We start from the raw sequence: 126465 nt of genomic DNA on the forward strand, positions 1-126465 counted from the left end.
CCACGTTACTCTCTCAAAGCTACATCCTTTCAACAGCTCCCACTGTGAAAACTGTGGGCAGAATATACATTTCAAGAACAGGGGAGCCTCAGATCTCCCGAAGTCCAGCTCATGGGTCAACCGGCGATCACATCCTCTTAATGACCTCTTCCAACACAGGAATAGCAACGAATGCACTGAAATTACATTTTACACTCAGAAGGTAATTCACTGGTTTTGTAAAACACAGTGCTTATGAGGTCCTTGAAAATCTTGCTCTCAGCACGTTAATATTGCCCTTCTCCCTGCAAATTTTTGTACAGTGCGTTTGCTTAGCAAATCTTTTTTTTTTTTTTTTTTTTTTTTCCAAAAAGAGACCAAAACCTGTCTGCTTAAAACGAACAGGGTCTGAATTAGTGAGATTTGACCCAAGGTAGACAGATCGTTTCGGCCCACACTCATGACTCCCGCTGCCCAGAAGACCCTGGCCATGCCAGGATGCAAGATACACACCAGAGAAGCTTCCAGCTGGAAAAGGAAACGGCACACTGGCCAGGCCCTGAGGGCCTCCTCCTGGGTGCCTGGGCCTGGGCCCCACCAGGTACCTGGTGACATTACCGTCTCCCATTCTGAGTAAAAGCTGAAAATTGCAGCTGAATCAGCCTCCACTCAAAACCACACAAAAGCTGGCTTGGTCATGAGTCCAAAGATGAACACAGAAATGGCTACATCTTTTGAGGGGCCCAGTGTGAAATGAAAATATGGAAACCCCTGTCCGGAATTCAAGGTAGCAACAGCAGAGTGAGAGACGAAACAAACAGATGGTCAACGGCCAGACTGCATACAAAAATAGGAGTCTGCCCCACAGGCTGTGGCGGCCTGCCCAGGAAACCAACCCCTTATCTCCCATGCCCAGCCCAAGAAGCCAGCCTGCTAGAGGTCATTCTTGCAGGAAGTCACATTGCTATTTCTAGTAACCATCCGGGAAGCTGGTAACAACTAGCCCCAAGTGGCCAGGACTTGATCAATAACTGACAGCTTCCCTAATTTTTGTTCCAGTTTCCAACTTAGGACTACCCAGAGGAAGCCCACCCTGCACCCCAGTTTCTAGTTAACCCGCCTCCAGCTTCCCGGGGCCAGCAGCCTCCAACCGGGGCAAACCTGGGGCTACCCTCTTCTCCCCTATAAAGCTTTCCCACTCCTCCGCCTGCTTTGAGTCTCTGCCGACCCACAATTGACGGCGGCGGACACCCCTGCAAACTCAGAATGAACCACCTTTGCTTATGCTCATTTGGTGGGTCTCCATTTATCCCCAGAAAGCCTTGAACTAAACCTGGCTCTTCAGAGCATGAGGCCCAGTTTCACACTCACGTCTTGGAGGCGATTTACACAGGAACTGCACAAACAAGTGAACTGCTGCCCTCTGCAGGGATTTCCAACCATCCTCCACCTGGCGAGCCCAGAAGACTTCAGGAACCCCCTCTCCTGATGGGGACCCTCCCACACAGTCACCCTCTCTGGGGTGTCCTTCCCGGGCTGCTGGGCCTAGCTGAGCACACTGTCTGGTGACCCTGCATTAGCCAGAAAGCCTATGCTGTGGCGGGGTTTCCTGGGTGGAGGCACTCCCACAGAGCCCCCTCAGAAACCCACATGGCTGTGGCCGTGGCCGTAGGGAGCAGCTCCCTCCTACCTTAGACGGCTCAGCTCTGCAGACCTAGCCCTGTGGGCTGGGAGCCTTGGGTGCTGGCCTGCTTGGGGCTAGAGTTAGACTTCTCAGGCACCAGGGGGCGCTGTGGCTTCCCAAATAGGACTCGGTGCCCAGACACCATGAATTTCAGGGACTGGGCTTCCCACAGGGCACAGCTCTTCAGTGAGTGGCATGGCTGCGCCAATCTGCAAATCTGTTCCTTCAACTCCCACTTCTCAAATGGAAGCTACATTAGCTCACGTTCTGCTCCCCCACTCCCCACCCAGACTGTCTCACCCCATCAAGCCCCCCTTACACGTCGAGTGAGTAAATGGGATAATTGGCGTGATGTTCTTTTGTATTTTAATGTTTATTTATTTGAGAGAGAGAGACAGAGACAGAGAGAGAATGAGACGGGGAGGGGCAGAGAGAGAGAGGGTGAGAGAATCCCAAGCATTTCGGCACTGACAGCCAGGAGCCTGACACGGGGCTCGATCTGTGAGATCATGACCTGAACCGAAATCAAGTCAGACCCTTAACCGGCTGAGCCACCCAGGTGCCCTGACGTGTGATGTTCTGAGCCACTTTGTGTAAAAAACACAAGTCATAACTGTTGTTTCCTCGGCGCTGCATTATCATGGTTTCTAGCCTAAGATTCGTGGTGCAAGTGTGTTTTTCTGGTTTGTGTGTCACAGAGTCTCACGGTCCTCCTCGGTGTCCACCACTGACCGTTCTGTTCTGAATGGCCTTCCCGCTGCAAACCGCCCATCTGCCCCGTTTGGCCCGAGGCTTCATTCTGAAGATGAGTTCTCTGCCTCTCCCCAAGCCCACCTGCTTTCCTTTCTCTGTGGGCGTCTTTACCCGCTGCAAGCCTGTAGACCAACAAAACGCGAAACAATCTTGATGGATTGGAAAATGGGACAGAGAACACTCACCGCACAATACAGGTGGGCGGCTGCCCCTCTGTAACCCTTCTGGGGAAGAAAGCACAGCTCTATGACACCTGAATACACACACACACACACACACAAACCATGGCTCTATGACACCTGAACACACACGTGCACACATGTGCTTGTGCACACACACACACACCTCCTCAGGAGGCACAGGAAGAGGACATGTGCGACTGGCTGGTGGGCAGTACTGTCTGGGAGGAAACCACACTCATCGTAAGGGTCAGGATTTGGGGTTCTTGTCCCAGCTCTACGGCCTGCCACCCCGTCTGCAGGGGAAAGCATCACTCCCCCTCACGGCCTGTTTCCTCACAGAGCTGACAGTAATCACAGATGAAGGAGCATCCGAAGACTGAAACCTTATGATCCATGCCACACAGACATTATGGTGGCCATGCCACTGCAGAAGACGGTGCTCAGGAGACGGCCGTGGGCAAGGCAGCTGGCAAGGGGGCGCAGGGCAGTGTCGTGGAACAACACAGACCCCAGAAGGGCAGCACGTAGAGTGGTTAAACCCGAGGGTCCTGCACCATACTGCCTGGCCTCACATCCGTATCCCACCCTGCTGCTCATGTAATTACCATGGACAAGCTAGAAAGCTTCCCGACGCCTCAGTTTCTTCATCTGTGAAATAGGGAGGATGCCAATAATAGCACTTGCCTTGTAGGACTGTGGTGAGGCATGAAGGAGTTATTCATGAGATGTGCTCGGAATGGTGCCCGGCTCCCAGTAAGCACTCAGGCACTGTTAGCAATTATTATTATCTGGGGTCAGATCATCTGTTCTGCATCCTGGTTCTACCACCTACGAGTGTGACTGACAGCGAAACTCTCTGAACTTCTTTTCTGGAAGACAAGGGTAGCAATTCCCTGGTCGCAGAGCTATTCCGAGAATTGTATGAGACCTCGCGGTCTCTCCCATGCTCTCCTCTACGACAGACTGCTGCCTAGGAAAAGCGTGACAAGCCAAACGTGGACAAGGAGAAGGGAGATGGGCAGCAGCAGGTGCACAAAGAGACCCTTTGATCACCACCAGCGTCAGATCTGGCCCTAGAACATCTGCAACCCCAAGCCCTCAGGATTTTCATGCACAACTTGGCAGATCTAGAGGTTCCCAGGCCCTGAAGTGTCCCTTCACACAGCGGGAAAGGCGGATGGCTCAGTCTGAGCTCCTCCAGGGTCCTGTCTGGCCCTTGAACAAGGGCTCACTAAAGCCCACTGTCCTAAGCAGTCACCTCGGGACGCCTCTCTGCTCTCCCACACAGTCGTTTCCGTGAGCAGCAATGCACTAAAGACAGGATTAGGCCAGAGTTGTTCATTTTAACAGATGTTGGCGAGGAGGCAGAGAAAGGGAACCCCTTTGCGTTGCTGGTGGGAATGCAAACTGGTGCATGCACTCTGGAAAACAGTATGAGGTTTCTCAAAAAATTAAAAATAGGGGCACCTGGATGGCTGTAGGTTAAGCATCCCACTTTAGCTCAGGTCATGATCTCATGGTTCATGGGTTTGAGCCCTGTGTCAGGCTCTGTGCTGACAGCTTGGAGCCTGGAGCCTGCTTCAGATTTTGTCTCCCTGTCTCTCTGCCCCTCCCTTGCTTGTGCTTTGTCTCTCTCTCAAAAATAAACATTAAAAAAACCCTGAACTACCCTATGACTCAGCACCTGCACTCCTAGGTATTTATCCAAAGGATACAAAAATGCTGATTCAAAAGAGCACATGCACCCCAATGTTTATAGCAGCACTATCAACAATAGCCAAAGTAAGTATGGAAAGAGCCCAAATGTCCATCAAGTGATGAATGGATAAAGACGTGGTGTGTGTACACACACACACACACACACAAATGCACACGGTGGAATATTACTCGGTGATCAAAAAGAATGAAATCTTGCCATTTGCAACAACATGGATGGAACTAAAGTGTATTATGCTAAGTGAAATAAGTCAGAAAGAGACAAATATCATATGATTTCACTCACATGTGGCATTTAAGAAACAAAACAGATGAACACAGGGGAAGGGAAAGAAAAATAAGATAAAAACTGAGGGAGGCAAACCATAAGAGACTCTTAAATACAGACAACAAACTGAGGGTTGCTGGAGGGGAGGTGGGTGGAGGACAGGCTAAATGTGTGACTGGCATTAAGGAGGGCACTTGTTGGGATGAGCACTGGGTGGTATACGTTAAGTGATGAATCACTAAATTCTATTCCTGAAATCATTATTACACTATACATTAACTTGGATTAAGAAAAAAAAAAAAGGCATGATTAGGCCAGACAGCAGCCCTAGACACCGCCTCCCAAAGCCAACAGGGAGGGCTGCTGCGTCCAGCTTCAAAATCAAATCAAAGCAGACCCCCATATTCATTACAGCCTTTACTGGGTGGCCCAGACGAAAGAAGTACTAACTTACGGCTGATACAGGAATTACAAACACTATCCATGCCTCCGTGCTGGTTTAGTATTTTATTCTGCACCATATCCCTAGAAGCATGGGTATCTGTTTCAAGCTCCTCGCAGTTGCCCGGGGCTTTAGGAGCATGACGTGGCCTCAGCCTGCCCAGGTTTGAACCTCGGCCTCACTACCTACCAGGTGACGGTGAGTCAGTCGCTGACTCCCTCCAAGCCTTTTTTTAATTTTAATTTTTAATGTTTTTACTTTTTTTGAGAGAGAGAGAGAGAGCATGCACATGAGTGGAGGAAGGAACACACAGAAAGGGAGAGAGTGAGAATCTCAGGCAGGCTCAGTGCGGTCAGCACGGAGCCCAACGTAGGGCTCAATCTCACGAACTGGGAGAACGTTGACCTGAGCCAAAATCAAGTTGGACACTCAACCAACTGAGCCACCCAAGGCACCCTTTCCTTTCAAAGCACATACACACAGCTTCCTGTTCTCCTCTGTCACCCTTGCTACTATCATTCATTGCTTGGCCACGTCTCCTCATTCGTAGGTGACCTCAGCGCCCACGCCCTCTCACCTTCTCCACCATCACTGCTGCCATCGTTTGGTGACTTTAACAGCCACGCGCGCGAGCCATCCAGAACCCTGGCTGGACACTCTGTTCTTGACCCCCTAGCTCCAGGGGTTCCCTCCTTTCCCAGTAGCGGCCACCAGCACCACAGGCAGGCATACAGGACAGGTGTCAGCTTCACCACCTCTGGCATAGTGACTGCAAACAGCCCTCGCCAGCCATTGCCTGTCTTCTGGTTCCAAAATCCCAGTCCTCCACCTTCCAATCCGCTGATCCTGTCACTGTGTTACTACTTCCCCACCCCCTCCCCTTCCCTGCCTGCATGTAATGGGTTGGCAAAACCCCCAAAAAACCAATGCTCCAGCGAGAGAAAATGATCCCAGTAAGTGGACTCACTTTAAACTGACACCACATGTCTCCAGGGCACCCTCGATACCCCCGCTTTCCCAGCGAGTGGGGGGGAAGTCACTGCTTGTCACTCTCCGGAGACCGTGACACCTAGTTCACAGGGGAAACTGCACCAGCCGCCCGTGTCCCCACAGGCTCCTGTTAGGATGCAAGGGACACTGTGCTCCAGCACAACGCTGGGCCTTCCTTCGGTCACTGGGTCTCACACTCTTTTTGCCTTCTCAAGGATTTCACTTGCACTCATGCTTCTCTTTTCTCGAGAAATGGTCAGTTTCTCCCCGTTCCGTGCATCACTGCTGTGGATGTATAAATATGCTTTCCTATCATCATCTTTTTTTAAAAAGCTCCTGATGCCATCCATGCCCCCTCCTACTCTTGCAGCGAAATTCTTCACACGTTGCCCCCATCGGCGGCCCCCCACTTCCTCAACTCACACCCGCTCCACACACCCACTCCCACCGGGCTCCCGCCACCACCCTCCACCCTTGGAACCCATTTCTGTTGGCATCACGACTGAAGTCTTTTTTTAACTACAAGTCATCTTTTAAACCCATCATTTCTGAAAGTCACAAAAACAAAGGCCTTAAAATGATATGGAGGCTGAAAACTCAGAATCCCAACTGGGAAATCTAGGTGTAAGGTCACCAGTCTCTGGATAGAGGGGGTGGCTCGAGGAAGACTGCTCATTGTCACTTTCAGCAGGCACGGGCTGGACCAACAATAAGTTTCTATCGTGAGGAATGTAATCTGTCGGTCAGTTTGCAAATTTGGGAGCACAACAAATTTGTGAACGAATTCAACGCACTGTAATGTTCAAACTTCAGGATAATTTCTCTTTCATACCCTCAAACCAGTGTCTACTCTGCTGTATGTCAGCATGTTCAGTAATCTGATCAAGTATTTCTTGAGCACCTACTGCATGCTAGGCACTACAGCAGGCACTGGGTGTAGGGAGGTAAACAAAATGGGCACGGTCTCTGTTACAGGGTTTGTAATCTAATTTAGGCAATAAAATAAGCACCAAATTAGGACATAAGTGCTAACTGTGGCAAGTGGCATGAAGGGGAGGGGTAGAGACTCCTAAAATAACAGTGGGCTTTAGGAAGTGAGAAAGAGAATTAAGCCTGTGAAACGTCAGGGAAAGGCATTCCTGGCAAACAGCGCATCCCAAAGCCCTGGGGTAGAAAGAATTCGGTTCTTCCAAGAAAAGGAAAGAAAGCCAGTCTGCCAGGGGGAAGCCTTGAGAGGACTGCAGGGGCAGAGTCTTGCAGAACATGCTAACAAGGCTGAAAGTTGTCCCAACGGCAACCACCACTGACTCAATTTTTCAGACGTAAGAGCTAATCCTCATCACTCACTTCCTCCACTTCTTGGCAGCATTTGACGTGACTGACGGCTCCCCTGACTGGGTTTCCATTAAACCCGTCACCTGGGTCTCCTCCTGCCTCCGGGGCTACTCTTTCCAAGTCTCCTCTGACGGCTCCTCCTGCAGCAGGGGGGAAATGGGCTCTATACCCCGTACGACCCCACGACAACGGTCTTCGCCCCTTCCATGTCCACTCTGCTACTCGGAGATCTTGGCGTTACAGCCTAAGAGAACAAACCACATCGTATGTACATACACTTATCCTTCACACCTCTTCCCGCAGCAGTGGGCAGGACACAGTGGTGGAAGGGAAAAAGGTAAGGAACACGTTATCAACGTTAATAGATTTTGCAGCATCATTTAACACATTTACAGTCGCGGATACCAATTTATAGTACATAGCTGGGCTCCTAAAGACCCAGCTCTAATACCTGAAAGTGGAAAACATACAAATTAAAACAATAACGGTCACTGTGCAACAGGAATGAGGAATACAGGAGTGAATCAAAACACTTCCTGGGGCGTCTGGGTGGCTCAGTCGGTTAAGTGTCCGACCCTTGATTTCCTCTCAGGTCATGAGCTCACAATTCGTGGGTTCGAGCCCCACGTCAGGCTCCGTGCTGACAGTGCGGAGCCTGCTTGAGATGCTCTCTCTCTCTCAAAATAAATTAAAACAAAAAAACACAAAGCCTTCCTGAAGTTTCCAATCTGGTTGGGAGGATACGAGAACACTGGAAGTTGGAAGGGCAGGATGCGTGAATTACAAACCCGTCTCCTTGCTTTCGCACTTAAAACATCCGCCAAGTCAGGAAACACCATATCATTTAGTCATGATGCAGGATGCATTTATCATCACTACACCCAGTGTCTCAGGGTGCTGTGTGCTCAGTCGGACTGCACGCACCAGAGCAAAGGTGACGTTTATGAGTCCTAATGGCCTGTTAACCAACCTGGCTGGCCCATACAGACCCACCTCAGCGTCTACCACTCAGCTGACCATGAGCTTAAGGTTAAAATGTGGCCTTACAGGATCCAGTTCTACATGTTCCAGTGCACAGACTCAGGGTACAGTGAGGCCCACCATCATTTAAACACACCTACGTAACTGGGCACACGTTGCATGTAAAATTCGCATCAGGGTCATTTGTAAGGGAAAAAATACAGTTTTCAATGCACCTAATGGAGCACTTTTTTTTTTTTTTTTAATGTTTATTTACTATTGAGAGACAGAGACAGACAGAGTGTGCGTGGGAGGGGCAGAGAGAGGGGAGACACAGAATCTGAAGCAGGCTCTAGGCTCTGAGCTGTCAGCACAGAGCTCGACGCGGGGCTCAAACTCACAAACCGTGAGATCGTGACCTGAGCGGAAGTGGGACGCTTTACAGACTGACCCACCCAGGCGCCCCAGGGAACTGCTTTTAATTGAAAAATGATAAGCATTGATCACTAAAAAATAGGCTCCACACAATATAAAGGTTCTCAGCTTTAGTGGGCATAAAATTAGGTGGCATAAATTTGCATATTTAATCAACGGCCCAGGCAATTTTGATGTGGTGATATCTGCTTCATGGAAAATCCTGTTCTAGTGAGCTCAGAAAGTGAAAAACATTGATTACCCACATATTAACAATTCATTTTCATAGAACTAACCCTTGAACAATTGAGAATTTCTGAACTGACAATTCCTAAGAGTTCAAACACTATTTCCTGCTTTAACATAATCCTTACTCTCATGCTGTAAGGTTTTTGTGATCTTGACTTAGTATAATTCTAAGTACCATCTCTCTGCTCAGCGAGAACTAAAAATGATATGTTGGACAAATGTATATTCTAATAAGTGCAATCAGTCTATAATAATTGCCACAACTTCAACAGGTGCCAAAGAAACTAATCTGTCCAGAGAATTCATGCAACCCATGATTTCAATAACAGCATTCTCCAGAAGTATTTAGCACATGTTTGCTTGCTGGATTTCCATAAGAATGGGAAGTATTTAGATTAACTCAGGTATCTGTATCTAAGAGAGATTCCCTAGTTTATGGTGTCACAAACCCAAGGTTTATGGTGTCATATAACCCAAGGTTATACTAGAACATAACAGTTTTCTTCACATTTAAATTCAAATGCTTTGAATAAAGATAAAATATTTTAGCATTTTGATAAGTGTAAAATTTTTGTTTTGGAAAAAAAAAATCAAGAATAAAAAAAAAAACTACAAAGCCAGAGAATTAGAGGAAATCTATTGTCACAGTCCCATAAAGTCAGGCGAGGAGGAGGAGGAGGAGGAGGAGGAGGAGGAGGAGGAGGAGGAGGAGGGGAGGAGGAGGAGAAGAAGGAGAAGGAGGAGGAGGAGAAGAAGGAGAAGAAGGAGAAGGAGGAGGAGAAGGAGGAGGAGAAGGAGGAGGAGAAGGAGGAGGAGAAGGAGGAGGAGAAGGAGGAGGAGAAGGAGGAGGAGAAGGAGGAGGAGAAGGAGGAGGAGAAGGAGGAGGAGAAGGAGGAGGAGAAGGAGAAGGAGAAGGAGAAGGAGGAGAAGGAGGAGAAGGAGGAGAAGGAGGAGGAGAAGAAGGAGGAGGAGGAGGAGGAGAAGGAGGAGGAGGAGGAGAAGGAGGAGGAGGAGGAGGAGGAGGAGGAGGAGGAGAAAAACAAGAAAAAGAAAAAACAAAGGCTATTTAAATTTCTAAAAAATCAACACATTTTATCCTGGAAAAGAGAAGCGGGAATTACAGTAAGTGCTAATCTTCATCAGGTGTCTCATGTACCAACCACAACGCTCTACAAACACCCATTTAACCTTCAAACCTTTAGACAGGTACTCGCTTATGCCCACTGTATGAAGGTCAGGGCCCAGAGCTCCACACACAGCCTGCATCTGGAAAAGTCCACTGCCCAAGGTCCTCCACAGCCCACTTTGCTGGTTACTCACTAAATTCAAAACTCAAATTTAGCATCTGCTGTTAAATAAACTGGAAATAAAATGATAGTCTATAATAGTCAAATTCTTCCTAAACATTAAAAGCAAAGTGTCCAATGGTGTGGAAATCATAGCTTATATCTAAACTTAAACAGATTTCTGCATTCTACTTATTAAACCTTAAAAAGGAATTCAGGTATCAGTTCAAAACTTTCTACACTTTGATATCATACAAATCTAGTTCCTAAATATTTACCATATGCATTAAAATAATGAATTAATGAAAGAATTAATGAAAAAACAATTCTCCTAAGATTAAGGATGATACATATTAATTTAACTTGACATTATGGGATAGCTTATACATCAACAGTACTGATTCTTGGTTCAGGATGAAGGCAGAGTCTGGGAGTCTTGGTTTCGATTTATCCCTAGGCTGGAACTGCAGGAAGCAAATGTGCACGTATCCAAAAATCTTTATAAATTTCACACTGAAGTCACATGGGGGCAGATTACTGTCTAATAAAGAACTGGTTGCTCATTGTGAAACTGTAACTCATTCTAACAGCTGTAATGTCATCTGACAGATTACCTTTCTTGCTTATAAAAGTTAATTCAAGACACTCTGCATTATGCCATGAAACTGACCAACCACCAATCAGCATTTACGTAAATTATATATTAATCATGTTCAAGGCCTGCTACGTGCAAGGCTGTATGCTAGCAGTCGGTCTCCTGAAGATCACAGCTCTGAATTCCAAGCTCACGCACACAATAGTGGCTTCTCTTCAGTTTTCTCTTTAAACCAACACAGACCAGACCAACTGAGGTACCTGGAGTGTCTAAAGCATGATGTACCTACAATCCAAGTGTAACAGCTACTATTTAAAGAAACAGACAAATGACACAAAATCCTGCAGTTACCCACTCCTCTGATTATAGTATATTTTCCTACCCAAAGATATTTAAAGCTTTAAAAAGTCATTCTTTTCATTTATTGGTGAACTGATACTACAATTCATATATAAAATAGAAATTCTTTGAAAGCCACATGACAATACCACTCAACTTTAGGAATGAGCATCAGGAAATTAACAGCTCATCTGCACCAACGTGAAGTTAGGTTTAGCTGATCCACATTTCTAGCATTCCCAAGGCGTTACACAGAAAGCCACTGTGTGTCCTTGACCAATTCTAAACAGAGGAAAGAGACACATCTAAATGCTGCCAATTCAAAGAATTCAGAGCTCAAATATGGCAACAAAATGAGAAGATAATCACGTCGGCGCCAAACAGTGTTTTTGCCATTTAGATCGTAAAGGGAGTATCCATCTTCTGGCTTGTTTAGCATTACAGTAAAGCAGTGTAATTTACTTTGAAAACATAATTTTGAAAGTATTCTGGAGACCTGGAATAAACTAGAAAGAAGAAGATGGAAAAAACAGGAATAAATGTAATCTACATTTTGATTATTTAAATTTAATTTCTTCTTGATCTAGGAATGATTTCTAGTACCTATCTTTTAACAGAAAAGACTGAAATTCTCTTCCCATTCAATTTACCTTTACTTTAAACATGAATTCTGCACACAGTATTAAAAAGAAATCTCAGCAAGAAGAAAGTCTATCATAGTGACTTCACCACTAAGAGAAGATGAAGCAGAATAAGGAAAAATATAATCTATGGTTTATTTCTTTGTTACACAAAGAAAATTAAGAGTGGTCCAAAACATCTTAGTCCATCTCCCATGTCCTTCCTGACATAATGAGAATGTACAAAATAATGGCAAGCTAGATTAGGGGTCCAGCTCAGGGTCAAGTTTTTCCACCTTGATGACGATCTCTGGAGCTAAAGCAGCACTGGCTGGCTGGTTCTCTGCCTCCGACTCTGAAAGCACTTCCTCCTTTACCTTCACAGGCTTATTACTGGCCTCCTCCTCTTCATCTGAAGACTCATCAAGCTCCCATTCATCATCTATGTCCATTTCAAATACTCTTACATGACGGAGATTTGAGCTCAACTGGAGAAGAAAAGGTTCAAGAGTTTTTAAATTAATGGCTTAACTAATACGTGATACGTAAGAAATCAGAAATCTGAAGAATGGTCTTATACGAAAGTTATTTTTCATTGATTTACAACAAAACCACTAAACTCAGCCTCATTTGCTGCAAAAGGATCTCTACATATAACAGTGACAATGTCATGATAATTAAAAGCCAGGGGTTCCTGGCTAGCTCGGGTAGAAGAGCATGCGATTCTTGGTCTCGGGGACATACGTGTAAGCCCCACTTTGGGTGTAGCGATTACTTAAAAAAATAAATAAATAAATAACATCTACAATTGTTATTACTCAGTAAGACTTCTCAGAACAAGAAAGGTACACAGCTAAGACCACAACATGCTCATAATCAATAAAAGCAATACATCACAAAATGTTTACACTTTCTGAAAGGACCTCATAGATCCAAAGTCACTTCTTCCTGTTACTGAGTCCGTAAACAATCTGTAAATACTTACCACACAGGATACTTTGCGAAAACCATTCCCAGCAACGTACTGTGCTTTCATACTTTCCAGTAACCTCCAATGCTTCTCAAAATGCATGGTACGTGTGGGAATAGCACTACGCTGTTCATCTAGCCTGGGAAGGGGAAAGAAACCAACCCAGGAATGAAAAGGGGATCTTCTCCCTGGTTTACAAGGGGTAGTAACAGGATCCACCATGGGCTTCATTTCTACCAATACTCCCATTTCCAATAGAATTCTATCAGCCACGATCGAAAAAGCTATGATACTATCTTCTAGGAAAATTCTGCCATTCCAAGTAGCCAGAATGTCATCTTACTACGGTTTTTGATCCCTTTTCAAGGAAAGCAAATGGACACATTTTTAAATTAGAGGAGGGATCTACTCACTTAAATCTAAGAAAACTAAAACCATCTCTGGAATTGGTTGTGTACCCTCCATGTGGCTACCGAGGTCCTAATTCTGGTAGGAAGACACTAAGAGCAAATCTAAAATAATTAATTCTACTATCACCTGAGATTAATGCTATGCTTGAAAACAGAACTAACAGAAATCCTATTCTCCACTCCAGGTAATTCCCCACCTTATGTTAGCAAATGCTTCTTGATTTATTAGTAAAGCAAAAGGGTAGGAGAGCTGCCGAAGTCCGTGTTTTCTTAAATAAAATATAGTACTTCTGCTCAGCTGACTTTACCACTGTTCCTAGTAACCACTGTCTACCATACCTAAGGTACTAAAATGTGCGATACACATTAAAAAACATTTAACTGTCATGACAGAGAGGTACTCTTACTAAGGAGGTGGTTACCTTGTCGAGTAATCCCCAGTGAACTGATATTCTGCCGAATCCTCACCGTTATACACTGAAGACAACGGCAACTGGACCAAGAGTCTGTCTCTTCCTTCGCGCCCCACTGTGTCTTTAAGAACTACCGTTACGGTTTCGTCGTCATAAAACTGTGCATCTAAACAACTGTAGGTGCTACAAGTAAAGCACATTCTTTTATGTCAGAGATGATCTGGACTATTGAGAAAATACTGTATACATAACATGCTACTGGTACAACACAAAAACATTCATGAAACTTTTGTTCATGTGACATTCTATTTAATTACATTTAAAATATACCGTTAGTGCTCGCTTTGGCAGCACATATACTAAAATATATCATTAATTTGCACTCAAGGCAGTTATCTATTGTACCGAGTATTCACAAATACAACCAGGCCCTAAAAACAGGTCATCATGAAAAAAGAAAAGTCTGTGAGGGTGAGGTCGGTTCACAGTTCCAAAAAACTCTTGGTATCAAGAGTTAGGCCTTCAGGCTGTGGAAATTCCATGAATGGCACCTCGCCGGTATACTGAGTCAAGAAACTGGGCTAACTAGACTGAAAAGTAAAAATAAGACTCACACAGGAAAAGTCACAACAACTTCAAAGACGTCATCATTAAAAACTCCTTTTATGTAAGGAAAAGAGAACGAGAAAAAGACTGGCCTATGATTAGTGTTCATTCCACACACTCAGGGGTGACTTTGGTAACGTTACCCTTTTATATCCTAAGGACCTCCCAGAATAGTGAGAACGACACCACCTCACATTACTGTTGGTTGTAATAAGAACTCCAGCCATATACCCCTTGGAACGACCACCCTTTCCTAACAGCCAGGGGAGCACAGAAGTACTAATTACAGGAAACCACAGCTGTATAAATTCCTGTAGGGCAGGAAGGTTCCATTCAATTGTTAAGTCAAAGCAAAGCGTAACACACATAAGCAATCCTGTCCCCTACGCTGCAAGTTACAAAGGCCTCCTAAGGACGGTATCAACACTGTAACTGAGTCTAACCGTATTTCTAAAATTGCATTTATTAAGAATACACACATATCGTACATATATATATACAATCTCATCCAAACAAGATTCAAGATTTACCTTCTTCTCACTTTTTCAGTTGTGGCGTAGGTGAAGCTCCCAAATTTAACAGCAATCAGTCCATTAGTTACAGATCTTGAAGAAAGAAGGAGGAAAAAAAAAAAGACTATGGAAAAACCCGGATAGCCAATAATCTAAATGCTTGAAAGAACAGGATTGTCAGCGTTAGTATATTTACCTGAACAGCAAGCCCCAGACCAAAATACCATTATGTTCACTCTTCAACACTGACAACTAATTTAAATGCCTAAATAGACAAACCTACGTCAAAACGACAACTTGGTTTAAGATCTTAGTCACTAAAGTAGCTAGATACCTTAAAAAATTAAGGGCACTTGGAACAACCAAATTATTTCTCTTTGGCCTCATCTTGGCCTCAAAAAACTTCCTTCAAATTCAGATTAAAAACCATTTGAGGGGCGCATGGGTGGCTCAGTTGATTAAGTGTCCGACTCTTGGTTTCGGCTCAGGGCATGATCTCATGGTTTCGTGAGTTCGAGGGCTCTGTGCTCATAGTATGGAGCCTGCTTGGGAGTCTGTCTCCCACTCTTTGCCCCTCTCCCACTCGTGCTCTCTCTCTCTCAAAATAAACTTTAAAAAAAGCTATTTGAGATACTAATGGTATTCTGTATATGATTTATTTTTTTTAGAATCTTCATTTCAGATTCTCAAAAGAAGTCTCTACAGGCAAGGCCTCTTGTTTAATGCAAGGCAAACTTAGCCTGAGGTAAAAATCCTTTCTATAAGGAACCAAAAACACAGTTTTGAACTGCTACACATTCATGAGATACAACCCTGAGTGCTCTGCTGTTGTATTTCTCTTAACCCTAAAGAAATCGTACATGTCATAGCTATACCTGTACAAAATTAATAACCCAGAATCAGAAGGGATCACATAGCTTCCTGATTTGGCATTATCATCTTAATGATGTGAAAACTAAGACTAAGGACAGTTCAGTGACAAGCCTAAAGTCAGAAGGTGGCTTAACTAAACCCCAAAATGTAGGGAAGGGACGCTGTACGTTTTACTATTAAAAATAATAGGGGCACCTGGGTGGCTCAGTTAAGCGTTCGACCTAGGCTCAGGTCATCATCTCACAGTCCGTGAGTTCGAGTCCCACATTGGACTCTGTGCTGACAGCTCAGAGACTGGAGCCTGCTTCAGATTCTGTATCTCACTCTCTCCCTGCCCCTCCCCCACTCAGTTTCTCTCTCTCTCTCTCAAAAATGAACATTAAAAATTTTTTTTAAAAATACAATCTTATCTAATTCAAACTTTAGATTAATACTTACTGGGAAATATCAGTATGTCTCCTTAAGATGCACATTTTATAAAGTGAATCTTCTAAAATTGTAAAAAGAAGATAATGTAGATTTGAGGTTTTATTATTCCACCTAAGGAAAAAAAATTAATATCAAAACATGATATTTAGCTATCATCGCAGAGAACAAAACTGCATTGTTCACATGAGATGGGGAAAAACACACTTACAGAAAAGGAAATTTGAACAATCTGCGTGTACAGTCCTCACTAAAACAAAAGAAGAAAAGGTAAGAAAAAATTAAATTGGCCGCTGAATTTTACCATCCAAAAGGAAACAGAATTACCTTCTAGCATCCCTATATAATGGAATACAGATTGCTTGATTCATCGATTTTCCAATTACATCCTAAATAAAAACAGATTTAAAAACACAATTAAAGCATGTACATACACACACACACAGATACTCTACACAAAGTACCTGACCATCGCTGTTCAAATCTAGTAAAAAACCATCTAGATCACGAAGCTTTCTCACAGGAAACTTCAATGACAGTCGTTAACAGTAAGGAAAAGAGAGAGCAGAAATTCTGAGCTGAAAAGGATGTTGGAGAGAAGTGCACGGCAGGCTAAGAACCCCCACCCCAGCCCCGCGTCTCAGAACACCCATCCTCCCTCCTGCAGGAGTCAGCTGGAGACACAAAAGTCCCATAACTAAGACTGTTTATAAGTTTGTTCTGGGGGCCCCTGGGCGGCTCGGTCAGTTAAACTCCAACTTCCTTTCAGGTCATGATCTCAGTGCTCATGAGTTCAAGCCCCGCGTCGGGCTCTGTGCTGACAGCTTGGAGCCTGCAGCCTGCTTCGGATTCTGTGACTCCCTCTCTCTCTCTCTCTCTGCCCCTCCCCTGCTCATGCTCTGTCTCTCTCTGTCTCTCAAAAAATAAATAAACGTTAAAAAAGAAAGAAAGGAAGGAAGGAAGGAAGGAAGGAAGGAAGGAAGGAAGGAAGGAAGGAAGGAAGGAAAGAAGGAAGGAAGGAAGGAAAGAAGGAAGGAAGGAAGGAAGGAAGGAAGGAAGGAAGGAAGGAAGGAAGGAAGTTAGTTAGTTAGTTAGTTAGTTAGTTTGTTCTGGGAACAAATAATAATGATGCCAACCCTTTCAGTAACCCTGTATTTGTTACTTTTAATTTATGTAAGGAACTAACAATAAAAGGAAACGTTAGGGTAAACCATATGAAACTGCCATTTTCGTTAGCCAGAAGTTGACTATCAGCATTTTCACGTGGCTCACCTTAATAACCATGATCGTTTGCATAAGCGAGCCACATATTGTAGATATTCTCACTCCTACTCAAAGACATGCATTTCTTTCAAACTTACTGCTGGTTTTTGCAAGCATAGGTCAATAATGTTCTCCATCCGCCTTTTCACAAAATGCAATGATTTTCGAGGATAATATGGAAACAGCAAAGGACTTTCTGGTTTCAAACAAAAAGAGAAAGAAAAACAAAAACAAAAACACAAAGCTATAGCAAACCAAATGATTAGGAGAAAATAATCTCGTCAGAGCCAGCCCGCGCAGCATATGGGGCAGTGGAAATCTCCCTGGCCCTTTCCTTATCCTTCACACCCACCTCACTGGAAACGAGTATGGCCTTCTGCCTTTCATCATCGCCTGCTGCCACCCCTAAGTACCCCCCTAAAAACCACCGCACTTAACTACAATCCAAGTCCTAGCAGCTTGGTATTCTTTATTCTGTTTTCCCTACCAAAATCAAATAGTATGCTTCCACTGGGTATAAGGAGGGGATCATTTGGGAACCAAAAGACATATAATAAAGTTTGTTCTTCTCTACTCTTTGCCACAATGGGGTGACAACAGTCCAGCACTGTTCTGGAAGAGTATAATACTGAAAGACAGAAACAGGAGACGAGAAACTAGTGCTGTGTAAATAAGCTCTTTACTTTTCAAAAGGCTACTTTACCAGGAGACAGTCCTGTCTGATTCAGCGTTTATGGATACCAACTACGCTCCGGTCCTTTGTATCTGTTCTTCCTACTGCTCACAGCAGCTGTGCAAAGTGAGCATCTCACTCTCCAACTTACAGACTAAAAAATGAGGCACAGACAAGATCTGGGCAACTGCCCAGTGTGGAAATGACTAACAATCTAGACCTGTAAATCAAACCCTCTGCCTCCCAGGCCTGCACTCTTCTACTGAGTTCTGCGGGCTTCTCCCTCACCTGCAGCATCTCCTGTCCCAGCTATGCTGGACAAAGTGAGCTTTAATCAGGTCAACATTATAAGCTCCCCACAGGTAACAGATACTGTGGGAGCAGAGAAAGACATTTGGTCTTTGTCCCTGGTTCCTGGCACAGAGGTCTAAAACCCTGAGAATTTCCTGAGTGATAAGGGTGATAGGAACATCTTTTGTTGTAATGAGACGACTGTGGGTAGATCCCTAGGAAAGCTTCAGGATGAGGACTGGTCACCAGAAAGACCAAGCTCTGATGAGAAGTCTGGACTTTTCAGCTCCATCCCCCGACTTCCAGGGCGGGGAGACAAGCTGCAGAAAGACCAAACTCTGATGAGAAGTCTGGACTTTTCAGCTCCATCCCCCGACTTCCAGGGCAGGAGAGAAGCTGGAGTGGAATTCAATCACCAACAACCAATGATTTAATCAAGCATGCCTGCATAATGAAACCCCCATACAAAACCCAACCAGTGGGCTTCAGAGGGCTTCCCGGTGCTGGGAGGGTGGCATGCCCAGAGCAGGCAGGGAAGTCCCGAGCCCCTCCCCCATACCCTGCCCTACGCATCTCTTCCACTTGGCTGTTCCGAGTTGTATCTTTACAGTAAACCAGTAAATCTAAGTAAAGTGCTTGAGTTTCATGAGCCATTTTAGCAAATTATCAACCTGAAGGTGGTGGTAGAGGGGGAGCAACAGAAATGTGGGCAACCTGGGGAACTGATGACATCGGGCACCCAGTTGACCTGAGAACTGGTCTCAGGAGAGAAAAAGCTCCCATTTTGTCAGGTTTTGTTTTTTGTTTTTTTGTTTTTTTTAAGTTTATTGATTTTTGTGAGAGACAGAAAGAGAGATGGGGAAGGGCAGAGAGAGAGGGAGATAGAGAATCCCAAGCAGGTTCCCCACTGTCAGCGCAGAGCCCGACACGGGGCTCGATCCCACGAACAGGTGAGATCAGGCCCTGAGCCAAAATCAAGAACCAGATGCTTAACCAACTGAGCCATCCAGGCGCCCCGGTGTCAGAAGTGTTTTGAGTAAAAACAGCTCAGCTGCGAGCACACCGGCTGCTTATGAGCCATGTGCCGGCACAAACTGCCTTATCTACATTTAGTTAATCTTCACGACAGATTTTGAGGGAGGCACTACTATCATCCTCATTTTACTGACGGGAAAACTGGGGCACAAAGAGGTTGGACAATTCGCCCTCAGCCACATTCCTAAGAAGTCGTAGAGCAGATTCCAACACAACACTGACTCTCACGGACCCTGAGAAAGCACCTCTATCGAGCACTTAGCACGTAATTTTTGCAAAGTGCTAGAAAGAAGTCCTTAAAGTTTTAATAGTTCCATAATAATAGCGGGTATTTCTTCACACTAGACTAAGAAACCGGAGAATTAACGAGCTTGTCCCAAATCACATACCAGCAAAACCTCGAGCATTTAGGAGATGCAACCAGTAATACTGAAGTGCATCTTGGTTAAACATGAGGCCTGTAGCTAAGATTAGGCCTTCCTGTTCAGTCACGGATGTCAAGACAAAAAGGGCAGGGCCCATTTTCAGCCCATCAGAGTTCCCAGAACCAGCCCACTCTGGTTACAGGGCCCAGATGCCACCCCGGCCGGCACATTGCCATCAGCGCTCCTCAGGCTGGGGGGGCCACCTGATTAAACACAGCAAAGAGATGAGTTGGCCGTACGTTTATTCTCCCTCCATTCGATAACTAACTGACATCAATGTATCTCAAGCAATACAAAATATGTCCTGCTCTGAAAAAGAATCTGCACTTCTAGAGTTAAAACAAAAGCACAATAAGCAGAGTTCTGGGCCTCAAAGAATTCTCTCCTTCCCCCATCCATCCTCATTCATTCACTCATTGATTCAGATAAACAGCAACCAGACACAAGTGGCAGAGATTAGTCCTGAGTCGAGTTAAAAACTTAGGTTTTGAAGTCAGCAGAACCCTGGCTCCACTGCATGGTAGCTTGTGTGATCTTGGGCCTTCTCTGACCTTCAGTCTCCTCGACAGTAAATGGGGATAACAGGTACCTACCCCCTAGGTTCTGTGAGGATTAAAGGAGGAAATACATATATGTGGCTATCAGCCTAGAGATCTAGGAAACTGATAGACTGTGATCACATTACTCTTAGAGAAAGCAAAAAAAATACTGCTTCAAATACTGTCATGTAAAATAGTGAAGTTCTGACATTTAATGGTTGCTATTTTGTTTTCATCCCTAATAATGCTGGATAGTTTTACTATATCAACATCTTAAGATCCTAGAGAATGAAAGGCACACGTACACCAAGAACCTACAACCTCAGAAGAGCAGTTAAGCATCATTATGCTTTCAGCAATTAACAAACTGGAATCAGAAAAAGACTGCTCTCACTAGCAGGCTCTATAATTTTCTTCCCAATATTCTAGTTTCTATATGGTACAAAACAGATAATATAAAGAATACCTGAGAATAAATAATCTTACTACATCACAGTTAATATCAGGGTGTTTTCTATCATGGGAACGTCATACAGTTTGCTATTCTGCTGTTTCTCTAATCAACTACAATAGACACAAAAGATCTAAAGAACTGAGATACATGTTCAACAACTGTTCAGCAACACTCATAGCTAATACACTGGTCTCAAATTAAGTATAAACATGGCCAAATTCTACGAGGTTCACTAAATACCTTTAAGGTGGTTGCTATTTTGAAGAAAATCATACCACTGGTTTCCTTCTGTGTTAGGAGGTGACACAAGATCATCATCTTCATCTTTCAAGTACTAGAAACACAGAATTAAAATTTTAAATGTCGTAAACCAAAGAAGCAGGCTTCAAAAACTTTATACAGTTAACATTATTTTTTTAATGTTTGTTTATTTTTGAAAGAGAGACAGAGTGTGAGCTGGGGAGGGGCAGAGAGAGAGGGAGACGCAGAATCTGAAGGAGGCTCCAGGCCCCGAGCTGTCAGCACAGAGCCCGACGCGGGGCTCGAACCCATGAGCCGTGAGATCATGACCTGAGCCGAAGTCAGATGCTTAACAGACCGAGCCACCCAGGCACGCCTTAACATCATTCTATTTAGTAAGTGGTTCCATCACATTGGTATTATTCCAAGTGAAGTGACCAAAATCTGCTAAATGCCAAGACACTAAACAGACTACAAACTACTGAAAGATTAGAACACTACAGATTCAGGGACCATAAATTGAATTCAAATTTTGCGTTCCATTTTCATGAAGTACATTTAAATCATCTATACGTGTGTGTGCACGTGTGCATTACAAATTAATTTTAGAAGTATCACCTGTCAATCTACTCTAGGGCAGTACTTCACAGGGAAGGATGGTGGACAGACCCCTGGAAGTCCCAAAGATGCCTTAAGGGTCAGTGAGGCGGATACTATTTTTGTAGTAGCAAAATGTTATTTGCCCTTTCAACTGTGTTGACATTTGCACGGATGGTCAAAAGCACAGGTGGGGAAAACTGCTGGTGCCCAGAGTCATGGTGGTGGCCTTGAACCACACGAGTGGTCACTGTATTCCTTTTTGCCACATACTGACGGTTCCCATTAGTATTTAATGAGGCTATTAAAATTATTTAGTTAGATCTCAACCCTTGAGTACAGATCTTTTTAATATTCTGTGTTACAGAATTGGGAAGTATACATAAAGCACGTTCACTGATACCAAAGTACAATGGTTACCACAAGGGAAAGCATTTAAGAAATTGTCTTAGCTGTGAATGAAGCCAGGCACTTTGTTGCTGTTAATGGGATTCCTTTCTTCCTTGAAAGAAAGACTGGCAGATAGGCTATGATGATTCATACATGGGTATTTGGTGGATACTTTCTTGAAAATAAAGTAAGCCTGTCACTGTAAGCAGAATAACTGGCAGTATTTATTGCCAATGATAACATTTAAATATTCATGCAAAAATTAGAATTTTGGCAAATCTGTATCTGCCACCGTGTGCTTGACAGCCGTAGCACTTGAAGATCATCTGATGAAACTGGTGCTGATATTCATAAAACCTGACTTTTAGATACTGCGTGGAGAAAGGCGTCAGCATTTGGAAGATCTGCACAACTCAGCGAACCAGTGTTTTCCAAATGACCAACACATGATATTATAAAATCATGCACTAGTGAACGATCCACTCAAAGCACAAGACAGATGAATGGATTTTAATGTATCAGAGTAGGAAAAGTTCACTGATGCAATTTTAGATTCCACATTAAAGCTAACCTTTAAGATACTATCTCTTAGCAAGACTTGGTTGAATATCAAAAAACATCCATAATTATCTAGAAAAGCTGTTACAATACTCCTCCCTTTCTAACACCTATGTGAGGCCAGATTTTCTTTACACACATTAACCAAAAAAACTCATCACAACACACTAAAGAAACAGCTATGAGAACCTGCATTCTATTACACCAGACACCAAAGAGACTTGTAAATCTACAAAACAATGCCACTCTTCACTAAACTGTTTTGTAAAATATATTTTTCATTAAAAGTATTTATATTAATACGTAATGGTAAGTGGACTTACTGTTACTTTTAAATAATTTTGTATTCTGTTTAATTCCTAATACCTAATAATATCTACCATTGATAAACATAACCCATATTAGCAAAATCTCTTTGGGGTCTTCTATTAAGAATGTAAAAGAGTTATAAGATCAAAAAGTTTATAAAAACTGCTACTCTTCGGTTACTTTACCATCAGAACAGGGCTGCTATCCAAGTTGGCACTGTATTATTTTCTAGAAACTCTGGATAACAAAGACTAACATTGCTAAAGTTTTAACATTAGTTTTTAATAATTTTTTAAAAAAGTAATAACTAAGTTCAATCAAAAGCCCGTACCTGACCAACTTTTTCAACGTTAAAGTATTTTCCTTTTCGATTATAAAGGTCTGGAGCCTAGAAAGAATAAGCATAATTTAACTCTTACATCAACTCACAAAAGAAAAAGAAAAAATTCTTTTTAAAAAAAATTATTAATGTTTATTTATTTTTAAATAAATAGAGACAGAGCGCAAACAAGGAAGGGGCAGAGAGAGAGGGAGACACAGAATCCGAAGCAGGCTCCGGGCTCTGAGCTGTCAGCACAGAGCCCTATATGGGGCTCAAAATCACGAACTACAAGACCATGACCTGAGCCAAAGTTGGACACTTAACCAACTGAGCCACTCAAGCACCCCAAAAATATTCTTAAACTTAACCAAAACCCTTATTTTTTAAGAGAGTTATTAGAGGCAGCTATTCTTTTCTTTTACGGATTGTACAACACACAAACAAAAGTTGAATTTACAGGCTCTAAGATGAGTACTGCCATTAATTAGTGCAATGGTTTATAAACAGCACAACTGCTAAGAATGTCAATTAAATTGGATTAAATGTTAATTACTTCTATCACCCAGGTTTATTGCAATTATTTAAAAAAAAACATTATACAAATACCAATTTCCTACCTCATTGAAATGTTCAGTAAGAAATTCAGCAACAAATGTAATATCTTTTTGAGTCATCTATCAAAACCAAAAAGGAACAAAAAGAAAAACAAATTAAGATAAAGCTTCCCAATATCTTGTATCATGTAATGTAATATCTACTAAAAGCTATGGTATGAAGAGGCAAAGTTCCTTCAAAGAAATATCAATATAAATCCAAAAGATTATGCAACTGTGAGAATATGAAATCTTGAAGCTCTGACAAACAAGTCATTAAACATTTAAATCCATTTTCCAATCAGCTAACCCAACAGCTACAGAATTCTTACGGCCTAAAGTTCTTTATTATTTTAGAAATAAAATACTAATTTATCTAGTAATTTACTTAGTATTTACTGTTTAGTGATTTATTATTGTGCTAAGACTGGTGTGCGGGGTGCCTGCTTTGGGAGAGGAGACTGTGACCCAGATAAGCAACCTCAACCTGAGCTAAGAGCTGATGCCTCGGGGTCGGCCTCTACTTCTTACAGTGACCCTGCCTCCATTTCAGCCCTCAAAAATTAACACGCTGAGGTCCCCCCAACAATCAACACACTTTATCTCCTCAAATAAAGGTAAGAGTAATATCTGAGAAACAGCAAACGTGGACCTCCCTGGTTTGCAAGGCCAGTCACCCACAGCGTAAAAGATCTACTTCTTGTCAGAGTCTAAGAATAGCGATCCTGCATTCATCCAGTTCACTGAGGCTCATTTTAATGTTCTCCATTTTTTCAGGCCCCAAACGACCTAAATCTACCTGCATGAGAGCTTGGACAGAGGGGAGAATGAGTGAACTGCAAAAATCAGGTGGGAATTTGGCCCTGGTCTGAAAGATTTTACTTAAAGTAAATTCCATTGCCACCTGTCTCAATCCTTATAAAGAGAAACTACTGTTTACCAGACATCAACATAGGTAGTAATATCGAAAGTACTAGATTTCCCAGGAAAATAAAAAGGCATTCAAGACCTAAGGAAGTTAAAGAATACAAGCACCCTACATAATACAAATTATAAAATTTTACATAAATATGAGAACTATAAAATTAGACAACCACAGTTAAAGGCATTTTGAGAGATGAAAAAACAAACTTCTTAAAAAAAAAAAAAAAAAAGGCTTACTAAGATATATTTAGCATCGATAGCCTCACATCTTGTAAACTAGTAACCGCGTAAGAATACCAAGGTGACCAGCAAAGCTGAGCTCAACCAGAGCAACACTAACACACTGGAAAACGTACTACCACGAACTACCTTATTCAGCTCCGGAAGCACGTGGTCTTCTGTCATTCTCAACATCGCTGAAAACAGAAGTTAAAAAACTGTCTTTAAAGGAAAACTACAGACATAACTATAGATATATTTCAAAGACAAAATGTGTTTCACTGGACTAAATCCTCAATATTCAACAAGGAAAATCACCAAGGAAAACTTACTTTTCTTCTAAAAACTAATGCGTGAAGAATTTAAACTTGATTTGTATTTTCAGGTTCAAAATGGCTGGTCTCATGATCCTGAACTATTATTTTTTATTTTCTCCTTCAACTCAACCCACTGCCACCCCAGACAGGCCAATCTGACTGTTGCCTTGTGTGAAGACTGTGCAGGGAATCCTCTTCTAACATATGGTATTTCTTCTCATAAAATCTGCAAGCACTTCTTGCCTCCAAAAGCCTTAGAATACCCAACAAACATGTTTCTTTCCCTTGGGTTTTCTGTTACACAAAAACATTTGCACTAAGATTTACATGCATATACGTACATTTACGTATATTTATATACTTTCTTTAATTAATCTGTGGTTGATTCATATTGTCCTTTCAGAGGGCTGTGTTTTTTTATTTTGTCCACCTAAGTCAAGGAGTATGCCGCATGTGCTTTTACAGAGTGTTTGAATATCCCTCTTAATTGCTTTTGGTCAGGAATAAGCATGCTGGATGTGATTCTGCAAATATAGATTATTTTAGAAACTGTTCTTAGTTACTTCAAACTTCTAAATTATCTAAAAAACAAGACATAATCTAGTTCCATTCACTCATTCATTTACTCACCCAAAAATTACTATGGGTGCTAGGAAGATAGCAGTATAAAAGACGTTCCTGCCTTCACGGAGGTTACATTTTACAGAAGAGCAAACCAAGGATGCACAGCATCCTAACCAGTGGCAGAGCCGAGATTATAATATAAGCAGGTCTCTGGGGCTCCTGGGTGGCTTAGTCGGTTGGGCATCCGACTTTGGCTTAGGTCACAACCTCACGGTTTGTGAGTTTGAGACCCATGTCGGACTCTGTGCTGACAGCTCAGAGCCCAGAACCTGCTTCAGATTCTGTGTCTCCCTCTCTCTCTGCCCCTAGCCCACTTGTGCTGTCTCTCTCTCAAAAAAGAAACATTAAAAAAATTAAAAAATTAAAAAAAAAAAAAAAATCAGGTCTCCAGTTCTCCAGTCCAGTGTGCCTTCTACAATGCCCTGCTCTAATGGGGAGGACTAAGCAGTAATTTATTTCTCCTCTAATCAGGCTTCTTATGAGAATTCGGACATGCAGTAGGAACATAAACTGCCTAAAGTACCCCAACAATTATAGGTAAAACCCAACCTCATCTGTAAAAGAAAGTCATTTCTAAGATCCCATTCAGTTTTAACATTGTAACTCATTCTAATTAACATCTCTGATATTAAACAGGCTGGCCTGATAAACACTCTGGCTCCCCATTCTGGCTAGCGTTGGTACAGCTTTGAGGAAAAAAATAAAGAATTTTAAATGCCAACATCTGTAGATCACATTCTTTTCTTCATAAATGCAATTATATTAGGCTGACAAATACAAGTCTGTTTATAAGATATCTGAATTGAAGAGTCAGACATTTGTTTAAAAGATGTGAGCACATTACAGATAATTTACTTTCTATTTTATTTACCCTTTAGAGTTTTAACAAACTCAGATAAACCCCATTTACAACTAAATTTTGCCTATGTTGGAAGGGAATGTATGCTGGATTATTTCAAAGATATTAAGAGGGGTCACAAAAATAGTACAAATGGACCTACATAAAATACACTGTAGAGTAACCATTAAAACACTTAATGTCAAGTCAATAAATACCGGTTAACTACCTGCAAATGAAAAGAGATACTGTGGAGATACAAAGAAAGGCTACCAATGGTCTGTATTCTATTTAGCTAGGGCATTAGCGTCCGATAGGAAGGACAGTAGTCCGGTGCTGTTCAACATGATAAGCACTAACAATGTATGACTACTGAGTACTTCAAATGTGGATAGCATGACTCAGAACTTGAACATATAATTTATATAATTCCAAGTAATTTAAAGAGCCACAGGGGGCTATTGGCTATGATAATGGACAGCACAGATCTAGAAACAAGATCAGGAATAAAACAGGAAACAAGCTACTCAAGGACAGAGGCTAGTCTTTGTTTTTTTCCCCCTTTCTTTAAAAAAAATCTAACCCCAAACAGTGCCTAGTACATAGTAGAGATCCACATATGTTATTTTAACCTAAGCAGACGTTACAAGATTAGAAAAAAAAAAAAAAAGGTTAATCATCAGTGAGTGCGAAACCATCAAAGCTATAAGTTACATCTGCCGGGAGCTGGGGCCGGGTGGGTGTGCAGAGGAAATAAGACCGGCCATGTGCTGAAAGCTTGTGAACCAGTGAAGGGTAGAAGACGGTTCATTTATACCATTCTCTCTTACAGTTACTGGAAATTTTACTAGAGTAACTTAAATATTCTAAATTGATACTCCCACAATTTTTAAAGAAGCATTAAAGTAATGTTTCATTCAATTAACTTACCCACATAAAGCCAGCGGAAAAAAGCTTTGAAGTTTTTCATACTACTATCTATAACTCTGAAAAGATAAAAATAAATCAGAAATAAAATTATTATACAGGGTTCATGTACCACTGTTCAATTGTTGTGGGATACAATAACCCTTACCATTCTATTTTATCCTATCTGGAGGACATCCAAGCCTTTAGAAAAGATATTATAAATCAAACACATACCTAAAAATAAAGCTTCAGGAGAGCAAATCCTGGTTCTTTTCAAAAATAAGGCAAATAGCTCAGATTCTGACTGGTTATAACAGCCTTGCCACAAACTGTGTAATAGTCTTTCCCAGCATTCAGTCAAGTATGAAATCCTTTCCCAACTTTGCAAATAAAAGAAGTCAGAAAAAAAACTTTCAGCATTATTCTCAGTTAAAAAAAATACTCACTGGTCAGTATGAAGAAAAAACATCAACGCCAACAGAAAAAACCATTATTACCTATTTGTACTATGTCACTACCTCTGGTATCAGTGGACATTATTTTTGGAAGTTGGAAGCATTTTTGATGCTTACAGTAACTGATCTCCAAAAACTGAATTTCCTTGAGCTTTACACAAATGCACCCCTCAAATTCCAATGTTATAGGTGGAAGCCATCTTTGTCTTGATCAAAAGGCTTCTAAATAAGGACATGGGTATCACTTCTAAAAAATCTCTGTAAGTCCACATCTACAAGATAACTAAGTAATATGCATTATTCATTCCCAAGTCTCGAAGTCCCTTCCAAGCAAGAAGTTCCATAATACTACTGAGACGTGGGTCAGCATCATTAACCTATCTCTATACAGTAAAACAGACTGCCACGTTTATGGGACCAAGCAATGTAATCAAAACGCTCCTGTGGCAAAAATGAAAAAAGAAAGAAAAGTTCCTTTCTGCCTTTCCCAATCAATACTCTGACCCCTACTGCGGGCAATCCCTGCTGTTACAGGCTAACATCAAAGTTCTCATTGCCTCAATTTCCCCACCTATCACCTAAAATAATAATGCTACTTCATCCAAGGGATCAAGAAGTAAAATGAACTACCTTTCGTTCATATTGAAAAGTGATCACAGAAAGCTTGATATTTCATATTTACTCTCTGTAAATATGGTGAGCCAAAAAATAATCAACACACAGGAAAAGCAAAGTCATTTCTCCTCTCGTTTTGTATTCTTAGCACAAGTGTCTACAACCTCTACCTTCTAAAACCCTGCTAACATGGTAATGGATCGGTGGGGAGGGGTGCGTTATAAACTCACGAAAACAAAGAGGACGGCAGAAAAGAAATCAATTTCAGAAGTGTCAGAAAGGGCACATGACTGATGAGGCTCAGCAGAGGCGGCTGCATTTTAGAGAATCCATGCAGAGGACCCCGGAAAGGAGCGATCCACCCCGCAGAGTCCCAGGGACTCTCAGACCCTGGACATGTCAGGTCCACAACAAACGAATGGGGTTCTTCCAAGAACCCGAATAAGCCGGGAAGAGTGGAGGTGGCTCTGTGCGAGCGCTGGCGGCCACAGCCAGCTTCGCGCTCCGCACTCAGGCCGGCTTTCTGTTGCCCCTGCGTACAGACCTTCCACGCGCTTTAAACTGCCTCATGAATCAAAAGGAGGAAATTGAGCATCAGGTATTTGAAGAAAGCTCGCAACCGGAGACCAAGACAAATCCAGGAAGTGGAAATCCTTCAGGGGAACAGCACACTTCTAAAAATATCTAATTAAGGTCCACAGGGATGTGAAAAGATGTCATCTACAAAACAAGAGCACGGCTTTGAAAATGATTAAAGAACTAAGAAAACACTTTTGGATGGAAAAACTAGGACTGCCATGATGAAGCATTCAATGCAATGGTTCAGGTAACAGTCACGTCCTCCACCACACCTCGACTACTTATTCCCCAGTTCACAGCCTACACCGTCACCGGCAACTGGAACCCTCTAAATCTCAATGTGAAGCATGCCACTCACCAACAGCCACCTATCTTCCCAGTGACCTCTCTCCAGGACCCCAACCTCCGTCTCACGAAGACCACTGCCTACTGGTTCCACCACCTCTCATCCTGCCTCCCACCCACACCAGCTCCCCGCTTCCTCCTAAACCAGCTTATATTCAAGGTTCATTTTAATCATGCTCTGGTTTTAATTCCCTCGCTCCCCTGTCGCTTCCCCTCGGTCACCGGGCCTACCTAATCTGACCGCTCACCTGCTCCGTGCCCCAGCACTGTCAGCTGACCCCAGCAGAGAAACCCTGCAGCCGTGGGGACGGCTCTCACTTCCACACTCATTCATAAGCACTAACCACGGGCCCTCGGCACCACCAGCAGCCGCCTGTTTAGCCGCCTGTTCACCCTCCCACTAGACAACCGGGTCACAGCTTTTCCTTTATTCCTAGACCACCTCCCCACCCTTACCTTCAGCTGCCGACAGAACATTCCTATTTCATTAAGACAATCAGGACAACGGGAAGCGAAGGTCCCCAAGCCCCACGTGCTCATGTACTAGCATCTGGGTCCCTTCCCACAGCCTTCTCTCCTGTAATTGTGGATAAGCTCTTGTTCCGGCCCACTCCCCAATGCACCACATGGCCATCCCCTCCCACACTCCTGCCCCAGCGATCCTCTCCTCAATCTGCCAGCATCACTTGTTCCCCTTTGAGGAGAACATGGCATCATATATAAATATGCTCTAACTTATCCCATCGTAAGAAGACAGACCCGACAGCGGTTCCCAACTACTGGCCATTCCTTTACAGCCAAACCCCTCAAGAGACATTTGTTGTTTTCTTTGCATCTGCTCTCGTTCTGTATCTGCAGAGGGGCTCGGAGGGAGGCCGATGGGAGAGTAAAATGCCACTCTAATTGGTGAGACTCTTGTTATTAGCTTGTTTAATTATCTTTAAACTGTAAAGATACAGTTTTGATAAAAACTTAAAAACTCACTTTAAGAGAATCATGACAATTTGCTGGGTTCTTACTTTTAAAAAAGAGTAAAGTGTTCTCAGGTCAATGACGCCAGGTAACACCTCATACTTACTGAAGAAGTTCATTTGCCTTGAGTATGAAAGAACCCACCGCAGTAATAGCATCTAAAAAGAAATAATTACATGTCATTTGTCAAATGAGGAAAGCGTGTTTAATGTACTCCATGGAACAATTAAGTTACCTTCGATTCCTGCAGCATCCAGTCCAAGAGGTTCGTATTTTTGCTTCCATGAAGCCATTCCCTTCAGTTCACTCAAATGGTACAATAAAGACTCGGAGCCACTATCAAAATGGAGCAGAAATAAATTACGGTCACTACCATCATCAAGGTGGCAGACACCGGCTACCTTGCCTAAACATGTCTAAATTTCCAGATATAAAAACTGAAAGCAAGCTTAATTTTCTTTCTAGGAGAAGTAATTATTTCTCAAAATTTTCTCTAAGACGGTAGCAGAATCATTTGGTCATCGTGACTGAGATGAATATATGACCACAAGGTTAAATTCTGTAAGATCAAATTATGTTCCACAGTCAGCCCTGGCACTTTTTTTTTTCAACGTTTTTTTTTTTTTTTTTTTTTTAATTTATTTTTGGGACAGAGAGAGACAGAGCATGAACGGGGGAGGGGCAGAGAGAGAGGGAGACACAGAATCGGAAACAGGCTCCCGGCTCCGAGCCATCAGCCCAGAGCCTGACGCGGGGCTCGAACTCACGGACCGCGAGATCGTGACCTGGCTGAAGTCGGACGCTTAACCGACTGCGCCACCCAGGCGCCCCAGCCCTGGCACTTTTAAGACAGTCATGTGGCCATCTTATTCACCCAAAAGCCATCAGTGTAACATTTAACAAATACTGTTTAAGCTCCGACTTCAGGTCAGGCACTGTGCTACGTGCTAGGGACATTAATAGTGAACAAAACCTCATGGCACTGACAGTCTAAGGGGGAGGACAGTCACGGCCACACAGTCAGGCAGGGTAACATTCCAACTACCATAAATGCCTTGGAGGAAATGCATACGATGCAGGTGTAATGAAATAACCTAATTTGGGGAATTAGGAAAGACTTCTCGGAAAAAGTGGTATTTGAGCTGAGACCTAAAGAGTCTGAGTGAGGACTGGGTGGGAGCGTCCCAGAAGGCAAGACAGATGCAGAGAAGCCCTGGGTAGGAAGAAAAAATGTCAAGTCTGAGAAGGTCACCAGTGTGCATGAAGCAGAGAGCCAGCCATGTTAAAGGCCATGCAAAGGTTTAGGTCCTAAGAGCCACAAGAAAGCACTGGAGGTTTTTAAGTAAGAGTGACATGATCAGAACTGCTGTGGGGGATAGATTTGAGGGGCACGAATGTCCTTGTGGACCGGAAACCAGGCCAGAGGGCACTGCAGTGATCCAAGGGACAGGCGACGTAGAAAGGGCTAAGCACTCAGCATAAAGGAATTTATCAAAATTCAAGTGAAACACTGAACATTCATATGCAAACTGCTTCACCAAGGGAGCTGGGGATAGAAACAGAACAAGACTTAAAGGTCAGAGACACAGTCTAATTGTGACACTTAGTAACTTCAGGCCAGCCAAACGACCATTCTGGATTTCAGTTTCTTTTTGTGTAAAAAGGAGGACAATAATTATCAATACCTTGTCAGGGTGTTAAATGCACAAATAGTATGCTTGGTAAACTCTAAAATGATAAACATATTTAACTTCACTGCTCAAAAAAGGGTACATCCCTTTTTCAAAATATACCTCCTGGTTGTCTGGCTGAGAAAAGCCCAGACAGAGAGCCTAGACTGGTAAAAAGATGTCTGAAAATTATTTGCAGCATTACCATTACTGATTCTTTAAAAATCTTGGGCACTCCAAGATTCCCCTCAAGTGCCAATGCAACAATTTTAGCTAGAAAAGGCTCAAAATGAGAATGCCAGATGATGAAGGAACACCGACACCACATACGTATAGATGCAACACCAAAAATTCGACACCACCTTCATACCTCTGTAAGTGACTTATAACCAATTTTTGTATACTGGAATATGATGACTCTATAGACTGGCCAAGCTTTTTTAAGCCCTAATTAAAAGAAAAAAATATATTTAGCATATAAGATATTGCATGCTTCTCTAAAAAAAATTAAGCACGTGAACATAGCCATTGACATAAAAAGATACTTTATCTGCACCTTTACTGTTAACTGGTTCATTAAGAGGGTCTGAAGTTCAGCACTACAATGAAAAGAAAAGTATTTTTAGTCTTCTCCGTTCAAAATATGAATGCATCACTTAAAACTTTTAAATTTCAAAGCAAAAGCATTTTTAAACAAAATAAAAAGAAACAGTCCAACAAAAATTAAGACTTTGTTATACTCACAAAAGGACAGAAAACATGAAACAATAAAGTCCAGAAACAGACTGAACTACATTTAACAGGTACCGAATGCTAAAACAGCATTTCAACAAACCCCTAAGGACAAAGTGTGATACTCAATAAATTACGCTGGGCAATTATCTAAACCTTAAGAGAAAAAGAAGTCAGTCCTCCACAGCATATAACCAAATAAATCACATCTGAAACATGAGAATAGAATATAACATAAACCATAAAAACACTCTAGAAGAAAATACAGATCTTTGAATACTCTTAAGATGGAAAAGGCCTTTTTAAGAATAACATGAAGGCAGATACTGAAAAGGAAAAGACTGATCTGACCGTATAAAATTAAATGTTTTTATACATTTAGAAATATATATATTACAGACACAAAAATGATTACATTTACGTAAAAAAATACATAGAAAAGTCTAGAAAGATATATACTATTTTTTACTCTTGTGCACCAGAATTTTCTACTTTTGTTTACAATGAATATGAATTACTTTTGAAATAAAAAACTACTGTAAAAAAAGAAGAAAAAGCAAGGGCAACTAGTGTGAGTTTACTACCTTGCTTTCCCCCACAACAGCAAGTGCATGAATTCATCTTGCACTGAAGTGGTTGTGCTCTTCTCCTAGACAAAATGGATAAAAAAATGACGCGTATTTTGAAAATGATAAGCATACGTGTGATTCAAAATTAAAATTACAGGAGCAGGACTCCCTTCCTTTTCCTTAACCTTCCTTCAAATCCATATTTAAACTGATTACGTGAATTATCAGTTAACGGAAAATGGCCGGTCAGCTCTTCCAACACCCCTGGCCCCACTCTCCACTCCACAACCTGTCCCCACCTACACTGTACCAGTGGGAGGAAAGCCTGTCCTCTCGGGAAATAGCGTGAGGTCAGACCGAGCCATCTGCGAGAAATCCTGACCTTAGCCTTTTCCAAATCGGACCAGTTCTCCCCTGGCATCTCATAAAGCAAAGGAGGACATCGTGCACTCTTTCACTCCTTCCAGGGAAAACGTCACCAACAGTACCTGAACGAACTTGGTGAGACGAGAATCCATCTGCATCAGTATTTCTTCCCACGCTTCACACATACATGTTAGTGACAAATTTATATACTATTATCAAGAAGAAAAAAATAATAAAACAGTAAAAAAAAATATGTATGTAAATCAACGTGCTAATATATGCTTTTTATTCTCAACTATCTTTAAAAAATCCAGAATTTACTTTCAATCATTTTTAACTCAGCCTGAGAAAGAGAAGACCACAGCTAATGCTTGATAATCACTTAACCATCAAACATTCTGAAATTAAATTTTTATCTGGTAAAACAGACATCCTCCAGCTTTTTATGTATGTTTCATGTACACTAACTGTCAAAATGCTGGTTTAGTCAGCTATTCAATTTTCAAACAGAATCCTTAAAAAGACACTGATCTCCAGAAATCTTTCACATCAAGTAAGTCAGTGACTGTGTCAGACTGAAAAAGGAAGGACCCAACTGTTTGTAGCTCCTCTATAGAGGGTCCATTTCTAGACATCTGGGCTGGCCTCATGTCTTGCTATGACCAACAAACAGAACTGACACTGAGTCCAAGGCCTCAAATGGTTTACACATGTCCACTGGCACTAGACATCCCTGCTGAGGCCACCATGTCACAAACAAGCCTGGGCGAGCCGTCTGGAGATGACAAATGTGGAGCCGTCATGAGTAAGGGACACTGAGACCAGCCAGCTGACCACTGACACATGACCAGGCCCTGCTGAGATGAGCTATACCTGGCCCAGAACAACAGAACCTTTTGCTGAGCCCAGCCCAAATTGCTGGGCTACACTGACCTACAGTAGCACAAGCTAGTATGAGGCGGGTTTATTATGCATAAAAAGCAAACTGGTATGAGAGCTGTTTTCCATAATGCTTTATTTGCAATAAAAATTAAAATTCAAAAATGTTATTTCACTCACAGGAATATTTTCAAAAGATTTAAACTACTTTTTTCTTTCCTTCTGAAGAAAAAGAGATGGGTGGGAATAGATTTTCAATTAAATCCCTTTTTCTTGCTTTAAGGGTTATTTATTATTAGATTATCAAATAGACATGTTTACACCACAGATAGTTAGCTTTACAGAATAAAATCTGTGTTTTATTTATAGACTGTTAAAAATTTAGAGTAAATATTCACATGAAACAAGACAGAAATAAATACCTGTAAAAGAGCTGAAATATGAGTAAACTTTCTAGCCATCCGCGTTACTTCAGGTAAGAAAGAGTACAACAGATTGGTTTCAAGCTGTAAAATCAAAATAAAGTGAGTTATAATTACACACTTCTTTTAAAGATTAAAAAAAAAAAGTCCCTCCCAGCTCAAAAAAAAAAAAAAAAAATCCTACAGTTTAGAAGAGGAGTCGAGGTCTAAATTATCAGAAAGACGATGACCGAATTCTGCTCCATTGGAGCCTAACAGAACAGAACCTTAGGATTTTCTAATCTGTCACGTTTAGCCGGGCACAGCTCACCCTCTCTAGGTTAGCAATCCCCTCTCCATAGCTAAATAAAGATTACACACTATTTCCTAACACTATTATGAGGAATTTAAAAATGATTACAAATACATATAAAAAGTTTTTTAAAAACTGTATGTTCCTGATAAACACATATTAAATATCTATTGCAATGGTACAAGAAATATCGATCAATAAAGCTGTTGTTTAAAAGAATATCCATTACAAACTTCAAAGAAATAATGAATCATTTTAGTATAGCACCAAATGCAATCCTAGAAGTCCTATTTCCACAGAACTTTAAGAGGAAGAGCAAATGTCAACAACTAGTCCAGGGAATCAGGAAGTCCAGGGTCCCCCCAAGCTCTGACAGAACAATGAATACCGGAAAGCCTCCTACACAGCGCATTCTGCATCATTTTGTTCTACTTTTGTTTGGGAATTCATGCATCCTGAGGCTAAGCGGCTGGGTTATCTGGTATAAAAATCTAGGGAAGGGACATCTGGCTGGCTGAGTTGGTGGAACGTGCGACTCTTGATCTTGGGATTGTGAGCTCGAGGCTCACGCTGGGTGTAGAGATTACTTAAAAATAAAACCTTGAAAAAGAAAAAGAAAAAGAGAAAGAAAAAGAAAAAGAAAAAGAAAACGAAAACGAAAACGAAAACGAAAACGAAAAAGAAAAAGAAAAAGAAAAAGAAATAGAAAACCTAGGGAAGATTTTCTTAAAGGCAAGGGCACAGTCTAAATACTCCATAGAAGTCAACACAGTTTCCACAATCTACAATACAAACAGCATACAGCACAGAAAGTTTTTGCCAGCATTAAATGATCATCGTCCACAAGAGGAAATGTGTCGGTTAAGAGCACCGACTCTGGAGCCAGACTGCCCAGGGTCACTTCCTAAATGTAGGACAACACTGAGCAAGTGCTGCAGTTTCTCTGCGTGCCCGTTTACTTATCTATCAAGTGGGGATAATAACAGAACCTACCTATTAAGTGGCTGTGAGGATTCAAAAGGACTACAATGAATCACTCAGTACTTGGCACACATTAAACACTTAATAAACATTAGCTATTATTATTATTAGGACCCGAGTCCTAAGAACACACTTGGTACATAGATAAACTGGTTTAGCAACCAATTAACATGGTCATTAATAAACCATCAAAACACTGTTTCCATGAAAACTATACTGGGCCACAGTAATAACAGTGTTCACTAGAATAAGATCCTAAATATGAGATTTAGAAGCTCCAAGCTGTTGTCGTTTTTTTTGCTTTGTTTTAATAACCATTAGAATCCAAAGACGAGGATAATAAAAACCTATCAAAACCTTACAAATCTAGGGGCGCCTGGGTGGCGCAGTCGGTTGAGCGTCCGACTTCAGCCAGGTCACGATCTCGCGGTCCGTGAGTTCGAGCCCCGCGTCGGGCTCTGGGCTGACAGCTCGGAGCCTGGAGCCTGTTTCGGATTCTGTGTCTCCCTCTCTCTGACCCTCCCCCGTTCATGCTCTGTCTCTCTCTGTCCCAAAAATAAATAAAAAACGTTGAAAACCTTACAAATCTGTATTTACTCTCTGCTGCGACCAAGTTTCAATACTCACCTGGAAGTATGAAACCTCTGAGGCACCACCTGCAGAAACCTCTGTGACCACGGATAACGATTTCAAATCACTAGATAAACATAATGCAAGACAAGTACCGACGATCTGTAAAACAATCAAATACCCTGCTCTGTTTAGTATTATTGCTAGGCTGCATCTGCTTACAATACAGGAAACAAAAATTCACAGAGCTCTGAAAGCAGAAACACACATGCCTGGCTCCTCCCACGCCTGTGGGACACGAAGGTATGTGTCCGCCTCGTCCGCAAGGAGACACACACGCACACACCCCTCCATCAAGGTCCCAAATCAAGTGTTGGAGAGCCAACGATATTTCCTATCCCTCTCAGGAATGGCAAGAAGAGGAGAGAAAAGCTAACAGAGAAGACCGAGACTTAACAACCACGGCAGACCCGGCACGAAGGCAAGATGGCTTCTGTGATGTTCCTCACACTCCGATCACAAACTGTAGCTCCCACCCGGACTACAGGCTACAAAAACATTCAATCATCATCAAGTGTGTCCTACCCATCTTTTCGTTATGAAAAATTTGACTAATTCCACTAACAGTCCCTGTTCTTCATCGATACCATAGGACTACTATTTTATCTTAGTAAGAAAATTATTCTCCTAACATTTAACATGAAGAATCCAATAACTGAAACGGAGAAAAAAAAGGCTAGTGTCTCATTCTTTTTCCATAAATCAGTTGGCTGGTGTATTCTAGTTGGTATATTCTGAGAAATGGTATCGAAAATTTTAAAGGAAAACTTACCCCCGTGACTCGAGCAATTTTGAACATTCCGTACGCATAAAGCTCAATAAATCCAGAGCTTCCTCCAAGGACAAGAATATTCAGCCTAATTAAAAGTAATGCAACAAGCTGAGGACAACAGAGAAGATCGAGTTCTTAAACTGAGACAGAAATTGTCCTTGCTCTCAAATAATCTGCAAGCTGAGGCTCCCCTACAGGAAAGCTGAAACACCAAATTCTCCAATAGTTCATATTCCATCATAGTACGCTTACTCCTTTTTTCAAAGGAAGATAAATTTGCTCTAGCCTAAAGAGCATCAGTTTACAGTAAAATAAGGATATTTTCACAACCACTGCATTTATATACTCTCAATCACAACACAATCCTTTCTAACACAAAGTGCCATTGGCTGAATCATGGCTCTGATGCTACACGTATATTAAAGGGGCTTTAAAAATTTGGAATATTTAAACTTAAATTTTAGAAACTCCAGTAACTTCTACCTCCTTTACTTGTTAAAATAAACCAAGGTACAGTATAGCATTATTAAACTTGACACAATCCAAGACCACACAAAAACAAGTAAATGATACTAATGCTTGTATACTGTTCTGAGGTTTGTCAGCAATGAAATACCATGACAAGTAAAGCAACTGCCCTTGAAACCCTAAATTCTGGCTCAAGTAGCAACTTAAAGACATGAGACTTGTTAAGATCTTTGCAAGATTTACCTGACGTCTCCCAAAAGCTTAATAATTTCATCAGAATTTTCTTCACTAAAATACAAAAATAAATTAGGTTACCTTTCAACTACATCTTTCAACTAATAAAAGATTATCTTAATTGAAAACAAAAAGGCATAGCTTACCTAAATATTTTTGAGGTGTTGCTATAACTAGAGAAAAACAGAGACTGGTGTAAAAATAACAGAAACGTATTTTTTAAAACACACGAGAAAAGTATCACAGTATTAAAAGTAAAGAGAAATCCGCAATGAAATTAAACTCTGATACTTACTTTTTTGGCAGTGTAGGTAATTTAGGTAGGAGAAGATTTGATTCATCTTCAGCATTATAAAAGGATGTCAGAACACTGAAAAGAAAAGCAGAGGCATTACAAAAATACCAAAGATTTTACCTGTCTTTCCATTAAAAAATAGTATTTTTAAAAGAAATACTCAGTTTTATATATTATGCATTATGAAGTAAACAGATGCCACACATATTTTAGTATTGTAAAATAGTCATTATGGCAATCGCAAACAGGAAACAGAAAAATAGGAAATTCTTCACTTACAAGGGGCTTTATTTCTGCCCAAAAAAAACAAAAAACAAAAAAACCCAGCCACTTTATACTTAGAGGAACAAATATTAATAAACAATTTTCCCTAGGTATTCAGTATTAGATACTAAGAATTTATAATATTTATGAACATATGAGTACCAAGAATAATTTTAGAGAACACCGCAGTTATTATATCATTTAACTGTGGGTTCAACAGCTTATATACATTTGGGGAACTGACAACCTGGCAGGTATATGAGATAATACTACATATTTTGAAATACAGTACAACCTTGGATTGAGTGTAACTTGTTCTGCAAGGGTTCAGCCAGAGGAGCAAATAGTTCTAATAAGTTTTAACTTGATAAACGAGAGCAGTCTTGCAATACGAGCTGCACCTGACACCAAATGTCACATGATCATAACTGAGCCAAAGGTTCTTGAAATTTGCTTTGATATACGAGTGCTTTGGATTACAAGCACGTTTCTGGACCTTGCAAACCAAGGGTTTAGTATAAGTCTTATTTATCCCCTCTTCTGAATTCTACCTCCATATTAAGGTTAGTAATAAATGAGTGAAAAGGTGAAAAAGTGGTGACTTGGCAAACCTTTTTTCCACTTTCATACAAACTAGGTGCCCTTTGAGACCCTGGAATCTCCATATTATATTTCTAAATTATTAGTAGAAAGTATGTTAGGGATACACTTAGCAGGTACCTGGAATGTCACAGAAATGACACGGCATACTCTGCTCCTCTAAGCATCTATATATTCATGTGACCATTTGCTTACCCTGATGATGATGGGTAGCACATATCTAAATTTGCTATATTCACTGTTTTATCCATAGTGAATTTCAAACACCACGTTATATCCTTGTTATCCAATTCTTCACAGACCCGCCCTTAGTTAATCTGATATTAACTCAAAACTTAACTAGAAAGGAAAAGCTACTGAAAACAAAATTACCGTATTTCCTAAACAAAACAAAACAAAAAAAACCTTTATTTTCAGTATTAGCTAAACCCACTTATCCTTTACACCATCTTTACTGCAAGCCTGGAATATTACTTGATTGTAGACTAAGGCAAAAAGTTATTTTCATGAAGCAAGGAAACTATAAGGACCATGGATACAGAGAGAACTCATTTAGCATCAGAACAGAGTGCTCAATTTAGCGCTTTTTGTACTCAGGATATCTACTAAGATGCAAAAAAACAAAGCTCTGCCAAAAATAGATGGTGAAAAGGAAAACAGAACCTCAATTTGCTAATTAGCAATTTTAACATCTATTACTTGAAAGTATAAATCACTGATATAAACTCCTAAAAATAAAAAAGCAAAGAAAAATCTTAGCCATTCAGGCACTATTGGTCCAGTAAAGAAAACACACATTTTTAGAAGAAAAAAAATCTAACAAAGCATTAAAAAATGTCATCTTGATAAACTTAAAACCCAAAGTTAAATGCAACGTGTCCATGGTCAACACTCAGAGAGTCTTAAGTCTCCATGTTAAAAAACGGAAGCTGCACGACTGCCCTGCTGTAACTATCGGGGTTCTCTGTTGAGGACTCACCTGCTTTCTGCAGTCACTTCCATCCAATGCATACAAGAAACTGGAGCCTCCACGGAAAAAGAGTGCAAGCTTTCAGGTTTTTCTACATCACACAGAACAATTTTCTTGGTGTCAGCAAGAGCAAAGGCCAAAACTGAAACAAGAAGAAACAATCAGGATAAATTATAGCAACATTCCAGAAAACTAAAAGGCTATTTCGCTTCTTGTCCGGTTTTACTATTTCAAAGGCATCATAATCATAGAAATTATTTAACCTAAAAATCCTTCCTCTAAATAATATTTTAAAAACTGAAAGATATCTTTGCACATAGTTTTGCTGTTATCTAAGCTTATTTGCAAATGCTCAAACGTGCTGCACTTAACATCTTACACCTCAAAGCCTCTGGACCGGAACCCTGTTACACCAAGCAGAAGATACAGAACAGGTCTCAGCAGCTAAACAACAGCATATCACCAAGATTTGCTTGTCTTGGAAGTAATTCCATCTGCTTGGTTCTTAGAAGGTTTTATATTTCTTTTGTTTCTAACCCTTAATGAGAAACAAGGCCATCAAATACTGAGGAGAGTTCTTCCTTTCACTGTGGCTGAATTATATTGTACAGTTTCTCCACATAAGTCATTGATATCTTCATAACAAACCAAATTTAGGAATTTCTAAGTAGACGGCTTTGAGTTTCACTGTATACCAACACATGCAATTTAGCTGGATGTGAGGCAATCCAGGTCTCCTCTTCAAAACAAATCAAAGCAATCTTGAAATAATGACTACCTAACAAAACTTTATTTCACTGTCCAAAAACACAAGGCATATTTTTTAATGATTAAGAAATCATCTATCTATATGTGTGTGTGTGTGTGTATACATACACAGTGTAATCAACATACACTGACTTTCATGATTTATATTTGAGATTCTAGTGTTTTTGCATGAATAGTACAAGATCTCATGATGTTATTTATAAAAACCCTCTAATTCTACACATACATTTTTTTTTTTTTTAAATAAAAGATAAAACAAGAGCTGAATAAATTGAGTACAGCCAGAAACAGCTGAGGCTTTCAGGGTGTTTTTGCATACTCATTTATATGTACAAGAAAAGAAATGAGCGATGTGGAATACATATCATTTTACAAAAACAATTCAGCTTTTCTTCTTAAAGCACCAATGGTAACAGATGAACTTTAAGCTGTACAATTTACAGCACCTTACTGTATGGACTGTATGTGCACAACAGCTCAAATAACTACTGTCATTGTAAAACAACAGGGAAGGAGAGAGTTCAGTTGTCAAAGCCATAACAAGCTACAAAATAAAGGGCACCAGGAGAAAGATCATACAGAAATGGAAGGAATGGGGTCAGAGCTGAGAGTCCTTCGGGTGAGGCAAGCATTCGTGAAGACAGAATATTTATGAGCCACACATTTAATGTTAACATACAATTTTGGGAGAAAAGGCCACAGTGGCACTGAATGGACTAGTGAATGGAAGATGAAGCTTGGGCCATCAGCGCAGGACAAGACAGCATCAAGAATAAAACCTAAGTATTTTGCACATTCCATCAGATTTCACTTTAGGAGTTATCTTTGCCAAGAAGTCAGATTTCTCTTTAGAGAGATCTCTGCCAAGAAACAACATAGTAAAATTAATCTCAGTTCTATGAAAACACTTTAAAGCATTCCAAAAAACAAAGTTTCCAAACTGATATTAAGTATACAATAAAAATATAATAAGCACAATAAATTCTTTCTGGAAATAAGCTTCCTTTACAAAATTCTTCTTGTGAATAGTAATGTATTTTTAAATAATCCTGTTATTACGTTTGCCATCTGGTCTCCAAGCCAGGCAGGTCACTTCCTTTCCTGTATTTTCATTTGGTGGAAAACTCCAAACTCGATGAAAACTTGCAAGTCGATGAAGTAATACCTAAGACAAAGCAGATACAATGGCAAAAAATAAAAACTCCATTTCCAAAGATGAAATAAACCTAGATCCCTGCTATAACATCTTTAAAAATAATCTCAAGTAGGGGTGGCTGGGTGGCTCAGTCGGTTAAGCATCCGACTTCGGCTCAGGTCATGATCTTGTGGTTCCTGGAGCTTTCTGCCATCAGTGCAGATCCCACTTTGGATCCTCTGTCTCCCTCTCTCTCTGCCTCTCCCCCACTAACATGGGCATGCACATACACACACACACTCTCTCTCTCTCAAAAATAAACAATTTAGGGGCGCCTGGGTGGCGCAGTCGGTTAAGCGTCCGACTTCAGCCAGGTCACGATCTCGCGGTCCGTGAGTTCGAGCCCCGCGTCAGGCTCTGGGCTGATGGCTCGGAGCCTGGAGCCTGTTTCCGATTCTGTGTCTCCCTCTCTCTCTCTGCCCCTCCCCCGTTCATGCTCTGTCTCTCTCTGTCCCAAAAATAAATTAAAAAAAACGTTGAAAAAAAAAAAATTTTTTTTAAAAAATAAACAATTTAAAAAAACAATCTCAAGCATAATATTTAGCTATCAGAAGAAATTAGAATTTAGAAAGGTCTAAATGAACTTAAGGTATACTCAAAAAGATGGGTGAAACAAGATCTAATTTGATCCTGTACTCTACACATTTTTCCTATCTTCTAGGTCAACAGGAGACTTATCTTTCAGTAAGGAATGAGGTTGTCCAAGAAGATGATGACAAAAAAATAACATAAACAGCACTAGAAAGGTAGCTGTAATATGGTCAAATGACACTAAACTTGGAATCAGACACCTCGGTATCCAACTTCAGCTGTGTCACTTAATGGTCATAGAGCTTGGACAGGTCACTTATTCTAAATTTCCACTTCCACTTGGGTAAATTCCCACCATGGAGGGTCAAGATGGTGCCTACTGAGTCAAAACTAAGGCTGCCCCTGCTCTATTCTCTATCCAACCATTGAAAAGAAGGAAGAAAAGGCCTCAAAACTGCACATGCTCCCGAAGACCCTTCCACACCGTCTCAGTTCCCCACACCACAGCTTCCCCTCTCCCTGCCCTGTCTCATACGCCCTTCACTCTCAGTACAGGGGCCCCCACAGGGAAGCCAAGCCTCCCAAGGAATCCTTCATCCACTAAGCTCAGTGCTTTTTGGAGCCCATCTCTGCCATTCCCCACTTCTGAAACGGTTCCTCTGTGCCCTCTGGAATTCACGGTCAGGTACCCTTAAGGTCTCATCTTCATTCTCTTCTCTGAAACATGCTTCTCACCCAAGGACACCTTTTCCCTGCAGGATTCTCAGATGACAGCCATTTTGTACCCCATGTTCCCCGTACTACCTGGCCAGGAGATGAAGCAGGTTTCCTCCTTGATGCCCAATGCCATTTCTGGATGACTTTTCTTCTCTAAAATCCTCTAACTGTGAATCAGACCCAGTCACATCATGCTACCTACTATCCCTCTTAACTACAGTCATCTATAGACCCCGAGGCCATTCTCCTCATTCCTGGAAGATCTGGACTCCTCCCTGCCTCATTCATGCTCCCCAACGCTATTCATCATCTTTCCTGCAGATTTCAAGAGCTACGGTGTCCTGGCTTTTCCGTTCTCAATTGCCTTTCTTCTAATGATGGCGTCATCAACTCACCTCCATCACTCCCAGGGTCATGCCCTTAACCTTGTCATCATTTCAGCTACAATTGCTGCCATAATGTTCCAAACCTCCCACTTTTCATCGCTGCCTCTATCCTTCCAGCTCATCCCTACTAATAACCAACTGCAATTCTTCCACCAGGTAGGAACCAAGTCATACAACCCACTGATTCCACTTACTGACTGTCGCTCACTCACACATGCTACTTCCATACTTAATCATGTTAGAATCCAAGGTTCATCATTACAATCGCTCCTCTTCCGTGTAACTTTAACTCTCTTGCATCTCTCTTGCTAGGTCACACTTGCAAAACAACCCTGGTTAAAACCAACCATGCCTGCGCCCACACAGTCCAACAGAAGAGCAGAGACACAACCATGCTCACTAGGTTCCCTCTCAAACTACAAGACCACCAACCCCCCGTGGCTCTTAATACTGACCAGCAATCTTACTACACTTCCCTAGTCCACTTGCCTTGTCAGCCTTTCATACCCCTTTCTCCCCAAACTTCCAATGTTTTCTTCTCCATCCTACACAGCGCTCTTTCTTCTTCACTGAGAACATGGAAACAAGTGCCCACTATTACACCCACACACCTAGTCGCACTCAGGCCCCATTCTCGCCCGTCCCTCCTACACTAGGAGCTGTGTGGCTGTACTGTCTGCAATCCTCTCTAGACCATGAGGATTTCTGAGGGACAGTGGCAAAGGAGAGAGACCAGAAGATTTCATGGAGGGACCTGAGAGAGGAGACATGCGTACCCGGTGAGAAGTCATCAGGAGTCGTTATAGTGGTGCAGCTTTGCAGGCTGCTAAGTGTTCCTTACCACCTAGTTTCCAAGCTTGCCTGCACACAACACAACTCCCACCTGGCCAGGCAACCATCACAAAACGTGCCAAAAGGCCAAAGGAGGAAAGATGCACAGCTGAAGGTTTCCTTACACAATGGCTGCCAGGTAATTAAAAACTCTCGGGAGAAAGGCAGACACAGCGGATTTAGACTTGATGAAGCTACAAACAAGAAATGCCCACTGAGGACAGTCAGGGACCTTTCACTCTCTTGCTAAATTTAAAGGTATTTTTACCAGGAGGTAGCTATCCTACCCACAGTATAGAGCTTGGACAACAGATTCTAGATTTTGAAACACGTCCTCTGTGGCGGCTACATGCACGCACATTTGCAGCTACAGGATGACAGTAACTCTTCTTTCTTCTGTTACTAAACCCTAAGCAAATTTAGGGTAAGGTCTGTGGCTCTACTATGTCTGGTTCATGAGTGATGCATTATGGGCTTTTAAAAAGCCCATTTAACAAATAAATGACTCAAGGACACTTGGGAATGCAGCACTGTGCGAAAACTGTTGTTTTTGCCATGGAATACGGAAAATGGGCCCATCAATGATCCTTCCCTTATAGGGGCCCTTACACTTTCACTTAAGGTTCACAGCTGCTTGGAAAGGGCGTGGTACACAGGCGGCCCGGCAAGTCCACAGAACGGGAAACTGAGGCTGGGGCAGTCTGCAACGCGCTCGCTGTCAGGTCGGGCTCACTCACCTCGCCCGCCGTGTTGGCCAAAGCGATGAGATCCCGCTTGGGTGACCAGACCAGGAAAATGATCTCCTGCGGCAGCTGCTTCTCTCCCACCACCCGGAAGGATGGGAAACAGGTCGGAAAACGCAACATGAGGGCGGCCCCGCAAGGACACCCCAGTCGGAGGCCGGCAGGGGCCTCCCGCAGCCGCCCCGCCCTCGGGCCTCGCCGGAGAGCTCCGACCCCGGCGGTACCTGCGAGACCCGCCCCCTCAGCGGCCCACGCGGGCCAGGAGCCCTCTCCCTCCCTCCACCCACCGCGCGCCCGAACCTGCGCACCGCGCCGCCGCCGCGCGCTCCGGGCACTTCCGGCGCCCGGACTTCCTCGCGAGAGGACCAGGCGGCGCGGGCGCGCCCCCGAGGCCGCACGCCTGCTCGTAGGTGAGGCGTGGTCACAGGCGTGTGCGCGCGCCCGCCGGCCCCGGCCCGTTTCCCCGAAATTCGCCCCTCGGCGTCGATGCGCAGGCGTAGGTTTGGGAGTGAGGCTTCAGGGACTGCGGGGTAAAAAAAGGAGCGCAAACTTTTGGTCCTCATCGGCCGGTGCCTGCATTGACAGCCTGTAAACGGGTTGTTTTCGGTCCCGGTTAGAATCACCTGGAGAGATTTTTTTTTTTTTAACCCCGCCCCGGTAGCACCCCAGACCAACTAAAAGAGAATTGATACGGAATGCGACCCAATATTTATTAAAATTCTAGGTGATCCCAGTTTGCAGCCAAGGTGGGAGGGCCCTGCTCCAAAACCTCTGAGTAGGCATATATCCCGATTATCCCATTAAGTGTCAACAGTTTATTGGTGGGAGTAGCCCCACCGTAAAAAAATGGGGGCTGTGGCCTCGGAGCTACCCGAGGATGTACTAGGACAAAGTATCTGGGATCCGCAAACGCACGGGGCATGGGCTCTGCCCTAAAAGGCTTACCGGTCAGCTTGGCCAACTTGTAAGATGTCTGTCTGTGCAGGACAAATTTAAAGGTCAGCATGTTCAAAAAGTTCACGGAAGTTAGGACTCTGGTTAAGAGAATGTGACCGGATCGCCCTGTGATTCTGGAACTTAAAAATCTCTGGTAGAAAACCCATCTACCTTTCACTTCTTTCCCTTGCTGGAAGGAGAGAGAAGCGACAGAACCTTCAACTTTAACAAGCCCTATCTTCTTGCCCTCTCTCTGGATATCCCCTGGGAAGTACCAGAGGTAGACTAATTCCTTCAGCAACAAAGATTTGAAGCACTGGTTCTGTGGCACTGTTCTTGACTCCTATCTGATGCTTACCCTGCCCCCTCTCAGAGGTAGGCTTTTTCCCTTGCCTTTGCTGCAGTTTAGCATGACCCCCAAATTCTTCTGGAGGCAACATTTTGAAGGTGAGAATGGACTTACCTTTGGTATCCATGAAGTGCGTTTTCAGGTGTTAACGTTCTGGGGTGGCAGTGATAGATAATCTGGCTACTGGGGGCGGGGGGGGGGCAGTATCTATCCACTTAACATTCTTAAAATTGAATGCCCATTTTCTTAAAATTGAAGTTATCCTGATTCTGAACCCTCCTACAGCACATGAAAAGGACTGTCAGCGGAGGAGTCACTCGGTGCTAGCAGACAGAGGAGAGTAGAAGCATTCCCAGAGAATTTCCCAGAAGGTATTACAGCACAGGAAACGGTGTAGGTGTGGGGTTCCAGATGTGGCCAGGAAACAGCAAACGATGTTATGTGGCCATAGCACGTTGCGTGTCCTGGTGGGAGTGGGGGGCGCTGGAAATCAAAGTCGCCACTAACAGTGTTTCCAGCCTTTTTCTCACTGTCCCATAAAGGAGATTGGGTCTCACCCGCTCCTTTTCTTGGCCTTCCCCGTTCTCTAAGGGAAACACTGCTTTGGCAAATTGGTTTACTTGTGCTTCTGTGGCACAGCATCAACAGGAAAAGGGAAGAATGCCCAGGTGCTTTTTAAGGAGGTAGAAATGCGTGGGGTGGGGGGAGTGTGTGTGTGTGAAGAAAATGGAAGAGAAAATAGTCTAAGAAGAATTTCCATGCTCTGTACATCCTCTTCCTAGTGCTCGAGGGGGAAAAAAAATGCAAGAACTAGGTGTTCTTGAATGAACATTTTGGTAGCTAGTCTGTTTGACCACTGCACCCCTTGGGCTAGCTCATGCTGGACATCTTTGCACGTGTTGTAATGGTACAGGGTTGAATTTTGAAGGGCCAGACAGCTGCCAACGGATCGGGAGGGGGGCATATTGTTAACAGCATCACACCGGTTCATTGGTTACTCAAGACCTTAATTCTTGTGCCAGGGGTGATGATGAGTTAGAAGGTAAAGACGGCAGGAAGACTAGGTAGGGGTCGGGGGAGGCACAATTCCAGAGACGTTTCTGAAGTAGGATAATAAGAACTGATTAGTGATTAGACTGAAGGAATGAAAGTGAGGGATTAGTCAAGACTAAGGTTGGGATATTGAGGCATGCAGACTCAGGGATGGAGAAATGGTCATTGCCGGCTTAGGGAGGAGGTAATGAGAGAAGTATGAAGGGGAAGCCGGGGCAAGCAGACCAGGGCAAAGGATTGAGTGAGTGAGGACTGTGCTCAGGTGTTGGTCCGGTGTGAAAACCTGTGGTAGCCAACAGGAAGCTGGAACTGCAGGTTTGAGGGGGGGAAAGTCAGGGCCTGAGCAGGTATGTGGGAGTCACTGGATACAGGAACGGAAGACAGAACCATGTGGAATGTGACTAAACTAGGCCATCTGAGTGACTGTTATTTTGAGAGATCTATTTTGAAGTCATAAAATAGGTGAAACATATAAAATAAGAAATTGACCGAATTTGCTGGAAAGATAAATGTGGAAGATAGGTGTTAGACTCTGTCCTCCATGGCTGCAAAAAACACTGACTCAAAGTGGCACAAGTAATAACTAGAAAGTAGTGCTTCCTGTAAATGACAAGTCCAGAAATAGGGCCAACTTCAAGGCAGGCTAGATCCAGCCACTTGGTGTCCCCAGGGACCAAGCTCAGGGTGTACCTCATCATAAGGCTGGCTCCCCCTGTGGTCACTGGAAAGCCACCCACAGCAACCGGATCTACATGCTTCTGCCTTCAGAGAGAAAACAAAGGGCTCTTTTCAAGACTGAAGTCCAGAGCTGCCGCTGTGATTAGACCAACCCCTATCACAAGCGTATCTGACACCAGTCACAGGTGACGGGTATGGAATATGCCCAATAAAAAGTCTTCCCCAAGAGCTGGAGAGGATGTCAGTCATCTCTCTTCCAAACCCCACGGCAGGCACACAACGGGGAGCGCGGGAAAGACGCCACCAAAGCCATCAATCAACACTCTTCAATATGACAACCAATCGCAAATACGCAAAGGGTAGTTCTAAGTATGAAAGGCATTTGGGAGATGGTCCATCCTGGCAGAGTGAGTCTACAACGTGTGGTGTTTTATTTGTCTCTACGGAAGAAATTCGGAGACCAACCTGTGATTCCCATCTGTAGAAAAAAGTATATATGTAGGTATGCATAGGAATTTATCCTAAGACAATAGATTTGGTCATTAAGTATGTTTATCATAGGGTTATTTACAAGAGTGAAAACATATAAACAACTTAGATGTCCAACCATGAGAGATTGATTTTAAAAAATACACTATATCCATACTGAAGAATAAGACTATTGTAAGTATAAACTGATGTCCAGATGCTGATAAAAAAGAGGATTACAAAATAGTATGTATTCCCAACTCCCATTTTCCTGGGGGAAACTTTAAAGTGTGTCTGTGTAGCTATTTATACAAAAACCTATCTTTGGAATGGTGGTTATCTCTGAGAGGTAGGAATGGAGACGTTTCTTTTCAATTTCTTTGATTTACCTGGCTTGTGTATTAATTAATTAATTGCAAAGCTAACAGGCAAGCCCTTTGTCTCTTTTTGTCCTCGTGAAGCATATAAAATGTTCAGTCTGATTTCCCTGGTTTCTCCTACTCCTCACCCCTGCGCTCACAGGTGAAGAAACTGGGCCCGTCTACTGAGGCTCAGTTTTCTTGGAGCCCACCAGATGTGACGCTTCTAGTCTGCCGTGGTACGAAGCCACTACATAGTGTGAGAATCTCGTGACCGTCTGGCTGATGGGATAAAACTCCTCTCTCAGAGCTCCAAGATCTGCTTGCTCACTTTGGGTGCTTTTTCCCCTCAGTCTTGCTGAGTTAACATTTATACTGAATCGCCTGAAATCAAATTGTAGAGATCTTATCTTCAGTGTATTGCAATGACCTTCTTAGCTGACCCTCAAGTAATTTAACCCATGTCCTAATGTTCAATTAAAATTGCATCAAATAGGTGAAATTGGATTTTCTTTGCATTTTGTTCAAGCTTTCCTTACCTAGGCAGCTCTAAGCGTATTAGCTTCTGACTCATGTAGCGCAGTTAGGGTTCTGAGGCACCAAGGAGTAAGTATATTACATGGCACTTCCATTCACTCAATCCGCATTTATGAGCAGCTACCGCTTGGTGGGTGAGGAAACGTGTAGCCCGGCCACCCGCCTCCCGGGGTTGTAGGGAGGGTTCGTGAAGTCACATGTGCAGCAGTTGGCTGTCTCTGACATCACTGGGTGCAAGGCACAGCTCCAGAAAGGAGCCAGTGAACACACACCACGGTGTCCGCAGGCCATTGCTACCAACAAAGCTTCTAATCTGAACAGAGGAAGTTAAGTCCAAAGACATTGATCTAATGCAGGGCATAATTTAAGTACATTAAAAGAAGGAGAAATGAAAAGACGCACAAACATGCACATTTTTATTTCACTGGCAAGAAATATACTATTCCACTGGAGACACCAGCAAGGACGTTGTGAAAAGGAAGTAGCACCAGACCAGGATCTTTTGTGGGCTATGATTTTATATTTAAAAATTAGTCAAACTTCTCGTAGATGCCTACTATTTTATAGATCACTTTGAAGGAGCCAGACGTCAACTTAAGTGTTTTCCTTAAAATCACCTTCAAAGCTGAATTCTTCTTCTTCTGTCTTTTTTTTTTTCTTATTTTTTTGAAAGCTGAATTATTCTACGTGTAAAGCCATCTAGATAAGGCTGCCAATCTTGCTCACAGAGCACATCCCAACCCGAAACATACATCTAAACCCTCAATGTCAGGACAGTCTTCGCACTGACTCTAAATACTTCCCAATATTGTTTAGGTGTGTTTTCCTTGTTTGAGTCCTTATAGGACAGAAGACCAAGCCCTCTCCAGATCTTAGGCAGGCCCACCGTTAGGGACTGAATCATACCTTCTAAATCCGTACGTTGAAGCCCTAGCCCCCAGTACTTCAGAATGGCATTATATTTGGAGATAGGGCCCTTAAGAAGGAGAGGCCATTAGTGTGGGCCCGAATCCAACCTGACTCATATCCTTAGAAGAAGAGGAAATTTGGACACAAAGAGATACCAGGGACTCACAAGCCTAGAAGAAAGGCTGTGAGAGGACACGGCAAGAAGGTAAGTTGAGGAGAGAGGCATCAGAAATCCAAACTTGCCAACACCTGGACCTTGGACCTCCAGCCTCCAGAACTGTGAGAAAATAAATGATTGTCATTTAAGCCGCCCAGTCTGTGATATTTTGTTATGGCAGCCTTACCAAAGTAACACACCTACCATCTGAAAACTTCTAGAAAATTCCATGCCTTCATCAAATTTTTTGAGCACCTACAGAAGATGGTATAAAATGGGTAGTGACATGAAGAAACTGCAATCTTTTGGGGAAATAGAATCTGTACATATAATGGCAGAACAATACATGAAAAGTGCCTCAGGTGTGGATGCAGAACTCCCAAGTGTTCAGAGAGGAAGGTAGCAGTTGGTAGGGGGACTCCTAGAACACTTCCCTGGAGACAGTGGGACTGGGCCATATGGAGGGATATAGTCCCAACAGAGCAAAGGGAATGAGATGAAAACAGTGGGGCAGATTGGAGAAATAAATGAGTCTAAATATCAAACTAAATGTAAGAAAAAAACCTGAAATCCGATCATTCAGGGACTACAAAGTGACTCTGGCTGTCATTAAATTTTGTAATAGAAGCAAGAAGTGGAATTAAATTTAGCTGTAATAATTTAAGAAAAACATCCTTTTAAAAAGCTCTGTGTCAGATTTAGGGATTTTCCTCTATTGGTGATTTGGGTAGGTATCTTAATGTTCAGATATGCAGATTTCTAATTAGAACAAATGACCTCATCTCCCATCACACTTTACCTCCCAGAGACATTTTTACATCCTATTAGTTTATTCCCTGAGAAAAGAAAGAAGCGGTTAGTCCTTAAAATTAGTATTAATTGAACAGAAGAACAGAATCACCGGATTTCTTATTTCTAACTTCCTAAGAAGTTCAAGTTTTAAAGTACATAATTCCTGATTGTAAGTAATACCTGATTTCCTCAATTCTAAGATGTGCTTTTTTTCACATTTCAATATTTCTGAAACAGGATATACCTAAAGTTTAACATGCACAATTAATAAGCTATGGGGTTTCTCCCCCTGAAAAGTTACAATCCCATCAATAGTGCATTTTACAATTGATGGTACCTTAAAACTAAGGAAATGGGGTGATGATAATAACCCCTGGCCAGCAGGACCTGATTCTTGAGGAATCATGGTCCCTCAGGTGTCTGCGTTTCCAAGGAGATTTCCAGAGATTTTAGCATGGTATCAGGGGCCACCGTGAAAGTCAGGCAATGTTCACGCCCATGGCTGAATCAGAGAAGGGAACACTCATAATGATTCGGCAAAAGGTTCACATCTCACCCCGTCACCTCTAAATCCACCCCTCTGACCACCATAGCAACCTCCGTGGAAAAAGGGGACAAGGGAAGAGTTTTCTGATGCATGTTAAGTCCAGGGGCTTAGCTCATCTTTTGATGTGGCCGGATATACACCCCCATCAGCTGATCAGGGCCCACGGTGTGCCTTCCACATCACGCATCCAACAGCCCTAACTTAAAGACCAGAAGGAATTTCCATGCCAGATGGGGTGCAGCTCTTGTACCTTTACTCACAGGGCTCTAGCTAAGCCCAAGCAAGCATGCCTCCAAACCTGCTCTAAAGCAACTATCTGGGAATAGGAGAAAAGTCATTATGCAAATGCAAGCCATTCAAAACTATGGGATCTTAAGGAGATCATGTCAGATACCTAGAGAGAAATAGGGAGAGGAACTGTTTGTTCTCAGAATTCAAACCCACTCCCTTCACTGCTGATACTGGACCACCAGATGATTACCATTAGGGCTGCAACCCCACCCATCTGCACTTAACATTTCTCACCAACAGAACGAGAGCCAGACACATGTGCCTCATTTAACATAATCACAGAAAACAGCCTGTGGTATAACTATTATTACATAATATAGTAATTATATGATAATAATAATGAAGAAACGGGCTGCGAGTGAATGACCTCACCAAGGACATATAGTCAGGAAGTGTTCATCAGAACAAGAATGAGAGGTTTTATTTCCCAAACTATGCTGCCTTCTGCTACTACTTTTACAAAGAAATAAAGTTACTGGGGCACCTGGGTGGCTCAGTCAGTTAAGCATCCGACTTCAGCTCAGGTCATGATCTCACGATTCGTGAGTTCAAGCCCCACATCGGGCTCTGTGCTGACACCTCCAATCCTGGAGCCTGCTTTAGATTCTGTATCTCCCTCTCTCTCTGTCCCTCCCCCACTCATGCTCTCTCTGTCTCTCAAAAATGAATAAACATCAAAAAAAAATTTTTTTAGGGGCGCCTGGGTGGCTCAGTCGGTTGGGCGGCCGACTTCGGCTCAGGTCACGATCTCGCGGTCCGTGAGTTCGAGCCCCGCGTCGGGCTCTGTGCTGACAGCTCAGAGCCTGGAGCCTGTTTCCGATTCTGTGTCTCCCTCTCTCTCTGGCCCTCCCCCGTTCATGCTCTGTCTCTCTCTGTCTCAAAAATAAATAAACGTTAAAAAAAAAAAATTTTTTTTTTTTAATTTTTTTAAAGAAATAAAATCACTGCCTGGTTTAAAAGACATTGAGATGACAGAGCAAGTCATAATTCTAAATGTCTCATTCATTCCGCAACAGTTAAGTGGTTCTATACCATCAAAGGACACTGTAAAAAGTACTTGAAAAACCCATATTTAATCATAAATCCATGATGATACTCTTGATATCTTTAGACTATCCTCGTCAAAATTCTTCCCATCATCTTCAGTTTTTGTCCCCAAATAATTGCTCATTGTGCCTTTCTTTGCAAGTGGGGTTTAATCCATCATGCAGTATTTTGATGTTTGACTTACAACATTCCTGTGTCTAACACACTCGTGTTCAATATAAACAAGACCTCAAGTCTCCCCTTTCATTCCTCTTCTGACACTTTCTGTAAAAGAATGCTATATGCCCATTGTTCAAAAGAGGCCAAAATGATACGACTGGGACAGATTTGAAGAGTGAAAGAAGGCACACGGAGAGGTCTGGCAAACCAGCTAAGGACAACTCCCCAGGTCTCCAGAGAGGCTGCTGAGGGGCCCAGACACCAACAAATGCCACCTGCCTATTTTCTGGCTTCAAAAGGCGCATACCTTTGAAAGCGACAGAATTTAAGTCCAGTGTGGCACTTTCAGAAAATGGCATCAAAGGTTGGACTATAAATCTTTCTTATTCTCAAGTCACTGGACATTTAAGAGCAAAGATATTGATGGGCTCTTTCTCTCCTTTTCTTCTTCCTTGTAACAGATGTGTGATTCATGGATTGCTCTTTAACGGTCTCCATTTTCGTCTTCTTACTTTTTCTTTGCTTCTGCTTTCTGACAGCTCTGAAAAAGAAGGTGCTGAATTATTTTGTAGAATAAGCATGATGTATGTAATTATGCTGGGATTTAATTAACCAGCTGACCAAATAAGAAAACAGGAGGAAAAGAATTTACTGTATCCTAAGCATAAATCCTCAGAACCCTAATCATAATAACAAGGACGTGGTCTGAGGCCTCACTAAGCAATATGCTGGAGTAAAGAAATTTCCTTGACAGACGGTTACTACAGATTGAGAACAATCTATTCGAGACAAACACACCACAGAGGTAAATAGTCAAGCCAGGAAAAACTGCTGCTGTGCTGAAGCGTCCGGTGGCCTCTAGCCAGCATGTGGCATCCAAGCACTTGGAATGTGGTGAGGGCGAGTTCAATGTGCTCCCTATGTCAAGTGCACACGGGATGTTGAAGAAAGAATGCAAAATATTTTGTCAATGTTTACATTGATTATGTATTGAAATAATACTTGGGATATAGATCCTTTAAATTTTAAAAACAGTAAAGCCAATGAGTTAGGAGGGTTTTTTTGTTTGGTTGGTTTGTTTTTTTGTTTTTGTTTGTTTGTTTGTTTTTGCTGTTGTTTTGGTTTTGGTACGTCTGTACTGCTCAACTCAGCACTTCAATCTCCAAATCCTTGCATTACATTTTTCAGGAAAAGGACCGATACATTCGACAGTTAGCAGAGGTGGAGAAATGAAATCGCACGATGGAAAAACTGACAACACTTAACAGAGGCCCATCTTATAAGCCCTACGGCTAATTTTCCCTTCCTCAGTGGGTGTAAAAGTCTGGACAAGTGCCACACAGGATGTCCGTATTTTGTGGTCCCTGTCTTCTCGAAAGACTAGCTTCAAAACAAACGAGATGGAACTCACCCCCTAAAAACACTAAAGCACACCAGAACAAAACAGATCCTTAGCTTCTGGTACTCTCTGAACTAAGTTACGGACAATCTATAGCTAAGAAAGATTACTTGTCCGTTCATTCTCTCTCTCCAAACTTACAGAATCATGCCATTTATCACATTACCAACCAAGGAAAACGCTGGGGCTGCCAGCACCAGCTAACCTGGAAAATCCCCAAGGCTACCCAGCAGTATCGGTCACGAGATGCACTTCTCCTAAACCACAAGTCCGAGGGAAAAGCTTCCTTCTGATCTGCCCAGGACCAAAACCTAGGAAAGAAGCTCCATAAACAATATATAATCCCTCAGTGGAGCAAACTCAAGCCTCGCTTTCTGTCCACACAACATCTCTATTAAGTGATGGAAATGAGTGGGCATAATCTTTGACTCCAAGGATCTGGGAGACCGAGACAAGGCTGAGGTCACCTTTCCTTTTCCTTCCCCCAGCTTTTTTTTAGGGGAAGAACCTGAGGCTATGAAATCGTCCAATGAAGAAGTGGCAGACCAGCCTGATCCTAGAACCTGTGTTCTTAATTACCTTGATACTATGTACTCTGCTATAAATTATTCAGATATGTAAAATGCTACGCATACAGTAAGCACTAAACAAATATGAGCTGTTGTTAGTAGTGCTACATGACTATTATTCAGACTTTTGCTTGACAACTTTCCCCTTTTCCATATTTAGATTTTGCATTATGGATTCGGATAGCCTACCCGTTCAAAAATAAAACAAATGCTACAGTCATACACTGTTTTGTGCATGTTATATAAACCTCCTTTCCCTCCAGTCATTATTTGAAGTAGGCTAATGTTCTGACAAGGGATGATTTAGCAAACTTAATGAAGTCTAATGTCTGGATGGCAAAGTCAGTGAAGCTGTGTGTGCCTGTATACAGAATTTGAACAAATTTTCTTTGGCTTATCCACTTACAAAAAGAACTAAACACGAACCAGACCTCACTAGAATATATAGTTAACAAAAGCAGAAGAATATGTTCACTTGTTAATATGAATAAACAAAAATTTCCGGAGATAAATTTTTCACCTGAGTATAAACTGAACTGATTGAGTATAAATCAATTGTTTTGTTTTGCCTTAAAATTCAATTGACCTAGTAGCTGTTCTCTAAATTATAGGTATTTATGTAATGATAAAAACGATTAACCACAAGAGGGAGCTTGCATCATTCCAGCTCAGGAGCAAAGGCAAATTAAACTCAGAAAAAAACAAATTAATATAAGACAGCTATGAAATATCTTTTATGCCATACATGCTAAAATATAAAATTTTTTTTTAATGTTTATTTATTTTTGAGAGAGAGAGAGAAAGCATGAGCAGGGAAAGGGTAGAGAGGACACGACACACAGAATGTGAAGCAGGCTCTAGGCTCCGAGCTGTCAGCACAGAGCCCAACACAGAGCTCCAACACACAAACCACGAGATCGTGACCTGAGCCGAAGTTTGACACTTAATCAACTGAGTCACCCAGGTGCCTCTATTAAAATTATTTTTTACAATTGTAAAGAAAAAATTTTACCTTGTCAATTTCATTATGAAAAAATTTTGAAAGAAATACCTGAAGATAATTGTCAACAGTTTAGGAGTCTATTCCGAGAAAAAAGTAATACTATTTAAGACTTATCAGGTAGGGGTGCCTGGGTGGCTCAGTTGGTTAAGTGTCTGACTCTTGGTTTAGGCTCAGGTCATGATCTCACGGTTCGTGAGTTCAAGCCCCAAATGGGGCTCTGTACTGACCACTTAGAGCCTGCTGCTTGGGATTTCTCTCTCCCTCTCTCTCTGCGCCTCCCTGGCTCTCTCTCTCACAAAATAAACATAAAAAAAAAGACTTGGGGCACTTGGGTGGCTTAGTTGGTTAAGCGTCCGACTTCAGCTCGTGATCTCATGGCTCATGAGTTCAAGACCTGCTCAGGCTCTGTGCTGACAGCTCAGAGCCTGGAGCCTACTTCAGATTCTGCCTCCATCTCTCTCTCTGCCTCTCCCCTGCTCACAAACCATCTCTCTCTCTCTCTCTCTCTCTCTCTCTCAAATATAAATAAACATTAAAATATATATTTAAAAGAAAGACTTATCAGGTATACCACATCCTAATGGATTTGCTCCTTGAATTAAACTTGATAAAATCTAGTACTAAAAAATACTAAATGGTTTCCCTCAACGAAAACAATATAATACTACCAAGCAGACTAGCCAGGGCTGTTGAAGAGCCAACAAAGAGCCTACAATATATAACTAAAATGCAAATTCAGTTTCCATGTATCATAAGATCCCAGATCAAAGTCTGAGCGTGTTACTAACTCCGTTTGCAACCAGAATTACCCAGTAAATGGTGCAACAATCCCAGACCAATAGTTTATTATGTTGTACTTTATTCTTTTTAAAGTTTATTTATTTGAGAAAGAGTGTGCGTGCGTGTGTGTGCATGTGTGTGTGCAAGCGGGGAGAGACAAAGAGAGAGGGAGAAAGAGAATCCCAAGCAGGCTCTGTGCTGTCAGCACAGAGCCCAAAATGGGGCTCACCAACCATGAGATCCTGGCCTGAGCCAAAATCAAGAGTCAGACACTTAACTGACTGAGCCACCCAGGCACCCCGAGTTGTACTTTAATTCTCAAAGGTTTCTAAGAAAAACTCTTTTATAAGATTCTTCAATACATTTCTTAATTTAGAAACTTCCATTTCTACCCTGGATTACTTAATGGAAATAATTGTTCAAAGTAAATTTGATAAAAAGTAATGGAAAAGTAAAACAGTAGGCAGAATTCAAATAGCTGGACCTCAGTGGAAAAAAATAATTGCCACTGTCCAAAAAAATAAACAAATGGACAAGAATTCTAATACAATTATAAACAGTTACAATAGCATCAGATATTTCTAATACTAAGAAATATTTTTTTATCACAAGTCATAAGATAGCTCAAAAATTTTATGCTGATCCCAATTCTCATGTAATGTTAAATCTGGCTATCTGGTTTCCATAACAATAAAAGAAGAAGACTCAATAACTATCATTCCTTTTAGGTTTTTTGGTTTTCTTAAGTATTATCATTCAAATTAGCCCAGTTGAAACAGCAGTGGTTTTTCTAAATACACTGTGGTCACTGGGATAACTTTGTTCTCAGTTATAACCAACACCAAATATTGGCAGAAGTGAAAATAATCATAGAAAACAAATGGTAAAAATTAAAATTTTACATATTTAAATATTAATATGTCTAAATTTTTTTTCCAAGTCTGCAGAATTTAAAGAGATAGCTTCCATTTTCCAAGGTGTTCACTGTGGGATTACAAATCACATTCCATCTGAAATGCCTTCTCCAGCCTCACCTATCACGTGTCTGCATCCCAGCTGCCCTGACTAAAATATCATGTCGGTCGATAAAGCCTGAACTCTCAGGGGTGCCTGGGTGGCTCAGTCGGTTAAGCATCTGACTTCAGCTCAGGTCATAATCTTGCAGTTTGTGAGTTCGAGCCCCACGTCAGGCTCTGTGCTGACAGCTCAAAGCCTGTTGCCTGATTCAGATTCTGCGTCTCCCTCTCTCTGCTCCTAGCCTGTGCGTGCATGAGCGCACTCTTTCTCTCTACCTCTCTCTCTTCCCAATCTCTCTCAAAAATAAACATTAAAAAAATATATATAAAAAACAAAGTTTGAAATCTCTCCCCACAAATTATAATTTCACATGAACCACAAAAGATATAAAGTTGATCAGTTTCTATCTTGTATTTTGGTTATTTTCATGTCTTAAATGTTAGGCTTTTTCACTCGTCTTCATGTCCTCACACCACTGTCTACACAAAGGTACATAACAGTAAAAATACCCAACGATTTCGCACTTCTGAATCCTCCAGTGCTCACCTTTGTGGACTGCTTTATACGGATCACACAAGGAAAAGCTTTTTCTAGTCAATAAAAGAATTCAACTTACTTGATCACTTTCTTAGATGCAGTGATCTGAGGACAAGTACTACGTTTATGATCTAATTCACCACAAATAAAGCAGCCATCTTTAGGGGCCCCGCAGGAATGATCTGGAAGAGCACAGTGACCGCAAATGCTACAGTGAATCCAGGCTATAAAATAAAAATTAAGTTTTGGAAGAAGTTCATTTAATGTAATTTTTCATTTGACCAACCTTTATGATAGAGAGGATGAACAGTGTTTACTTGAAATTACCGTGACTGGTTTGCATAGTTGTTTATACTTTGGCTAAAGAGGCCAAGGTAAAGAGTCAGAATCCCACATAAACCAGCTAACTTCTTTCTGATACATGGCAGCAAATGCAGCCCTTCAAGGAGTCATGAGCTGGAGTCACTGACACCATGGGGGTTGGCTGAGGGACACAGAGCCCTATTAAAATAAGCCAAACCAGGGCACCTGGGTGGCTCAGGCGGTTGAGCATGTGACTCTTGACTTCAGCTCAGGCTCTACGCTGCCAGTATGGAACCTACTTGGGATTCTCTCTCTCTCCCTCTCTCTGCCGATTCCCCACTGCACCACCCCCCCCCCCCGGCCCCGTTCCTCTCAAAGTAAATACAGATGTTAAAAAAATAAAATAAATTAATAAAATAAAATAAGCCAAACCAAATGCCACACTGAAATAGGTTACAGTCATATCTCCCTATAAAGGAGAGAGTGTGCATTTTGGTAACTGCAAAAACTACAAAGCAGGTAAGATCAATGCAGGTGTCTATATTAAGTTTTTTTCTCTTATAGATACAATTAAATAAAAACCCTATCTGGGTGAAGAAAACCGCTGAAATGTTTTCATAGGATGTCAAACTCTAAGTCTAAATACTTACAAGGTTTTACACACTTTTTGCAGACAAAGCAATGGTTCCACTTCCTGCCATCCTACAAAAATAATTTTTAAATTATGTTTAATGTATCATAAAAATCAAGTTCCACAATTAAAAATTAAAATGTCTTATTAAAATCTGTGTGAATTATTCACTCCTTATTTCTCACTTTCCTGGGCTTCCCAATTAAATACTTTGATTTTATTTATTTTTATTTTTATTTATTTATTTTTTTTTTCAACTTTTTTTTTTAATTTATTTTTGGGACAGAGAGAGACAGAGCATGAACGGGGGAGGGGCAGAGAGAGAGGGAGACACAGAATCGGAAACAGGCTCCAGGCTCCGAGCCATCAGCCCAGAGCCCGACGCGGGGCTCGAACTCACGGACCGCGAGATCGTGACCTGGCTGAAGTCGGACGCTTAACCGACTGCGCCACCCAGGCGCCCCTAAATACTTTGATTTTAATTGATGCGTTTCTCCACTCAACTCAAAGGCCGCCTTGATGGGCCCCAATTTCCTTAACTGGAAAACTAGGGGATTTATCTACATGATCTTGAGTTCAAGCAATCCATACTGCACAAAGAAGGACTCAATGAAAATTTCAAGAGAATTAATGATTCATAACTTTGACATGTCTATGTGGTGTAATCCTTAATAAAATTCGTATTTAAGAATTTTAGATAATTTAGAAAGATAGAGATTACAGGGTACTGTCTGGGTAATGTTAAATCCAGGAAACAAAACTACCTAGAAAAATGTATAAGACACTTTCGTGTATAAGGCACATGTCCCATTTAATGAGAATTATAAAGAACAGACTGATGAATCCCAACAGGCTGAGAAATGGAATCCTGTCAGCCCCGAGACACCTCCCCTTTCTAATCCAGCAAACCCTCCCTCCCCATTGAGTAACACCTACTCCGCTTCCTGGGATGGTCATTTCCTTGCTTTTGTCTATTTTTTACCACTTATGTGTGCCTCTCTAAATGATAAAGTTTGGTCTTCCTCATTTTGAGCTTTATATGATCTGGGTGTAATTTTTTTCTCTTAAATAAAGAACACAGAGAATTTCTAAACTGATTGAAAACACATGTAATCAGGTGTGCTGCCACAGTTAAAAACAAGTATAACCCGTCATAAAATTATGGAGTTTTGAAAACTGTACTTTATAATAGTTACAAAAATATAGCCTTTCCTTCGGAGAATGATTTGTGTATATTACCCAAACTGAACTTCCTATGTTCTTTCTGACTGGATTTAGCTAAAACAAATAGGCCAATTTAAGTGTCATCCCACCTCTTTAAAACAATAAACAGGAGGTGTGTCCCTACAGTCCTTCCTTATCTGCAAAAACTGGCAGAGTACCTGGGGCCCCTGGGTGGCTCAGTCGGTTGAGTGTCTGACTTTGGCTCAGGTTACGATCTCATGGTTCACGAGTTCGAGCCCTGCATCAGGCTCCATGCTAACAGCTCAGAGCCTTGAGCCTTCTATGGATTCTGTGTCTCCCTCTCTCTCTGACCCTCCCCTGCTCACACTCAGTCTCTCTCTCCCTCAAAGTAAATAAACATTAAAAAAAAAAATTTTTTTTAATTAAAGAAAAAAACAAATTCATCCATGCACAGCCCTTAGGAAAGGGCCTGGCACATAAAAAGTGCACAGTATGTTATTAATACTTCATTACAATACTGATGGCATCTAATAGTTCAGTATTTTACCTAAAACACCTTAAATTTATCCCCAACACAATTCAGCACTCATCTCACGCCTTATTTAAAATACTCCTAATTTTAGCAGTCATACAGTCCCATAGCAAAGTGAATTCAAATAACCACTAACGATGATGAACGCAAAGGCTGTTGTACTTTATAATTAGACATAAAATACTCTATTAATGTACATTTAGCAAATGATAATATGGTAATACAAATTATAATATTATCAAAATAACCTTAAGCAAATGTAATGGCTAGTAAGCTAAAATAAAACTAATATATTTGAATAAAAATGCATTCTATAGGAACCTATACCTTGGATGTGCAAGAATTACAGTGCTCACAGTGTTGATTCTCTAGGGAAACATATCGTTGACATAAAGGGCAAAATCTAAGGAGGAAAGAAACAGACTTAACTCAGCTGCATATTCTCATGAAGATTCACAGAGTAGATAAATGGCACTTGTTACAGAGGTTGGGTGTAATCCAAATGCAATTCAATATAAAATACAGACCAAATTTAAAAGTAACAGAAGAACTATATGAGTCAATATGAGAATCATTTTAATGTTAGATATATGAAACTTTATTTTCAGTGACTCATGTATTTCAAGGCCCCACTATGATCTTACCTGTACCCTTCTTCACTAGGAAGGATTATTTTGCTGGGTGGGATATTGGTGAAAATACGCACAGGAGATTGTTTTCGACCTGTCTTTCCATGTTTATAAAGTGCGTGATTATCGTAATCTACCTAGAAAGTTAAAAAAAAATTGAAAAAGAACATTTACTCAAATGAGTGAACATCTATGAAGACTCTTTACCAAAAAAGAACAACTGATGCCAAGATAGGAGTTAAACCAAAGTATTTAACAAGAAACTATTCTTTTTAATTGTTTTTAACATTTGTTTACTTTTGAGAGAGACAAAATGAGCAGGGGAAGGGCAGAGAGCAAGGGAGACACAGAATCTGAAGCAGACTCCAGGCTCTGAGCTGGCAGCACAGAGCCCAATGCAGGGCTCGAACTCACGAACCGGTGAGATCATGACCTGAGCCAAAGCTGGGTGCTCAACCGCCTAAGCCACCCAGGGGGCTCTTACGAAAAAATTCTTAAAAGCAAAAGTTTACTTATTAATCAACAGCCTCAGAGAGGCCTCTGTGGCAGTGAAATTTCATTACAGAAAAGGCAAACTTTGTTATGATAAGTTCATATTGCCCAGTATTGAGAGAACAACTGTAATCGTTTACCCAATACAACAGACTTCACGAGAAGGACTACTAGGTAATTAAGAATTTGGCTTTTGGCACTAAAAAAATTCCACCCCCGAAGACGCGTGCCTGTCAGGTGTCAGGTCAGCGAGTCTCAATCCAGCCTTACTTTGGCCCTCCACCATTCACTATGCGACCTCTCGCGTCCTGGTAGAGCACAGGTTCAGGGACCAGACAGTGGCTCTGCCACTCACTTGTTGTGACCAGAGGCACCTTCACATAATCCTCACCTGGAAAAGGAGGTTACTGATTTCTGCCCCAGGGGTGCTGTGAAGGTTACACGAGATAATGTGTGTAAAATACTGAGTTCAAAGCCTGGCATGTGGTGGGGACATGGAAAGATGGAGATGAAGAGAGAGTCACAACTATAATTGTGACTATTTCAAACATTTACGTCTCCTCAACACCCTGACTCGGCTTTCAGCCTTGGCAGCTCATCCTGAAAGTAAGCTGAAGCCAACAGGCACGGCTTCTATAGGCTTCTTGCTCCCGCCTCCTTCTCCAACCTCTCTGTCATCCATGCGCATTCTCTCTTTGGCTTTAAACCTGCTCTGAATCCACCTGGTCACTAAGTCCGTCTTTCTCTAGATCAGTAATTCTCAGGTGCGATGCCTGGATTGGCAACACCAGCACTGCCCCTGAGATCTTGCTAGAAAAGCACATTCTCCCCAGCCTAGGACCTAAGAAAATAGAAGTTCTGGGGGTCAGGGCCTGCAATCTGCATTCTTTTTTTTTTTTTTTTTTTTTTAACAGGAACTATTTATGTATGTATGTATTTATTTTTGAGAGACAGAGACAGCATGCACATGAGCAAGGAAAGGGCAGAGAGAGAGAGAGAGAGAGAGAGAGAGGAGGACAGAGCATCCCAAGCAGGCTCCATGCTGGCAGCAGAGAGCCCGATGCGGGGCTCGAACTCACGAACTACGAATAATGACCTGAGCTTAACCGATGGAGCCACCCAGGCACCCCCACCCCCTGCTCCACAATCTGTATTCTTAACAAGCCTTCCTGGCACACTAAAATTTGAGAACCGTTGTTCTAGATTATCCACAAGAATACCATGAGATTTTTATAAAGTCAATACAGGCAGAGCCCAACTTTCAAATAAGTTAGACTGAATTGTTTGGATTCTAAACAAGAATACACTTAAGAATTTCATAGAAGAACTGGCTTGCAAGCTAGCTATTTAATAAACAAATCACAAAAATATAAGGACTTAATGACAATGGAAAGAGAGGGCCTTTAATGAGAAATTCCTGAGCTCTCTGTATGGCCCTGCTGTGGCTGGCTATCAGACTAACAGATGAACAAGTTCAGGAAGACTCATCAATAAGCTTTAGCAGTGGGGGGAAAATAAATGCCACATGAGGAGACCCAGCTAAACAAGGGACAGTTGGGGAGGGGGCGGGGACAAACCCTGGGGGTTCTGGTTAACTGTCAGCATGGTAAGTCCACGGTCTGGCGTGACAGTGTGAGAGCTGACACGGGCTCACAGCTGCCCTATGCAGAAGTGTAATATCATAACAAGGAAAGGATGAAGTTAGATTACATTTGAAGCCCTGCATTCAGTCACTGCATATGAAGAGAGACGCTGATAAAACAAGTTCATTTCTACCAAAAGTAATGGGAATGAATAGGATTTGTAGTTTAACGTACTGGGGGTGGTGTTTATTCAGAAAAGCGAACACTGGGAAGATCTGATAGCTGTTTTATAACTGAAGGGGTGTCAGTGGAATCGAAATTAGACTTAGCCTTTATTGCTTTGGAGAATAGAAGTAGGACCAATGGTTAGAAGTTAATAGGGAGCATATTTTATCTCAATATGAGAAAATTTTCTAACGATTAGAGCTATTAAATAAATTGAGTTGCCTTGTAAGGCTGCAGGACTTTGCTCACTGAAAGCATTCAAGTGAGGCCGGTGACTCACTTAGTAGAGACGATTATTATGGTGAAAAGTTAGCCTACGTTACACCCCTCATGTTTCTTTCCAACTTTAAAATTCTATGAATATATGTCACCTATTAGAGGCTAAGATACAAAAGTAGGTTTTACTTCAAAATTACCTTAAAATACTACTGTAGTTTTTTTTAAACCTATTTAAATTCATAATTTCTCCCTAATACTCTCCTCTATGTACTCAATAAAAACATGATACCTTATTAAATTCAACAAAGATATTTTGAACATTTATGAGTATCATAAGAAAGAAAAAACCTTCCCAAGAGAACCTCAGGAAGATCTTCAAATGTTGGAAAAGAGGACCTTAGAAAAATTTCTAAGAAATGGAATATTCCATGCAATACAACGGATGGCAGATAGAAGAGAGGGAAAAAAAAGAACAATCTCTTTATGGCTACCCCAGGAGTTGGAGAATGTATGTGTCAGGAAGGTGGTTGATTGCTTGATTTTGCATAACCTAATTGAGATTATTATTATTTTTAAATGCGGGTTTGTTGTGCTAATTAACTATAAACATATGGTATGTAAAATGCATGCTGCTAGGGTAAATTAATGTACCTCTAACATACATCCATATTTCATAGCTTCATCCACACAAATAAACGTCCTATGGAAGGAAGTGCTGTAAAGCAAACACAATTTTGCAAATTGCATATCACTAGTGGTAGAGCTGATACACCATTTTCCCATCATTATCTCTGACATTTCACTCACAATGATGATGAGAGGCATTTTCAAATAGAAAATTTCTCCCATGGAACTGATTAATGTGATGAAGTACTGTATAGAAATGAGGGAAAGCACAAAATCTCTGCAGTTCTTAACTTTTAATTTTATCTATACGCAAATTTCTTCTGTAACATGAGACTGGAACTGGTTATACAGACACCAAGACGTTCAAGTCAACAGACATTTATTTTGCACCTACTATGTCCTAGGCATCCCTCCGGGAAACAAAGATTAAAAAGACACAGTACTTGTATTTATTTTCCCAATTCCCTAAGGACTATAATCTATTTATTTAATTTCAGTGTATCAAAAGGTCTGAAGTGAACTCTTCAGCTCCATCAACCAATTTCCACCAGAGCAATAAGGTCTTTTAGTCATATTCCCCATATTCCATGTACCTCTTATTTAAAATTATAGGGGTGCCTGGGTGGCTCACTCAGTTAAGCATCCTACTTGGGCTCAGGTCACGATCTCATGGTTCATGAGTTTGAGTCCCACGTGGGCTCTGTGCTGACAGCTCAGAGCCTGGAGACTGCTTTGGATTCTGTGTCTCCCTCTCTCTCTGCCCCTCCCCCACTCACACTCTGTCTCTGTCTCTCTCTCTCGCTCTCAAAAATAAACATAAAAAATATTTTTAATAAAATAAAACATTATATACTTACAATATATATTATAATATATGTTATATATATATATATACATATATATATATATACATATAATCCCCCTTGTCACTCCAAACCCTTTACATGTTTGTTTATTACATATCAAGTTTTAAGAATTTCAGTTGCCATCCTGTAAAATTTGCAATCATTTGTCAGAAATTCCTGTCAAAATATCTTCATTTCTGAACGTGAAAATAAAAATTTCAAAAAACAGTTTAACACAGGATGATTTTTTTAAAGATAGCTTAAAAAAAAAAAGCAAAGTTGGTACTTATAACAATCCAAACAAATGTCCCAGATGAAGTAGAAACAAGAGACCGTTGCATGTTCGCAGTGGAAGGGAAGTGAGGTGATCTAGTTCAGATACGGTAAATACAGGACCCGAATGCCACTACTCCCTGACCCTGTCCCTGTGGCAGACATTACTAATCAATCACACACTATTCGCTGCCACTCGGCATGGTATTCTCAACAAATTCTCCAGAAAGTCACTACCAATTTATCAGGCTTACCACTAAAGCACTAAAAGTGAAACTTATCTGCCATCTCTTTTCTGATTCAATCATTTTATTTTATAGGTAAGGAAACAGAGACCAGGAAAGATAAACTGACTTCTTCCAAGATTAAAGAGTCTCTAAAAGGCAGTATGCTAGGACTCACACTTCTTCTGACTGTGAATCAAAATTTCTTTTCATTATCACATCCTTCCTTTCTAATCTGCCCTTAATAGAACTTTTAGTTTTCTAGGTCTTTGATGATTATTTTATTCTGTAGTCATCAAGTGCTTTATCACTGAAGAGTCTGACTTATATTTTATGAAGATTTGCAGCATTTCTGCATTCTTCTTACCCGAAAAGTATTTCAAAAAAAAGAGATTTAGTGATTTTTTTTTTTTTTTTTTTTTTACTGTATTATGTTTTGGGAGCTTATAATCATCTTGGGCAATGTGAGAAAGAAGGTCTAATCAAGGTCTATGGCAAAAGACCTGTGAAGGAGGACAAGAGACTTTCAAAATTTCATTTGATACAGGCAGCTAATATACAAGAAAATAAATTACCACAAAGTAAGGTTAAAATAACAAGAGAAAGAAAAGAAAGAAAATAAGTGTCAGAAAGGATAATAACAGTAAATCCAGAAAAAAATCAAAAGAAAGAAAGAAAGAAAGAAAGAAAGAAAGAAGAAAGAAAAGAAAAGAAAAGAAAAGAAAAGAAAAGAAAAGAAAAGAAAAGCCATCAAGGTAAGATACAACAAATAAGGTTTATAAACAATGGGAGATACGGTGAAAACAATTTCTCCATCTGAGCACATAAAGGGCAGTAGTGTTCTGATCTTTAGTAGAAATCAGGAAAAACAAAGATTTTTCTTTGTTTCACAGATTGTATTCTAATTTTCCTTTTCAAAGTTTGGCTTTCTCTTTACCAAAAAGACTACTTTTTACCCTGATACATATGGCCTAATTAGAAACTTTTTTCACCAATACAATGAACTGTATAATTATCGTTTTTTTAATGTTCATTTATTTTTGAGGGAGAGAGAGAAAGACCGAGAGAGAGAGAGCGCACGTGTGCAGGGGAGGCGTAGAGAGATGGCGAATCCCAAGCAGGCTCGTCACTGTCAGTGCAGAGCCGGATGCAGGGCTCGATGTCATGAAATGTGAGATCATGACGTGAGCCGAAATCAAGAGTCAGACATTTAACCAACTGAGCCACCCGGGCTCCCCTGGATAATTATTTTTTATAAGCTTGGACCTTGGAACGATTTCTCAACAGCGAGACTCCAGTATTCCCACAGGTTCCTTCCTAGTAACACAGGCTGTCAAAACAAACAATGACTGGTTTCTCCACAGTAACCTCTCTCATCCACTCTACTCTTGATCTGCCTTCTTTGGGTTCCTTGCCATTTCAAACTCTTGCCCTTAGTGAAAACTCATCTCTTAAAGTGTATGGAAGGGCGCCTGGGTGGCTCAGTTGGTTAGGCGTCCGACTTCGGCTCGGGTCATGATCTCGCGGTTCGTGGGTTCAAGTGCTGAATCAACCCGCTTCAGATCCTCTGTTTCTTCCTCTCTGTGTCCCTCCCCTGCTCACCCCCTCTCTCAAAAATAAACAAACATTAAAAAATAAATAAATATGAATGGACCAGTTTTCTGAGGGACCTTACGTTTTGCAAATTTAATGTTTCAGATACTGTACAAAAAACAAAAAAAAAGCCCGAAAGAAGAGTTTTACCCCCACCTTGGGACTGTCTGAATGGTGACAATAAAATGATGGTCACAACAATGCTGAGACCAATAGCCTTTAATCTACATTTGCTGTGCGTCAGGGACGAGGCTAAGCCTTTTTGTGTGTTATATAATTCTCAAAACCTTATTGAGGCAGATAGATTATTACTCTGCTCATTTAACAGGTCACATGGGCTGCAGAGAGTTAGATAAAATGTACAGGCCTAGCTAGTAAGGGGCAGAACCAGGATTAAAACCCAGTTCCTTTTCAACTCTGGAGTTCACACTGGTTTTCAGACAGTTATTTATTCAATGTGTATAAGGCACCTACTATTGTGCCAAACATCGTACCACATGATTCTTCACTGTCAAAGGCAGCAGGCGCTCCTGCCAACTGAGAAGTTTCCTTGGTTAACGTCTTTAGGATACGGCCGCTATCTCTGCTCTGCAAATGTCCACACTAGAGGCACCTCTCAGACAAGAAACAGAAAACTGTGTGTCCTAAAAAGGAAAGTAAACCGGAATCGGGAAGAATTATGACATGGACTTTGCCTAAAGCAGAGCTTGAGAATTCAAGGTTAAAATGGTTTGTGCTATGTACGCTTTTGGAAAGGAACCTGGTAATATGGTTCAGAAGCCATAGAAATGTCCATTAAATTCGATAACATAATGTTTGGAATTCTATTTCGGTTTTGGAAATTTATTTTAAGGACGTTATGTAAAATATGGAAAAAATTATTTGAATAAAAGGCGTTTATGGCAGTGGTATTTATAGTGCCTTAAAGGTAGAAGCAATCTGAGTCCAAAAAAAAAAAAAAAAAAGAATGATAACATAACTTGCTAATGAGATAATTTAAAGTGATTAAAAGCATAAAAACTATGGCGCTACATTTACAAATGTACACATACATAAGACACAGGGGGGAAAACAGAATTCAGATTTGTCTGCTATGATGACAAACACGGAAAATTATATTTGCTATTTGGGATAGAATCACAGGTAGGGTCTACCCTCTCATTTTTGGTAACACTGTTTCTGAAAGAAACATAACTTTTTTCATATGGTAATTTTCATCATTCTCATGATAAATGTCTTCAAGATTAGAAAGCTCAGATCCAAGCACTAGCTTGTAACAAGTAGGGAAGACATTTTCAGTTCTATGGCTGAAAAGCCTTCATAAAGGTAGTCCGTTGCTCAGCAGCTCAAATAGAAAAATATCACTACAAAAGAGGAAGCAGTGGCCACTTGGTGACCACACATGGTGATGGTGACAATCGGGTTAACTTCAGAACCCAAGGGAATGAATACAGGAAAGTGGACATTAAAGCAGAAGGAGTTGAGGGCAGAGATGGGAGGGCGGGCTGGTCAATTCCACCCTGAAATCAGCACACTCACCCCCACACACACAGACCTCAGCATCTCTGCCTCTCTGACATGCTGCTACCTGGGACACGCCTCCCTTCAGAGCTCCTGGCATCCTCTGAGCGACACAGTAAAGTGTACATGACATGCCACCAACCAGAAAAGCGACTTACTTCTCTACAACCTCTGAACAGACAAAAATCCCCATTCCTAACAATGACTCTGAGGTTCTGTGGCATCTTCTGGTGATGATAAAGGTTAGGTCAGTCGGTCTAAAACCTAGTTACACTGCAGAATCACCCGGAAAGCCTGGGAAAATATGGTTTCTTCGGGCTTTACTCTCTAATTTTGATTTAGTTGGTTTATTTTGGTACCTAAGAATCTATATTTTTAATGAGCGCCCTAAAATTACAATTAGGAACCTCTGGACTAAGCTACGTATGGTACAATTTTAGTGTTTAATACAGCTTATAATATTTTCATATGCTAAACCTGATGGATAGTCTGATCACAATATTTACTTAAGCATTCCTCGGTCATGCCCGAAAACAGAATATTTACTATACCTGGTAATCCAGCATGCAGAAGCTTGGAAAAAACTGACGAATTCGGGATTCAAAAAAATAGGGGAAAATCCAGAATACAGGTAGTTCTTTGTGACTGCTATCTAATGGATCAAAAAAAAAAAAAAAAAAAAAGGGAAAAGAAAATAAGAAATTTAAATTAAAAAAAATAAAACAGCTATAATTGAAAAATTTCTGATACTGGGAGAAATTGCAAACATTCAATGCATTTAAATCATACAAAAGAAGAGAATGTTCACCAGACTGCCATTTACAACCTGATCTTTCCCAAGAGCCAGTGGAAATGTTTTTTTAGATCTAAACACAGCTACAAAGTAAATGTAAAAGGAATCCTTACACACATATCACTCTATTCCAGTAAAGGCAAAGATATCACCAGTAAAGTGGGAGATGAAAGGGAGCATCACGTGAGGAGCAAGGTGGCTGTGCTGTGGGGCAGGAAGCACGGGCCAGAAGGCAGAGGCCGGAAGGCAGAACACAGCCCTGCCACAACTCGTTATGTGCTTTTCCGGGGTGAATCAATTCCTTCCCAAATCATGGAAGATTCTTAAAAACAATTTTATCCACATTAACTTTGATGACAGACTGGGGATATGGCTGTTAATTGCAGAGCACCCAGTAGAGGCTGAGCACAATACTAGGCACTTTCTATACATTATCTCCTTACAATAACCCTTAGAGTTAGATGTTAACAACCCCATTTATAGCCAGGGCAACTGAAGCCATAAGATTTAGGTATTTTGTTCAAGTTCATGCAGCCAATAAGTGGCAGAACTGAAATTCAAGACCACTGAGCTCTTTATTGCTTCCCCAATAACCCTGACTTTATCTATTCTGATAAGTGGACTTAAGATCTGAAAATAAGTGGAATACTTAATACTGTAAGTCATGTTTTAGATTTCGTTTGCATTCTCTCTCCAAAGCACAAGCACAATTAACGAAGAAGCCTGGCGCTCTTACAGTTTATCAACTTGCAAGCTGGAAGCTAAAAAATGATTGTACCAACTAATTAGATAATTACATAAAATACTTCAAAGGCCTAAGCCACTTTAAAATGAATAATAACCCCCGCCATTAACGCACCTCTATCTACGTGGGTATCTATCACTGATAACCACTGTAAGGCTAGCGCACGTCCGATCTTTCTACCCCAATCTTGCTTGGCACAGTTTAGAGCTCTGGGCCACAGGCTGGGTGACCTCCAGGAGCTTTGGGCAGGACTTTAGGAACATGGAATGTAAGATCCGCGAGGACGGGGAAATGTGCCCATCTCGCATGGTACTCTATTCCCAGCACCCAAACAGTACCCAGTACTCAGTAAATATCTATTAAATAAATGCCAACGGTTTACTGCGATTCTTCATAATGTCCCCTTATGCTCACCTGCAAGTCATTTTGAGAACACATGATTAGGAAAATACAAAGTGTATCATGATAATGAAGTGTGCCACATTCTCAAATGAGCCCGTTTTAGAAAAACACAAGAACCCAAGACATGTATATTTTATCAGAGCTCTGATTCACTGAGCTCTGCTAATATTTGACAGGAAGTAGATACACAGATACATGTTTGTTTTGCAGTAAGTAATAAATTACACACCTTGGCTTTGACCTTCTTTCCACATAGCAATTAACTTCTTGAATGTAACAGCCAGAGGTTCAACCAAGCCACCAAAAGGAGGATCTGTCACCATAATGACTCCCTCACCTTTATCTTCCTGTAAAAATGTTCTGCATACTTCAAGGGCAGCCTGGAACAAATAAAAATTCATTTCTAAATGAGGACGAGAGGGAGGCACTTCATCCTATCTGGAGGATGTATTAGGCTCGGTCCTCCTGTTTGTACTGAAACTTCACCCATCCTGCCACCTCAGAGTCCCTCGGTGACATCCAGAAGCCTCTCTCATTCAGCCCCCAGAAGATTTTATCTTTGGGCTCCTTGATAAGCGGGTTTTTTAAATTGCAAATTCAAACACCATCACTATCAGAGGACTACACATTTCAAATGGTTAAATTAAAAAACTAAATTTAGTAACCTAAAAGAGAAAAACTCATTACCCATGAAGACTATCTAAAACGCTAAATTCAATTCCACAAACAGAAGCAGGGACTGAGCTAAACACTGGAGACACAAAGACGAATAAGACGGACTCTTTTCCTATCTGGTTTGTCCACCACCATGAGTTCAGTTTAATAGGAGCTACACGTCACCAGTTTCCATGCACGTGTTCTTGAGCACCGGGTATATGACAGATGTATTCGGACATGCACAGTACGTAAATAAATGAAAGACAACAAATAAAGCTTATCAAGGCTGTGAAACCATGGTATTAACGCATTTTCCCAACAGACTAATTGTTTTCAGTCATTGTAAAGTTAACATTAACCACTGTCTAGGATACTTATTATTTTTTGCTTTGGGAGAAGTTAATAAGAAATATACCTATGATACTAACTCCAGTCTACTGGCTTTGTAGTAGTTTTCAAGTACTCATTTATAAAAGCAAATCAACACACTATAAAAATGGCCTAAGACTTTAAACTTTAATGGCGTTTTAAACTTTAATCAGCCCATATGTACTTTATAATAAAATATATATTGTTCTACTACTAAATCAATTTAGAAGACCCAATTGATGAGAGGAAAAACCACAACATCCTAATCCCCTTTCCCTAGGAGAGTCTTTATTAACTTCCTACTTGAAGTCCTACGGCGATGGATGGTATGTCAGGAAGGTTAATCATTTTTCAAGTAGTGCCTGGCACTTCCTTAACCTGCCTACGTGAACAAGGACTTAAAGTACAGATGATGTTATTGAAAAACCTTCAAATTCCTTAGGCTTAAACGTAGGAAAGGAAAAGGAGCAAGTAAGTGAAATCTAAGCTCTTAACCAAATTAAAAAACCAGTAAAGAGTGCATTTGTCTCCAATGGCGGGATGGCCCATTGGAGTATGTTTGTTTCCAACGGTCGGACATCCCGTCGCGACTTGCTGAGGGTCCTGCTGTTGACCTATGGGAAACGCATGCTTGACATCACCAACGTTGACATAACTTAACTCTTCCCTACACCTTAATCATCACTAAAAAAAGGGCCTGGTACTTTAAATAACTTCCCTCTAGACATGCTTCAACCTCCTTGACCACTGAAGCATATGACACTTCCCATTACCTGAAAGACTATATGATTTTCTCTGGGAAACAAGGAACACCTGCTTTTTAATCCTGTGGACTGTGAAGTGCTTACCTGCAGAGACAGAGACCTCTATCCCCGAAAGTTCCCTGCACACCTTTACAGGCGCCTGGTAGATGCTTAAATACTCAGTGATGGATTAGTAGATGGTAAATCTCTACTGAAAACCTTTGACTCAGGAAGCAGGCAGAAAAAGGGCAGACGGTAAAATCATCAAGACAATAGTTTTCTGTAGATCAATCTCTACAGATGCAGTGCTATTTAGAGGCTGCTCCTAAAATATAGAGAGAGGAAAGCCTGAGCTAGACGATTGTTTTCTTCTGGGAAAGATAAAGTGGAGCTCGGTCTTGGCAGCTTATTCCAACCATTATTCTAGAGACTTTTAAGGTATTTCCATAAGCTTTCAATAAAAGTTCAAAAGAATTTCCTACAGAAATGAATCACATGCTACTTTCTTAACATATAAGATACTGTTAGCCAACGGTTAGCGATTTCAATGTAACTTCACTCTTATCTTACCATTATTGTTCAAAATAGAACGCAAATCATGGTATAGTATTAAGAACAAATAAGCAAATGAACAAACCCGACCCACTACTGCGGTATCAAGCAGTAACACAGACTCAGTTATTACTTCGCCAACTCTGAACCCAGCCCTGACCACACTCCTGAGCTTGAGGCCCCCCAGTTTCAAGAAGCCATACTCAATACCTCTGCATCCACATTTCACCAGCTCCAGAAACTTGACATTTCCAAATCTCCCTTCCAAACTTCCCTACTCTCTGTTTTGAAGAATGAAATACAAATCCAAGCCGGACCACCATATCCTCTTGGACTTCTCCCCCAGTATACTTACCACCAAGTCTTCTGGTTTCCATCTGTGGAAGCCCACGGAATCCACCTCTCTCTTTTTCCCCCTGCCACTGTCCTAGTTGAGAAGCCCATCATCGTCCACTGTCAAGTGAGTTTTCAATACCTCTCTCTCCTTCACACTCATCTAATCAGTTCTCAAATCCTGGAGATGATCGACCACATAACTGCTTTGGGAAACTCTGCAATATGTCTAGTTCTAACTGCTATTTATTTCAATACTTGGTTTTTATGGCTATCATAGCTAAAAAATATAGAACCCAATGCTGACTGAAACTCGTGGAAGGAGTGCATCACTGGCTAGACTGAATCAGGAGACTCATTTTTCAATCCCAAACAACAACTTAGAATGTGCTTTCATTTCCTGGATGCTTAGTGTTTTAGTTTGGCTTGGTTTTTGTTCTATCATCAGTTAATATCTAAAAACATAATATATACGTATACATGGTTCAGAATTTCTGGAAAAGTGATATACATACATATATGGATATGTGCTTCAAGTAGTCTTGATAATTTCAAACAGTGTGGCCAACTTCCTGTCAGGTGTCATTACTTGGTTGGGTATAGTTTTTATATTGTAATAAGACTAACAAAGAGCTCAAACTAGGAGTGCCAGTATCAGCTCTGCTATGTTGTTGATTCACAGTGACGTTACTAACATCATAGTACTGACAGATGCCATGCCCTGCTACACATGGACAGCCTCCCCCACTACCACCATCCCCCACCAGAGCGGTACATTTGCACAACTAATGAACCCACACTGACACACCATTCGTAGATTAGGGTTCACTCCCGACACAGTCTGATTTTTAAGAATTAGTTTAATAAAACCATAAACCCCCTTAATATTTATCGGGGAGGCAGACATCAAACAACCAACCACAGGATTATTTAATTATAGTATCAAAGTACAAAGGAGAGGGGCGCCTGGGTGGCACAGTCGGTTAAGCGTCCGGCTTCAGCCAGGTCACGATCTCACGGTCCGTGAGTTCGAGCCCCGCGTCGGGCTCTGGGCTGATGGCTCGGAGCCTGGAGCCTGTTTCCGATTCTGTGTCTCCCTCTCTCTCTGCCCCTTCCCCGTTCATGCTCTGTCTCTCTCTGTCCCAAAAATAAATAAAAAACGTTGAAAAAAATTAAAAAAAAAAAAAAAAAAAAAAAAAAGTACAAAGGAGAACTTGACCTTGTCTGGGGGCCAGGGGAGGCTAGAGAAAGTGGCTTGGAAAAGAGCTCTGAAGGATAAGGTGAACTTAACAAGGCAAAATGAGCCCAGAAGGCAGAGGAAACACCGTGGGCCAAAGCCCCCGGGGCAGAGAAGCCACTCCGAGATGAAAGTCAGACATCCTGAACACGAACACACACAGCAGAGCAGGGAACAAAGAGAGCCACTGGAGGGTGGCAGGGGTCAGCTCAGGCTGAGCCACGTGGGCCTTGGTAAGAAAGTGGGTCTTTATCTGAAAAGCAGCAAAAAGTCACAAAAGAACAAGAGTACAATCGCTTCTAGGGGCTCAACACACACTCAGTGGATGAAGAAAACTAAACACCAATAAACGGTGGGACAGCCACAGTCTGATCTTGAGGAACTCAAAGAAAATAAGAAAGGAGGTGCTCTCGAATTTGTTCTTCCACAGTAAGAAGGATGACGGTAATAATTCTTACCTTTCCATCAAAGAAGTGATGGTTGAACATGTTATAACGGCAAAAGCTATCTTCCATATAAAACTGTGAATACCTGTAAAATGATTTATTACTGTAGTTATCTGTCCAGTTATGTATACAGTAAATACATACAAACTAAATTTTAAAACTATCAAAGCACACCTTTAATAAAAGCAATTCCATCATTCCTTACTTTTCGAAGTAAAGAGTGCTTTCCCAAAGTCTCAGGGAGTCCACAGCAAAGAATAAATATCAAATTTAAGAATACGTACATATAAGATTCGCATGTTCCTTCAGACCACAGAATTATACAGAAACAATGAGATTACTGACCGATTATTATGCAATTTAAGCTTGAGATGGGTTGGCAATTAAAATACATCTCTCATAGTTAATAATTTGAAGAAAAACACTAAGCATTTCTGCTCAGCAGCTGTTAATTATTTTTTTCTGTAGTTAACAAAGAAAATATCTAATACAAAGCATTTCTTGGGTATTGCGGATTAGCTCAATAAAATATACTTCTCGATATATAAGAAAAATAAGTATGTGAATTTCATATTTACTGAATTAGTGCCAGGAAAGAGAGATATTTATTTACTGATTGAACCATTTTATTCTGCTAACATACTACTTTAAAATGCAATCAGTAATGAATGAGAGTACCAGCTTTGGGTATTAACATTTTATAAATTTTTGCTAATTTACTAAAAATTCATAGCATATGATGGTTAAATTTGCATTGATTTGATTTCTTACAAGACTGAGTTTTCTTTATTCCTTAATTGTATTTGTACTGTCTGTCTCTGCATCTTCCCCAGGTCTTGTTCGTTCTTGCTGAATTTTGAGTTTTTTAATTTTGCCATAAGCAATTCACATATGAACCACATTGTTTTTCTACAGGATTCATGACCTAGTGAAAAAAAATCAGGGACACATGCTCACTTCTTTCAAGTTGACACATGGTCAACTTTTGACCAAATCGTGATAGTGGCACTTTGCTTCTATTTTTCTTTTTTTTTTAATGTTTATTTATTTTTGAGACAGACAGAGGGAGTGGGGGAAGGGGCAAAGAGAGAGGGTGACAGAGGATCTGAAATGGGCTCTGCGCAGACAGCAGAGAGCCGGATGTAGGGCTCAAACTCACGGACTGCGAGATCATGACCTGAGCTGAAGTCAGACGCTTAACCGACTGAGCCACCCAGGCGCTCCACTTTGCTTCTACTTCTGGTTCTCCATTACTGTCCGTAACTGATTCACCACCCATGGCGAGTGCTCAACCCAACAGACAGCCTTGCTTTATCCTCTCTGTATTACACGTGGTTAAAAGTACAGGCTCTAGAGTCAGATGGTCTGGTTTCGAACTCTGGGTCTCTCACTTACTACCCGTGTAACCTTAGTAAGTTATTTAACCTATCCGAGCCTCGGTTTCCTCATCTACAAAACAGAAGAGATAACAGTGTTTACTTCATAGGACTTGGTAAGTATAAACAATGTACGTAAAGGGCTTAATCCAATGCATCTACATAGCACATAATGAAATGGAAGGCATTGCTGTTTTAATAAATATCTGCTATAAAGATTTATATCTTAATTCCCCTAATATTAGGGAGTTACGTTTATGTCCAACCAAAATTTCTCCTCCTATAATTTAAACCCACTTCTTCTTGTTCTCTGGAGAGAGGACAGCTGTTCATTTTGAGTACAATGTCCCTTAATATCATTTGAGATACTGTTAGTGCAGCTGCTGATTTCATAAAACATAAATTTGCACTGAAGAAATAAAAGGTCTGAATAACTGAAAAGTATTTAAGCTATACACTGTAACCTGATGAACGTTCCAAAAACTGTGGGACAATGTCAGTTACCGTTAATAAACAAATGTCTCCCTATTTAAGTAAATTCCAAATAACCAGTAATATAGGTATCAGTTATTTTATATACAGGTATGTCTCCATACTAGTACAACTGCAGATCAACTATCGTTTGCGGATTTTCTTCTCTCTTGCATAGCTTGGTAAGGGTGAGCAAAGGAAAATACAACCCCTTTTAAAATATATCTCTACCCCCCTCCACCTTTTTTTTATTGCTTCAAAAAGACACAACAGCCATTTTTAAAAAATTAAAAAAGAAAATTTTATTTACATAAAATTCAGCACAGCACACTTGTCCAAAACATTCTGGGAAGCAGTGGGCAGAGTCAGAGACAGAAAAAAGCCAAAATTTCAGCTCTTGAGTTTCCATCAGATACAAACAAGGGAGCGTAATTTTTCATATTCTAAATTATGAAAAATCACTGAACTTACCCTCTTAAAATGAAATTGGCCTCAGAGAATTATTCTCTCTATTGAATAAGGCAAACAAAACCAATCAGAAATGCATGCACTTGCAAACTGCAGAAGGACATTCATTTAATTTGGCCATTCATTCTCTTTAAATGAGAGTCAGTTACCAAGTGTAAAACATGCTCTATACACAGGAAATGTAATCAAGAGCTGAATAAAATTAGTCCATGAAATGAACCTAAGAAATTCATTTTTTTTTATATAACTTTATTTGGATGATAGTTTGCCAAATAGAGTTTCACATCTTTCATGCTAAAATTGGAGCATGTAAAAATCCATCTTAGCAAATGTTAACTTCATATCTTAGACCTCCTGAAGAGAATATTTATAGCATATATAACACTGGGGTTGAGGCAGTTCTCTGAAGCCTTAGACAGACCTTTTGTAGGGCTGCAAGGAACCAAAGTCAAAGGGCCAAAAGTAACGATTCACTGCCACTCTGAATCACACAGGATTCTGTTCCTGCTTTAATTGTGGTCCCTGTGAGAAATCCAAACAGACTCCACATCCCATAATACCGGAAGTACAGGCAACAGATTCAGTTCACTCTGGCCACTAATGTGTCTCAGTAAAAGAGTTCTCCCTCAATACCCAATGTCAACCTTTTACAGGACTGACTCAGCATCAAAGAAGCTAAGCTAAGTAATACAGCACTTTCAGCTTTTGTTTCCATCACACACGCCCAGAAATGTATAGATATGAAAAGAAAAAAAATCAATATATTTGATAAGTTACCAAATAACTATCCACATCACCTACTCCGTCCAGGAGATTTCATACAGGCTCGAGAGAGGTAAAACTGTAAGACACAGCTTAAATGAAGAGTTAAGAGTCCATGTAAATCTTTCAAATTAAAAGTCATTCAGCCAAGGTGAGAAGAGTTCTAGTGAACTGTTGTACAACAATGTGAAGGTATTTAACTTAATACCACTGAACTGTACACTTAAATAATTAACTTGGTAAATGTTAACCTATGTGCATTTTAGCACAGTTTTGTTGTTTTTGGTTTTTTGGTTTTGTTTTTGTTTTTGTTTTAAAACTACATCAGGGTACCTGGCTGGCTCAGTCCATGGAACATGAGACTCCTGATCTTGGGGTTGAGAGTTCAAGCCCCACACTGGGTGTAGAGACTGCTTATAAATAAATAAATAAATAAATAAATAAATAAATAAATAAATAAAATCTAAAAAAACAAAAAGTAAATTAGGGCACTAGCAATGAATAATACAAAATGAAATTTAAAAAATGATTTAATTTACAATAGCAACAAAAAGAATAAAATATTTTAAATAAATTTAACAAAAAACATGCAAGACTTATACAGTGAAAAACTACAAAATATTTAAAGAAATTAAAAACAACCGAAATAAATGGAAAGAACTCTATGTTCATGGACTGGAAGACTTCATATTAAGATGGAACCCACACCAGCCAAAACAATCTTGAGAAAGAATACAGTTGGAAAACTCCCACTTTCCATTATCACAATTTACTACAAAGCAACTGTAATCAAGGCAGTGTGGAAGTAGCATAAACATAGACCAAATAAACAGAGTTGAGAGCCCAAAAATAAATGCATACATTTATGGTCCTCTGGTTTTCAATAAGGTACCAAGATAATTCAATGAGAAAAGAATAATCATGTCATAAATGTTGCTGAGGCAACTGGATATTCACATGCAAAAGAATAAAGTTGGACTCCTACCTCACACCATACATTACAAAAAACTCAAAATAGATCAAAGACCTAAATGTAAGAGTTAAAATCATAAAACTCTTAGAAGAAAACATTGTGTAAAGATTCGTGACCTTGAATTAGGCAATCGCTTCTTAGATATGACACCTAAAACACAAGCAACCAAAGGAGAAAAATTGCACATAATCACTAATAAAAAGACAGCCCACAGAAAGGGAAAAAATACTTACAAATCATATATCTGATGAGGGTCTAGTATCCAGAATATATTAATTACTCTTTCAATCCAACAATAAAAAGACAGCCAATTAAAAATGGGTAAAGGATTGGGGCGCCTGGGTGGCGCGGTCGGTTGGGCGTCCGACTTCAGCCAGGTCACGATCTCGCGGTCCGTGGGTTCGAGCCCCGCGTCGGGCTCTGGGCTGATGGCTCGGAGCCTGGAGCCTGTTTCCGATTCTGTGTCTCCCTCTCTCTCTGCCCCTCCCCCGCTCATGCTCTGTCTCTCTCTGTCCCAAAAATAAAATAAAAACATTGAAAAAAAAATTTAAAAAAAAAAAAAAATGGGTAAAGGATTGAATAGATATTTCTCCAAAAAGATAAACAAAAAGCCTGTAAGCGCATGAAAAGATGCTCAAAATCATCAGCCATCAATAAAATACAAAACAAAGCCACAGTGAGATACCACATTAGAAAGACAGACAATAACAAGAGTTGGCAAGAACATGGAGAAACTGGAACACTCACACATGGCTGCTGGGAATGTAAAATGGTAGTCACCTTGGAAAACAGCTTAGCACTTCCTCAAGAAGTTAAATGTAGGGTCTCCACATGACCCAGCAATTCCACTCCTAAGATAAATGCCTGTTATGGGCTGAACTGTAACCCCTCAACATTCATCTGTTGAACCCCTCACCCTCAGCACCTTGGAATGTGACTCTATTTGGAGACAGCTTTTAAAAAGGTGATTAAGCTGCTAGGAATTTACCCAAGAGATACAGGAGTACTGATGTATGGGGGCACTTGTACCCCAATGTTTATAGCAGCACTCTCAACAATAGCCAAATTATGGAAAGAGCCTAAATGTCCATCAACTGATGAATGGATAAAGAAATTGTGGTTTATATTCACAATGGAGTACTACGTGCCAATGAGAAAGCATGAAATATGACCCTTTGTAGCAACATGGATGGAACTGGAGAGTGTGATGCTAAGTGAAATAAGCCATACAGAGAAAGACAGATACCGTATGTTTTCACTCTTATGTGGCTCCTGAGAAACTTAACAGAAACCCATGGGAGAGGGGAAGGAAAAAAAAAAAAAAAAAAAAGAAGTTAGAGTGGGAGAGAGCCAAAGCATAACAGACTCTTAAAAACTGAGAACAAACTTGAGGGTTGATGGGGGGTGGGAGGGAGGGGAGGGTGGGTAATGGGTATTGAAGAGGGCATCTTGGATGAGCACTGGGTGTTGTATGGAAACCAATTTGACAATAAATTTCATATATTAAAAAAAAATAAATTAAAAAAATAAAAAGGTGATTAAGCTAAAATGAGATCATTAAGGCAGTCCATGATGCAAGATGACTGGTGTCCTTATAAAAGAGGAATGTGGACATACAAAGAGAAACTGGGGCTATGCTAAGTGAAATATAAGTCAGTCAGAGAAAGACAAATACTATATGATTTCATTCATATGTGGAATTTACAAAACAAAGTAGATGAACATATGAGAAGGACAAAAAAAGGAGAGAGAGGGAAGCAAACCATAAGAGACTTTTAACTAAAGATTAGAACAAACTGAGGGTTGCTAGAGAGGAGGTGGGCAGGGGCGGTGGTTAAATGGGTGATGGGCATTGAGGAGAGCACTTGTTGTGATGAGCACTGAGTATTGTATGTAAGTAATGAATCACTAAATGTTATTCCTGAAGCCAATATCATACTACATGTTAACTTACTAGAATTTATATGAAAATTTGAAAAAGAGAGAGAGAGAGAGAGAGAGAGAGAGAGACACTAGGGCCGTACACACACAAAGGAAAGACTACGTGAGAACACGGTGAGAAGATGGCCGACTACAACCAAAGGAGAGAGGCCTCAGAAGAAACCAAATCTAATAAAGACAGTCTCTTCAGCAAGTGGTGCTGGGAAAACTGGACAGCAACATGCAAAAGAATGGACCTGGACCACTTTCTTACACCATACACAAAAATAAACTCAAAATGGATGAAAGACCTCAATGTAAGACAGAAAGCCATCAAAATCTTTGAGGAGAAAGCAAGCAAAAACCTCTTTGATCTTGGTTGCAGCACCTTCTTACTCAACACATCTCCGGAGGCAAGGGAAACAAAAGCAAAAATGAACTATTGGGACCTCATCAAAATAAAAAGCTTCTGCACAGCAAAGGAAACAATCAGCAAAACTAAAAGGCAACCGACAGAATGGGAGAAGATATTTGCAAATGACATATCAGAAAAAGGGTTAGTATCCACAATCTATAAAGAACTTCTCAAACTCAACACCCAAAAAACAAATAATCCAGTGAAGAAATGGGCCAAAGACATGAATAGACACTTCTCCAAAGAAGACATCCAGGTGGCCAACCGACACATGAAAAAATGCTCAACATCACCCATCAACAGGGAAATGCAAATCAAAACCACAATGAGATACCACCTCACACCTGTCAGAATGGCTATTAACAACTCAGGTGACAACAGATGCTGGCGAGGATGCAGAGAAAGAGGATCTCTCTTGCACTGCTGGTGGGAATGTAAGCTGGTGCAGCCACACTGGAAAACAGTATGGAGGTTCCTCAAAAAATTCAAAATAGAACTACCCTATGACCCAGTAATTGCACTACTAGGTATTTATGCAAGGGATACAGGTGTGCTGTTTCGAAGGGGCACATGCATCCCAATGTTTATAGCAGCACTATCGACAATAGCCAAAGTATGGAAAGAGCCCAAATGTCCATTGATGGATGAATGGATAAAAAAGATGTGGTGTATATATATTCAATGGAGTTTTACTCAGCAATCAAAAAGAATGAAATCTTGCCATTTGCAACTACGTGGATGGAACTGGAGGGTATTATGCTAAGCGAAATTAGTCAGAGAAAGACAAATATCATATGACTTCACTCATATGAGTACTTTAAGACACAGAACAGATGAACACAAGGGAAGGGAAGCAAAAATAATATAAAAACAGGGAGGGGGACAAGACATAAAAGACTCTTAAATATAGAGAACAAACTGAGGGTTACCGGATGGGTTATGGAAGGGGGGATGGGCTAAATGGGTGAGGGGCATTAAGGAATCCACTCCTGAAATCACTGTTGCACTAGATGCTAACTAACTTGGATGTAAATTTTAAAAAATAATAATAAAATAAAATAAAAACAAAAGAGAAGAAACCAAATCTACTGACACCTTGATCTTGAACTTCTAGCCTCCGGAACTGAGACAATAAATTACTATTGTTTAAGCCATCCAATCTATGGTTACTCTGGTATTGCAGCCTTAGCAAATTAACACAATACCCAAGAGACAATAAAACCTATGTTCACACAAAAACTGTACACAAATGTTCACAGCTGCAATATTCCAAATAGCCAAAGAATGGAAGCAGCACGTGTCCATCAACTGATGAGTGGATCAAAATTTGGTATCCTGATACATGCTGTGACACGGAGGAGCCTTGAAAATACTAAGCTAAATGAAAGACGCTAGATACTAAAGACCATATGCCATATGATCCCATTTTTATGAAATATCCAGAACAGGCAAATCTTCAGAGACAGAAAACAGATTAGTGGTGGCCAAGGGCTGAGGGAAGGAGAAAAGAGATCACTTATTGGGACCACGATAATGGAGAGACAGCTCCATCAGAAGTGATGGAAATGGGGCGCCTGGGTGGCTCAGTCAGTTGGGCGTCCAACTCTTGATTTTGGCTCAGGGCATGATCTCACGGTTGTGGGTTCGAGCCCCACATCAGGCTCCATGCTGACAGAGTGGAGCCTGATTCCCTCTCTCTCTACCCCTCCCCTCCTCACATGTGCGTGCTCTCTCTCAAAATAAATAAATAAACTTAAAAAAAAAGTGATGGAAATGTTATTAACGATGAGCATTTAGCACAATTTGAGGCGGAAGTTTAGTGCAACACTGTATCCTAGATCAGTCAGTCTGAACAGTTTGCCTGCTGTATTTGTAGTCACCATTTTCCTCTGGACTGTTTAAGCAAAAAAAGGTAACTAACTCCTTCATCTCCTTTCGCACTTATTTGGAAGTTTTAGTTACAGTGTTTAACTGGCATGGATGGATAAAGTTGGAGTTTTATTTCTAAGAAAACTTCACAAGCTAACTTCCACTTAATCCATTACCTCTACCTTACTGAAATGTATAGTCAAATTAGCTGAAGGAAAGATTCGTAGGACTATGTTGCCAAAGCACTTCATGGAAACTAAATTACTGTTTCGCGTTGATCTGCATATTTCTGTGTTTCGTCATGACAGTGCTCGCATGCTATCTGGTGTACTGAGCACAAAAAAAAAATTTCCATTTTAAACAAACAACAACAAAAAAAAGGTGATGGAAGTGTTTTGGAATAGGGTGGTGGTGACAGTTGCACAACCTTGTGAATAATACTAAAACCCCGCTTTTCCTACATGAAACATGCCTCAGTTTAAAAAAAAAAAAATATGACGGATATATAGTGGGGAAAAAAGATTATGATTCTCTCTTTGCAAAATGTTTATATGCATAAAAAAGACCTAAAAAGCCAAAATCCAGAATGTTTTGGGTGATGGAATTAAAGATCTTGTCTCTTTAAAGAGCTAAAATAGGAGGGGCGCCTGGGTGGCTCAGTTGGTTAAGGTCTGACTCTTGATTTCGGCTCAGCTCACGACCTCAGTCATGAGATGGAGCCCTGTGTTGAGCTCCTGGCTGGGAGTGGAACCTGCTTAAGATTCTCCCTCTCTCCCTCTCCTCTTCCCCTGCTCACACACTCTCTCTCTCTCTGTCAAAAAAATAAAAATAAAAAGATTTGTTAAAAGTAAACCAGAGATTCTTGGAATTTGAGCAAATCACAATGAATCACTGATTTTTTTCTAGTTTGTGCACAAGACAGTCTACCACAACTGGCTTGGAAAAAGCTTGACTTGAATGAATCAGAACACAAAGAACCATGACTGCACCAAAGAAAGACAACACTGTACCATTTTCATGGAGGTAAAAGTCCCAAAGGCAGGAACATGAGCACTATTGCCTACTGATACACATGATGTTAGATAATTCAGCTGTGGACATGTGATTTTTGTCACCTCTCATGTACCTATGGTAAGAGAGGGTTTCCTTTGGTGAACCCACTCCATGTGGTTGGTCAGGGTTGCCGGGCCACCCTACCTGGCAGGCCACAGAGATGGTTCTGGAATGGGCAGATGGCCCCAGCCCAGCCAGCCCTTCTCCCATTGGGGCTGTCAGGAAAGAGTGCCTCCGGCCACTGGACAGTGAAGCTAAGACTACGGGGGCTCAAAGCTGCTGCTGTCAAAGTGTGTGATGTATACTGTCTGGAGAATAAGGCCAACCCGGAGAAAGACAGAATGAGAGGTGCAGAGAGAAAGACGGAGCCCGAACGACACAGGGCAGCGCCCAGGACCTCGCGTGGACTGAGGCCTGCTGTATCACAGGCTCCGGTAACGTGAGCCAACACGTTCTCTTTGACATAAACAGACTTCCAGGGCTCCAATATAAGGTGCCCGACTAACGAGTGCCTTCTTGTAAACACGTGAGGAGCCTGCAAACCCACTGCCGACGAACCAGCAGGAACCAGGTCCCTTCGTGGACCAGGCACGGGGACAGATACAGAAAGGGAGATGGAAGGATGACAAGAGAGAAACGGGCTACAGAACAAAGGCTCATATACAAGTTCAAAAGCAAAGTTATTTTCAGAGGGTAACTTAACTTTTGGAGCCAGACTAACTGGGTTTGAGTCCTGACTTGGCCACTTACAACCACAAGGTCAAGCCCGTTCACCTCTTTGTGCCTCAGCTTTCTCACCTGGCAAATGAGGATGAGGACAGCACCGACCTCACCGGGGAGGTGAATGTGACGACGGAATGAGTCAGAGCAGGGTTTGACACAGGACAGGCACTCAACGCAAGCACCAGGTATTGCGAATACCGGTATCGAAAGAACCCAAAGTTACACTTCCACCTTCAAAATAACATGTTTACAATAACTTAACAATCATTCCTCAGGAAAGGAATGTGGTGTTTTAAAAGAGAATCTGCTTGGGGCGCCTGGGTGGCGCAGTCGGTTAAGCGTCCGACTTCAGCCAGGTCACGATCTCGCGGTCCGTGAGTTCGAGCCCCGCGTCGGGCTCTGGGCCGATGGCTCAGAGCCTGGAGCCTGTTTCTGATTCTGTGTCTCCCTCTCTCTCTGCCCCTCCCCCGTTCATGCTCTGTCTCTCTCTGTCCCAAAAATAAAAAAAAAATAAAAAAAAAATAAAAAAAAAAGAGAATCTGCTCTATCGATACAATGGAATGTTAACGGAGCCTTACAAGGAATAAAGTACCGTGAGGTGCCATGACCTGGATAAGCCTTGACAACATTACACCAAGTGAAAGAAGCCACATACTCAGGCCACACATTGTATGATTCCATTTATGGAAAACATACAGAAGAGACAAATCCACGGAGACAGAAAGCAGATCGCTGACCGCCAGGGGAAGTGAGTAGGTTTCTTTTCGGCGTGACAGAAATGTTCTGGAATTAGATGGTGGTGATTACTGCAGAACATAATGAATACACCCCAAACCACAGGCATATACACCTTAACTTGGTGAGTTTTAAGTGAATTATATCTCAATTTAAGAAAAAGAAATTGAATTTCTCTTGCAAAAGTCTGTATCATCACCTGTGGAATTACATCTTGCCAAGCCACGCTCATGTTAAGCAGAAATCGCTGTGCTAGTCCTGTCAATACGGAATGAGAGGTTACAGAAACTGTGGCTTATTTCTGAGAAATGTAGCTGCCTCTATTAGACCACCTAAAGTTGACCTGGAAATCTTAAAAATAGTAATAATAAATGATAAAAGCTGTACTTCTTGTTGTAACTTTTCCACTTTAAAAATCTGTTGGCCTTGTTTTTAGCGAGAGAAAGCACATGAAATTTCACAGATTCTCTCTGACAAATACTGGCATATTAGCCAAACAGACTCTATCAGATTACATAAAAAGAAACACAGTACCTGCTCCCTTTGACATAGTCAAGAACAAGTAAAAGATACTAAGAACACAGTGTTTTATAGCATCACCCTGATCTTGGGGAATCCAAGTAATTACAGCAAGTAAGGAAGGGTAGCCCAAGTTTACAGAATCACAGAGACTGTGGATGGACACATGTGCTTCTAAATCACCACCTGAGGGGAGGTACGACCCGTGGTCTTCTGTCAGTCTCATCTCTGCTTGTCCCAACACATCAGACGCCATTTAATTCTGGCCTTCTCCCACAGACTTTGTCTGTTTGTTAATCCTCTGCTTTAACACCTGTCTCTTCCCTAGCCCTCCCTTGACTTCAGGCTATTTCCAGTGAAAGACAACAGGCACATCATCTGGGAAGATCTTTTAAAATAAGTATCTTATCACATTTCCAACATGATGAAACAAAATCCTGAAGGAAGTTCACAATTATCTTTGAAAAATAAGTGTATGAGAAGAAATTTCACTCAGTAAGAATTTATCTCTAAATTATAAGCCCAAGACAATGAGACACATTGGTTGAAAGAATTTAGGAAGCACATCAGCAAGAAGGAATCCACTGCCTTCGTGTTTGAAATACGGAAGATTACATGTGGAGTTTATATGACTAAAAAGGCGGCTTCTAACCAATTACTACTTCTGAATGTTAAAGGAATGCAACCGGTAACAAACAATAAGAGGAAAACGTTAACAAGGAATAGGAGACAACTGGGTGCCCGTGTGGCCCAGTCAGTTAAGCGTCTGATTTTCAGGTCACGATCTCGTGGTTCATGAGTTCAAGCCCCAGGTCGAGCTCCGTGCTGACAGCTCAGAGCCTGGAGCCTGCTTCAGATTCTGTGTCTCCCTCTCTCTCTGCCCCTCCCCTACTCGGGCTCCCTCTCTCTCCCTCTCTCTCTCTCTCTCTCAAAAATAAATAAACATTAAAGAAGGAAGGAAGAAAGAAAGAAAGAAAGAAAGGTGACAATAAATGAGAATAAATACCATACTTTGTAAACCTACCGAAAATCAATATCCAATAAAAGGCTTTTAATGTTAGACTTCTCGTCACCGGATGCTTTCAACCTGATCAGCTCATGCAACCTAAAACAATTAATGAAAGCAAATTTAATAAGGAATTACAAATGCCATAGATAATAAAAAAATAAACCAAAAAAAAAAAAAAACCAAAAAACAAAAAAACAACACAAAACAAACAAAAACCCACCAATGTTCTCCTGGTATTTCTAATATTTCAATGAAACAACTGAAGTGAATTTGGCAAATATAACTGTTTCAGTTTTCAAGTGTTTTTTAAAAGGTAGAACCTATTTCAAAAAGAGAAGTCTAAAATTATAAACAAGTCAAGAATCAAACCAGAAGGAACCTTCCATCATATAACAGAAATCTATACAGGTTTCTCTCGAGGAGCACCTGGGTGGCTCAGTCGGTTAAGCGTCCGACTTCGGCTCAGGTCACGATCTCAACAGTTCATGGGTTCAAGCCCCGCGTCAGGCTCTGGGCTGACAGCTCAGAGCCTGGAGCTTGTTTCAGATTCTGCGTCTCCCTCTCTCTGCCCCTCCTCTGCTCATACTCTTTCTCTCTCCCTCCCTCTCTCAAAAATAAACAAACATAAAAAAAAAAAGATTTCTCTCAAATGACATATACAAACTCCTTAGGAGAAGGACCATGCTTTCTACTTCCTTTGTATATTTAAAGCTACGTGCGATGTCTCGGAACATAGTACACAGCTGCTTGATAATTCCGTCTCACAGTTTCAACAGTGGGGATAGAAGTTTTAAAAAAAAAAAATCATTGGGAGGGGGGACGGGCTACATGGGTCAGGGGCATTAAGGAATCTACTCCTGAAATCACTGTTGCGCTAGATGCTAGCTAACTTGGATGTAAATCAAAAAATAAGTAAATAAAATCGCTCGACCTACCTTGGTGTGCCAACGCACAGTACTCTCGTGAGCCCAAGGGCAGGAAGCAGGTCTACCAGGAAGTGGCAGGTACGCTCGGCAAACAAGTACTGGGCGTTTGTCTTCTTGTTCTCCAGTGGACGGAGAAGCTGGCTGGGCCTTCTGAGCTGGCCGACAGAGATGCTGCCCACCACCCAGTGCTCGCGGTGCTTCTCCCAGTCGTCCGGCAACAGCAACTGCTGGCATCTTTGACAAAACTTCCTCTCAGGCAAGGGCAACTCAATAAACTTCAAGTACCTTCAGGACATAACAAAACACAAAGCGATACGTTGGAAGTCTGCTGTTTTAAAGACAGTTTCTCTTTGCTATTTTTAGTATGCAAAAAGTATTCTTTTTTTAAAAAAATTTTAAATGTGTATTTATTTCTGAGAGAGAGAGAGAGAGAGCAGGGGAAGAGCAGAGAGAGAGAGAGAGAGAGGGGGGGGGGGAGGGAGAGAGAGAATCCCAAGCAGGCTCTGCACTGTCAGCACAAAGCCTGACGTGGGGCTCGAACTCACAAACCGTGAGATCATGACCTGAGCTAAAGTCAGACGCTCAACCATCTGAGCCACCCAGGGCCCCCGCCAAAAGTATTATTACTTCCTGAAGAGTACTGTGTAAAGAAGCAAAGGAAAGAAAAATCTGTGGAATGCTGGCTAGAATTTATGTCTGGCTGCATACCCACAAAGTAGAAAAGAATCAGCAGTTTTGTAAGAATTGAGATGCTCCAATTCAGTCACTGAATGAAGATCAATATCCACTTAAAATGTGAATATAATATATTACTCAAACAACGTAGTAGTAATGGAGACTACTATCACGCTTAAATTTATTGACAAATCCATGTGTTCCAACGCTGAAGTGTTAAGCAGTCTGGCTCGGTATGACAGTCATTTTAAAATGAGAAATTAAGATCGTTCTTCAATTTTTTATGGCATAGTTAGCGGGAAAAATTACCTCCTAAAAGAAAAAAATGTTCCCACAAAGTTCCTCTATTCTTAGCAGTACTGATGGGAGCAGCTCTGCAAAAGCTCATCCCCAAAATAGCAAGACAATACCCAGAGCCTTAAAAAACTGTACCAATAGCCCATTCGGTCTCCTTCAAATCATCCTCCTATCTGATTTCAAAGTTACTGCTTTGGTTTTTTTCTTCCATTTTATTAGAGATAATTAAAGAGAGAAAACAATCACTGTATGTTTTAAACACTGATGTTGGATAGCCACTAGCAGCTATGAAATCAGACTAGGGACACAAAAGAAAACCAAATAACACTATTGAGGCCTATGGCGGGTCAGAAATGTCTGAATCTAAGCATGTCGCATAGTCCACTAAAGGGTTCTTATCGTTGGAGCGGAGCCATACAGTTTCAACTGAACTGAACTCCGGGACTGCACTGGAAAAACTGTGAACTTCACACAGAATCAAAGTGGGTTTTAAAACTTTTTATATCTAAGCACAGTTTCACTTCAAAGCACCCACGGCAGTGACAAATCGATGCTCTGAATGGCTACAGCAAGAAATAGGCTTATCGTGCCAGTAATTTAAATGTTTCTATTTCCATGATAACTGTGCTTTTGACAGCTTTATCTATGACTGGAAAGAAAAGGGAAAGCAATATTAGAGGAAACTTTTATAGTAATTCAAAGTAAGACTGTCGGTAGAGGAAAGGGACATGAAATGCCGTAGAAAGAATCAGTACATTCTCCAGCAAGAGCAACACTGAATTCACTACTATTTCCCTTTCATTATTAAATGCGGAGTGTTGAAGACTTTCGCGTGCAGCCATGATAGAGTAACGGAAACCAGACTGACCACCTTGGCCCTCAAAAAATCTTTTAAACGGGGGCGCCTGGGGGGCTCAGTCGGTTGAGCGTCCGACTTCGGCTCAGGTCATGATCTCGCGGTCCATGAGTTCGAGCCACGCGTCGGGCTCTGTGCTGACAGCTCAGAGCCTGGAGCCTGTTTCAGATTCTGTGTCTCCCTCTCTTTGACCCTCCCCTGTTCATGCTCTGTCTCTCTCTGTCTCAAAAATAAATAAAAACAGTAAAAAAAAAGAAAAAAATTAAAAAAAATCTTTTAAACAGACAAAATAACATGAAACTGCGGCTTTAACATAATGGGACAACTGGCAGCCAAAATGGGGAATGGTGAGAGAAGGGAAGGGTTGAGGGGGAGGACAGCTGCCAGTTTGCCGCCTGCGCAGAGCTGGCAACAGAGGACAGAAAGCCCAAACAGAGCTCAGGGAATGGATGAGCAGAGCTGGGAACTCGTGGAGGTCAGGGCGGCTAGAATTCACAGGGCAGAGCACTAGTGAATGCACATGTGGAGCATCCCAGCCAGAAAGCAGGACGCGGAGACAGAGGGAGCTCCACGGTTTGCTACGACTCCCCTCGGGTCCGTAGCTGAGTACTGATTGGCACACGCAGGCGAAGGAAGCATCCAGAGCGCAGGAGAGAACCACTGGAAAGGAGCAGGTGGAATAATCGCCAGACACCCAACAGGACATGGGGTCGGTGTCTACCAAGCAGTCCGAGGGAGAAACCTCCTAAAACCCAAGCATCAGGTGCTGTCCTGAGAAGGGTACTGCTTCAGGAGCGGGGAGAAATCAGCCCTACCCCACAGATGCTCTAGTCCTGCCCAAAAGCTTGAAGATAAACCTTCGAAAGCAAGGAACAACAAACCTTTTCTGTACAGGATCAGGTAATAAATATGGAGCTTGGCAGGCCATCTGGTTTCTCTGTCACATCTATGCTGTGATCGTAGCACAAAAGCAACTACAAACCCAATGTGTAAATGAACAGGCATGACTAGAGGCGGTCTGCACACTGGGGTATGCCAAATCCTGCTGGAGAATACCAAACTATAGCCAAGTAACAACTGTGTTCCAGAACAAAGCTCAAAAATATGTAAAGGAATAAGAAATACCCAGTATACAAGGTAAAATTGATACTTCCAGCACTGAATCAAATACCAACAGGTATGTAAAGAAACAGGAAAACATGACCCATGACGAGGGGGAAAAACAACAAGAGCAACAACAATCAAATCAAACTGACTCAGAAATGACAAAGATGATCAGAGAGAAATTAAAGCCATTTACTGTAACTATATACCGTATGTTCAAGTGGTTTAAAAAAAAAAAAAAAGAAAAAAAGAATGAGCTTGTTAGGTAAAAACATAGAAAATATTAAAAAGACCCAAATTGAACCTTTAAAGTGTTTTTTTTTTTTAATTGTCTGAGTGGAAAAATAGCCTAGATTGGAGTAACAGAAATTTAGACGTGACAGAGGAACGATCCATATACATGAAGGCACAGTCTTAGAAATTACCCAAAATGAAACCCCAAGGGACAAAAATACATGAAAATGGGCCCCCAAGTGGGGTTGGGGAGATGGAAAAATTTTTGAAAAAATTATGGCTGCAATTTTCCAAAAATTACATCAAAAGACTCAAGAAGCTCAGAGAACTTCAAGCACAAGAAACGAAGAGAACTACAAGGTGCATCATACATAGTAAAATTACTCAAAATCAGTGAAAAAGAGAACATCTTAAAACCAGAAGAAAAAAAGACACTGTACAGAGGAACAAAGATTAAGAATGATATCAGATTTCTCACTGGGAACAATGTAAGAAAGAAGACAGAGCAGCAATACCAATTCTACATAAATTCTTCCAGTACCCTGAAGAGGAAGGTACAGTTCCCACTTCATTCATTAGGCCAGGATGACCCCAACACCAAACCAGAAAAAAATAATCGTAAGAAAACTAAAGACCAATAAACCTCATAAACACAAACTCAAAAGTTATTAACGGAATTTTAGCAAATCAAAACCACAGTGTATAAACAAGGTAACAGATCATGACCAAGTGTAGGTTAGCCCAGGAATGCAAGGCTGCTTTAATGTTTAATGTTGCAATCAGTGCAACTCACCAAATTAACAATCTTTTACAAAATGATCATCTCATTAAATGCAGGAAAAAAGCACTTGACAAAATCAAACACTCATTCATGAGAAAGATTCACAGAAAACTAGGAACAGAAGGAAACTTCCACAACCTGCTAAGGGGCATCTGAGAAAAACCTATTGCTAACACCATACTGGTAAAAGAATGAATACATTCCTCCCAAGATTGGGACACAAGCAAAGATGTCTACGCTTACCATTTCTAGTCAACACTCACTAGGGATTCTAGCCACTTTGATAAGACAAGAAAAAGAAATAAAAGGCACGGATCGGAAAGGAAACATAAAAATTTTTTTCACAGACAACATGATTGTATATGTAGAAAGCTCTGAGGAAATATTTTTAAAAGTTGCTAAACCTAGTAAGCTGATCAAGATTACACGATAAAAGATTAATACACAAAATCAATTGTACTGTTTACAGACTGGTTACTTTGCATATGATCAATCTTAAAGTCACACCAAGTGAATAACCAGGCATTATCTATCTTTTCATGTAATTCAAAAGGGAATATGCCCCACTACTTACAAAAGAGTTTTGTCCCCTGAAACCGAACTTGAGTCTGATGATACCTCTACAAGAAATACAGGGATAGAATAAATGTTAAACAACATTACAGGATGCAAGCAAGCAAATCCAGAATGTGAGGAATTCTATGGGACAAATTACTCTGTTTTTTTCAACAAACAAGTGATTAAAGATATCCACCAACTACAGTGCATAAACCCTGTTTGGATCCTGTTTGAAGAATCAATTATAAAACAGTATTTATGGCTAATAGTATTTATGGGCTAATCAGAGAAATGTGAATACTAACTGCATGTTACGTTAAGGAACTGTTCATAGTTTAGGCATTTTAATAGTATTGTGATTACGGTTTTTTTAAAGGCTTTATTTCTTGAGGTGCATATATTTATGGATAAAATATGTAATATCTACACTGGAGGTCACAGAAGGTACATGTGAAATAAAATTAACTACATATTAATGACAAATGAGGCTGGGTGTGGGTGTAGGAGACTCTTTATACTGTTCTCTCTTTTATATATGCCTGAAATGTCCCACAATAAAAGGTTTTAAAAAATGCTTTAAAGAAAAGGCAAGAATTAAACTCAAAGAAAACAAAGATGACCCCAAAAAATACTAAACCAAAAATGGATTGTAATCAGCCCTACATCATGTGAGATTTGGTTTTTCATTCGTTGACAATGGGAATATATGCTGGGAAATTTCTCAGAACTGAAGAACATGAGTTTCCAGTTTGAAAGGATTTCCCTAATACCCAGCAAAATAAAATGTAACAGACTCACATCAAGATAGATAGTCACGAGGGGCGCCTGGGTGGCGCAGTCGGTTAAGCGTCCGACTTCAGCCAGGTCACGATCTCGCGGTCCGTGAGTTCGAGCCCCGCGTCAGGCTCTGGGCTGATGGCTCGGAGCCTGGAGCCTGTTTCCGATTCTGTGTCTCTCTCTCTCTCTGCCCCTCCCCCGTTCATGCTCTGTCTCTCTGTCCCAAAAATAAATAAATAAAAAAAAGTTGAAAAAAAAAATTAAAAAAAAAAAAAAAAAAAAGATAGATAGTCACGAAATGTCATACCCCTAGGAACAAAAAGTTTCAAAAAAAAGAAAAAACGACAGAGGGATCAAACAGTCGCAGATCATTTATGAGATCAGGAATGAACTTCTTGAACTTGAACTTCTCAGCAGCTAAAATGAAGACAAAGTAAATGGAACATAGCCTTCCAAAATCTGAGGGAAAAATATTTCCAACATAGAATTCCATCATCTGCAAAGGTATCAATCAAGTATCGGCACAGATAAAGGTATTTCCAGAAACACAAGATTCCAAAATTGTTGGACAGTAAAAATCAGGTTGGCCTCAGATTTCTACAGCACCACATTTAACTCTAGATCAGTGTTCCTCACAAAGTGGCCACGAACTGGTGCTGGCAGTCAACTGTTACCAGTTCCTGATGACACAAAGACAGACATCAAGAGTATGTATTTAGAAATTTTTATACCAGTTAAAGTACTTTTATGTCTGTTCAAATTAACAATAAAAAATGTGGGCTTGTATTTTGTATGTCTTCTCTTTTCTTCATTTGACTTTCATTTTACTTTAATTTCTCTTTATCAGGTTTACAAAAGTATCTGACCCCAATGGGTAGGAAATAAAAACAAGAACCTAAAAAAGCAAACAGACAAAAGACCGATCCTTTAACACAGATCATTTAAGAAGCCCTGCTCTGAAGGACATGATGCAATCCTGCAATTGTTCCAAGGAAAACATGTAATCTGAATAATTTTATAGTTGGGTCAGTGCCACTCAAGAATAAAGCAGGTGGGCACCTGGGTGGCTCAGTCGGTTAAGTGTCCATCTTCGGCTCAGGTCACGATCTCAACAGTTCATGGGTTCAAACCCCGCGTCAGGCTCTGTGCTGACAGCTCAGAGCCTGGAGCCTCCTTCAGATTCTGTGTCTCCCTCTCTCTCTGCCCCTCTCCTGCACACACTCTCTCTCTCTCTCAAAAATAAATAAACATTAAAAAAAAAAAGAAACAAACATAAAAAAGTACCTGAGAAAAACTATCTTAAAAAAAAAAAAGAATAAAGGACTTTGTAGAACTCAGGTTATGTAGTCATATAATCTAAGTCCTTGCTGAAGAAACTGCAGGACTGCTAGGTGCCAGGTAGAAAGGGAAACCATTCCAGACTGGAGCATTTCTGAAAGCCCTAGGACAGATTTCTCTAAGATCTAAAAGACTGTGCTACATCTGAATGTTCTGAAAGGATTCAGACAACTGGCAGAGGGTTCGCGGTTGGAGCAGTGATAAGCACATAAATAAGCAAACAGCAGCTGCAACAGTAAAAAAATCCAAGACTATTCTTAACTCCAAAGAAAACAAAAAGCTGTGTAGGAAATAACTTACTATGATTTCTTATATGGTTCAGCTATGAGCAGCATTTACACAGTTATAATAATGCAAACACTAAAATATGAATCTAACCCAAAAATTATGATGTAGCCATATACAAATGGGGTAGTGAAAAGGTACAGATTCTGAGGTGGGGGGTGGCAGAGGTGAAGGGGAGAGGGCAGGAGAGGAGAGGAAGAAAGGTAAACCCTCCTCTTTCACAGGAAATAGATAATTCCAAAACTTGATAAATCAGGAAGTGGTAATGCAAGCATGTTTTGTATTTCACAGACAGGAAGGCAAATTCTAAAATAATTAGCCAGAATGGCTGACTGTAGTTGCTGCTGGGGAGGAGAAATGTAAGGGTGGAAACAGGAGCGTTGTTCTTTGTGAAACCTCACAGAACTGTTTGATTCCATTGCCACGTAAAGATTTTGGTTTGACTGAAATTTAACTCATACCGTACAACCACTCTTCTAAAGTGTACAATTCAGCAGTTTTTAGAGTGTTCATGAAGTTGGGCGACTATCACCACAATCTAATTCCAGACCATTGTCATCACCTCAAAAAGAAACCTTGAACCTGTCCACAGTCATTCCTCGTTCCCCAACCCCCAGCCCCTAGCAAGCATGCCTCTACTTTCTGTCTCAACAGATTTGCCTGTTTGGGGTATTTCATATCAACAGAATCATACAACAGCCACATAGGAATTTTTATTGAAAATTTCCGATTAATGTGAGACTTTTACTTAAAAAGTAAAAACCACGAGAATATGAATGTTAGCCATAGGGGGAGATAAATAAAGCAAGTACAGCAAAGGGGCTTCCAGGAAGCACCGAATCCATTTAACCACAGAATAAAAACGGAATCATATGGGCATTATGGTTACAGTATAAAATGTAAATAACGTAAATCCCAATACAAGAGGTCGGAGAAGTCCCAGAGAAAGTGGGAGACAGTGTAAGGACACTGGTGCTCTCATGTGTTAGAGGCAGAGACCAAAAGATATCATTTCAAAGTGAAAAATCGAGGGAAAGAGCAATAAGCAATATTCAAGGGCATAAAGGGTATTCCTAAAAAGAAATATAATCAACCAAAATTGGATAGTTCATGATCTCTCACTTTTAGATGGATGAAGACCATCTAAAGAAAGGATTAAATAGGATATAAAAAGCTAGAAAAGCAACTGTAAGAACAACAAAAAAAAACAGAAGCAGCACACATTAAATAAAACAAAGCAAAGCCAACATACGCCACATAGTGAAAGAGAACAAAGAGAAGAAAACCAGGAAGCATCAAGTAATACAGCAAAACCAAGATCAAGTGTTATCTATTATACCCGCTATGAAAATGAGATAAATCTAGCCACTAAACGAAAGCCAGTCAGACAGGATCACAAAGCAAAATCCAGCCATCCCAGTTCATCACTTCTAAGATGCGTATTTTTTCACTACGACAGAGACAGGATTTTTAACGCCATCAGCCAGACGGAGGGCATGATGTGGTTGGGATGGTCCCTCCCCACCCCCTCCACGTGCAAAACTGTCCCAGCCCTTCATGGTACCATCTCTTCAACTCGGCTCAATGCACTGCTGGAACTACATGTGTCACTGCCGTCATCTACGATTCGGTCCCCAAACGCAAGGGTATGACACGTGCAGTCAGGAACTAAAACGGAACAACAGGGCATACGTTGGATATTAGGGAAGTAAATACCCATCCTTGAGAGAGTGACGACTACAATCGAGGGCTTTATAGGAACAAAGAGAAGGAAGATCCCCACAGCTAGAGCTGTGTCAGGGTCTGTTACTTAAACCCAGTCCAAAGGACCACCTGTCACTCACCAAGCGATGCCCACTGAAGGAGGAAGACGCAAATTCACCAGGAAGAGATGAAAGTTTAAAAACACCATGAATGATCGGTGTACACTTTGCTCATGACACAGGACTCTCTGAAGGCACTGAGGACACTGAGTTTAATTACTTGTAAACAAAGGAAAAGAAGAATACTGTTAAGTGAACCTCCACCTCGAGATCTTTGTGCCCTGTCAAAACTGCTCTTCGGAAAGTTTTACTGCTGGTTTGTTAACCTTTCCTAGACAAAAGATAAACTGAGATCTTGTGCGTTTTTCTTTCTATTCAAAATCACATCATAATCATTCAAGTATACTGCTTTAAATTTAATATTCAGACACAAGGCTTTTTAGAGGTTTGGTAGGAAGAACATGAGAACATGAGAACTGAAGATTACTCAGCTCTCCCCCCTTATTGGTACTTTCTACACATACTGGGGGTGGGGGTGGGGCAGAGGAAATTCATTCTGCTGCATGGCTCAGCATGATTCACAAATTGCAGGCTAGCATTTCGAATGTCATTTTTATTGATCTCCTTTTGATGTTCCATTTGCCTTTCCTGGAGTAGACGAATTACGTTTATGGCATTTCCCTAATAGCAGACCTTGAAAATCTGAGTTTAAATGAGCTCTGAAAAAAACGTAACCAAATGAAGTTATCAACTAAACAAAACCATATGGATGCACATAAATTATTGCTTATTTTAGCATTAAAATATATCTTCTCTAAGACTTCATAGGTCACAATAAAGGTGCCAGCACACTACATAATAGAATAACATTTCAGGGCATGACAGGCAGCTAGAAACTATAAGGAAAGTCAAATCTCAGACACAAAATGTAAATCTGTCAACTGAACACATGAAATCAAAAGCATGGCTCAAAGAGTGAGGTTAAAAAAACAAATATCCAATCCTCTTCTGTAGCACCTAGCCATCTGTGCAGGACAGCCAGTTCCGTAATAAAAATCAAGTATAACAAGCTAATTTATATGGCTAGCTACATATTTCTTTTCTAGCAATTTGGAAAAGAAATTGCCAATGAAAAGCTATTGTTACTCCACAGTAACAGATAAAAGTTTGCTTTATAGAATAGGAATCACATTAAATGCATTTTAATACTTTCAAATGGTGTAGTTATTTCCTAAGACCATTTGTAAATGAGTCGTAGAAAGTTCACTTAGAAAACAATTACAACGTCAAGTAACAGTACATCATCCTTTGGGTCATTTACACACAGGAACGAACTGCGAGTTTCCAGCTGAAGACACTCTAAGAGAACAGGTACTTAATAACATAGAATAATTAACTTAGTAAGCCTTTGATTTTAAAAAGCCAAAATTTGGGGCGCCTGGGTGGCGCAGTCGGTTAGGCGTCCGACTTCAGCCAGGTCACGATCTCGCGGTCCGTGAGTTCGAGCCCCGCGTCAGGCTCCGGGCTGATGGCTCGGAGCCTGGAGCCTGTTTCCGATTCTGTGTCTCCCTCTCTCTCTGCCCCTCCCCCGTTCATGCTCTGTCTCTCTCTGTCCCAAAAATAAAAAAAAAAAAAGCCAAAATTTTACATGTTTAGAGGAATGACTGATTTCAAATGTTTTACTCCACAGAAAGCATATAAGAAAGCATGCAGCATCAATCACAGAACGAGGCAGTGAAATCAATGCCAGTGCATTTCAAAAAGCTTCAACTTCTACCCATCCTCCAAAACCTGTTCCAGTCCCATGTCCTTCAACGGTACTGATCAGCTAAGGCACAAGGTAGCTGTATCACTGCTGACCTCCGAGAACACCCAGCTTTTTTTCCTATAAATACTGTCTACATTTAACACATTCTTCTCAGCACGATGTTATCTTTGTGTATCTCAACTCCATTACTTGCATTTTAAGTTCTTTTTGAGACCTCAACAAAGAATGAATATATGGATGCATGGATGGATGGATGGAAGGAAGGAAGGAAGGAAGGAAGGAAGGAAGGAAGGAAGGAAGGAAGGAAGGGGAAGGAAGGGGAAGGAAGAGGAAGGAAAGAAGCAAACAAGCAAGCAAGCTTGGGCAACAAAATCCAAGGTTATGGGTTACAGATGATCTCAGAGGTTGAAAATTATTTTATTAAGACATGTTCTCAGGGCGCCTGGGTTGCTCTGTCAGTTAAGCGTCTGACTTCGGCTCAGGTCACGATCTCATGGTTCATGGGTTTAAGCCCCGTGTCAGGCTCTCTGCTGACAGCTTGGAGCCTGGAGCCTGCTTTGGATTCTGTGTCTCCTCTCTCTCTGCTCCGCCCCTACTCGGGCTCTGTCTCTCTCTCAAAAATAAACATTAAAAAAAGTAATAAAATTTAAAAAGACATGTTCTAAAGAATCAGCACTAGATTACAAATGACAGCATGACCTCTGAGAAATAACCTTTTGAAAATTCTTTAATTCTTCATATTTTAGCCAATGCTTTTATATTCCAATTAACATGAAATATGAATTTCAAAAATTATTATCAAAAAGCCATATTCTGGCAGCACAAAGACAGAACAGTGGTTTAGCTCCAGACTGAAATGTTCTTATACAAGGAAACAAGATCACCAAGATGTTCTTATAGTTTAATTGAATCACCAATATCCTTATGTAATAATATAAAAAAGATGCTTATCAGGTAGAATTGAAATGGCAAAGTGTAAGAGACTATGTATACATTATGACAACCTTGTAAAACAAACTTTAGCACAGGTCAAAAGGGCTGAGAGAAAATACTACAAAATGAACAAAATGAGGGGTTCAAGGGGAGAGATCACAGGTGATATTTTTCTACTTTGTACTTTCTGCATCTTTGGTGTTCTATGTCATTACGATAGATCTCTATAGAACTCATGTTTTATCTACTTAGATCTCCTTAAATCAAGTCAGCACATACCATATGTTAATTTGCATCTGCTTTCATGTTTAAAAATGTTTGAGAATCAGGGGCTTAAGTCTGCGTCACTGCTAAGCCATTCCAGTAGTAATGGCTTTAATGAAGTTCCTCATCTGCGCCAGGCCTCAATTTTCTCATCTAAGTAAATAAACTGCCTCAGCAAGATTAAATAATTCTCATGTGAAACACTTAGCCCACTAGCCCGCTCACAGTAGTGCTCAATTTACATGTTGTACTGTTGACTGAATCCCCATATAGTAAATGGTCATCACTGATTGAGTACTTTGGTTAGGGGTGATCAAGTTATCCTGTGAAAAGCCTCCTCCATCAAAGGACTTCAAAATCCAAGAAGCTCAAGAAAGAGGTTTTTAATAGAGTCTAGTTCTCCTTTCCACTTGGCCTAGATAAGACCTCAGAATCCTTCTGAACACAGCAGCCCAGGGAGCCAGCACACTTGCTGTGAGAGTAAAAACCTATTTGTCACCAGCAGCCCAGACCAGGGGCTTCGCAAGGAGCTTCTCCCAGCACACAGGAACAAGGCCTGTGACACAGAAGGAAGTGGCCTTTCACAGATCTCCAAAGAATTAAATCCGGGATTCAGGGGCGCCTGGGTGGCGCAGTCGGTGAAGCGTCCGACTTCAGCCAGGTCACGATCTCGCGGTCCGTGAGTTCGAGCCCCGCGTCAGGCTCTGGGCTGATGGCTGGGAGCCTGGAGCCTGTTTCCGATTCTGTGTCTCCCTCTCTCTCTGCCCCTCCCCCGTTCATGCTCTGTCTCTCTCTGTCCCAAAAATAAATAAAAAACGTTGAAAAAAAAAATTTAAAAAAAAAATAAATCCGGGATTCAACTTCCAGTCACTCAATAAAATATTTCAACAATGTAGATTTTTAAAAATAAATGTCCACAGTTTTCGAAAAGTGTTTTGTTTCTTTTAGTGCTGCAAAACAGAAACATTATGGTAAATCTTCATAACAGTGGATAGGGTCACGGATTCCTAGCTATATCATCAAAAAGCAAAGAAAACAAAAGCAAAAATTTGATAAGTTGGACTTGATCAAATTTAAAAACTCTTGTGCATCAAAGAACATCATCAAGAAAGTGAAACGGCTATTTACAGAATAGGAAAAAGTGTGTAAAAATCCTGTATCTGATAAGGGTCTGATGTCCCTTAACATATAAAGAATTCCTGCAATTCGACAACAAGAATTACAACCCTATTAAAGATGAACGAGGGACTTAAATAGACATTTCTCCAAAGAAGATATACAAATGGCCAACAAGCACATGAAAAGATAATCAACATCATTACTCATTAGGGCCCTAAAATTCAACACCACAATGACACATCACCTCACAAGTACTAAGATAATTAAAACACACACACACACACACACACACACACACACACAAAATAGTAAGTATCGACAAGGATGTGGAGAAACTGGAATCCTTGTACGTTGCTGGTAGGGATGTAAAATGGTGCAGCCCCTGTGGGTAAGAGTTTGGTGGTTCACCAAAACACCAAACACAGAAATATCGTATGATCCAATAATCCCACTCCTAGGTATATATAGAAAAGACTTGAAAACACAGACTCAAGCAGACATTCGTATGCCGATGTTCTCTCTAGCATTCGTCACAACAGCCAAAAGGTGGAAATGGTGTTCACTGATGAATGAATAGATCAACAAAATGTGGGGTGTGTGTGTGTGTGTGTGTGTGTGTGTGTGTGATGCAGTATTGCTCAGCCATAAAAAGGATGAGGTTCTGACACAAGCCACAACATGAATGAACCCTGAAAACATGCTAAGTGAAATAAACCAGGCACAAAAAAAGCCAAATCAGAAATACATAATTCCACTTACATACGGTAACTAGAACAGTCAAATTCATAGAGACATAAATTACATGAGAGCTTACCAGGGTTTGGGAAGAACTGGAATGGGAAGTTACTGCTTAATGATCAGAGAGTTTCTGTTTGGGGTGACGAAAAGGTTTTGGAAATATATAATGGTGACAATCGCACAACACTGTGACTACAATTGCCACTGAACTGTACATTTAAAATTATTAAAATGGCAAATGTTATGTTATATATATTCTACCACAATAAAAACTTTTTAAAAAATGAAAGTGAATTTAAGGACCCAGGAAAAAAAACAAAACAAAAATAATAAATAGAAATGCCATCACATCAGCACCTTTCTGCACACTGCGTTCGGGATAGAGGAGGCTGACATCTTCGGTTATGAGCTTCTCGGGCAGCAAGTCTAGTTTCTGACAACTGGAAAAGAATTAAAAAAACATTTAATAAACTACCAAACTTCCTACCCTCCTAGAAAACCCGGTATCACATTCTGACATTAAGAGGCCAATTAGAGCAGCTCAATGTTGTAAACAAGCATCTGTTTCAGGGGAAAACAAAACAAAGCACATTAAACTGGTAAAGTTCTAGAGAAGTACGAAGCAATACCTAACATATTAAAGCCCTGCAGGATTATCTCACAGTGATTTTAACAGACGTGCGGGAGAGTCGTATGCAAGACTGTGTTCCAAGAAACCCAACAAAGCTGGAATTTTTCTAGACAAAATTTTCAGAAACTTTAACTGGAGCTGAGTCCAAGAAGATACCAAGCTGATAACTACATCCCTAGGTGCCTTCATCAGTCATATAGTAACTGTACAAAGGATGCTCACTCAAATGTTAAAAAAAAAAAAAAAATACTTTTTTCTAAAACACTGCCTGAAATGATCACAACCTAGACTCGTTAGGGAGAAATCTATACTAACACCTCTGAATCTTAAAGGGAACTGTCTTTGAGACGGTTATTTACAGTATCAGTAATCAGAGTTCAGTTGAGAGCAGGTCTAAACTCCAGTCCCTTGACCCAAAAACCATGTCTTCATCTATCCAAAGAGATTTATCTCGTTTAATGCTCAAACTGCGTTTTTACTGGTTCACACATTCTCAAACAAATTGTCACATACATCAAAAATAAAAACATATATGTCCACAAAGTTGATATACCTTTTCATCTTCCCATTGAAAAAAATTACAGTCTTTTCTATCTCTACAGGCTGAGCAGGCATAAAACCTCCGCGATTCTTCTTTCCCTTGGTTCACCTTTACAAACAGAAGAGTGGGTCCTAGTTCCAGAAAGGGACAAAACATATCAACAATCGTCATCTACATCAAATTCTTAGCTTTCACTGCCCTTAAATAAAGCTTGATTTGGTTTTACGCACAATTTGTCATAATTAAACCTACACTCTGTTTAATTACTTTTTTTTCCCGTCACAATGTTTAGACACTGATGACTGAAGAAACGGCTTTTACAAACTAGTCTCTCCAGAAAGAAAATGCGATAGTCAGTTGCTGTCTACATGATGAATGACCTGGCTCCTGAGACTAAAACATGGCCAGGGTCCAGAGAACTGAGCATTTTGCCACCTCCACCCAGTTATCCTTTCAGTGAAAATTTGGGCTTTTGGAGTTGGGCACATCCTCTCTCCATAAGTTAGAGAAAAACTAGGTCTGGTTTCTAAGCAATAATTCACGCTATTCTTCTCCCTTTCTTTTTAAATTTTTATCTTTTATTTTAGAGAGGGAGAGCGCGCGAGGCGGGGGAGAGGAGGGAGGGAGAGAGACACGGACACAGACACTCCTCAACAGGTTCCATGCTCAGCGCACGGAGGGAGGGGCGGGGAGGCTCGATCCCACCACGCTGGAATCGAGACCTGAGCGGAAATCAAGAGTCTGTGGCTCAGTCGACTAGCTACGCCCCTCTTTCTAACTTTTTAAAATAAAGATGTCAAAACAACCAATGAAATCCACAAGTACTTGGCAACGGATTTACTCAATAACATGCATCCCCTTTGCTTAGACTGTCTCTTCCCTTGGCGGGGAGGGGGGGAGGGGAATGTAACAGCCACGGAGCCAAAACCGCAACAGTGAGGACTTCCTATGACAGTGTCTTAAATAAGCTGAAAACACTACGTCCCGAAGAAAGGGCGTTTTCTAGGGATCACACATGGTGGTACAGAGCATGAAAATCTGGGAGCCGTAAGAAGCCCATGGCACCCTCAGGCTAACCCCCGCCCCTTGCGCCCGAAAGCTCGGCAGGGCCCAAACGCGCACCCACCGTGAGGGCACAGCGGGGCAGGCGTGGCGGGATCAGAAGGAAAAACCACCTCCACTCCCGAGCTCCCCTGAAGACCCGAGTTCCCCTCTTCCTCCACCGCTCCCAGCCAGTCCCTGGGGGCCGCCATCTTCCCGCCACCGTCCCGAAAGCCTCCGTGCAAACAAAGGAGTCTGAGAAAGAGTGCCGCCACGCGGCACGGGGAACTCACAGCGCCCCCGCGCGTCTAGGAGGAGCTGAGACCGCCGGGGCTGAAGCTACACCCCGAAAGGCAGTCTCTTCTGCCCCTGGCTGCCCCCAAAAGGGTCCCTGGCGGGCAGACCAGGGTAAGGGTTTGGGGAAATGGGGGGGGGGGGGGGGGAAATTTGCACGCAATTTATTGGACCTGTGCAATAAGCTCACCTGTTATCTGCTCTACCCTTAGCACCCCAAGCACTATCCTCTCATAAGAATACAGCCAAAAGATGAGAGGACTCTTTGGAGCAAAGATTTGGTGGGGTTTTAAGACCAAAAGGCAGCATCACCACCACCAGTAGCTGACAACAGAAAGAGCTGCAGCAACCGCGTTTGAGGGAAACATCCTCTTCTTTCTTCCCCAAAGTGAGAGTCACGCTGTCATCTTCTACCTCTTGGGCAACTGTTAACAGTTGAACGTTATCGTTGCATATGCATCGACATCTATACATCAGAGAGAGAGAAATAAACCTGTCCCTCTTTGCATACGACATGATTGTCTACATAGAAAATGCCAAGGAATCTGCAAAAATAATTCCAGCTGAAATTGAGGTCAGCAAGGTTGCAAGATATGAGATAAGGAAACATACAAAACCCATCCTACTTCCATAGTCTAGGAATGATCACGTGAACGCCCAAATTAGAAATGAAATACCACTTACAACTGCTGAGATAAATGAAATACTTAGGTGTAAATCTAACAAACATGTCCAGAACTTGTATGTGGAACACTACAAAATGCTAATGACAAAATCGGAGGTCTAAATAAATGTAGAGACTGTGTCACTATGTTAAGAGTCAACATAGCAGGGATGTCAGTTCTCCCCAGGTTTAGTGCATGTACACGTTTAACACCATTTCTATCAAAATCCCAGCCAGACTTTTGCAGGTAAAGACATTATTCTGAAGTTTATAGGAAAAGCGAGGGAACTAAAGTAGCTAAAGGAACTTTGAAAAATAATAAAGAAGGAAGAATCAGTCTATCCAGTTTCAAGACATTATAGCATACACACGCACATACGCACGGTTATGGGTGGGAAAGTAAAATTCTCCTTATAGTTCTAAAGAATTGATTTACACACACATATCTAACATCACACATTTAGTCCTACGCCATATTAATTTAGAAATATTGCTCTTTTTCATGCACATTTCATACAGTGGTTTCACTCGATTCTCTCACCTGCACCTTCAGCATCTGGACTTTGACATAACGATGTCCCTGTTCAAGCTGTCCAGCACTGGTTGCCAGTGCACGTTATCTGCACTTATATGTCATTTGGATAGAAAATTCTAGACCCAGGGGTGCCTGTGGCTCAGTCAGTTAGGGTCTGACTCTTGGTTTCAGCTCAGGTCATGATCTCATGGTTTCGTGAATTCAAGCCCCATATCAGGATTCTCTTTCTTTCCCTCTCTCTGTCTCTCTCTGCCCCTCCACAACTTGCGCTGTCTCTGTCTCTCTCAACATAAATAAATAAACTTTAAAAAAATTTTTAAAAACCCTCTAGATCCAAACATGACGATACTTTGAGAAATTTCATCTCAAGACCTAACTACCCATTTTCATTAACACTAACACTTTTATTGGAAAAACTTTTCTTCCAGGTACAGATTTGTGATCTTTAAAAACACTTCTTTACAAAATTTGCAGTTGGATTCATGAACTCCTATCACCAAAAATAGTCACTGACTCCGTATTTTTCTAATTCTCCCTTTAACTCCCGACTCTGTGGGGTGACCTCTCTAAGCAGCCGAAGACAGTATGGATTTGCAGCCTTAACGGGTAAGCTTCCCCAAACAGTACAAGTATGACAAAGGTCGACCCAAATAAGGTAAAGTACCCTTTAGTGTGAGAGAATCGGAAGGTTTCAAAATTAAGGCAGTTCCCCCTTTTCCGGGGGAAAATTTTGGGAAGGAAAAAAAAAAAAAATCACCATATATTCAGACATAGCTGGTGAAAGTCGTGCGTGTTGAATATTTGCTGAGAGGGGCGAGACTCTGACTTCACAACAATAAGCTGGGGATGTTTCTTCTTATCGTCTAATCTGTACAGGAAAATCCTTGGGTGGAAGAAAGCCGAGGGACAGAGAAGGATGCTCAAAAGGAAACCAGTGGCAGAGCTGGAGGTGGGTCTCCTGAGCCCTGAGCGCAGAGCCGGACCCTGGGCTCGCAGAGCATAGTCTCGGACACCAGGCCACTAAGACGGGTCCAGTTCAGCGACTCCCCCACACGGGCGCTGTGGGGGTCCATGAGTTCATGAATCCAACTGCAAATTGGACACGGGCAAACCGCCCAGCTTCCTACGGGACCCGGAAGTCTTACTCCTTACTTTGCCAGTAGGATGGAAGCTCTCCAATCTCCAAATCTACCGCAGAGAAAAGGGTTGAAGGCAGAGGAGCGTTTTGTGGTGATGCCTGACCGACTTCCCTGTCTTCTGTACCAGAACCCCAGTTTCCCTCGGCGACCCTCCCCAACTTTAGCTCACGTGATTGGAGAGGTAGGAAGAACCACGGGGACTGGCTTGGGTTTGGGCAAACGCCCGGGCGCTTCTGCTAGAATGGTTGGGAAAGAAACTACAGTAGTTCAATGTTGCCGTCTTAGTGGCATCCGTGATGTTGATTTCTCGTGTGCCGCACAGGTTCAGCTTTCCCATCTCGCCTGGGGTAGGTGACTGGCTTGTCTAGGGTCGCGTTGGCCGAGCTAATCCGGCTCTGTTCCACGTGGCTCTCGTGCTCCTCCTGCATCCAGCGGGCCAGTCTGGACATGTCTTTCTCATGGAAACAGCCGGAGCTCAAGAGTTAGGACAAAGGGACAAGCTTCGGGAAGCCTGGGCTTGGGGCTGCCACTGTTACTTCCACCGTAGGCTTTTGGTTCAGGCAAGTCGCACGGCCAAGCATTGCGAAGTTACATGGCAAAGGGCAGTGGGTCAGAAGGGGGTGAAGAAGGGGAGCCAGTGACACAATCTGTCACTGAAGCGCTCTTCACTGGAGCAACCAGGTAGCTGTTGGTATTTGTGGTAGTTATGGGTTTTGCAGTTTCCCACCCCTTAAGGAGCACCTGCCTTGGCCCAAAAGTCAATAAGAGGAGAGCAGCAGAATTAGGAAATGGGAACGTATGAGGATACCACATGAGCACCTAGATCCAGCCATGCCTGAAGCTTTCACTTACGTGGGTCATATAAGTTTCTCCTTAAGCCAGTTTGAGATGAGGTGCGTTCTATCAGTCACACCCAAGAATGTCAACTGGGGCTTCTGGGTGGTTCAGTCCGTTAGGCATTCCGCTCTTGATTTCGGCTCAGGTCACGATCTCTCAATTTGTGAGTTTGAGCCTTGCATCAGGCTCTGTGCTGACAACATGGAGCCTGCTTGGGAATCTGTCTCTCTCTCTCTCTCTCTCTCTGCCCCTCCCCCACACTCTCTCGCTCTCTCTCAAAATAAATAAACTTCAACAAGAATGCCAACTGAGGCTCTATGGCTGCAGCCATAATATGGCACGGATGTACCTTCTACTAATTTGCCTTGAAGCTCCTTTCCGGTCAAGACCAGCTAACCCCTCTCTCCATTCTCCCTGCCGCCCCCCCCCCCCCCCCCCCGTCAATATGCCGCCCGCCTTTGCCCCTCCAGTGTGAGAGCTGGGAACAAGGTGCAGAAGAGAACGTGCATTTATGTGCGTGAAGGTGACTGTTCCTTCACATAGAAATGAAACCCAGAGATCAATAAACCCACTAAAAGCAAAGTTCCCTGGGTTCCATAGTGTCCCCCAAAGATCGATATCCCCCTGCAACCTCAGAATGTCGATCTCGAAAGAGGGTCTTTGCAGGTAGAATCGGTTAAGGATAGAGGAGATATCATGCTGGATTCGGGTGAACCCTACATCCGACGAGAGTGTCCTTTTGGGGAGAGGAGAGGACACAGACACACACACAGAGAAAGCCACATGGAGACGCCACGAGCCAGGCAACGCCTGGGGTCACTAGGATCTAGGAAGAGACAAGGAAAGATGCTGCCCTCGAGCCTTGGACGGGAGCCTCACGCTGCTGACCCCGCCAGAGCTGTGAGAGGATACATTTCTGTTGTTTGAAGCCTCCTGGTCTGTCGCACTTGTCACAGCAGCCCTCGCAAACATACGCCTCATCTGGGTTTGACATCCTCCTCCCGGAGAGCCCAGCTCTTTGTTTTATCTTCCAAGTGACCTTGGAGAAGTCACTGTCTGAACTTCGGTTTCCTCACCTGTAAAAATAACCACGTCTACCCTCAAGGACTGGGAGGGTCAGCGTACGTGAGCAAAAACTCACAGAGCACTTTGTCACCAGCCCAGTGACGTGTACACGTTAGTCGTCACGTTATTCCTTTATGGCTGTCTTCAAGTAGGTCAGGGGGCCACTCTAAGGAAGAGAATCCATTTATTCTGGATTATTCAACATGGCCGGCCGCAGGTGAGATTATAAAAAGACAGATTTGGGCTAAGAAAGAACATGGGGTTCCTACACATGGAGCCTGGGGTGCAGATCCTTTTGCAAGTGGTGTTTGGAAGGAGAAACTTGTAAAGAGGTCAGAGGAGCAGGAAAGGGCAGGGGTAGAGCCGAGGCAGACACGCTTCAGCCAGAGTGGATCCTCAGCCTGATGCACAGGGAGCTCTGGCATGTGACCAGTCCCGAGGCATTGCCTGGTCTCGGGGTGCCCTTCTGTACCCTACCATCGGTCAGTCCTAATCCCAGACTAAATTGAAATCCTCCGTGGGACTTCACAGAAGGCCCTTCAAGGGACTGACTCCGCTGGACAATGTATCTCCTTATTCTTCATCTTTCGTCCTCCCTTCTGGTGGAAAGCAGATGTAACGGCTGAAGCTCCAGCAGCCATCTTGGGCCTTGAGGTAACTGTGAGACAGAAGGCAAAAAGATAGGAGGAACTGGTCGAAATATACTTCTTTTTAAAAAACTTTATTTAAGTTCAACTTAGTTAACATACAGTGTAGTATTGATTTCAGGAGTAGAACCCGGTGATTCATCTCTGATATTTGACACCCAGTGCTCATCCCAAGTACCCTCCTTAATGCCCCTCACCCATTGAGCACCCCCCCCTCCAGCAACCCCCAGTTTGTTCTCTGTATTTAAGAGTCTCTTATGGTTTGCCTCCTTCTCTGTTTTCATCTCATTTTTCCTTCGCCTCCCCAATGTTCATGTTTTGTTTCTTAAATTCCACATATGAGTGAAGTCATATGATATTTGTCTTTCTCTGACTAATTTTGCCTAGCATAATACCCTCCAGTTCCATCCACGTAGTTGCAAATGGCAAGATTTCATTCTTTTCGATTGCCGAGTAATACTCCATTGAATATATATACCACATCTTCTTTATCCATTCGTCCATCGATGGACATTTGGGCTCTTTCCATGCTTTGGCTATTGTCGATAGTGCTGCTATAAATATTGGGGGGTGGCACGTGCCCCTTCGAATCAGCATTTTTGTATCCTTTGGATAAATACTTAGCAGCGCAATCGCTGAATCGCTGGTAGCTCTATTTTCTTTTTTTTTTTTTTTGAGGAACCTCCACACCGATTTCCAGAGTGGCTGTGCCAGTTTGCTTTCCCACCAACCTAACTACACGTCTTTGATGTGAGAATAAACCCTTGTTTATTTAAGCTACTTGGGTTTCATGTTTTCTCGTTTGTGTAACCCAACTTGACCTTCACGTAGGCTTTTTGAATATGGCACTTCAGGTTTCAAAAATGTGATTTGTGGGATGCCCAGGGGGCTCAGTGGGTTAAACGTCCGACTTCTGCTCAGGTCATGATCTCCGGTTCGTGCGTTCGATCGAGCCCTGTGTGGGGCTCTGTGCTGACAGCTCAGATTCTGTGTCTCCCTCTCTCTCTGCCCCTCCCCCACTTGTGCTCTGTCTCTCTCTCTCTCTCAAAAATAAATAAATACTAAAAAAAAATTTTTTTTAAATGTGATTTGTAACTAAAATTATATACACTGTATACTCTCCGGATTACGATGCTTCTCACTTAAAAAAGGGAAAGATTGAACTTGGATGATAACTTTCAAAACATCCCACAAATGGGCCTGGTGCCTTCAATATGTAAACATTTCATCCATCTACCAATTCGCAGGAATTATTGTTGTATTCCTTTTGCACAGGAGGCAATAGGGTCAGGGGTCAGATCATGCAGGTGGGAGTGAGGAATGTTAGTCCTGGAGTCACATTGTCTGGGTTCTAATCTGGCTCGACTGCCTTTTAATTCAGGCAACCTTAACCTTGCTGTGCCTCAGTTTCTCGTTCTGTAACAGAGGGATGGCTAATAAGATTCTTGGGAAGATTAAAGGAAAGAATCCTTGTAGGGCACTCACTGGAGTGCCTGGGATGTAATGAACAATTAGTAAAGCTGTTATTCTAACGGCTCCGGATGAGAGCTGAGGCGGGGTTTGAACTAAGGTCTGTGGGAGCCCAGTGCTCAAGCTCCTTCCGCAGTCTCGGTTTCGGGGGGGGGGTGCCTGCCGTCTGCTCTTCTCCTCTGTTCCCTCTTACCCCTGTTCCCTCTTACCCGTTTGCTCATGGGCGCCTGTTCCTCCGTCAGCAATGCTTAGACATCACCTCCTCCAAGGAGCCCCCAAGATTAGGTCAGATGCTCTTCTTACGTGTTCCTGTAGCAGCTCGAATGCACGTCAGTGGTTTGTTGTTGTTGTTGCTGTTGTTTTAATTTTTTTTCAGTGTTTATTTATTTTTGCAAGACAGACAGAACATGAGCGGGGGAGGGGCAGAGAGAGAGGGAGACACAGACTCTGAAGCAGGCTCCAGGCTCCGAGCTGTCAGCACAGAGCCTGAATTAGGGCTCAAACCCATGAACTGTGAGATCATGACCTGAGCTGAAGTCAGACACTTAATCGACTGAGCCACCCAGGTGCCCCATGTAATTCTTATACCCATAGTGCTGATGCGTAACAGACATTTAATACGTATTTACTGATTAAATGACAACTAAAATCAGACTCAGAAAATCTGAGACTATTTGGACTGGAAGGACCACTGAGTCACCTCATCTGGTGATTCCAGTAAGGGCCAAACCACCTTCCAGGGAGCATTTTGGAAATGGGCAGAGGTGTCTTCAGTTGTCACAGGGTTTTGAGGGGCCCTATTGGAATGTGGAGGGTAGGAGTTAGATGCCAAATAGCCTGTAACAGAACAGTCCTGTGCAATGAAGAATTAATTGCAAAAGGAATTAATTGTACTAAAGGTCGCACAGCTTTTTTCGAGTCCAGAAAGACATTTATGTGGGTGAATAATCTATACTTATTTGAACCCAGACTTTTTGATTTACACAAACACAAAGTGTTTGCATAGAATTTTAAAATATCTGAATATGCCAGGAATGCACTGCTGTGTATATCAAGGGGAAACTATGCTTTGTCCAGAAGGAAAAGCAGGATTGGAGCACCATTGTGGGAAACCCACATGACCTATAGCAACGTGGCCCATGTTATCTGAGTCCCCCAAACAACCCATCTGTATCTGCCTTTATAGCCGTCACAGTTGTCCAGGTTGTATCTGTCAGCAATTTCTGGTGAGCAAGCCAGTCCAGAAAAACGTGGCTTAAAACAGCATTCTCCCCCATGCATCTTGGGTGAGTGGGGGGGGGGGGGGTTGTTGACTGATCTAGGCTGGGCTCAGCTGGGTGGTTCTGCTCCCAACTTGGTCAGGTGGGCTGGGCTCCTTGCTTGGGTTGGGCTCAGGTCGTCTGCATGCGTCTCACCAGGGAGCCAGGCTGCAGGGACGGCAGGTGGCTGGAAGAATCTCACCTCACGATAATGGCAGGGGTGCAAGGGGCCAAGCCCCCCCTGCACAGCACACTTCAAGCCTTATTTCAGTCTAGCCTGCTGTTATTCCACTCGGCCAAAGCGGGCTACATTGGCGAGCCCAACATCGAGGAGTGAAAAGTAAGAGTAATCGCCTCTCCCACGGAGGCACAGGGATAGAGTGAATATTTTTGAGCCACCTTGGTAGTGATTCTACATGAATCTCCTAGTTTACCTCCGATTTCAAAATGTCCTGTATACATAAAAAATTCAGGGGCCCTGGGTGGCTCAGTCGGTTAAGCACCTGATTTCAACTCAGGTCATGATCTCACGGTCTGTGAGTTCAAGCCCCGCGTCGGGCTCTGTGCTGACAGCTCAGAGCCTGGAGCCTGTTTCGTATTCTGTGTTTGCCTCTCTCTCTGCTCCTCCCCCATTCATGCTTTGTCTGTCTCTCTCTGTCTCTCAAAAGTAAATTAAAAAGTTAAAAAAAATTTTTTAAACCTGTTTGGGATTCTCTCTCCCTCTCTCTCTCTCTCTGCTCTTCCCCCACTCACACGCACGTGGACACTCTCTCCCTTTCTCAAAATAAATGAACGTAAAAAAAAATTAGGCATTTAGGTAGATTATATTATCTATGAATTTCATTTTAAGAGAGTCAAGGGGGTCCACAAAGCATTTTTTACAGAAAGAGGACAAAGGGTAAAGTTTAGGACCACAGAGGTCTTGCAATATAGCGCACCCTGGGGAGGGGCAGGTAGTACAACTGAGTCACAAAGACCTTCCTTTGAATCCTGCTCCCCCATTTACAAATTAATTATGTAAGTTCAGGCCAGCTGTTTATCTCTGAGCCTTTCTCGGGTGTACTATGGGGATAATAATACTTCTGGCTTGCGGGAAGAATGGCATGAGATCACATGTGTGACATTCAGGATCCTGGCGGGAAACAGATGACTCGCTCACGTGGGGAATTTGAGGGGCGTTTCATAAGGGGACTGCTCACCAGTTTGTGGGCAGGGTTAAGTTCAGCTACCCGGGGAATGTGTCTTCTCTTAGAGCCATTAACAGCAGGGGAGACGTGGAATTGACTTTGGAGTGATGGCGATCTGGAGCTGATGGTGAACAAGGAATTCCTGAGATGTCTTTGGCACAAAAAGATGATTTTATTAAAGCACGGGGACAGGATCTTGGGCAGAAAGAGTTGCAATGGAGTTGTAAGGAGTGACTGGTTATATTCTATGGAGTTGGGGCAGGTAAAGGCAAAAAGAAGGCCTCCAAAAGGACTTTCATACCCAAAGGAGGACTCCTAAGATACTGGGGGCCTAGCTATTGTCAGCTAAGGTTGTTTTTCATCTAGTAAGGCATTAGCATTAGGACAGTAGGGGTCCTGGAGGAATATTCTACGCTGTATTGGCCTCAAGTATCTGTCAATGGGCTGCAGGTTATAAAGAAATTTAATTTTACCTGCCATTTCCTGCTTGCCTTTGTTCCCCACCTCACTATGGAAGGGAGGGTGGTGTTAGGGCTCCAGGAAACTGAGTCTATGGGTTTCTGGAGGTTGGGCTACTGATAAGATTGCCTTTTTTTTTTTTTTTTTTGTAATTTACTAAGACATTTCTAAACTGATGGAGACTCTGTCTGCATGACTATGATCTCCATCAGTTAGTCATTGGTTTTCTCCTTCTCTTAGCTTTAGGGCAGCCAGGAACGCCTGAGGAATGTCACACAGATTCCACCTGTGGTGCTTTGAAGGGAGGGGTGGGGGAGTTGCTAGCTTGTGCTTTGCATCCAGCTTGCCTTTGGCTGCCTCCTCAGAAGGAGCAGCCCTACAAGACTCGTGGCCTTCAGCAGAGGGCCTCAGTCAACCACGACAAGCCCACAGGGAAGAAGCTGAAGGGATGAAAACCCCTACCTCATGCTCCTCCTTTGGACCTCAGATCTTTCATCTGTCAGTGTCTCCTATTGGCAAAAAACAACCAGAGACGAGATGTGGACTGCGTGTTGATGGCGTCCATGTAGGTCAGTCTCCCGGAGCATAGAGCAGGGTGGGGCGGGGAGGAGTGGAAAGTAGGTCTGGACCGGCAACGAGAAGATGGCCAACACAGCATGAATAACACTCAACACTGCACATGGCAAAAGTAAGAACGCTGTAAGTGGTAGTACTGATGGGGGGCGTGCTGAGGGCATAAGGTGGGCTGAGGACAAAGTACAAGCTACACCACCCCCCACCCCCCACCCCCCAGGTGGGATATGTGCTGTTCCCTGGACACTCCCGCCTACTCAAAACCAGGAAAGGACAGAAAACAAATGGTTAACTGCTAGAGATCACAGTCATACAGGACATGGGTCTCCTGTGTGTGAAATTACAAGAAAAAGGCGATCTTATCAATAGCTTAACCTCCAGAAACTCATAGACTGAGTTTCCTGGAGCCTCAGCATCACCCTCCCCTCCACAGTGATGTGGGGGAACTAAGACAAGAAGGAAATGGCAGATTAAATTAAATTTCCTTATAACCTGCAGCCCATTGACAGATACTTGAGGCAGGCAGGGTAGTACTTTTCTCCAGGAACTCCCTACTGTCTTAATGTTAATGCTTTGCTACAGGGAAAAACAACCTTAGTTCCACAGTATCTTGGCCTCCAATCATCTGTGAGTCTTTAGCATATGAAAATCGCTTTGGCAACTTCCCTTTTGACTTTCCCTCCCCCAGCCCCATAAAGTATTACGAGCCACTCTTCACACCCCCAGTGCAGCTCTTTCTGCCCTGGGTCTTGTCCCCATGCTTTAATAAAATCACCTTTGTGCACGAAAGACATCTTCAAGAATTGTTTCTTGGCCATCAGCTCCAAACCCCACCATCACCCGAAAACCTCATCAGTGCTGTTAAATAAGTTAACACACACACATATGCACACGGGAAACTCAAATAACTTCCCCAAATGATGAATAGAACCTCCCCTAGAATCTAGTTGACCTTGAAGGGAAGGAAAAAAGTCTTTTCCCCTAGCCATCTTGGGTTTTCTGGCTGAGGCCCCATAAATTAGACTAACAAAAAACAAATTAACAGGAGAAAAAAACCAGCAGAAGTTCATTAACACCCGCATCCAGTTCACGAGACACACACACACACACACACACACACACACACACCCTGGAGCTTAGAGATCAGTATCTCAAAGGAGTGATTAAAACTTGGGCTTGTACAGCATCTTGACAAAAATGTTTTTAGAGACATGACAAGACAAAGGAAAGGACTTTGAGTTTCCAGGGGCGCCAAACCGTGGGAAGGCAAGGATATGGGGAAACTGGTGGTAAAGAAGGACCTAGAATTTTCTGCAGTGATTAACCTCTGTCCTTGTAGGGGTGTGTGTGGTGGTGGTGGTGGGGGGGCATCTTTACATATTATGTCCTGCTTTTAGGCAAATATAGGGGGAAGGGAAAGGGCTTTTCTTATATCTGCTTTTTCTCAATTACCTTCAGCTCAAAATCATCCTTATGCCCAAGTGCTGTATTTGGGAGTGGCATATTCTGCTACCTTTCAACCTCTTCCGTCAGAGTCGAAGGCTTTTTCGATTGCATTCTTCCACAAAATATGCCAACTTTCTGCATCAACACTGACAAATTGCCCTGAGCCAAAGACTCTCAAAACTTAAAGACCGTAATATTTGCCCTCAAAAGATATTAAGGGGGATGCTGTCCAGGCAAATAAACCGCATTTAAGCTAGAGATTCAGAGAATCAGGCATTTCCAACTCCTCACACACAGCATTGGATAGCAAGTGAGGCTGGGTGTTCGCTTGCTTAGAAACTAGGCTGGGGCAGTGGTGACCTTGGTTTAAACCAGCACCTTGGTTTAAATGCAGTTCCCGATTACCTTTAAGTAGCTCACGTTAAAACAAACACTTGAAGGGTAGAATAGCTTCCTGGATTGGTCCCCAAGCCACACTGAGATAAAAGGCAGTCTTATTTGTCCTGACAGGCATTCAGGCAGAAACGTCTCTGAAGCTGGTTAAAGCAGTTCCTCTGCAGCCCTGGGATCAGCCCTAAATGTTTATACAACTCTCTGACTCTTGGGAAAGGCAAGGCCACCTGATTGTTCTGCTATTTCTGTGAGCCTCGATAGTTTCAGAAGACTGAACTGTCAGGTGGGAATTTTGTAAGCAGAACAGCCAGGGTTCTTGGAGTCAAAAGAAAAATTAACACATCTCTTTGTATACAGAGTAGATTAGCAGCTTCTTTTTGACTTCACATGCTTTCAATTTCAAGGACTAAAAAAAAAAGAAAAGAAAAAAACCCCAAAAACCCACAGGCACAGGCACCAGCCATCTCTGCCCTGCCAGGTTCACAATTCCCTGGCTGGAGCTGGGTGTCAGGATTCTGAACAAACACCTGTTGAAATGTCACTTAGTTTCCCAGAGGATCAGATTTGGATAACTCTCTTTCTTTTACCCAGTGACCTCAGGTGCCTTTTCCTCTCAATCCCCTGTCAACCCCATATGCCACACAACAGAGAACTTTAAGATAGTCTTTTGATTCCAAATCTGTCACCATGCTCCAGGCAAGATGTTGTCAAATCCAGAAATTTGCATGTGCACATACTCTCTTTATGTAATAATCCAAACCCATAAACGTGCATGTAGCCTTATCTCCTCATCTAAAACCAAAAGTCCAAAAAAGTCATTAATACACACAGGAGCTCCTGGATGGCTCAGGTCGTTGAACATTCGACTCTTGATTTTAACTCAGGTCATAATCTGAGGCTCATGGGATCAAGCCCTATGTCAGACTCCACACGTAGTGTGGAGCCTGCTTGAGATTCCTCTCTCTCTCTCTCTCTCTCTCTCACTCACTCTCTCACTCTTGCTCTTGCTCTCCCTCTGGCCCTTTCCCCTGCTCATGTTCTCTCTCTAAAATAAAAAAAAAAAAACATATATTTAATAAAAAAAATACAGACAGTTGCTCAGATAGAAACCCAATCTATAACCACCAGAATTTGTACCACACTTTTCACATAATATATCTTATTTGTTCTTGTTAGAAACCTCTGAAGTTATCATTAGCTTGTATATTTTACATATGGAGAGAAAGCTGGTTTGCAAGATCTGTCCAATGACACAGAGCTGATAAGGGGCAGAGCCAGGACTAAAGTATCAGTCTATTCCAATTCAAAATTCTTAGTCAAAAGAGAATTGTGGCATGCTTTCCATTTATTAAAGATAAGCAACATTAGAACATAAGTAAGTTTACAGTATTTTGAAATGACAAAAGTCAAATCTATTGCATTACTTGGTGTTTGAATAAAAATCTTTAAGCTTCAGGATTTATTTTCTCAAAGAACTCTTTACATGGAGTCTGAAACAGGTTAAAACTTACTGAATAAAATGATGCTGATTAATAATACAGTTTGCTTAAAAAATAATTCATTTTTGTTATACATCTTTCACTGTTTGATCCACGAGCCCACTTAATATTTAGGGATCTTCATATGAAAAGCACTGAATAAAAGCAAAATAGCTCACAGCAAAGAATGAAAGCTCGTAGAATTGAAATACAGCTTTGTCGTAAGTTATGAATTTTATTCTCGAGATTTTAGGCTTAACTAGTATCCTTCATGACAATATTCTTTTAATATTGTGACCAACCAGTACATTTGCTTGTGATGAAACCCAGTTCATCACCCCTCATCATCATCACCATCATCATTATCCAAAAATAGAGCTAAGAAAAACTCACTGATAAAGAAGATGGGACAAGAATTAAGTTTTCAAAGAAATGGTGAGGGACATCTAACTACCCTCTACATAGACAAGTATATTTTTCAATTTGTGAACAGAGTTCCTACTGCCATAGCTCTCTGGCTCCTTTGGGACTTCCTCCCCTACCATGATGAATTCTTCAATGAAAATGAAATATCTTTTAGTAACTCTTTTATTTTTAATTTTTTTTTTAATTTACATCCAAATTAGTTAGCATATAGTGCAACAATGATTTCAGGAATAGATTCCTTAGTGCCCCTTACCCACTTAGCCCATCCCCCCTTCCACAACCCCTTCAGTAACCCTCAGTTTGTCCTCCATATTTATGAGTCTCTTCTGTTCTGTCCTCCTCCTTGTTTTTATATTATTTTTGTTTCCCTTCCCTTATGTTCACCTGTTTTGTCTCTTCAAGTCCTCATATGAGTGAAGTCCTATGATTTTTGTCTTTCTCTGGCTAATTTCACTTAGCATAATACCCTCCAGTTCCATCCACGTAGTTGCAAATGGCAAGATTTCATTCTTTTTGATTGCCGAGTAATACTCCATTGAATATATATACCACATCTTCTTTATCCATTTGTCCATCGATGGCCATTTGGGCTCTTTCCATACTTTGGCTATTGTTGATAGTGCTGCTATAAACATGGGGGTGCATGTGTCCCTTTGAAACAGCACACCTGTATCCCATGGATAAATGCCTAGTAGTATAATTCCTGGGTCATAGGGTAGTTCTATTTTTAGTTTTTTGAGGAACCTCCATACTGTTTTCCAGAGTGGCTGCACCAGCTTGCATTCCCATATGTAACTCTTGATGTAAATGCAGTATGAAGTGTGCAGGATCATCTCTGAAATATTCTTGTCAAAAATGTTTAGCCCGAACTTAGTCAAGCTTTCAGATCTCACTTCCAGTTCATAGAAAATATAAGGGATAGAAGATCAAGCTGAACACTAAGAAGAAATAATTAGACAAATTCAGAATATGGAGGAGATTCCAAAAGTAACCATCATGGGGAAAATGAAGGAACTGTTCTAGATTGGAAGATGGAACAGATGGATGTAATGAATAAAACTTGATTGGATCCCAACTCAAGAAAATCTAGCTATAAAATATGTATTTGGCAAATAATCGAAGATATTTGACTACTGTCAATATAATAGATGAGACATTTCTGTTGATTTTCTTCAGAGAGATGATGTTGTGGTAAATAGAATGACCTTACTCTCTCCTTCAATATGGTCTCTCCACATAACTAGCGTGGTCTTCCTCATAGCGTGGTGGACTCTGGGGAGTTGGACGATTTATGTGAGTAACTTCCGGGGGAGAGGGAAGGCTCCTAGGTTCTTAAAGACAAAGCCCCAAATTGGCATAGCTTCACTTTCACTACATTCTGATGTTCCAAGCAAATTGCCAGACCAGCTCAGATTGAAAAGGAGAGGCAGTCTGCACTTCCTGATGGGTGGAATAACACATGCTTACAAAGTGGGAAGGAACTAATGACCGCCATCTTTGAAGACTATCTACTCTCCACCTCCAAAAAAAACAGATTAAATATCTCAAGTGGTGGAATGAAAGCCACACCCTCCACAATCCAAGAGAAATCTAGACATTGAAAACATGCCTCTTTTATAAATAAAAAATTCATTGAGAAGCTCAAACCAAAGGCAGTCAAGCATTTAGTCTACAAAGCATTTCTTTTCTCTCCCTTGTATGCAAGTCTAAGGAGCAAATGCAGAAAAGGACAGAGGTAAGACACACAAAGATTAGGATATTATTCCCTCGAAAATATTTTATTTTAGCCCTATTCTCATTTTCAGGTTTTCTTTCCCGCTCTGAGCAGTACTTGAAGAGTGAATCCAATGGAAACAGTTGAAAATGTATTTTACTGATTTTTGTCTTCCTACTATCTTTGAGAGAATTTGACATACTGAGTACCCCACAAATGTCTGTTGAATTCACTGAATGATTTATAGTTATCATACAAACCGTTATGCATCCAGGAGTTAGGGTTTTAGGAAATTAAAAAGAGCTAAAGAAATTCGTGTATTTGCCACAATTGAGAAATGAGCTGTTCTGGTTCACAACTATGTAGAACAGAACCATGAGCCCAGCAGTAAGCAAGAACTTTATCTCCGCAGTCAAAAATAATTACTAATGGGGGACCAGAGTGGCTCAGTCAGTTGAGTGTCCGACTTTGGCTCCAGTCATGATCCCCCAGCTCATGGGTTCGAGCCCCGCATTGGGCTTTGTGCTGACACCTTAGAACCTGGAGCCTGCTTCGGATTCTGTGTCTCTTTCTCTGCCCCTTCCCTGCTCATGCTCTCTCTTTTTCAAAAATCAGTAAATATTTTTAAAAAATAAAAAAAATAATTATAAATCCCGTTGAAAAATTCTACACTTATTAAGAAGCACTTTCAGATGTCGCTTCAGAAAATATTCACGATGACCTTAGTCTTCCATTAGGCATATGACGACGGAGGTGGCTGGGACTGCAGAAATGGCTGCGATGGATGCTGATCCTGACCACATTACGAGGAACCAATGCAGATGTAGATGCTTGCAAGTTTTTTACTTTGGGTGGTGGTAGGTACTGAACTGTGCCCCTCCCAAATTCATATTCAGAAGTTCTAACCCCCCAGTGTGACTATATTTGGAAACAGAGACTTTAAAGAGGTAAGTAAGGCTTAATGAGGTCATATGGGTGAACCTCAACGAATAGGGCTGCCTGTCCTTAGAAGAAGAAGAAACACCAGGGTGAGTGCACAGAGAAAAGGCCATGTGAGGACATAGTGAGAAGGTGGCTTTCTGTAAACGAGAGACATACCTCACCAGAAACCAATCCTGCCAGCACCTTTATCTTGGTCTCCCAGCTCCCAGAACTATGAGAAAATAAATTTCTGCTGGTTAAGTCGCTCAGTCTGTGGTATTTTGTCATGGTAGCCGTTGCACGCTAATAAAGGCTGGCAAACAGAGCATTCATATACATATGCTCCCATAAAAGCTTATTTTTAAAAATGAGATAATTGAAACATACAGAAAATAGCAGAGAAATATATACACACATACATATATATACACATATGTATACACACATATACATATATGTATATATGTATGTATACATATATACACACATACATGTATACATATATGTGTATACACATGCACACATATGCATATATATCTATATATGTATATACATAAACGTATACATACGTATATACATATATGTATATATGTATATACGTATATACACACACACTCATATATATATATATATATATATATATATATACACATACACACACTGTATACATCCAAACACTGGTGTACCACTCAGATTTTAACAAATGTGGACAGCCTGTATTTGCTTCAGATCATTAAGAAATAAATTTTATATTTCAAGTGTGCTTGGTGCCCTTTAGATCTGCTTCCATATCCTCCTACCCCTCACAACTATTCTGAAGCTGGAGGCCGTTCCTGTCCACACTTTTTTGTACTTATATATATGCATGTGTCAAACAGCAGCATATGGCACTGCTTTGTATTTTACATAAATGATGCCCGTACATACTTTTCTTGCAACTTTACTTCTTTCCCTCAACAGCGTCTTGAGGTTTATGTGCGCATTTTGATCCGTGTGGTTACAGGTGAATTATTTCCACTGCTCTGTCGTTTGCCACTGTATGGGTGTGCCGCTGTTGACTTCTCCATTTTCCTGCTGACAGCTACTTAGGTTGTTAGCAGGGTTTCAGAATTCTAAACGCTACAGCCTGGACCAACCTTGCATGCGCGTCCTACCACAGGGTACTTGCGTCTGCAATTTTACTAGCTATTGCTCTCCCAAACGATGGTGCCAATAGTTGGGCTTTTAATTTTTCCCAGATATGATAGATCTGAAACCTTTATTCATTGTTTATTGTTTTATGAAGAATAAGTTACACACAACGAGCGGTGCCATCCGATGATCTTTGACGAGCGTATTAACCTGTGAAATCAGAACGATCATCCTGTTTCCCCGTGCTCCCGTGCAATCCATCTCTCCCTCTGCCTCGACTCCCAAGGAAGCACTGGACTGTTTTAACAGTAGACTAATTTTCATTTTAGAAAATTTTATATAAATGGAATCATACAGTATGCTTTCTTTGTTTCTCGCTTCTTTCAGTTTAGTGCTGTGATTTTGAAATTCATCCACAGTGCTGTGTGTAGCAGTAGGACGTTCCTTTTGTTGTATGGAGATTTTCTGCTTATCCATTCACCCTTTGGTGAATTTAAGTTATTTGCAGTTTGGGGCATTACAAAAAAAGCCTGCTATGAACATTTCTATGTGGCGGTTTGCTTTCGTTTCTGTTGTAAGGACAAAGGCTGAGTGGCATGATAGGTAGATGTTTAACTTTACTCAAGGTTTTTATTTGCATTTCCTTAATGGTAATGCTGGCCACCTTTTCATGTGCTCATTGGCCATTCATAGATCTTCTTTGGTGAAGTGTCTGCTTAAATCTTTCGTTCACTTCCTAATTGGGTGACTTCTTATTCTTGAGTTGTGTAATCTCTTTATGTATTCTGGAATTCTGGATACAGTTCCTTTATCAGATACTTTTGCCAAATGTTTTCTCCCAATTTGTGGCCAGAAATTTCATTTTCTTAAGCATGTTTTAAAGAGTACAAGTTTTTTGAAGAGCAATTTCTCAATTGTGTGTGTGTGTGTGTGTGTGTGTGTGTGTGTTGTGCTGTTTCTGCTTTAAGAAATCTTTACAAATGCGGGGTTCACTAAGGTTTTCTCCAGTTTTATTCCACAGGTTTTAGCTCTTTTCTTTAGGTCTATATATGGGGTGAAGGTGAAGATTCACTTTGTGTGTGTGTATGTGTGTGTGTGTGTGTGTGTGTGTGCATGTGCACGTGTGTCTAGTTTCTGGCACCATTTGTTGAAAAGACTATCTGTTTCTTTGAAATGCCTTGGCACTTTGGTTAAAAATCAGCTTACCATATGTATAAGGTTTATTTCTGGATTCTCTGTTCTGTTACATTGATCTATATGTCTATCTTTACACCAGTTATCACTGTCTTGAGTGCTGTACCTTTATAGTTTGGAGATCAGGTAGTGTAAGTCTTCCAACTTTGTTCTATTTGTCCAGAAGTTTTGGCCAATACATTTCTATATACATTTTAGAATTAGCTTGTTGAGTTTTACGAAAATTTCAGATGGGATCTGGATTGTGATTGTGTCGAATCCATAGGTAAATTTGGGAGCACTGACATCTTAATATTATCAATACCTCACCATGGTGTAGACCACCATTTACTTAACTCTTTCATTTTTCTCAATACTCCCCTACAGTTTGGTGTAGAGATCTAACACATCTTTGGTTGGACTTATGCCTAGGAATCTGAAATTTTGCTGTTGTAAATGGTATCTTTTTTACATTTTCTTTTTTAAACTATGTTGCTGGTGCATAAGCCTTGCAATACTGGTTCTAATAGATCTCTGTACCTGCTATTGAATTTTCTAATGCATAATGTCACTGAGTAAATAATGACAGTCTTATTTACTTTCTGATCCTCATACCTTTTGCCTCTTTCCTAGGCTTACCAGTGCAATATGGAGCGAGAATAGTGAAAGCAGGCATCCTTGTCACATAACCGATCTCAGAGGGAAGGTATAGAAGGCAGGATAATAGCCCCCAAAGATGCCCATGTCTTGGCTCTCCAAAACTTGCAGACGTGTTACACGGCCAAGGGGGGTTAACGTTGCAGATGGAATTAAGGTTGAGTATCAATGGGCCTTAAAGTAGGGAGAAAACCTAGATTACCTGGATGGACCCAGTCTAATCACAAGATTCCTTAAAAATGCAAGAGGCAGGAGGAGTCAGTATCACAACACGGTGATTTTAGCACAGTGAAACCTGTATCAGCCTCCTAACCTGCAGAACTGTAGGATAACCGATCTGTGTTGTTTTTGAGTCACTAAAGTTTGTGGTAATTTATTACAGTGGCAATAGAACACTAATGCAGATATTTGAGACTTTCCAACAGTATGATGTTTGCTGTAGGCTTTTTACGGATATGTTGTCTCTTTGTTTTGTATTCCTTCCAGTTTATTTCTGAAGTGTATTTTTAACTCTAGTATTTGCTCTGAGCTGTCGGCTCTCATTTTCTTTCCTCCTGTTGCTTGCCTATCGAATCTGAGCTTTTCCAATGTTGATGTTTGATTGTTCTTCCTTAGCTTCTATCATTTCTTGAATTTCTTTCTTCCGTTACTTTTTAAAGAATATGAGGGGCGCCTGGGTGGCGCAGTCGGTTAAGCGTCCGACTTCAGCCAGGTCACGATCTCGCGGTCTGTGAGTTCGAGCCCCGCGTCAGGCTCTGGGCTGATGGCTCGGAGCCTGGAGCCTGTTTCCGATTCTGTGTCTCCCTCTCTCTCTGCCCCTCCCCCGTTCATGCTATGTCTCTCTCTGTCTCAAAAATAAATAAAATAAAAAACGTTGAAAAAAAAATTTAAAAAAAAAAAAAAAAGAATATGAGATCACGGTTTTTTGCTGCTTTGTAAACATGATTGGGCATCTTCGTTTTCTGTGGGTGTATTATACAGGTTGTTATCCTGTTTTCTTAGAGGATAGTAGGATGTGGTTGTGTGTAAATTGAGATGGATTTCCCTATATTTTTCGATTTCTGTGTAGGAGGTGAGTTGCGCCAGGACACTTTCCTAGTTTTGGGGTCCTAGGGTTCTGTCCGCTGCAGTTACTAGGCAGTGGCTTTGTGTGTGCTGTTAGTGCTCTCTGAATTCGGTCCTGTTTGGTCCCCTCTTCCATCCATCCTTCCCTTGTCCATGCTCTACACCAACCACCCCCCCCCCCCCCCCCCCCCCGCCGGACAGGCTCACTAAGGGGTAAGAGCTACTTCTGATGACTCGAAGCCCACGTGGCCCCAGCACCCTCATACTTTTCTCTGCAGGCTCCTTCTACTAGCTGCCAACCACCGAATGCTGAACGGCCCTCTCTGCTTCCATTGTGGTTTTGGAGCCACCAGTGGGGATGGCCACTTCGCGAATCCCCCTTAGGTTGCTTCTGCTTGTTCCTCCAAAGCTGTTGCTCCCACGCAATCGCACGGCTACTGA

General features: G+C 41.5%; 2 protein-coding genes and 1 long non-coding RNA gene across 4 annotated transcripts; 1 reads left to right on the top strand and 2 right to left on the bottom strand.

Annotated features, from left to right (window-relative positions):
* Positions 1–11944: 11944 nt before the first annotated feature.
* On the bottom strand, positions 11945–46117 carry ANAPC4 (anaphase promoting complex subunit 4). Of its 2 annotated transcripts, none has more exons than XM_058722939.1 (28): positions 45818–46117; positions 42480–42585; positions 40662–40794; positions 38819–38893; positions 38670–38696; positions 38533–38577; positions 37822–37906; positions 37047–37151; positions 35147–35230; positions 33968–34054; positions 33495–33559; positions 32735–32777; positions 32549–32625; positions 30744–30844; positions 30615–30666; positions 27564–27619; positions 25005–25051; positions 23736–23792; positions 23128–23184; positions 20943–21036; positions 17384–17481; positions 16350–16411; positions 16234–16272; positions 16035–16136; positions 14742–14816; positions 13615–13788; positions 12798–12921; positions 11945–12300 (listed from the first exon to the last, which is right to left on the bottom strand). In XM_058722939.1, the coding sequence occupies exons 1-28, from the start codon at positions 45944–45946 to the stop codon at positions 12076–12078; spliced, it is 2424 nt and encodes an 807-aa protein (XP_058578922.1). In that variant the 5' UTR covers positions 45947–46117; the 3' UTR covers positions 11945–12075. The 2 variants fall into 2 exon arrangements, with proteins under 2 accessions (XP_058578922.1, XP_058578921.1); XM_058722938.1 differs by having other exon boundaries at positions 25002–25051.
* A 104-nt stretch (positions 46118–46221) lies between these two features.
* LOC131507745 (uncharacterized) lies at positions 46222–50168 on the top strand. The gene is made up of 3 exons (XR_009259677.1): positions 46222–47206; positions 47394–47479; positions 49830–50168. It is a non-coding gene; the product is annotated as an uncharacterized LOC131507745 (long non-coding RNA).
* Positions 50169–53953: 3785 nt separating this feature from the next.
* Positions 53954–105724, bottom strand: ZCCHC4 (zinc finger CCHC-type containing 4). Its single transcript, XM_058722940.1, has 13 exons — positions 105577–105724; positions 104463–104581; positions 103636–103718; positions 89798–90073; positions 88878–88958; positions 76582–76654; positions 72462–72612; positions 70844–70944; positions 62706–62827; positions 62389–62464; positions 60364–60415; positions 59490–59634; positions 53954–54646 (listed from the first exon to the last, which is right to left on the bottom strand). Exons 1-13 carry the CDS (start codon positions 105701–105703, stop codon positions 54511–54513), a joined length of 1542 nt encoding a protein of 513 aa, XP_058578923.1. The 5' UTR covers positions 105704–105724; the 3' UTR covers positions 53954–54510.
* Between the last annotated feature and the right edge of the window lie 20741 nt (positions 105725–126465).

Source organism: Neofelis nebulosa, chromosome 3 (genome assembly GCF_028018385.1).
Source record: "Neofelis nebulosa isolate mNeoNeb1 chromosome 3, mNeoNeb1.pri, whole genome shotgun sequence".
In the NCBI taxonomy this organism is placed as follows: Eukaryota; Metazoa; Chordata; class Mammalia; order Carnivora; family Felidae; genus Neofelis; species Neofelis nebulosa.

What these genes read in the sequence shown, in the direction of transcription:
- ANAPC4 (XM_058722938.1), bottom strand. Translation starts at nt 45,946, where the DNA reads ATGTTGCGTTTTCCGACCTGTTTCCCATCCTTCCGGGTGGTGGGAGAG. An exon ending in GAAGTGACTGCAGAAAGCAG is followed by an intron (nt 38,894 to 40,661) that starts GTGAGTCCTCAA and finishes TTTTCTTTTCAG; the next exon opens with TGTTCTGACATCCTTTTATA. An exon ending in TTCCGGAGCTGAATAAGGTA is followed by an intron (nt 23,793 to 25,001) that starts GTTCGTGGTAGT and finishes TGGTTTTGATAG; the next exon opens with ATGACTCAAAAAGATATTAC.
- ZCCHC4 (XM_058722940.1), bottom strand. Translation starts at nt 105,703, where the DNA reads ATGGCGGCCCCCAGGGACTGGCTGGGAGCGGTGGAGGAAGAGGGGAAC. An exon ending in TGCCCCGCTGTGCCCTCACG is followed by an intron (nt 104,582 to 105,576) that starts GTGGGTGCGCGT and finishes TTCTGGAACTAG; the next exon opens with GACCCACTCTTCTGTTTGTA. An exon ending in TTATTGGATATTGATTTTCG is followed by an intron (nt 76,655 to 88,877) that starts GTAGGTTTACAA and finishes ATCATTTTACAG; the next exon opens with GTATTCACAGTTTTATATGG.